This window comes from Corythoichthys intestinalis, chromosome 13 (genome assembly GCF_030265065.1).
Source record: "Corythoichthys intestinalis isolate RoL2023-P3 chromosome 13, ASM3026506v1, whole genome shotgun sequence".
Lineage (NCBI taxonomy): Eukaryota > Metazoa > Chordata > Actinopteri > Syngnathiformes > Syngnathidae > Corythoichthys > Corythoichthys intestinalis.
Window position 1 is genome coordinate 53,074,516 of NC_080407.1, and position 144,179 is coordinate 53,218,694.

The window sequence follows — 144,179 nt, forward strand, 5'->3', positions numbered from 1 at the left end:
GCCAACACCCCGACCTGCGTGCCGTCCGAATTTGCGTGACGTCCGAGTTGCGCCAAAGTGTGAGCACGTATGTGCGGAAAATTGTAAATGTCGATAATTTTGCAACGTTGCAAAAAAAATGTAACAAACTGGCTCAGTGGCGCCCCCTTGAAATTTTAAAATTGGCCTATAACATTAGGGTCTGTCAGCGTAGAGCAATGAAATTTGGGGAGTCTATACCTTGTCCAAAACCGCTCCAAAACAGCATTGGCACCCATATTCCAAACCTAACAGGAAATCGGTTATTTTGGATCGAATATGAATTTTTTATCGATTTACAGAGTGCACATTTAAGACCTTTTCGCCGAGGGAGTTAGTTGGATCATCTTCAAAATTGGTGAGACTGTTCAGGAGACCTCCTGTAGGGATCATTTGCATCAACCCTACAGCGCCAACTAGTGGCAATAGAAAGTCACTCGTTTTTCCAATACATGTCCAGTTCTTTTCAGGTTGGTCATTGTAGTTTCAACACCTTTTGAAATACTTTTACGGCCCATGTCCACATGTCTCTGTCTGTTGCCGTGACGACCCTTTGTTCGCCATTTAAAGGATTTTTTTTTTTTTTTTTCAGAGACTCAGGCAGCTTATAGAGCCACAGATTTTGGCACACTTGGTCGAATTGGCCCAATTTGAAGATTAATTTTGGTTTTGAATAAGTGCTTGGCTGCACAGCTCAGTAGTGGCTCCTTTTTGGTAGTACTCTCTCCAATAGGGGTTTTTATCTCTTAGTGTGTGAATGTAAAGAGGCAATTTTCAAGCATGTTAGGTTCTAATGAGATGATTAGAGAGGACGATCTGCCACCACCCTGACCTGCACACTGTCCAAGTTGCGCTAGATTGCGATTCAGTCCTGCTTGCAGGCCTAGTAAGCAATTGTTTTTACAAAATGGATAAGCGACAATACTTTTGTCAGGGACTGTATAAGTACAACAAAATATAGATATTTTGTCACCGAGGCAAAGTGACCTGTTCAGCCCTTACTGACATTTTGAAGGAAATCACTTTTTTGGCCTCTGCCTTAAAGAGATTTGCACGGCAGCGGGCGACCATGCGATTCCAATCTCGGTAATACGCTGATAGACATCCTCCCCGAAAGACTGCATTTGACTTCATACCACTGGAAGATGCGCGCCTTGCATCGGAGGAGAAAGCAATCATCACATAGCAGGGGTAAAGTCCTTCACAAAAACCAATAAGGTGTTTATTAGTCGTCTGCGAGGAGAAAACTGAATCTCACAACAGACGAGTTTGTATGCTAATTTGTCGCAAGGTAGTAATCCGCCCGCTCCCGGCAGCCTTTTCCGCTAAAGAGCTCAGCTTGAAAACAAACAAGTGATAGTGACAGGGAGGGCGATGTGGACAAAGATGCTCTTTCACATTTGATTGTTGCTAAAAAAGCAATTTAATCTAAAAGCATTACATTTGGTTTCGCATTTCGGTTAGATTTTACTAGGTGCGTTTTGTGCTTCACTGAAGCAATAGCTGGGTTGGGAATTGATAAAAACTGATTTGAATTTGACGATATGTACTGATGTCAATGACAGCCAGTGAGATTTCCCACCAAATAGTTTAGCACCAGGGGCGGATCTAGAAAAATATTTACAATGGTATGAAAAAGTATCTGAACCTTTTGGAATTTCTCACATTTCTGCATTAAATCACCATCAAATGTGATCCGATCTTTGTCAAAATCACACAGATGAAAATACAGTGTCTGCTTTTAGGGTTGTTCCGATCATGTTTTTATGCTCCCGATCCGATCCCGATCGTTTTAGTTTGAGTATCTGCCGATCCCGATATTCCCCGATCCGATTGCTTTTTTTTTTTGCTCCCGATTCAATTCACATCATTCCAGATAATTTTTCAGATCATATACATTTTGGCAATGCATTAAGAAAAAAATACAACTCGGACAAATATATACATTCAACATACAGTACATATGTACTGTATTTGTTTATTATGATAATAAATCCTCAAGATGGCATTTACATTATTAACATCCTTTCTATGAGAGGGATCCACGGATAGAAAGACTTGTGACTTTGTATATTGTGACTAAATATTGCCATCTGGTGTACTGGACTGTCTCAGGAAATTAGAATACACAATATTCTAATTTTCTGAGACAGTCCTGTATATTGTTCTATGTAAAGGACGTCAGCCAAGGTCGGCCCCCCACATTTTTACCACGCCAAATCTGGTCCCCTTTGCAAAAAGTTTGGACACCCCTGCTTTAAATGGTGGATTAATGTACAGGACTGTCTCAGAAAATTAGAATATTGTGTATTCTAATTTTCTGAGACAGTCCAGTATTTGTTGAGCTTCCAGTAAATGATACTGTAGCCATGCCCAAATGCATGATGGGAAGTGGAACCATGACTGTGTGTAGTGCTACCAATTGATATATATTCTCTGCGTTGGGAAATAACATAGGCTGTTAAAAAAAAATCAATTACTACCTTGCTTCCCCACATTGCTTCCCACGATAGCTCTAATCATAGGGAGAGGGATTGTAAGGCTTTAGCCAATTAAAAAAGGCTCCAAAGGCTTCCAAAATTCACTCTACTCATTTTACGCTGCCTTTTAGCTCTCTATATAGGTAAAACGGCGCCATTACAGATTGAGCGCGACAATGCGTGAGCGGGTCGTGCAGCGCACGCATTAATTGCGTTAAATATTTTAACTAGGGGTGTCAAACGATTAAAATGTTTAATCGAGTTAATTACATCTTAAAATTAAATAATCGCAATTCAAACCATCTCTGAAATATGCCATATTTTTCTGTAAATTATTGTTGGAATGGAAAGATAAGACACAAGACGGATATATACATACAACATACTGTACATAAGTACTGTATTTGTTTATTGTAACAATAAATCCGAAAATGGCATTATTAACATTCTTTCTGTTAAAGTGATCCACGGATAGAAAGACTTGTAGTTCTTAAAAGATAAATGTTATAGTTACAACTTATAGTAATTTTATATTAACCCTCTTCATGTTTTCGTTTTAATAAAATTTGTAAAATTTTCATTCAAAAGTAGTTAATATAATAATAATAAGAATAAAAATAACAATAATAAGAATAGAGTGACCAAAGTCTGAGTACGTTTTACGTGTATTTTGTATAGCTATTTTGATATGGAATGCCAGTTCATTTTGCATTGTTGTTTAACTGTGTGAGAATAGAGCCTCATTACTATAGACTGAAGTGCTTTTCTTTTTGTGAACATAATTTTTTTTTTGAGAGATAATATTATTTTTGTTGTGCTTTCACTAAACGATACTTATGTTTGTTGCGAAGGAGTTGCTGAAGCTTATGCCAATAAACGGCGCGGTCCAAAGAACGCCTGTGTCCACTCGCCTTTATAAAATATATATCTCTTTACATATCTTACCCAAAATACAACAAGAGAGACATAATTGCCACTAAAAGAAAACTTACCGAAATATGTGTGGAGTACAAATAGCAATTTGCATTGCATTGTGCATACAGCATAAACATCTCACAACTACTGATTCTCCCACGTTGAGAAGAAATAACATTAGTATGGAACGGCGCTGCCCCCAAGCGGCCGGTGGCATTCTCGTCACTCTTAATGTCCATAAACGGCCTCATTGTAATCTGTTTGAGGCAATGTGCAAGCGGGTCATACAGTGCATGCGTAAATTGCGTCAAATATTTTAACGTGATTAATTTAAAAAAATAATTAACGCGATAATTTTGACAGCTCTAATTTTAACGTGATAACAATTTTTTAAAAATTAATTACCGCCATTATCGGGATAAATTTGATAACCCTACCTTAAGCCAAAACTAAAGACTCTGGATGAGTGTAACATATTATGTTTGTAACTTTAAATACAATTAGAAAACGATTTATTTAAAAAATATTAGGGCTGTCAAACGATTAAAATTTTTAATCGAGTTAATTACAGCTTAAAAATTAATTAATCGCAATTAATCGCAATTCAAACCATCTATAAAATATGCCATATTTTTCCTGTAAATTATTGTTGGAATGGAAAGATAAGACAAGATGGATATATACATTCAACATACGGTTCATAAGGACTGTATTTGTTTATTATAACAATAAATCAACAAGATGGCATTAACATTCTGTTAAAGTGATCCATGGATAGAAAGACTTATAGTTCTTAAAAGATGAATATTAGTACAAGTTATAGAAATGTTATATTAAAACGCCTCTTAATGTTTTCGTTTTAATAAAATTTGTAAAATTTTCAATCAAAAAATAAACTAGTAGCCCTATTCTGTCCTCAATGTGTGTGAGTACACAAATTGACAGATAGCGAACATAAGTTCCAAAAAAAAATCAGACGGTGTGGCAAAGTTGCATGGGCTTTACTGAAGTCATCTCTTTTTGACAGGAGCACGTTTCTTGTACTTTTGTAAAACTGAAAATAACAAGGCAATGTGTCAATAACTTGCATAAATCACAAAATAACATAAAATGTACACACACGTGTCCATTTGAGCAGTAGCACTAGCCAATTAGCTCACAAGCATCTAACAATGTAACTGCATTTCACCATATATGTGAACAAATTCAAATACACATCATCAATAACTATCTAATGCTCATGAATATAAACAAAGGAGGAATATAACTCACAAGTGATGCATGTATTAGACACAAACAGTGTGATGGGGCTATGAGAACTGCCACTGAATACTGGATGCGGACGTTAGCTGGTCTGAATAGCACTGTCTGAGTTCGCGTCGACATATAATCACGTCAGAAAAGCGCGCCGAAACCCAAATAATCAGCTGCACTGAATCGCCAGCAGAGGGCGACATTACGCCACATAACATATGCAAGTCACACCCAAGCGCCAGCAGAGGGCGGAAAAACTCCATAAAACACAATTAACAAGTTGGCCTTTCACTGTACTGACATTTAAATCTGTCTGAGCGGGCCTAGTGCGTTATTTGCGTCAAATATTTTAACGTGATTAATTTAAAAAATTAATTAACGCCCGTTAACGCGATAATTTTGACAGCCCTACTTTTTTGATATATATATTTTTTAGAGCTGTCAAAATTATCGCGTTAACGCGCGGTAATTAATTTTTTTAATTAATCACGTTAAAATATTTGACGCAATTAACGCACATGTCCCGCTCAGACAGTAGTCTGCCTTTTGGTAGGTTTTACAGCAAGGTTTTTAATGCTGTCTAACAGCGAACTCTTGTGGTCGCTTTGCGACATGGCTGACGCCTCCATTGTAATGTTGTGCTTATATGATCCTTGGACAAGATTTGTACGTAAGTATGGTTGTTGTAAAGAATGTACATATTATGTTAGTAAGCGAAATGTTCTATTTTTTGTATGAGACGCTTTTTGTTTATGTTTAGTGAACCTGTATAGCGTGCTAAGCTAACGTTGTTGCTAATGCAATGCTTGTGTACTTTTTTTTTTGTAGTTTTACAACGGTCTAAAGAGGACAAGGTTTGAGGCTATTTTATAAATAAATCAGATGAAAAAGGAAGAAGTCTGATTATTAAGGCGTCATTCACTAGCTGTCTAGCTTTGGAAAAAGTAGACGCTTCGGAGTGAGGACAGCATAGACAGATTTAAATGACAGTAGAGTGAAATGCCAACTACAGTCCTTATGTACCGTATGTTGAATGTATATATCCATCTTGTGTCTTATCTTTCCATTCCAACAAATTATTTTATAGAATATATATATATTTTACAGAAAAATTTGGCATATTTTATAGATGGTTTGAATTGCGATTAATTGCGATTAATTACGATTAATTAATTTTTAAGCTGTAATTAACTCGATTAAAAAATTTTAATCGTTTGACAGCCCTACAAAAAAGGCATGTCCGATATTTTTTTGCCGATTCTGATACTTTGAAAATGACGTGATCGGACCCAATTGATCGGCATCTCTACTAATTAGACATATTTTAGTCATTTCAAAAATGCGTTTGTCTCGATGAAAACAGTGTTTGAGTGTTGTTATGTGATCTATCTACATTTGTGTCATCACCATTTGTTTTAAATATCTGTCATTTCAAGGGTGGTCAAAACGAAGCTATCGACGCTACAATGTAAGAATGCATTGTCAGTTTGAAACTGTTTGAACATGAAATTGACCGCAAATTTCTTTGATGCCGTTTTTTGTTTTTCCCCATTTGGATATAAAACACATTTATTTCGGGAAAACAATAGGACATTCCGGAGTGCGGTGACAAATTGGTGTTTGCGACTCGACAATTAAAAACAACAATGACAAAAACCTCCTTGGAATGGGTTTTGTCATTGGCACACTGGTTTGTTTGTCCAAAAATGGATTGGCTTGACAATCCTCGGTTCAACGGTGACCATAGTACCCCATCTGTTTGAGAATACACTGTTATCTATATCTATAATTAGTCCTTTCAAACATATGGGGCTTGATACAATGTTGGGGTACTGATTTGTCACATGACACCTTTCTTGTAACAGATGGATGCACTCCCTCTTTCACGTCTAGCGGGGTCTTGACCTTGCATGAGCAAGCCCGCACACCAGGAAGGCATACATTGGCCAGCAACCTCCCTTAGGGGAGCGCCAACATAAATATAAAAGGAACGAGAGAAAAAAGGATTTTTGCCACCCGTGACAAAACAGCATTTTGTTATGTTTACTTCAACTGAACCACACTACACTTTAAATCAAGCATTAGCGCTAATTGCTCAACGTTTCGACAACAACTTAAAAACAAAAAAATGCTGCTCCAATGTCATTTGTTTTGCCTTTATTACTTTTTCACATTCCTCAATCAGAATGCAGTCATTACTTGCTGCACAATTAATCTAAATCTGCTGACAATTTAACACTTAGTGACTCAACGTCTTTATGTGACACCACCGTTTTTGATCCGCCGCGCGAAAACAATTGCACCTAATTTCTCCCAAAGCGGCGTGAAACAAACGACAAGTGTGGGTTGCGCCAACGTGACAGACTGCGCGCCTTCCGTCGTCGTCGTCAGTGTAAATAAATGTTGAAAAGCTCAGTTAAAAATAAATGGCACGCCGAGGAAAGAAAACAAAACAAAAATGGGTCAAGATCAAGAAAAGGAGGCGATGGTGAGGAAGAACAAATATATTTATCCACCCCCTGTTCTCTCCGGAAAAACAACTTTGCTCTGCCGTGTGCGGCACAGCGAGCTGATTAGACTTGTCAAAGACACCTACGCCCTGTTGTCAGCAAAAGTCGCGTAAAATGAAAATCCTTTTAATTGGATTAATGTATTATTAGAAAAATGCCACTTGCTGGCTTCCTGTCTCGCTGTTTAACCTTACAGTAACGCGGAGTCACAAGCACACAGTATGATTAGAGGTAATTAAAAAGGATGTAAATATTATCTAATCAGGATGGTAAGAGCTTTAATTAAGTTTAAAAGGAAAATAGCTTAAATCCTCATATGCTGATGAAAGTTGCATTTGAATCTTTAGTGATTATAAAGGTAGTCCCCGCTTCGAACGAGTTTCGAGAGCTCCAAAAACCCGGGCCAGCAAGACCCCGACAATCCGGCCAGAAGGCCAAATTCGTCCCTGTTCAGCTGTTTGACACAGAGAATGGAAGACTAAGTGTCCGGTTGGTCTGAACTAGGGCTGCAGCTATCGAATATTTTAGTTGTCGATTAATCGATGGACGAGTTAGTTCGAATAATCGAGTAATCGGATAAGGAACATGAAAAATTAAAATACCTCAGCTGAACCTCAAACAGTATAAATTTTTTAAAAAATGAGGATCTATGTAAAACTAACTTATATAGAAAAAGTCCACTAGCTTCAATGCTATAAAATGCTAGTTTTTTTTTTTTTTACAATGCTCTAAAAAAAAATGGTTCAGACACATATTCCCACAAAAAAATGGCTAATTACACCAATAAACTAAATTATGAATGCATTAAAAAACATTAGTTCAAACAAAAACTTAGCTTACGTTGGTCTTAACAGGGAGCAGTTGGATTCAGCCATGTGAAGAGGCAGACCAGAGGGCAGTGTATCCACCCTAATCAATAAAACTAAATGCAAACACTTTAGAATAAACCATTACAACACCACTTTAATTAAACGAATACTCGAGGCAACAAAATTTAATTCGAATATTTTTTTCTAATCGAATACTCGAGTTAATCGATTAATCGTTGCAGCACTAGTCTGAACAGTTTTAATGTTTCACATTGGGAGTATGACATACTCCCATTGTGATCATTCAACATATCTAAAAAAGCAAAAAAAACAAACAAACAAAAAACACGAACAACAACAAGAAATACATTGAACGCCTCACTAACTATGAATTTGTTGGTGCTATCGTCAGCTAGATGTATTTCCAGTTGACACCATGGGGGGGGCTGTTGAATAGGGAAAGAAGGGGAAAGGGGTGGGAGAGTCTATAAGATAAGTGATTGGGAGTGGTGGGGTGTACACATATCAACTCTGTGATCTCAAAACCAGTAAACGTGTGAATCCCTTGTGAGTGTAAGCCCGTCAGCAACCAACCCTAAGCCGCCCGATTGCCAATCCGGGGCCCCCCACCTGAGCGTGCCCAATCTCATCCAGCCGCGCGCTAGGTACACCAAACACGCGACAGCCACGCAGACGAGCGGTGACACTGTGCGGGCGCCAACCCAGGGCCATGGCACCCACCCAACCAGCCCGGGGAGGATGGTGGGCGGTGGGAGGGCAAGGAGCCTGCGAAAGCCCATCCCTCCTCCCGCAGCCCAGCAAAGGTGCCATCGTCACCGCCCCCGGCATCCAGGGTGGTCCCCTGGGCCACCATCAACCGGCCTTCAGGAATGGGAAGAGGGGACGCACCACCAACCCCACACCCACCTCCACCCCTGTCCGCCCACCCGGCCCACGAGCCACAGCCGCAGCCCCCCGACCGGCATGCCACGGGACACGCAACAGCCATGCAGACGAGCGGTGACACTGTGCGGGCGCCAACCCAGGGCCACGGCCCCCACCCAACTAGCCCGAGTAGGATGTTGGGCGGTGGGAGGGCAAGGAGCCTGGGAAAGCCCATCCCTCCTTCATCAGCCCAGCAAAGGTGCCATCGTCACCGCCCACGGAATCCAGGGTGGTCCCCCGGGCCACCACCAACCGGCCTTCAGGAATGGGAAGAGGGGACGCACCACCAACCCCACACCCACCTCCACCCCTGTCCGCCCATCCGGCCCACAAGCCACAGCTGCAGCCCCCCGACCGGCACGATAAGGGACCCCCAACAGCCCACCAAGCCCAGGGCAGGGTCCCGCGCCGGAGCAGGTGACACCCCGCCGACACACCGGCGTCCAGCCAGCGACCCACGACGGAGCGCAGGGTGGATACCCAGGGAGAGAAAAGAGGGGAAGACAGAAGCAGGGGAACGCCGAAGAGCTGCCGCGGGGCGACGCAAGATCGGAGCCCCAACTTCCCCCCCGTGGCCACCACCCCCGTGGGCCTGATGTGGTGCGTGACAGGATCTCCGCTCGTCTGCGTGGCTGTCGCATGTTTGGTGGGGCTCGCGAGCGGATGGATGTAATTCGGCACGCTCAGATGTGGGGCCCCGGATTGGCGATGGGGCGCCGTAGGGTCGGTTGCCGACGGGCTTACACTAATTAGGGATTCACACGATTATTGGTTTCTAGATCACAGAGCTGATTTGTGTACAACCCACCCACCCACCGCCCTCCCCTTCTTTCCCTAGTCAACAGGCCCCCCACATGGTGTCAACCGGAAATGCATCTAGCTGACGATGGCACCAACATATAATTTTATTAATTAAAAATGCAAGTAAATCTAAAAAATTAAAAAAGTTAAAACGGAAAAATAAAAGAATACTCTTTTCTTTCCCCCTCTTTGTAATTTTTTTAAAAGAATAAATAAAATTTTCCTTGATTAAAAGGAAGGTCTTAGAGTCACTAAAGGATTCAACTATGAAAATGTTGATTCATTTGATAAACGACAAGGTATCAATTAGTCAATAATGGCATCATGGGTCTAATTGAGGCTCCTCAACTCATTCCATGATAGGTCCTTGATTCAAATGTACAAAAAAGCAATTGTCCAACACCATTTACTCTATTTTTTTGCATGTTCTCGAATTTTTTTCTTTGGAATGCCGACCAGCATCCGACCGATCAATACGCCATCAGCAATCTTCACCCGTGATCTTTCCCCTCTTATCAAGAGAGATTAGCTTCCCCGCAACACACACATAATTCCTATTTGCTTCCTTTGAACACACACCAACCCGCAACTGTCAGCACATAATGAAGACGTAAGCACTCGGCCCCCTTCAAGCGATGGCGCTTAATCCCATTTTGCCATCTAATGTAGACGGACAAGCGCTGATGGAGGTTGACATGTGCTCACAAACCGCCACGTTTTTTGCGGTGGCAAGTAACGAAGTGAAAAGTACTCGAGGGCTGAACAGAAGTCGATTTTTCAGGTATCTGAGTTCTATGACAAACTGTCTCCATCTGGACAGATCAGTTAATGACTGGCAAGCTTTAATTAGCACACGCTAATGCAACAGAGGGAGAAATTTCATTTCCAGTCACATTCTCTGATTATGAAGTGCTACAACACTGTGTTTATTTTGAAACGTGGTCACAATGGTATGAAGAAGTATCTAAACCGTTTGGAATTTCTCATATTTCTGCATAAAATCACCATCAAAATGGATCTTATCTTTGTCAAAATCACACAGATGTAAAAACAGTGTCTGCTTTAACTAAAACCACCCAAACATTTATAGGTTTTCATATTTTAATGAGGATAGCATGCAAACAATGACAGAAGGGCGGGAAATAAGTAAGTGCCTATGCCTAAGGACACTTAAAGAGCCATTAAAACCAATTTTTACCAAAAAATTTAAGCCAGGTTTGTACCCAATCGCTGATGAGTGATTTAAAGCTGCCCTGCCCACTATAAAACACACACCTGGTAAGAATTGTCTTGATGTGAAGCATTGTCTGATGTGCGTCATGGCTCGGTCAAAAGAGCTGTCTGAAGACCTGCGATTAAGGATTAGTGATTTGTATAAAATTGGGAAAGGATACTAAACCATCTCCAAAAGTCTGGTTGTTCATCAATCGACAGTCAGAGAAGTACAGTGTATCACAAAAGTGAGTACACCCCTCGCATTTCTGCAGATATTTAAGAATATATTTTCACACACTGTGTTTATTTTGAAATGTGGTCACAGTGGTTTTAAAATGTGTCTGAACCTTTTGGAATTTCTCAAATTTCTGCATAGAATCACCATCAAATGTGATCTTTGTCAAAATCACACAGATGTAAAAACAGTGTCTGCTTTAACCAAAACCACTCAAACATTTATAGGTTTTCAGTTTTTCAAAAAGTTTTCCAAAAGTCTGGATATTCATCAATCGACAGTCAGAGAAGTACAGTGTATCACAAAAGTGAGTACACCCCTCGCATTTCTGCAGATATTTAAGTTTTTCATGGGACAACACTGACAAAATGACACTTTGACACAATGAAAAGTAGTCTATGTGCATAACTCAAAATGTAGCCATTAATATCTCAACCCCTGGCAACAAAAGTGAGTACACCCCTTTGAAAAAACGTTCAACCGTAAATGTCCAAATTGAGTACTGCTTGTCATTTTCCCTCCAAAATGTCATGTGACTCGTTACAGGAGTGCTGTCAGCATTGCTGCAGAGATTGAAGAGGTCGGGCTCAGCCTGTTCGACTGTTAGTGCTCAGACCATACAAGCAGTACTCAATTTGGACATTTATGGATGTACGTAGTTTCTATGGACTGCACTCACTTTTGTTGCCGGGGGTTTAGATATTAATGGCTATATTTTGAGGTATTTTGAGAGGAAAATAAATGAACTCTATGAACACAGACTACTTTTAATTGTGTCAAAGTGCCATTTTGTCAGTGTTGTCCCATTAAAATATATACTTAAATATCTGCAGAAATGGGGTGTACTCACTTTTGTGATACACTGTATGTCTACAATGGAGGGAGTTTGGCACCGTTGCTTCTCTAAGGAGTGGCCGTCCACCAAAGATGATGCCGAGAGTTCAGCGCAGAATACTCAGAGAGGTAAAAAGTTACCCTAGAGCAGTGGTTCTTAACCTTGCTTAAGGTACCGAAACCCACAAGTTTAACATGTGGATTCACTGAACCCTTTGGAATTAGAAAATAAAGCAGTTTTTTTTCACATTCAAAACCGCTAATCTAAGCAACCAAGCTAATGCATTTTGCAAATACCCATTCAAAATTCTTCTCGTTTTGACAGCATGTTTCATAAACAGGTCAAAATTTGAAGACGCGCTGCCTGTTGGTCTGTTGTATTCCCTCATAAAAAGTGTGAGTGAACCTTCCACTGAGCAAACCAGTTCCTCCACCCATCAGATCGAGGACTAGAAGTTAAAAGAAGTGGATTAAGTCTGTAAATTGGGATCAAACCAGTCCAAAACCTTGTCTAAAAGCCACTTTGGCCTAGATTTAATCAGCAGACAAAAACAGAGTTCAGCGTTTCTTTACCTTCCCCTTAGACTCACTCGAACCCAGGTTAAGAACCACTGCCCACAGAAGTTTTGGCAAAATATTTTGTGGACTGATAAAACCAAAGTTGAATTGTTTGGGAGCAACACACAACGTCATGTGTGGAGGAAAAATAGAACAACTCACCAACATCAACACCTCATCCCCACTCTGAAGCATGGTAGTGGGAGCATCATGATTTGGGGCTGTTTTGCTGCTTCGGGGCCTGGACTACTTGCAATCATTTATGGAAGAATTAATTCAAAAGTTCATCAAGATGTTCTGCAGGAACACCTGAGGTTGTCTGTCGGACAGTTGAAGCTAAAAAAGAGGATGGGTGCTGCAACAAGACAATGATCCAAAACACAAAAGTAAATCAACTTCAGAAGAACAATATTCACGTTCTGGAGTGGACAAGTCAAAGTCCAGACTTGAACCCAATTGAAATGCTGTAGAATGGCCTAAAAACAGCGATTCATGGCAGACATCCCAGGAATCTGACGGAAATACCGTAGTTTGTAATGAAGATTGGGCCAAGATTAGTCCTGATCGATGTTCTAGACTGATCTGCAGCTACAGGAAGTGTCTGGTTGAAGTTATTGCTGCCTAAAGGGGGCCACAAAATATTAAAAGTGAAAGTTCGCTCACTTATTTTTCCCCTTTCTGTCATTGGTTGCATACTATCCTCATTAAAATATGAAAACCTATAAATGTTTGGTTGGTTTTAGTTCAACCAGACACTGTTTTTTCATCTGTGTGATTTTGACAAAGATCAGATCACATTTGATTGTGATTTTATGCAGAAATGTGAGAAATTCCAAAAGGTTCAGATACTTTTTCATACCACTGTACGTGCATTTTAAACAGTTTTTAACAGGCTGGCATGTTTCAATAGCATGTGAGACTGTTAAATCATTTAAAACATGTTTTTACCGATTACATTCTGTCCAAATTTCTGATTGTAACCACCGCGAATTGAGCTTTTCAACTTAAATGTTTACACGTCTTGCTGTGACTGTGCACTCATTAAAAATGTCCACTTTTCAAGATGATTTAGCACGTGTTCCAGCCTGCTTCTTGCATGACATCATCGCCTCTGTGTGAATGATGTCCTGCTCGCAGCCAAGTTAAACAGCAAAGTGAGGATGAAACCAATCAGCAGTCCCGCTTACGCAGCGTTATTCCTGTTGGCACGCCGATAAACGGCCCGCCGTCGTTCTCGCGCTGCTGATCGGCGGGTGGGACTCCTTTGGTGCTTTTATTGCGCCCCTGGGTGCCGTATCAGCATTGGAGTGTTTATGTTCACAACAAGATGAAATAGGAGAGGGTTGACATACACGTACGTCTGGAATGCCTTTTATGACCAGGTCATTTTAAGTCATTGGATGGGATTGACGCCTGATTATTCACTTTTAGTCGGTCATCATGAGGGCTACATATGTATTTCTGCTTCTATTTTGTGCCAGTTGAAGGTGACCAAGTCAAAAAAAAATAGACTGCAGATCTCAATTATAATTGTTCTTTTATTACATATACATATATATATATTAAGGATGTAACGGTACATGTATTTGTATTGAACCGTTTCGGTACGTGGTGCTCGGTTCGGAACGGTGGCGTACCGAACGAGTTTGACTTTTCGAGGCTGTGAGTCGATCGGGTTACAGTCTCTTTGTGTAGATTATATTTACTCAGTCTTCTCTACTATAATGAGGACCAACACGGTAGGACAGTATAACCCAGAAACGTCAACGGCGTGACAACGTGGCCGCCGCGTGAACGGCAGAGTTTATTATTTGACGCGAGACGCGACCCTCCTGCGTCAATACTACAACCGGTAGCTAGGCTAGGGCAGACTGGAAGTCACTTGTGTAAAAATACAGAGGATCCGGTTGATTTTCAAACTAATATGCAATCCTAACCCACTTTTTGAGTCCATCAGATCTCTTGAGTAGTAGATCGGGGCAAAGGTGACTTGTCTTTGTTGATTTACTGCTGTTTTCTCTGCTAGAATAATTAGAGGCGTGCAAAATTTCCGATTCTTAGATTATTCGCGATTCGGCCGTGGAAGATTCGAGAACGATTCACAAACATCCAAATTCCGATTATTGAATTATACCAGGACAAGCGGAAATAAAACGCAGTCAGCGCGGTCTTCGGGACGCAATGAGGAACGGACCGAGAGTAAATATCATGTGCAGCTAATGCCGCTAGGTTAAAAAAAAAAACAATAATACCTGACTGCGGCCGTCAGCCGCTACAAACAGCGCCCAGTTCCTAGTTGCTACACTCATACAGCTATGGTAGATATCACATATATCGAGACTAGATGGGAAATGACACTTTCCCGCGCTAGTAAACAGGCGCCATCTTAAAGCAGTAGACTTCTCTAGAAGGCTCTGTTGTACAGAACCTAATTACCTTTCATCTAAAATACCCCTAAATCGGCAAAATCTTGACTTGAATCCATCTTTAAATGATGAAACAGTTTTAAAACTTTCACATGTTGAAAGTAGACATGAGGAAAATTATGGAATAACGGGCGCAATTTTAACAACTTTAACGGTTGATTCACAACATTAAATTAATTGAATGTAGTTTAAAGCTGCTGATACAGAATGGGGACTTGAGTATTTTATTTACTGTTTTTAACCGGTAACTTGATACTAAAACAGTAGTTTGGTTTATTTAGCCTGAGAGGATTTTTTAACAATTTTGGAACAATTATACAAAACATTAAAAAAAAAAAAAAAAAAATGGGGGGAGATGGCATCAATAATCGATTTATAATCGAATCGGAGTCTCTGAATCGTAATCGAATCGTTAGGTGCCTAATGATTCCCACCTCTAATAATAATAACCAACACGGCCCCGTGTTCAATACAAAACCCTCCTACCGCAACAAAACAAGTAGGAACTAAAGTTATACAACAGAAAATATACAATATAAATGAATACCATGTCACATTTGTAAAATATAAACACAAAATAAATAATAGCCCATTTAAATTTTAAAAAATTGAAATGAGCTAAAACACCTGTAATTAAATAATAAGAATTAATACACAGATCCTGTTTACACAATTTATTAATTTCTGTGTGGCCCTTTAACTTGAGAAAATCCACCAATAAAGCTTTTGAAAACCGTTCATAAGAAAAAAAAAATGATTCATTGATGCATTTTATTTGTAAAATACAAGTTAAAAATCTTTATCATTGGGATTGCTTTTCTCTTTAGCACAGGAATTCTTTTTCTTCTTTCTTTCAGAAAGAAAGCTGACCAATACTCGGGGTCTGAAAGGCAAATTGTTGTTGGATTATCTTTAAATACCCGCTACTTTTTGAGCAGAATTCTAGCTTTGTACAAGCTAAAGTTCCTATTGTTGAAAGCACAAAGGTGTGTAATAAACAACTAGCACATTTGTATTTGGCATTTTGTTTTCTTACTGGACCGAAAATGAACAGAACCGTGACCTCAAAACCGAGGTACGTACCGAACTGAGATTTTTGTGTACCGTTACACCCCTGATAAATAACATTGTATCGATGCGAGGGCGGGTCTATAATGTCCCAATTCGGATTTACTTCCGCTTTACGATGTGACGTCACGGTCTAAAAATAGCATGCGTGCGGTAAGCCATTGAATCCTAGCAGCTAATTGGGGCAGAAAAAATCCATTAAAAGTTTACTCACCAGTAATAAAATGTCAGCTGCAAACGTAAATGTGCCTGGATTTAGGTTCCCACAGGCGAGAAAGGTCCACGGAACCGTCGTCTTCTGTTCCTCGATTGCTTTCAGCCACGAGGAAGAATGAAGAGCTTCAAATGCAGCTCCAAACTCTTCCTTGTGTTACAACCTGCAACACAGCAACCTTTAGTCATTACGACAGAAAAAAAGACCGCAAATAAGACAAAAATTCAATGCGTTTGTACTATCATGCACGACAGAGCAACTGTGACTCGTGTTTTGCCCCCTCTTCAATATGGCGACGCTTTGTTGTGGCTGGTGACGTCAATTAAAATGCCCGGATGTCCGACTGCAAGAATGGACACGTGCGGCGGCGCTCAAAAGTTTGGCTTAACTTCACAAAAAAAAAAACAAAAAAAAAAAGACCAGTCAGCTCAGTGCAACATTTGCAACACAACTTTATCATGGAAAGGTGCCTACACGACCAATTATGCAAGACCGGCTTCATGGAATATAGCCTAAGTGCTAAGTGCCAAGCTAGCCGAATGCTACGTAGTTGACACGCTGCGCCGTCAGAACCAGGTAAGTAAAACAATACATTACGTCTGTCTTCTGCTGTTCCTGCGATCCGACTAAGCTACTAAACTATCCGATTATCAGTAGATGATGGATGGATGGAAAATAGTACGAGAATAAGTCGAATTATTACATCGGGCTATAGTCGATATCATGTATGTAGAACTAGATGCAAAATGACTGACTCGGCGGAGTTAAAAGATATAAAGAGAATAGATGCAAAATGAAAGACTCGCTGGCGGTAGCAAACAGCCGCCATCTTAAAGCAGTAGAAGCCCCCGTTAAAGTGCGTACGACAGGAGAAAAAAAAGTCTTAAATAGCATAAATAGAATCTTAATTGGAATCGGGTTAGACTATTCTTAATGGGAAGTGTGCATGAAGCATTTTTATTCCGACCAGGCTTTTAATCGGAATAAGAGTGTCCATGTAAACTAGGGTGAGCAAACGTCCTCTTTTGCCCGGACAAGTCCTACTTTCACGTAGTGTCCTCGTGGTCCGGGCGGGTTTTATAAATTCATAAAAATGTCCGTTTTTTATGATTTTTCACGGGACCAATTTGAAGAGAATCCCTCCGGCTGCTGGGTGGCAGCAGTTGACATGGCTCCTACTAGAATGGAGGGAAGTAGTAGTTCTTCTTGGTTTTTTTTGGGCAGTTTACCCCTATCGTGAGGCATTACCGCCATCTACTGGGTTGACGATTTGGCCACAATGCCTGTTTTTTTTTTTTTTTTTAATGATAAATACGTATATAATGGCAACTGTTGACTTCTGTCGGAGCTTTGACTGTAAAATCCCGTTTGGTGTCGCATCGGCGCGCTGCCGATGATTGTAAACTTTCATAGCAAAGTTTGATTTTTGCCTCCGCTAGCTATCAGTAAGCTAAACCGCGCTAGGCATTATGGGAAACGTAGTTTTGAACTGCTACGTTTGGAAACATGCTGATTGAATAGTTTGTCAGTTTATTTCGGTTTTGTTTGTGTGCAATCTAGAACATTGAATGAGAACATCAATTGAATGGGAATAACAATTTGTCAAGGACAATTGTCGTGATAGTAATTTATGAAAATGTTTAGTTGGCACATAGCCTACTGTGTGTATGTGTATTGACTGGACTACATTTCTATGGGTCTGCATTTTATATATATATATATATATATATATTTTTTTTTTTTTTTTGAAGTCATTATTTTTTTACAAACTGCATTTTTCCATCCAGAGTGAGGGGGCACACTTTAAATATATTAAAGTGATATAGGCATCTTTAAGTGAACTTCGAGTAAAATTCAAGTATCTTGAGGCCGGGCTGAGTGTCCTCTTTTTTAGAAATATGGTCACCCTAATGTAAACATACCCAATGAGTGTTCTATAAAGATTTAACAGCCAGTACAAGCTGATTCTGTTGCACAGTAATTTTTAATCAAAATAGTGATGACCCAGAAAGGATCCCTGAGGTGCGCCAAGCTTTTGTATTGTCATAATTGACATTTTTCTTGTTGACTGTGTGTCCTTTCAACGCTCCCCTCACGCTAATCACTTTTCCCCACTCTGTGTTTATCATGGATTTTTCATGTCTGACGATTCCCCCCCTCCCTTTCAGTCTCTGTCCACTGGATTAATTGCATTGATGGCCAACAGTGCTGCTAATTAATTATGCAAGCCACCAAAATTGAGGTGAGCGCCAGGGATGAGAGGAGGAGCGTTGCGTGTGTGCCAAACGGCGGCTGGAGAGGATCGTACGGCGGACATTTTTCCTTGCCAGATGGGAAGCAGAACAAAGGGAAGAAAATGAGGAGAGGGAGGAAGACGAGGGGTGGAGAACGGAACGAGTGCGAGGTTACGTTTGTAACCGGGATCTGTCAAGCGATCAGCATTTCTGAGGAATATTCTATTATAAGAATGCATTCAAAAGTCAAATATCAGCACATGTGTGCTCCTGCACAGATGGATTCCTCATGCCGAACATATGGATGCCACAAGAGGAGAGGTGTTGACAAGTAACACAAGATTTTATGATCCAGTCTGTTATCACTTAAAAAGCTCACAAAAACCTAGACACTATATTGACCCATTATTGTAAAAATACATATCGTAATTTTCGGACGATAAGGCGCACCTCACTATAAGCCTCACCCACCAAATTTGACACAAAAACGGCATTTATTCATTGATAAACCGCACTCAACTATGAGCCGCAGCTGTCCTCTCTTAATAATGGGATATTTAGACTAGTGCTGCAACGATTAATCGATTAACTCGAGTATTCGATTAGAAAAAAATATTCGAATTAAGTTTTATTGCTTCGAGTATTCGTTTAAAGTGGCGTTGTAATGGTTTATTTTGAAAGTGTTTGCATTTAGTTTTATTGATATGGGTGGATACACTGCCCTCTGTTCTGCCTCATTTTACATGGCTGAATCCAACTGCTCCCTGTTAAGACCAATGTGAGCTAAGGTTTTGTTTGAGCTATTGTTTTTTATGCATTCATAATTTAGTTTATAGGCATATTTAGCCAGTTTTTTGTGGGAATGTGTGTCTGAGCCATTTGTTAAGAGCATTGTAAAAAAAATAAACGTTAGCATTTAATAGCATTTAAGCTAGCGGACTTTTGCTATGTAATTGTTCTATTGTTGTACATAGATCTTTTTTTTTATACTGTTTCAGGTATTTTAATTTTTCATGTTCCTTATCCGATTACTCGATTATTCGAACTAACTAGTTCATCGATTAATCGACAACTAAAATAATTGATAGCTGCAGCCCTAATTTAGACCAAAAGATATTAACGGATAACACTTTGTTTGACAGCGACATCATAAGACTGGCATAAGACCAAATGAACCACTATGAAGCTTTGAACCAATTGGCTGCAAGAAGCTTCATTTGGCCATCACTGCTCCCTTGAGGGAGACATTCAACTTCTGCTGTCAATACTGTTTTTGTCCAACATGCCTCCTAGCATGCATTGCAGCACTGCAGATGTAAATAACAATCAAAATTCATGTTCTATGCTAATTATTTCTTTAGTTACTGTTCCAGTTGTTTCATTATTTGCTAGTTATGGTATTTAGTAACACTTTTTTTGACAGTGGTGCCTCAAGACTGTCGAAAGACCAACATAATTATGACATAAAATCCATGAGCGTTAATGAATGCTTATGACAGATATTATTTTGTGTGATCCGGCAAATGATCTCACTTTTGATTGGGTGTAAAAGATCTGAGCTGGACATAAATGTAATTAGTGACATACTTATTTCATACTTATATTTGCACAGTGACACCTAATGACCTCTCTCATAAGCATTTATTTATGCCCATGACAGTGTCATGTCTTAATTATGACAGTCTTATGACACCGCTGTCAAATTGACTATTGACTATTATCTATTATCTGCTATAATGACTATTATCCCAAATCAACAAAAAACCCGCACTGGACTATAAGACGCAGGATTCAAGAAGAGAGGAAAAAGTAGTGTATTGTTGTCCGAAAATTACGGTAATAATACAAAAGAACAGAGGTGGGTAAAGTAGCCAAAAATTTTACTCAGGTAAGAGTAACATGACTTAAAAAATAATATTACTCAAGTAAAAGTAAAAAATGTACTCAAGTACAAGTAAAAAAGTATTTGGTGAAAAGAATACTCAAGTAATGAGTACCATTTTAAATAACTTCTTACGTTTTTGTTAGTTTTTTTTTTTTTTTTTTTTTTTTTTACAATGGTATTTTTTTTCCTCAACACAAAGTTATCTACGGTGGGGCAAATAAGTATTTAGTCAACCACCAATTGTGCAAGTTCTCTTACTTGAAAAGATTAGAGAGGCCTGTAATTGTCAACATAGGTAAACCTCAACCACGAGAGACAGAAAGTGGAGAGAAAAAAAAACAGAAAATCGCATTGTTTGATTTTTAAAGAATTTATTTCCAAATTTGAGTGGAAAATAAGTATTTGGTCACCTGCAAACAAGCAAGATTTCTGGCTGTCAAAGAGGTCTAACGAGGCTCCACTCGTTACTTGTATTAATGGCACCTGTTTTAACTCATTATCGGTATAAAAGACACCTGTCCACAATCTCAGTCAGTCACACTCCAAACTCCACTATGGCCAAGACCAAAGAGCTGTCGAAGGACACCAGAGACAAAATTGTAGACCTGGACCAGGCTGGGAAGACTGAATCTGCAATACGTAAAACGCTTGGTGTAAAAACATTAACTGTGGGAGCAATTATTAGCAAACGGAAGACATACAAGACCACTGATAATCTCCCTCGATCTGGGGCTCCATGCAAGATCTCACCCGTGTTGTCAAAATGATAACAAGAGTGGTGAGCAAAAATCCCAGAACCACACGGGGGGACCTAGTGAATGACCTACAGAGAGCTGGGACCACAGTAACAAAGGCTACTATCAGTAACACAATGCGCCGCCAGGGACTCAAATCCTCCACTGCCAGACGTGTACCCCTGCTGAAGAAAGTACACGTCCAGGCCCGTCTGCTGTTCGCTAGAGAGCATTTGGATGATCCAGAAGAGAAGGACTGGGAGAATTGTTATGGTCAGATGAAACCAAAATAGAACTTTTCGGTAGAAACACAGGTTCTCATGTTTGGAGGAGAAAAAATACTGAATTGCATCCGAAGAACACCATACCCACTGTGAAGCATGGGGGTGGAAACATCATGCTTTGGGGCTGTTTTTCTGCAAAGGGACCAGGATGACTGATCTGTGTAAAGGAAAGAATTAATGATTTTGAGAGAAAATCTCCTTCCATCAGCAAGGGTATCGAAGATGAGACGTGGCTGGGTCTTTCAGCATGACAATGATCCCAAACACACAACCAGGGCAACAAAGGAATGGCTTCGTAAGAAGCATTTCAAGGTCCTGGAGTGGCCTAGCCAGTCTCCAGATCTCAACCCCATAGAAAATCTGTGGAAGGAGTTGAAAGTCCGTGTTGCCCAATGACAGCCCCAAAACGTCACTGCTCTCGAGGAGATCTGCATGGAGGAATGGGCCAAAATACCAGCAACAGTGTTTGAAAAGCTTGTGAAGAGTTACAGAAAACGTTTGGCCTCCGTTATTGTGAACAAAGGGTACATAAAGTATTGAGATGAACTTTTAGTGTTGGCCAAATACTTTTCCACCATGATTTGCAAGTAAATTCTTTAAAAATCGAACAATGTGATTTTCTGTGGGGGTTTTTCCACATTGTCTCTCCTGGTTGAGGTTTACCCATGTTGACAATTACAGGCCTCTCTAATATTTTCAAGTGGGAGAACTTGCACAATTAGTGTTTGACTAAATACTTATTTGCCCCACAGTATGACGAAGGCTAATAAGTGTTTTCATCCAAAAGACAAATTTAAATGGCTACCAAAACAACACTGTTAAGTAACAGGTACCAATGTATTACAGATTCCACCGCAAAAAAATGTTAACAATCCTTCCAAATTTGATTGGTTCAAAAAAATTGTGTTAAAAATGAACCTTAAAAATGGTGTGCCTCTTTTTGCTTCTCCCTTCCCGTCTTTCTCCATCTTGTGCGGTTGAAGTGCGACTAATTAAAAGCCTTTAATCAGGATTCCTAATGAGGTGTAATCAGGGCCTCGGCATTCTTCGCCTGGCTGGTGGTCGGGCTGCTTCGGAGCGGAGCTTTCCATTGTCTACTTTGCGTTTCTTCTCCCATCTGATAAGATTCTCGCGCTAATAATGTAAGCGCCCCCCTCGTCCCCATCCTCCGAGTCCACCTGCTTAATTAGTGCTGCTTTACCTTCTGTCCACCTGAACTGTCTCATATGTCGGGATTAGCTCCCTGAAAAAGCGGGAGCGGGAACGTCATTAAACTCTTCATTACACACCAAAGCCTTTTACAACCTCTCGGTTTATTAGTATTAGTTTTCCGTTTCTCCTGCAGTAAGGGAAATGAGATCCAACTGCAAAGGAAGGTTTCTTGCCGAATGTTATTCTTACTGGGTATTTGGGAGGAGAAAATGTAAATGATTTTTAAAGTGGTAGCAGAAAGCAGCGGGAGGTTGGCGATGAAGCTGTTTCGCGACAGGGAGCCCGCCTGCCCTTTTTTGTCGCTCTTGTCGTTTAAAACAAGAGCGAGCGAGCGAGGTCCTCAGGTACGCGCGGGCATCTCGTCGCAATTAAAGCGGCCACCGTTTCCCGGCGAGCCGTTCTGGACTCTTGACAGAATTATGAAGCCTATTGTTCCGCACGAGCTATTAGGCTTTGGAGATGGAGGTGTTGCCTTGACGACCATCAATCAAGCTGTAAAATGAGGGCTATTTAGAGGGGGGACGGGGGGGCATTTATTTTCTTTCTAGAGGTGAGGCATGACGCCATGTAGAAAAGTGGAAAGTAGACTTGGCGGCCACATCATTAGCTAAAGGGTTATACTGTATTTAGTTAGTACTTTATTGTGTATGATAAAACCTGTTGAATTTTACAGTATTAACTCATTAGCTGCTAACAATAGCGACCACGCAGTAACGTTAAGTGTATTAGCACCAGTGTTGTTCATAATGGCGTTAGAGTATAACAGCGTTTCTATCTTGATTGGCTAGGTGGCTAGCTTAGCATAGCATTCGCGTTTTTGTTAGCATTAGCATTCAGTGTGGCGAGCGTCATCCTATGCAACCCCTAGCAAAAATCACCAGTCTCGGACATGCACTCACTCAGACATTTTATTATGTAGAACAAACTCAGATAAAAAGCTTGAAAAAAAATAACGAATTAAGGCCGAGTTATACTTCCTATGCCGTCAAGGAAGAACCGAGTTACGACCCTACGCCGTAGCCTGACGCGCACCTCTCGAATTTTCTAACCTTCGCGTCACGTAGACGTGTATGACGTGGCGAAAACGGACTGTGATTGGTCCGCTCAGACTGTTGTTTCCGGTTTAGAGCGAAATCACCGCCATTGTAGAATAGAATCAAACATTATTTTCTACACGCAAAAATGGACCAAGTGTCTCGTCAAGACATTATTGTGATTGCCAAATGGCAAGGTCGGCGATTGGGGGGATGGAAGAACCACCGAGACGTGTGTGTTCGGAATCGAGTGGCCACACGAAGCGGTGACCCAGTCGGCCAAAAACTGCCAACTTTTTATCACTTTGTGTCTAATTTTTCATTGGTGCACTTCATCATTTATTGTGTATATATGTTTGCTGTGAGTCTGTGATTTATTTACGTGTCACACTTCAAGTATATGAAGAATAAAGCACAGATTTGGAGTCAAAAGAGTTGTTTTGATCTTTAATCTTTTAAATCAAGGCTCCCAACGCAGTTTGGGAAGTTCCATAGACGCCAGAAATCTGCTATGGCTTCCCAATGGCTGGTTGTAGGACACGACAAACAAATCGGGCTGGAGGGCTTTGCAGACCTTGAACGCAGTGCTCGACGCCAGTTTAAAGCTAGCCGCCACAGCTAGCTCTCTCCACCCGAGTCTAAAACTCTCTGTGCGGCATCAAAAGTCGGCCAGACCGTTTGTTTTTTTCTCCGACTAGCGGAAGTCAACAAGCATGCCCCAAAACCGTACAAACATAACGCCACACCCCTCTAGTGGCTTGGCGGTGAATTACAGAGCAACGCGTTCCCTCACCGCAGAACTATCGAATGTCGAATGATGCCGTAGTCGCTGCGCCGTCACCGCAACGCGGGAGTATAACTCAGGCTTTAGTTCAAAAGTGCAACTCCTTGGCATTCAGAAACACTAAAAGAAATGAATAACAACATTGTGGTGGTCAGTAAATGTTACTTTTATAGAGCAAGTGCGGGGAAATAAATATAGAATCACTCCATTCTGAAGAAAAAATATGGAATCACTCCATTTTGAGTAGAAAATACAGATACACCCAGTCTATTTCCTTCCCTTAGTTGAGCCTACCTCAGATTAGATCTGCTCGTTAGTCAGCAGTTAAAAACAGTGCAGTTATCACACCTTGGAGGGCTGCTGGACCAAGTGGATTCACAAGAATCATGGCTCCAACAAGAGAGATGTCTCTTGAGACCAAAGAGAGTATATTAAACTTCTTTAAGAAGGTAACGCTACACATATGATTGCCAAAGATATATACAGTGGTACCTCTACATACGAATTTAATTCGTTCCAGGACCTTGTTTGTAAGTCGAAATGGTCATATGTCGAGCAGGATTTTCCCATAGGAATACATTATAATTCCATTCATTCGTTCCAAAGCCTAAAAACATACACTAAATTCTTAATAAATACTGCTGGCACTGTTACAAATGGCAATTAAACATAGAAAAACAAATAAGTTATAAATAAATAATTCAGAATAATATAATAATAAGAAGAATAATTAATAATTATTCCTGTAAATAATGTAACAAATCGGATTCTAATATGGCGGACACTTTTTACTGTCCCTGAACGCACCGCGAAGCTGACATCTCAGTGAGATAGGTCGGTGCGGTAGAGATAATACTTTCGTTTTCTTGAGAGCAGTCAACTGCTTAAGACAATGGGCGTTTTGTGTTGGATAAGTTCTTAAATAAATGATAAAAACGTGACGAAGCTGGCGATTTCCTTGGCAATGTTACCACAATAATAATTGTCACCTTAACTTATAAATAGTGGCGAACGGTGGTCGGAAGAGGACCATGGAGCTGTATTGTTGAGCCAGTTCAGGGACGCGCACCCCAAGCTCATATTTTTCTATAACTTGCATCTTCATTTCAAAGGTAAGCATCACTTTTTTCCTTGTTTCTCCAACTGTATCAACTTTTTTTGAAAACTGTGTTGATTTCTCACACAAGAAAATCCACCACGCGTTCGTTTGCAGTGCTGTCATGTCGTCGTATTTCGAGCAACTCGTCGGATGTAGAAACAAATGGCGGCTCAAATTTTACGTCGGATGTCGAAAAGATCGTGTGTCGAAGTGATCGTATGTAGAGGTACCACTGTATATGCAGTAAAACCTTCATCCTATTTCCACCTAAATCCGGCGTTAGAACCTAACGTATGTTTATCACAGTGAAAGCCACTCAACATTCTGCGTTGGTCGGCACCCTGCGGGAAGGCGTGGCGCAATGTCTTGTCAACTGTGGAGTCTATGCCTCTGCCAAGAACTTGCCACTTAAAGTTAGCAAAGTAAAGGCGATCAACACCCCAGTTCAAATAGATTTGACATCTAATAGCAGTGCACGAGTTACCAAAACTATGTTTGTTATTTTGGCTGTTGTTTTGCTCCAACAACGATAAGACAAATCATCTGAACGGAGACAATAATCCAGGGCCATGCTGGGTCACTTAAGCCTAAATAAACCAATCAGCTCTGTTGAACATAGTTTTGCCGAAAGACAATTTAACTGAAATTGATTGCACTCGGCTAAAGATCTCTAAACAGTGCATTTGCACAGCATTGACATCATTGTGACACGTTGCAAAGAATAGAGTGTACACGCTGTACTCATCACTTTAAGACAATGCTGGAGATGATTGGTAGTCTCCATCTTGTCATATTTAATTTCTCTCGTCCATATTTGGGATAATTACCACTCTCTGTACACTGTAATAATGCACTGTGCACAGTGAAGGCTGCTTTACTGGAGTCATTTTGTTTGTCGCATCTGAGTTTGATGTCTCACAATGGATTTTGACGCTGAATTATTGATGTGAAAATGATTAATTATGTTTTGCTGGCCGGTGATGAGAAAATGCATAGAATGTAGCCTCCGTTGAGATGTCTTTTTTAAATGGAGATGTGCCAAAAAACTTCTCTCTCTCTCTTGAATGCACCTGTGACTTTCTACTGTACTTTTCACACTAGCGCCAACTGGGAAAGGACGCAAAATAGAATGAGCAACACCACAAGGGTCGTCTTCGTAATGACTTGTTGTGTGAATTGGCATTATGCATGCGGCTCTCAAAAGGTCACCTTGACAGCAGCGTATATCTCGCGCGCCCTTGTGGAGGTCACGAACAGATGCAGAAGAGGAGAAGGCCAAATCCCTCCACCTTGAGCCTCGCCGGAGCGGATAGTTGAGTGGATTACTCGGAATTGTAGCTTTGGTCCAGATGCGAAGGAGAGATGATGGGATGTAATGGCGATGTTTGCATTTAGTTTCAACTGGCCTCATTTCCACCGGCGTTACCAGGTTTTTTTTTTTTTTTTTTTTGCGAAAGTCACATTTTTACTGTGTATGAGTCCATGTATTTAATGCTTGTTCTCAATAAAATTGAAATAAACTTCGGAATTTTATGTTTGGGTTAAAATGCGGAAGTACAGTGGGGCAAATAAGTATTTAGTCTAGGGCTGCAGCTATCGATTATTTTAGTAGTCGATTAATCGATGAACTCATCAGTTCGAATAATCGAGTAATCGGATAAGGAACATGAAAAATTAAAATACCTGGGATAAGCCTCAAACGATATAAGAAAACAAATAAATGTATAACAAAAGAACAATTGGCTAACTTACATAGCAAAAGTCCGCTAGCTTAAATGCTATAAAATGGTAACTTTTTTTTTTTTTTTACAATGCTCTTAACAAATGGTTCAGACTTATTCCTCCAAAAACAATGACTAAATATACCTAAAAACTAAATCACGAATGCATTAAAAAAATCATTAGCCCAAACAAAAACTTCACTTATGTTGGTCTTAACAGGGAGCAGTTGTAATTCAGCCATGTGAAATGAGGCAGACCAGAGGACAGTGTATCCACCCTAATCAATAAAACTAAATGTAAACTTTCAAAATAACCATTACAACGCCACTTTAATTAAACGAATACTCGAAGCAGCAAAATTTAATTCGAATATTTTTTTTACTTATCGAATACTCGAGTTAATCGATTAATCGTTGCAGCACTAATTTAGTCAACCACTAATTGTGCAAGTTGTCCCACTTGAAAATATTAGAGAGGCCTGTAATTGTCAACGTGGGTAAACCTCAACCACGAGAGACAGAATGTGGGGGGAAAAAATTGAAAATCACATTGTTTGATTTTTAAAGAATTTATTTGCAAATCATGGTGGAAAATAAGAATTTGGTCAATACCAAAAGTTCATCCCAGAGCTGGGACCACCAGTAACCACCATCAGTTGCACATTGCGCCGCCAGGGACTCAAATCCTGCAAGGCCAGACGTGTCCCTCTGCTGAAGAAAGTACACGTCCAGGCCAGCCTGCGTTTCGCTAGAGAGCATTTGGATGATCCAGAAAAGGACTGGGAGAATGTGTCATGGTCAGATGAAACCAAAATAGAACTTTTTGGTAGAAACACAGGTTCTTGTGTTTGGAGGAGAAAGAATACTGAATTGCATCTGAATAACACCATACCCACTGTGAAGCATGGGGGTGGAAACATCATGCTTTGGGGCTGTTTTTCTGCAAAGGGACCAGGACGACTGATCTGTGTAAAGGAAAGAAAGAATGGGGCCATGTATCGAGAGATTTTGAGTGAAAATCTCCTTCCATCAGCAACGGCATTGAAGATGAGATGTGGCTGGGTCTTTCAGCATGACAAGGATCCCAAACACACAGCCAGGGCAAGAAAGGAGTGGCTTCGTAAGAAGCATTTCAAGGTCCTGGAGTGACCTAGCCAGTCTCCAGATCTCAACCCCATAGAAAATCTGTGGAAGGAGTTGAAAGTCCGTGTTGCCCAACGACAGCCCCAAAACATCACTGCTCTAGAGGAGATCTGCATGGAGGAATGGGCCAAAATAACAGCAGCAGTGTGTGAAAAGTTATTAAGTTAGGTTCTATAATAATTTCACTTGAATAGTCCCTTACTATTTATTCAGTCAAAGGGAGTTCACTGTATGCTACAACTTTAGGCACAGCTGTCTTGGGGCAAACTGACAGAAGCGAGGCAGCCAATTTGCGCCAATAGTTCTTCTGACCCTTGAACCTTTGATTAGAAAGCGACCTGCTCAACCACCTGCGCCACCGTCGCCTAACGATCTCCCCCCAACATGAACGAGAGCCCCTCCCACTTCCGTCTACACGCACTTCCATGTTGTTTCCTCCCGTCTTCTGTCTGTGTTCCAGCCCATCAGACATGACAGCACCAGCTGGCTCTTGGCAAAATGCTCATCTTTGAGTGTGCGTCTCTTCCTCTTGAGGGTCCACGTTTGCGACGCTTGGATCGGTCACGCTGAGTTGTAGGTGTCGCAGGAAAGAGGATTTGGATGAGGAAGAAATGGCGATGAACACTTGGTGGTAGCAGCTGTAATTCATAGGAGTACCTAGAAAGAACGCCACTCATTAGCTGCGTACGTTCTTTTTCTGTGAGTGTACTATTGTGAATTTACGCTTAAGTTTATGGATTTTATAATAACATCTAATTAAAAAAACTGAGGATGAAGAAGAGTCCACACACAGTAAAAACAAACATCAGCTTCCTTCTGTTCTGGCTGCTTTGTGCTCTTCCAGGAGGATTTTGCAAATCATTTAGTACCTGTTGGAAAGCTTCCAAATGAATAGCAGATGTGTGTGTGATTTCGTCGAGCCCGCTACGGCGCTACCTTCCCACCGCTGTCCTCCCGCTTTCCCTCACGGATCAAACACTTAATTCCATCTGTCCACCCAAATCTTGGCGGTTGCCCTTCAACATTTTGCCCTAGTTTCACAGAGGGGAAGAGACATCCCTACAAGGTGGCAAACTCATCCCCTTGCACCCGCTGATCCCAAGTGAAATGCGTATTTTCAGGATCCTTAAATTAGACTGACCTATTTTCGCATTGTCGCGTTTTTTGTTTCTTGGCACGTCTGAATCCTTTCTCTCTGACTCGGTGATAACAGTGATTACCACAGACAGGAATGTGAATTTAAAACCTTTTAAATCAGTTTTACTCTTGCTTCATGGTCATTTTATGGTGTAGTGTAGTCCCTCAGGGCTCTGTCCTTAAGCCCATCAGTTTTCATCAAACACACGTTAATGTTCTCCAATTCTGCTGGTTAATTATTTTATGATGATAAATTGACTCAGAAACTGCATGTGGATTACCGTAATTTTCTGACTATAAGACGCACCTGACTACAGTCAGGCAAATAAGTTAGTCAACCACCAATTGTGCAAGTTCTCCTACTTGAAAAGATTAGAAAGGCCTGTAATTGTCAACATGGGTAAACCTCAACCATGAGAGACAGGATGCGGGGGGAAAAAAACAGAAAATCACATTGTTTGATTTTTAAATAATTTATTTCCAAATTAGAGTGGAAAATAAGTATTTGGTTACCTACAAACAAGCAAGATTTCTGGCTGTCAAGTTGGTCTAACTTCTTCTAACGAGGCTCCACTCGTTACCTGTATTAATGGCACCTGTTTTAATTCATTATCGTTATAAAAGACACCTGTCCACAACTTCAGTCAGTCAAACTCCATTATGGCCAAGACCAAAGAGCTGTCGAAGGACACCAGAGACAAAATTGTAGACCTGCACCAGGCTGGGAAGACTGAATCTGCAACAGGTAAAACATTTGGTGTAAAGAAATCAACTGTGGTAGCAATTATTAGAAAATGGAAGACATACAAGACCACTTATAATCTCCCTTGATCTGAGGCTCCATGCAAGATCACCCCGTGGTGTCAAAATTATAACAAGAACGATGAGCAAAAATCCCAGAACCACACGGGGGGACCTAGTGAATGACCTACAGAGAGCTGGGACCACAGTAACAAAGGCTACAATCAGTAACACAATGCGCCGCCAGGCACTCAAATCCTCCACTGCCAGAAGTGTCCCCCTGCTGAAGAAAGTACACGTCCAGGCCCGTCTGCAGTTTGCTAGAGAGCATTTGGATGATCCAGAAGAGGACTGGGAGAATGTACTTTGGTCAGATGAAACCAAAATAGAACTTTTTGGTAGAAACACAGGTTCTCGTGTTTGGAGGAGAAAGAATACTGAATTGCATCCGAAGAACACCATACCCACTGTGAAGCATGGGGGTGGAAACATCATGCTTTGGGGCTGTTTTTCTGCAAAGAGACCAGGACGACTGATCTGTGTAAAGGAAAGAATGAATGGGGCCATGTATCGAGAGATTTTGAGTGAAAATCTCCTTCCATCAGCAAGGGCATTGAAGATGAGACGTGGCTGGGTCTTTCAGCATGACAATGGTCCCAAACACACAGCCAGGGCAACAAAGAAGTGGCTTCGTAAGAAGCATTTCAAGGTCCTGGAGTGGCCTAGCCAGTCTCCAGATCTCAACCCCATAGAAAATCTGTGGAGGGAGTTGAAAGTCCGTGTTGCCCAACGACAGCCCCAAAACATCACTGCTTTAGAGGAGATCTGCATGGAGGAATGGGCCAAAATACCAGCAACAGTGTGTGAAAAGCTTGTGAAGAGTTACAAAAAACGTTTGGCCTCCGTTATTGCCAACAAAGGGTACATAACAAAGTATTGAGATCAGGGCCGGCCCAGGCCATTTGGGGGCCCTAAGCAAAATAATGCAAAGGGGCCCATATTTTCGGCCCACCATTTCGTCACAGTGTACTGTGAAACCCATACATGCAATCCAACCCATACGTCCATATTTTGTATATTAATCAGATTTTGTTGCACTTCTCACACCAAATGATTGTCAGTACTTACAGTAGATGGCGCCAAACCTTTTTCTAAAAGAGGAAAGAAGTTAAGGGAGAACTTTTATTTTTTTAAGCTTGTAATCAAGTATCAAAACAAAACAAAATAGAATTATATATTAAACAATTGCCAGATTGGGCCCCCCCTAGTGGTCAGAGGCCCTAAGCAGCTGCATAGTCTGCGTATAGGCTGGGTCGGCCCTGATTGAGATTAACTTTTGGTATTGACCAATTCCCTTTTTTTCCACCATGATTTGCAAATTAATTCTTTAAAAATCAAACAATGTGATTTTCTGGGTTTTTTTTCCACATTCTGTCTCTCATGGTTGAGGTTTACCCATGTTGACAATTACAGGCCTCTCTAATATTTTCAAGTGGGAGAACTTGCACAATTAGTGGTTGACTAAATGCTTATTTTTCAGTGAAGGGGGTGAAGATACTGATGACATCAGGGCACGTGGATACCTGTTCATGGTATCCCTCACACTGCAAACTTTACCTTCTCTGCCCAATTCAAAAAATATGGAGTGCGTTTAAAACGCTTCAGAATGAAGATGAGCTGAGTAGGAGTTAAGGCGGAGGACGTGACAAACTGCTGAGGAAATGGATTGACAGGCAGGACGAGGAAGGTGAGAGCTGTAATGGAGAGGATTGGGTCTGCTTTACGCCTCGTCTGGTGCTTCCCCAAAATACAAGATGTGCTAGTGAGAAACTACTACAGGTGGGCGTAGGATAGAGAGAACATCAGCAGCATTGCCACACAGGATGTGAGAAGAAAAAAAAAAAGAAACAAAAGAGAGTTGAGGGAAGCTGACCTAATGTGGCGTGAAGCGGAATAAATGGAGGAGCAAAGTGGGCGGGAAGACTGAGTAAAATAAATGTGACTATATGTGCGAATGTACAAGTGCCCATAAAGGATTTCGCCCTTGAGCCATGGGTGTTTAACCTCTACAACAGCCTAAAATGTTCCAACGTAAGCAGATAACCTCTCACAAAAACACAAAGACAAGCACATCTGCTGAGAGAAAACTCAATCAATGCTGGAGGCTTGGACAAGGGGCCGAGGACACGCTGGCCTGGGTGCAGGTGAGGCTAAATGGAAGGAGGGCAGTCAAAAGCATCCACTTACAAATCCTCAAATGTGCTTCTAGAAGGGCTTTTTCTTTTGGAAACGTTTTCCCCCGGGGGCTGGTTGCGCCAGTTTTTCTCGAATTACCTGCACCGTAATGCCGTCTGTGCTCATTATTGACAACACCGCTGTCGGGGAGGACATGAGACAACTCGTGTCATGGACATTGATTTCACATCATTTGATTTCACTATTAAAGTGCGTACGACAGGAGAAAAAAAGTCCTAAATTTCATCATTATGTGAATTAGAATCATATTTTGAGACAATTCGACTATATACAACAATTTGGCAAAGCACAGATGACGAGAAATTAGTCTTTTAATCTGCCGGTTAGCCACGCCTACCGTTATAGGGTTTACATTATAGGTGGATGACGTCGGAAGGAGAATGGTTTCATCTAACGATTCAGCCCATTGAGGGGGAACGAGAAAATGTGACGGAAAGCCGCAAAATGTCATTGTTTGTCTCTCCAATATTTTTACAGGGTATTCTTTTTATCCAAATATTTTCCCCCAATAGCTAATGAAATCGGTATGCATCTCGCTTAATGCGATCATGTCCATAAATGGAGTTGTTTTTCACAGAAAACCGCTACCAGTTAGTTGTGCCTCAGATAATCATGGACTTTAACTGCCAACAATAATCATGGACTTTTAACTGCCAACCAGCATGGCTCATGACCTATTTTGCAAGATGTGTTAATCACCAAACAGACACACCTCCTTATCCATAAAGCATATAAGCAACGCCGAGCTCTCTGTTCAGTGTGCATTTCTCTACACAGCTTTTGTTCTGTCATTGAATGCACCCAGAAATTTCTGAAATTAAGACTGCGCAGTAATGATCTCTTGCCTCCAGTCTTTTATTTAGCAATCCAGTCTAGCCGTCTCACCCGAATTGAAAACGATCATACGGAGGACCTGAAAGACTGCCTCCAACACTAAATAAATGGTATGGTCATGACAAATAAGTCTTGGGCTAAATGGAATATGAAATAATAAAAATGCATTTATTCAGTACGACATGGCAGAATTACTCCATAATGGTCAAAACATTCGACTTCACTTTTGCTGTCGCACCTCCCGAATGATATTTTATGCCACCGTACTTAGTCGGGCTTTTGTCATTTCCCTGCCGGCTTCAGAGAATGTAAAGAAACCGAGAGGCGTGACAGCTAGGCGACAGTTTGTTTTCCTGGCTGAGTAGCTTGTTTGGGTCAAAGTGCATCATTCGCTGTCGACTTGTAAATCTGCACTGCCCCCTAGGGCCTGGCATGAATACTACATCATTTTCATGCAGAATTTCTTCATTGTTCGAATGGACACGGGCCTATATGAATGCAAATTTGAAATTTTTCGTATTTTCGGATAGTCACCATGTAAACAACCCCTTAAATTGTTTGGTCAAAATTGGTTTCAATTAGGGTTGTTCCGATCATGTTTTTTGCTCCAGATCCGCCAATCCCGATATTTCCCAACCCGATTGCTTTTTTTTTTTTTTTGCTCCCGATTCAATTCCAATCATTCCCGATAATTTTTCCCGATCATATACATTTTGGCAATGCATTAAGAAAAAAAATGAATAAAACTTGGACGAATATATACATTCAACATACAGTACATAAGTACTGTATTTGTTATGACAATAAATCCTCAAGATGGCATTTACATTATTAACATTCTTTCTGTGAGAGCGATCCACGGATAGAAAGACTTTGTATATTGTGACTAAATATTGCCCTCTAGTGTATTTGTTGAGCTTTCAGTAAATTATACTGCTGCCATGCCCAAATGCATGATGGGAAGTGGAACCATGACTGTGCGCAGTGCTACCAATTGATTTATCTTCTCTGCGTTGGGAAATAACATAGGCTGTTAAAAAAAAGATCAATTGCTACCTTGCTTCCCCACATTGCTCCCCATGATATTTCTAATCGTAGGGAGAGGGATTGTAAGGCTTTAGCCAATTAAAAAACGGCTCCAAAGGCGGCCAAAATTCACTCTATTCATTTTACGCTGCCTTTTATCTCTCTATATAGGTAAAACGGCGCCATTACAGATTGAGCGCGACAATGCGTGAGTGGGTTGTGCAGCGCATGAATAATTAAATATTTTAACGTGATACATTTTTAAAAAAAAATGAATTACCGCCATTATTGGGATTAATTTGATAACCCTACCTTAAACCTAAACGAAAGACTCTGGATGAGTGTAACATATTATGTCTGTAACGTTAAATACAATTAGAAAAGGATTTAATTAAAAAAGGCATGGCCGATATTTTTTTGCCGATTTCCGATACTTTTGAAAATGACGTGATCGGGTTGCCAGTCGATCGGGACATCTCTAGTTTCAATTGCTCTTTAAGTCTCCTTAGGCAGAGGGTTCGCTTATTTTTCCCCCTTCTGTTATTGTTTGAATACTATCCCCATTAAAATATGAAACCCTAGAAAGGTTTGTGTGGGTTTAGTTAAAGCAGAAACTGTATTTTCATCTGTGTGATTTTGACAGATAAGATCACATTTAATGGTGATTTTATGCAGAAATGTGAGAAATTCCAAAAGCTTCAGATACTTTTTCATACCACTGTATATGACCAAAAAAATCCTCTTTATTAAGCTTCGACACTCATTAGCTGCCATTGGCATTGTTTATTTTAAAATTTGACCTCATTGGCGCCTCGCAAACAACCCAAGAAAGGATTAAGAAAACAAAACGGATGCACGCTGATGACGTAGCTTTTTAGCGCTTAATATTCGTAGCCGAGATTCAAAGCCAGCTTCAATAGTGAATTGATGAAATGATGATCCACGCATTTCATGGGTGTTACGTGGCTTGCTTTTAACAAGACTGCAAAGACGCTAGTGTAGCACAGGCTTAAGAGATGCATGTGTACGTCTCTGATGTGCATCCTTTTATGCGGCGTGTCTCATTCACGGCCCCTTTTATTGTTCATGTTTGATTGAAGTGACATTCACCAGCAAATCCATTTCGCCATTATGTAGTTACTCTTTTCTGGAAATGTCTTTGTTCAAGTGCCCGGCGCTCTTAAAAAAAATCAAATGACGGCTTGCAAATGTGTTTTTATTTGTGGCGAGAGCGCGTCCCAGATAGGGCTGCTGATGGCTATCTTTTCGGAGAGAGCTCTATTGATTTGTCCGGGGTAAATAATTGCCGGGGTCTACAAGCTGTCATGTTCAGGATGATTGCCAAGCACTGGTGGTCTCAAGCAGTTATCTTCCCAAATACCCCCTCTCTGATCCTTCTTTAGCCTCCTTAGTCTATCTCTACATTTATTGATTGGGACCTCAGTGACTATTCTCGTCCCCGTTTATTTTTTCCTGTAGGAAGGCGCGGGCCAGGAAGAGAAAATAAGAGGGGAATACAGAATGAGGACACTCGGGAGGGTCAAAGCTATTATTCGCCTTGCATAGCACATCGACTGCAGATTGGGCTGGAGTCTAGTATTTTTTTTCTGGAGGCCCCTCTGAAGGACTTGGAACACAAAGGTCAACATACTTTGGGAAAAGGCTAAGAGAACTATCCGCTTAATTTCCACCATGAAGCTATAATTACTCACTTACATCTGTAGTGCTGCAGTGCATGCTAGGAGGCACTTTGTACGACAACAGTGTTGACAGCAGGTGGCAGCAGAGGTTGACTCTCTCCCCCAAGGGAGCATAATGGCCAAATGAAGCTTCTTGAAGCAATGAACCACCATGGGCTAGAGGTTCATTGTTGGATGACAACAGTGTTGACAGCAGGTGGCAGCAGAGGTTGACTGTTTCCCCCAAGGGAGCATAATGGCCGAATGAAGCTTCTTAAAGCAATGAACCACCATGAATAATGAACCTTCATAGAGGTTCATTGTTGGCCAACAACAGTGTTGACAGCAGGTGGCAGCAGAGGTTGACTGTCTCTCCCAAGGGAGCAGTGATGGCCAAATGAAGCTTCTTGTAGCAATGAACCACCATGAAGCTTTGCAGCCAATTGTTCAAAGCTTCATGGAGGTTCATTGTTGGCCAACAACAGTGTTGACAGCAGGTGGCAGCAGAGGTTGACTGTCTCTCCCAAGGAAGCATATTGGCCAAATGAAGCTTCTTGAAGCAATGAACCACCATGAAGCTTTGCAGCCAATTGGCCAATTGCTTATAACAGATGTCATTGAAGCAATGAACCACCATGAAGCTTTGCAACCAATTGGCAGCCAATTGGTTGAAAGCTTTTTGGAGGTTCATTGCTTCAAGAAGCTTCATTTGGCCATCACTGCTCTCTTGGGAGAGACAGTCAACCTCTGCTGCCACCTGCTATCAACACTGTTTTTGACCAAAATGCCTCCTAGCATGAATTGCAGTGCTACAGATATAAATATCAATAATCATGTTCTGTTCTAATTATTTCTTCAGTTACTGTTCTAGTTGTTTCATTATCTGCTAGTTATGGTATTTGACAACACTTTATTTGACAGTGGTGCCATAAGACAGTCATAATTATGACATGACACTGTCATAAGCATTAATGAATGCTTATAACAAATGTCATTTTGTCTTATCCGGCAAATTATCTCACTTTTGAATGGATGGCAAAGATCCAAGCTAAACATAAATGGCGTTAGTAAACATAATTTGCTGGATGACACTTAATAACATCTGTCATAAGCACTCAGTAATGCCCATGATAGTGTCATGTCATAATTATGACAGAAATGAACGAATGAATTAATGAACCACCATGAAGCTTTGAACCAATTGGCTGCAAAGCTTCATGGTGATTCATTGCTTCAAGAAGCCTCATTGCAGATTTGAACCAATTGGCTGCAAAGCGTCATCGTGGTTCATTGCTTCAAGAAGCTTCATTGTAGCCTTGAACAAATTGGCTGCAAAGCTTCACGGTGGTTCATTGCTTCAAGAAGCTTCATTTGTCGGGCAAATTATCTCGCTTTTGAATGGATGTCAAAAATCCTTGCTGGACATAAATGCCGTTCGTGACGATATTGACCGGTAACACTTTTAAGACCAAATGAGCCACCATGGAGCTTTGCAGCCAATTGTTTCAAAGCTTCATGCTGGTTCATTACTTCAAGAAGCTTAATTTGGCCATTACTGCTCTCTTGGGAGAGACAGTCAACCTCTGCTGCCACCTGCTGTCAACACTGTTGTTGGCCAACATGCCTCCTAGCATGCAATGCAGTGCTACAGATGTAAATAACAATCAATATTCATGTCTTGTGGTAATTATTTCTGCAGTTACTGTTGTAGTTGTTTCATTAACTGCTAGTTATGGTATTTGACAACACTTTATTTGACAGTGGTGCCATAGGACTGGCAAAATTTTGACATGACACTGTCATAAGCATTAATGAATTCTTATAACAGATATCATTTAGTGTTATCTGGCAAATTATCTCACTTTTGAATGGATGTCAAAGGTCCAAGCTGGACATAAATGGTGTTAGTGACATAATTTGCTGGATGACACTTAATGACACCTGTCATAAGCATTCAGTAATGCCCATGATAGTGTCATGTCATAATTATGACTGTCTTATGACAGTCTTATGAAGCCGCTGTCAAATAAAGTGTTACCTATTTACCTAAATCAATAAATAAGCCGCACTGGACTATAAGCTGCAGGATTCAAATTTAAGGGAAGTAGCGGCTCATTGGCCGAAATTTACAGTATCTAGTAGCAGGGGCGCTAAATCGCTTATATTTACTTTTATTTATTTTAGTTGTCTTTTTTGTTTGAACAGTAGCCGTAAATCTGCCTGTAGCTGTAATTAATGCTAACAATTAGCCAAAATATGTTAAGTCCAAGTCTGTATATATCGGTATCGGTTTGATATCTGTATCGGATTTTTGGAGTTGGCAATATCGAGATGTCAGTTATTGGTTAAAAAGTCCGTATCCAAAAAGTCTACAAATAATGGCATGTGATTTTAAACTCACGGTTTGAAAACAAAACAAAAACTATAACAAAACAACAAACTAGATATCATAACTAGCAATTAATGAAACGTCTGGAACACTAACTAAACAACTAATGGACACACAAAATGAAGTTTAAATGTTATTTTCATCTGCAATGCTGCAATGCATGCTGGGAGGCATGACACATTTTGTACGACAACTTTGTTGACAACAGGTAGCATCAGAGGTTGTCTGTCTCTCCCAAGGGAAGTGACGGATTAAGCAGCCAAATGAAGCTTATTGAAGCAATGAAGCTTCGCAGCCAATTGATTAAAGCTTCATGGTGGTTCATTTGCTCTACGGCGCTAGCAAGTGGTCATGTAGCCCAAGAGGCAATCAGTGTTGAGAGTTCCCTGGCTATTTGTTTGAGTAAATGACGTGAATAGGCTTGTGTCACAAAATGCAACAAGTGCTATAAAGGATAATTTGCTATTCATTTATGTTTATAAGCAATAGTTTCTACAGTGTTTTGGCAAAATATAAATTTCTGAGAAAAAAAAAATTCAGGGACTGGGCCTGAATCACTTACAATAATCGTAAAAAGCCCCACTCAACTCTTGTGCTTGTTAATGACATCATTGAAAAAACTTTTATAGCTCGATCGAGGTTTTTAGCAGACACCGTACATTTAAAATATCACGTAATATGAATAGTTCAGGCTTTCGGTTAACTTGAATGATTTTTTTTTTTTGGGGGGGGGGGGGGGGGGGTGAGTCTAATAAATCCTTGGTGTTAACTATTCCCTGGCAGACAGTAATGATGTTGCCATAGAGGAGGAGTGAAGGAATGTAAACAATGAAAAGTTTACTACTGTGGGAACTTAAGCTGCTATTTGCATTCAAAAGACTACAGCAAAGAGGCAACTACACTGCTAAAAACAGTGAAATCACATATTTGTATAGTTTAAGTTTTGCCATTTAAATCTGCATTTCATTTTGCTGGGGTGTCAAAATCTTTGTCAGAGGCTGCATCATAGTATTCATAGTACATTCGTAAATAGAAGTACCACTATATATCGATTCTTGGCAGGAGCCTTTTGGATACAAAGTATCGCGATACATCACCATTTCAATATATTGTCACACCGCTACAAAATAGTGCGTATTGTCAGATTTCTGTTGCCTGAAGGAATCTGCCCTTTTAGCCAGACTGCCGGAAACAGACTCAGGCAGGGAGGCAAGGTAACCCTATTACACGTCAACAAAAGGTTCCCGGGCAAAATGACAACGCTTCGTTAAACATTCAGTCTTTTGAAGGCTCTCGCTGGGCGGGTCATGGACATGAATAAAGGTGTGTTTGTTTAAGATTATTGTCTGTTTGTGGATTGGACAGGAGGATTCGGGAGTTACTGTTGTCAGGGCAATGAGGGTTGTGGATTTTGCCACCTCAGCGTCAAACTGGCTCCTGTAGTCTTGTCAGTCGTGCTACATATTGGATATTGAGCGTTCTCCTTTATTCCTTGTGTTGGGACAGGGCGTCCCGCCATTTGTTCTGGACTGTCCGGGAGAACTGATTGCGAGAGTTGGTGGTGGAGACGTGGGCTTGTCATCGTCAATCTTGCTCATGACGCACATGTCGGGCTTCCGTGATACAGCAATTTTGTCTATGTTGTCTTTGGACAGCTCTTTAGTCTTGACCAGTGTTGTTTTTAGCAGCCCTTTTAATTTTTTGTCTTAGTCTTTAGGACGACAATACTTATTAGTCTTAGTCATATTTAAGTCATTTCAAACTGTGTTTGTCTTCGTCTAGTTTTTGTTGACGAAAACTCAAGACTAATTTCGTCTAGTTTTAGTCGACGTTTAACAAAAATGTTTTCGTCTGTAAAATGAAAAAAAATTAATTATACCCACCAAGATGCCACGAATTGTATGTAAAAGAATTGTCTGAGGGTTTAAGAGGATGCTCGGCGTTAGCAATAGCCTGATGCTAATGTGAAGTTTAACCCTATGCTATCACTACGAGTTACATTTAGTGTGTGATGATCACTCAGCATAGTTTAAGAGGACGTTTGCCATTAGCAATAGCCTTATGCTAACGTGAACGTAAATGCTATGCTAACGCTATGAGTTACATTTAGTGTGTGATGATCACTCAGCATAGAGTCTAAGAGGACGCTTGCCGTTAGCAATAGCCTTATACTAACACGAACGTGAATGCTATGCTAACTATGAGTTACATTTAGTGTGTGATGATCAGTCAGCAGTTTGAGAGGACGCTTGCCATTAGCAATAGCCTTATGCTAACGGGAACGTGAATGCTATGCGAACTCTACGAGTTACATTTAGTGTGTGATGATCACTCAGCATAGTTTAAGAGGACGCTTGCCATTAGCAATAGCCTTATGCTAACGTGAACGTGAATGCTATGCTAACGCTATGAGTTACATTTAGTGTGTGATGATCACTCAGCATAGAGTTTAAGAGGATGTTTGCCATTAGCAAAAGCCTTATGCTAACGCAAACGTGAATGCTATGCTAACGCTACGAGTTACATTTAGTGTGTGATGATCACTCAGATCTCAAAACCGCCAATAGGGAGAGGATACTAGTGGGTGATTAGGGGGGTGGGGTGCATCACATCACATGAATGACACAACCAGACACGCATTGTGAACATGTGACAAAAACTATGGCGCATTTTTGTCTCGTTCTCGTCTCGTCAGACGAAAACTGGCATTCGTGCTGTTATGTTTTAGTCTCCCAAAAAACGTTTTTTAGCTCGTCATTTTCATAAAAAAAAAAAAACTTCGTCGAAGAAATATTTTCGTCATAGTCTTCGTTGACGAAAACAACACTGGTCTTAACCATGACCAGTTTGAGTCTTACTGTTTGTATAGGGTGGACAGGTGTCTTTATGCTGCTATCGACCTCAAACAAGTGCATCTGATTCAATAGAATACGTGGAGTGGAGGTGGACTTTTAATAGGCAGACGATTTCAAGTTCAACCATTTTTTGTTGTTTTGTGGTGCTGTTTATGAGCCACACAGAATGACAATGAACGACCAATGAACTAATAATTTCAATTAATTTACTTCTTAGTCAGAAGGCCTTACGTTCCTGAAGGTGTAACGTGCGCGTGTGCATGACAGCATCTGCTGCGCACCCTCATAAAAAGACAATTTGCGTGTTTTTTACTATGAGCGCACTCCAGCGGGATAGGCAGGAGTGATCTGGATGGCGTGCCATCCTCAATAATTAAGTAACAAGTGTCCAGACTGTCTCCCTCGTTGTCATGCCGAACAGCTGCGCCCGGAGCGCTCCACTTCTTGAACGGCACCACGCGCCTCAGATCCGTCCAGCAGTCACACTATGGGCATCCAACTGTAATTTCTTCCAAAATATACTCTTTACACTGTCGGAGTGCTTTTTATTAAAGACGGGGGAGTCGGACAAGGCTGTCAAAAGGAAATCAGAGCAAGTCAAGTCAAAAGAAATAGCTTATTCTCCATTTTCCTGATAAGTTCTAAGGAAAAGCAATCTACAATCTCTGCTTCCCGCAGTCGGGCAATATTTCTATGGATGCCGAAGACGGGGAGATGTGTTAAATATATCCTCCACGCGCTCCTTTTGTGCCACTTGTCTCTGTTTTTGTGCTTTTGTCATTGTTTATCGCACGCCTAATCTACCCCCGTCTCCTCTTCCTCCCACAAGTCTGCTTATCTGTCTTCGTTCCCGCTCTTCCCTCCTGTCGCTTGTATTATTTTTTTTCCTACTGTGTTAGGGAAGACACGTGAAAACAGACAAGCGGCCATTACCAGATTAAAAAAAAACGCTGGAAGCACTGGTGACCAATGGCATTTTGAAAAATCTGACGCAATAAGATGCAACTGTAGTTGTGTAATTTTTGTTCGATAGTGGTAGGGGGACTCTGGTTTTTGTAGTAGTTGAGAATTTGGTAACAGTTTATTTGACAGTGGCGCCGTGAGACTGTCATAAGACAAAATGAACCACCATGAAGCGTTGAACCAACTGGCTGCAAAGCTTCATTGCTTCAAGAAGCTTCATTTGCCCATCACTGCTCCCTTGGGGGAGACAGTCAACCTCTGCTGCCACCTACTGTCAACACTGTTGTCATCCAACATGCCTCCTAGCATACATTGCAGCACTACAGATGTAAAAAAAACAATCAAAATTCATGTTCTGTGCTAATTCTCCAGTTACTGTTCTAATTGTTTCATTAATTGCTAGTTATGGAATTTGGTAACACTTTATTTGACAGTGGCGCCATAAGACAGTCATAAGAACAAATGAACCACCATGAAGCATTGAACCAACTGGCTACAAAGCTTCATTGCTCCAAGAAGCTTTATTTGGCCATCACTGCTCCCTTGGGGGAGACAGTCAAACTCTGCTGCCCCCTGCTGTCAACACTGTTGTCGTCCAACATGCCTCCTAGCATGCATTGCAGCACTAAAGATGTAAATAACCATCAAAATTCATGTTTTGTGCGAATTATTTCTTCAGTTACTGTTCTAGTTGTTTAAATAATTGCTAATTATGGTATTTGGTAACGCGTTGAAACTTTATTTGAAAGCAGCATCATAATACCAAATGAACCACCATGAAGCGTTGAACCAATTGGCTGCAAAGCTTCATTGCTTTAAGAAGCTTCAATTGGCCATCACTGCTCCCTTGGTGGAGACAGTCAACCTCCGCTGCCACCTGCTGTCAACAACATGCCACCTAGCATGCATTGCAGCACTACAGATGTAAATAACAATCAAAATTCATGTTCTGTGCTAAATATTTCTTCGGTTACTTTTCTAGTTGTTTCTTTAATTGCTAGTTATGGAATTTGGTAACGCTTTATTTGACAGCGGCATCATAAGACGGTCATAAGACCAAATGAACCACCATGAAGCGTTGAGCCAATTGGCTGCAAAGCCAATTGCAGCCAACTCCCCCAAGGGAGTCCCTTGCTAGCTCTGTAGCATAGGCTAGTATCTATTGATCTTCGGAGGCCGATTTTTTTTTTTTCTTTTTTTTTTTGTTTTTGATCAGGGGTGAAATAAATGCGTGCACAGAACATGGGTTCATTGGTGCATGTAGATTTCAAGTTAGCCAATGGAGGGTGGACTTCGGCCTGTCGTAGCATGCAGGTGGTTGTAGCCCATTGGCTGCCAGTGACAGCGATAGATGTCTAATCTATTCGAAGCCAAATGCCACCCTCCCAGTTCAAATGGATTGGACCTCTACTAGTCTACTAAACTCACTGTAAGACTTAAACCGATCGTCCATTGAAGCGAGCCCAACGGCCAATTGTTTAACCTTTAGCGCTACTAAAGCAAGCTCCATTGATTCTTATCTAGTTTGAGGTCATTGGCAAGTGAGAATGACCAGATTCCGACATGGAGATTTGTGGATTCAAGCGATGCCAGACAGATGTCGACAAAAGAACGTAAATGGAAAAAAATAAAAACTTTTACAGACATGAGGGGGCTTACACTTTGGCTAACCTTCAGACAACAAATTGGAAAAAGAAAGAGAGGGAAAATGTAAGTAGCTTTCACTTGGGGTCCAATTTAGTAGAAAATCAAGGAAAGGTCAGCGAAGGTTTTGGGAAAGTCACGTATTCTGTTCTGTTGTTGTTCCCTGTAATGAAATTAAGCAGACTGTATTAGTTAAGAGCACTGAATGATTACATACTAATTGTTAGCTGTCAATATTCATTTTGAATTGGACTGATAACATGGCTGCTTCCTCATTGTTTCTGCAACATACATAAAACATCACGGATCATTTACCATTCACATTTCAACAGTGGCGGATTCTGGTTTTTCTTTTTTTTTTTCTCTTTTTTTTTTTTTTTTTTAAATATTAACCTGTCCTGTTCAGCTGTTTGACTCAGAGAATGGAAGTCTAAGTGCCCGGATAGTCTGAACAGTTTTAATGTTTCACATTGAGAGTCTGACATACTCCCTTTGTGATCATTCAACATACCTCATTTATTATGACAAAACAACGAACAGGAAGGGGTTATGGGGGAACAGAAGAAAAGAAACACAAGGGAAGAAACGCAAACAACAACAAGAAATACATTGAACGCCTAACTACACTAACTACTAATATGTTGGTGCTATCGTCAGCTAAATGTATTCCCGGTTGACACCATGTGGGGGGCCTGTTGACCAGGGAAAGAGGGGGAAGAAGGTGGGGGAGTCTATAAGCTAAGTGATAGAAAGGGGTAGAGTGTACACAAATCATCTCTATGATCTAGAACCCAGTAATCGTGTGAATCCCTTGTGAATGTAAGCCCGTTGGCGACCGACCCTACGCCGCCCCATCGCCAATCCCGGCACCCAATAACATCCAGCCACACGTGAGCCCCACCGGGCACGCAGCAGCCACACAGACGAGCGGAGACGCTACGCGGGCATCGACACAGGGCCATGGCCCCCACCCAGCCAGGACAGGCCCGGGGGGTGGGGGGGCAGCGCAGCCCATCCCTCCTCCCGCAGCCCAGCAAAGCCCCCCCCCCCCCCCCGGTAATCCAGGGTGGTCCCCCAGGCCACCCGCGCGCCCATCTACCGGCCCTCGGGGATGGCAAGAGGGGACGCACCACCAACCCCATGCCCGTCCCCAACCCCGTCCGCCCACCCGGGCCACGAGCCGCCGCCGCAGCCCCCCAGCAGACACGGCACGCCACAGGGCCCCCAGCGGCCCACCAAGCCCAGCCCAGGGCAGGGCAGGGTCCTCCGCCGTACATCCAGCCGATACACCGCCGCCCAGCCAGCAATCCGCGGCAGAGCACAGGGCGGATACCCAGTTAGAGAAGAGAGGGGAAGGCGGAGGCAGGAGAACGCCGAGGAGCTGCCGTGAGCGATGCGAGACCAGAGCCCCGACCTCCCCCCCAGGCAGCCCAGGCAGAGAGGAGGCCACGCCTCGGGAGCCATGCCATAGAAAAAAAGTGTGGGACCCACCTACCACCCTATTACTGTGGCTGCCAGGTTCCCGGCTGGCAGCCATAACCCAGCACCGTGATGGGATTGTGAGGGGAGGGTAGTGCAATGTATGCATTAAATTAGGAGATCTTGGCTTGGGGCAGTGGGACCGCAGCATGGAAATTCAGCCCAGCTGCCCGTCCCACCGCCCTTTGCCAGAGCTCTCCTGTGGAGTATGATGTGTGTGGTGCGTTAAAAAAAGGTGCAGGGATGGTAGGGCCTACCGTGAGGCACCCCCCCCCCCCCACCTCCGATTCTGATTTTTCAACAAGGGGTAGCTCAGAGAAGCCAGTGTCCGGGCAAGCCAAGCCCCGCCTACTGCCCAAAGACCCTTCCCAGAGACACTCAGCGTCTGATAGGTGAGCTAAAACCAGCTTTTAGCCACCCCGATAGCCGGCGACTGTGAACCGGTTCCGGCGTCAGCTCGCCAGATTCACATAGTAATAACACCTGCTGAAAATCGGTGTACCAGATGTCAGATCAATCTGACAGTCCAAATTAAGGTTACCTACTGTTCCGGGGCGGACCATGCAGACCGGACGCGCTCAAAAAAAATTTAACGGTTGACATGTGACGTCACACTTACTATAAAAATTTCTTTCCGCCGAGATGACGTGTCCTAAATCCGACGTGTTCTCCTGTTTAGTGTCGCAGTGGATGCCCACCTTCAAGGTGCGCGCTGTTTTGACGTTACACGTCGACCTTTAAATTTCAGATTTTTTAGCGCGTCCGGTCTGCACAGTCCACCCCAGACCAGTGCGTAACTTATCATTTGGACTGTCAGATTGATAATCCTGGCCGCATTTCATCACTTATTTTTGGACATTTTGAGGGAGGCTGCGCTTGCCTTGCAGTCTTAGAACAATCGCCACTGCATTCCAAGCATCTGTGCAGAAATCGAAGCAGATTTTGTGTAATGACGCTACCATGTATGTTTTTGAAATGTTAGGGGTGAGTGTTGGAGCCTTGCTTTTTTCAAAGACTGCGCTCTGCGCAGCTGGACGCTACTTCCCGCTAATCTCAAAAAACGGCGGGCGGCGCATCTGTAACGTGAACCAGAAAGCTCGGAAGGGTGCCATGCCGCTGAGTGGTGCTTGGATGGATATTGATGCTCACGTCAGTATATTTAGATCAGGTTTTTGAAAGGCCAAACCAGAAATTCTTTGAATTGTTATCTTTTGGAGTGGATTGTTGTTAGCATTGGCTAAATTAGTCTTGACTGTTTCACCGTATTTTAGATTAGCATGAAAATCTATTATCTTAAAGGCAATGAAGACCAAATTTAATACCGTTTGAATTTTCTTTGCTCATTATAATCCCTCAAACGGGATATTCAAAGTGCACTCTCTTGTACATTTTGCGTTGCGTACCACAAAGAGAGCCGGATCGCACATTTCCTGCACCCGCGTCTCATTTATTCATAAGAGGCTGCCCTGCCTCTAAACTTGACTTGGCGCACGTCGAATTGAGTTGAGTGGAGAGGAAGTGTTAGTAAAGGCATGAGAGATAACCTGAAATAAGGGATGTCAGTAAGATCCGGTCGCACTTAAAATGTGTACTGTAACCTCATCGTGGACTGAAAGAATACACTTAGCGCTTAGTTGTGTTTCAACAAACATCGTTTTTTTTGGGGGGTTAGCTGCCATGATGCCGTGGCCTCAAGTACACGTTTTTGACATTAACGGAGGGAGGGGGGGTGCAGCTTTGAACAACACAGCCACAATATGTCCTCAAGACACTGAAACTCAAAACACAAGAATTTCACAACTATCAGGTTATGTAACCTCATGACAATAGGATTTTATTTCAAATACCCAGATAGCAAAATATCACTGGAGCGGAAATGGGCTGGATGTACTGCAAATTTTCAGCCCAGTTCGCAAAACGGAGTCTTTTTGAACATAGTAAGGATTTACTTGCATGATCAACAAACAGTTTTGGGCCAGAACTGGCTCAAAGTAGCAGAAATAACATTAATGTATGGCCCAAATTTGGCATATATGTTATCCAATCTGGGCCAGCACTGAGCCAGATTTGTATCAAAACGGTTTCAGTTTTCAATTTCCGGTCCATTTTGTTAAATATACCATACTGTAATGTGTTTATATGGATAGTGATAGTGTCTGAAGAATCCGGTGGGTAGTTTGGTGATAGAACAGGTGAACGGGCTGGCAGGCAAGCAGTACAGGATGTTGGGGGGAAAAAATAAACAAAAATTAGCTCAGTAACAGGATTTCAAAATTCTTTGTTTGCTGAAAGCTGGAGTCACAAACTCGTGTGGTTGAGTCGTTATCTGGCGAGGATGTGAGGCCAAGGACAGGCTTAAATAAGCTGCTGGCGATGATCACTGGCCTGGTCCCGGACTTGGCCATCTGTCCAATCCTGCAATCAAGGCAGTGACACACATACACATACGGGGCTCATGGAGCAGGGGCCCTAATAGTATTCCATTTACAGCAGGGGTGTCCTCCAGAGCCCCTGTCCAGCTTGTTTTCCATGTCGTCCCCCTTTATTAATACACCTGAATCAAATGATCAGCTCATCTTAATATTCTTCAAACTATGCAGAATTGCACTTTCATTTTACAGAAGCAAAAAATGCATTTAAAATCAATGAAAATACCTAAGGTTAGCCTCAAACAAAAAAAGAAAGAAAGAAATAAGGATCTAAGCACAACAAAAGAACAAGTGGCTAACTTAAAAACCAAAAGTCTGTTAGCTTAAACCAGGGGTGTCCAAACTTTTTGCAAAGGGGGCCAGATTTGGTGTGGTAAACATGTGGGGGGCCGACCTTGGCTGACGTCCTTTATGTTGAACAATATGTTTAAGCAAATTTTAGCGAGCCATTATGTGTGTCACATTTGCTTTATTTTTTTTTTTTTAGTTAATAATTTCAACAGTCTCGCAACTAGCCTTTGTGGCTAAGCTTTCGACTCTCGGGCTCTTGTGAAACACTGCTGCTGTAACATTAAACTAGCTTCAAGTTCTCGCTACGTATCTTCCCTGTGATCTTGTCATACATGTCAGCGTGTCTTGTTTGCTAAAATCGCCATACATTGAACGCTTTAAAAACAGCAACTGTCTCTTTGCAAATGAGGCAAACACAGTTGTTGCGTATTTTAATGAAGAAAAAGTCCAATTTCCACCTATCCTTGAAGTGTCGGCCATCACAGTCAACTTTTTTTGTTGTTGATCACAGTCAACTTTTTTTTTGTTGATTGTCGCCATTTTAGAAAATTGTGAGTAAAAGGTCACACGGGGTAATATTGCTTAGAGTAATGTTGCTTTTTAGTGGGTAAATGAGGAGCAGCATTTAGTGTGTAAGCTACTTCATATGCTGGTAGCAGTACTGCTGACCAATTTATTAAGTCTGTGTGCGGGCCAGACATTATTGATTTTATGACAGAGGCCGGGGGCCGGATGAAATTTGACCACGGGCCGCATTTGGCTCCCGGGCCGGACTTTGGACATGTCTGCTTTACACCAAGCGTTTTACCTATTGCAGATTCAGTCTTCCCAGTCTGGTGCAGGTCTACAATTTTGTCTCTGGTGTCCGTCGACAGCTCTTTGGTCTTGGCCATAGTGGAGTTTGGAGTGTGACTGACTGAAGTTGTGGACAGGTGTCTTTTATACCGATAATGAGTTAAAACAGGTGCCATTAACACAGGTAGCGAGTTGAGCCTTGTTATACCTCGTTAGAAGTTTGACCTCTTTGACAGCCAGAAATCTTGCTTGTTTGTAGGTGACTTAATACTTATTTTCCATCATAATTTGGAAATAAATTCTATAAAAATCAAACTTTTTTTTCACATTCCGTCTCTCATGGTTGAGGTTTACCCATGTTGACAATTACAGGCCTCTCTAATCTTTTCAAGTAGGAGAACTTGCACAACTGGTGGTTGACTAAATACTTATTTGCCCCACTGTACTTCCATTTCTATTGCGCCTTTCCGCTTCAGTGTCCTAAGGTGATCCCCAATCTTGGAAGAAATCCTTACGTCCGTAGTCATTCTTCCTTCTAATACATTCAAAGTCATTTTTCTGTCTGTTGAAGCTTTAGGGATTACCAGTCCTTGCTTGTGCTTCGTCCTTATTATTTTGTTTGAAAGGAATGGATCTGTAATACGTGATGTCCCCGTATAGCTTTTAAAGCTAAAGAAAAACGAAGTAGTAATTGCTTTAGTGTGCTTATTTTACTGCCTTCTGGTCACCATATGTAGGGTTTCAGTATTTAAATGACACCACATAATTAATTTCAATTTATTTTCAAGCTATGGAAGCTTGAGAGCAAGCACATGATGTAGCTTAGCACGTACTGTCGTAGGTCAGGACTGGGTTATTGAAGACTTGGAGTCACTACCTATAAATAACTTCTCTCTTCATAAGGGCTTGTTGTTTGTGCTTGTCTAGTTTTGATGCTGGCGAGAGGCTCTCTTAATAAGCTCGGCCACTGACGCTACCTCGTGACTCTGATCCACGAGCTCTGAATCTCCACTGGATGACTAAGACGTATGACTGTACACTCCGACATGACTAATGAGGTCAAAAGGTTGTCAAATATTTACGAGGGCTGGCCGTATCTTTCGCCAGCCAAACTCACGACCCCGCCATCTCGCCCATCCACGCCTCGCAACGCGTCGGTCATCAGCGCGAGCTAAAAGCTTGCGCGTGAGGAAGATGCTACAAAGCGACACGGAGAGGCTTTGAAACCTGGAGAGGGCCGATGGTGTGAGTGAGCAGGAGAAAGGTTTCTTTGAAAAGTGTGAACTGAAATGGAGCTGCACTCCTGCCAGGCCGGCGCACTCGGAACCACCCACGCTGGACATGAAGGGCGCCATTGAAAGAGACAGAAAACGTTTGTAGATGAAGAATCGTTCGGCGGCCGAGATTTCGACTTGAATCTGTTAAATTTATAAGTATTTATCAATCCTCAGAGACCAGGGGCGTAGGTTTGGTCTCAATATTGGTAGGGACCAAGGGCGTAGGTTTGGTCTCAACTAAAGATGTCCCGATCGATCGGCATCGATCGGGTCCGATCACATCATTTTCAAAGTATCGGAATCGGCAAAAAAATATCGGACATGCCTTTTATATATATCTATATATATATATGGCGGAAAACACAGACAAGACTGAAAAAGCAGTTTCTGCTCTTGCACTCCTCTTGAAAAGAAACTGCTGTATTTTAAGCCAAAGCAACTGTTGTTTGCTAGAACAATATGTCTATATGCTGCCATAGCAGATTCGTGGTGCATGAAGCCCCCGAACTATTTTTAATTTGTCCGTTTTACCTTGAAAACCCCTGTTTACAGACGTCGCGCAACCGTTTTTCTTTTAAGCCAGCCATAAAGCTAAGGTAATTAATGATATTTATCATTCAAAATGTCTGTCATTTTTAGCTTAGAATCAATTATTGATTTCTAATATTTTGTTTAAACAGAAAAAAAGACTTGAAAAAATTATTCACTCACATATTTTAAACTTTTAAACAAATGACGTCATAATAAAAAAAATGGCGTCTGTAAAAAAGTCACGGATATCTACCTCTTAACTATCGCTTAATTGTATTTTTTTGTTAGTCGTACTTTCTCCGATATGTTAGATGATAAATAATTGATCCAAACAAAGAAAAATTGGGAAAAAAATACGTTTAAAGGGGTAAATATATGGAAAAGAAAATCTCGACCACTCCTTGATGTCTGCGATTTCTGCATAGCGACCCTTTGTTATATTGCCATGTTTCACCCATAAAATCCCCCCAAAATCCAGCTGTGGGCATTCACAACTGTGTCTTGATACTCAGTGATACATGCTACATGGAGTTTTGGATCGAAACAAGGTAAGTACCCGATAATATCTCGTTAAAGTCGTGGCGTCTGTAATTCTGCTCTCGCCTCCAGATAGGGTTTTGCTGTTTAAAAAACATTTTTTTTTCAAAATGCGCTCCTGTTCAAAATTTTTCTTCCCCCAGAAAATGGAGATTTTAAGCTTTCCAACGATGTATCACACATGCGTATCGGACAATTTTGAAATTTGGCCAAATTGGGGGTCTCAAAGCGGAACTTCAAGTCACCTGAGTGTTTTCTGCCATATATATATATATATATATATATATTTTTTTTTTTTTTTTTATTTAAATCGTTTTCTAATTGTATATAACGTTGCAGACAAAATGTCTTACACTCATCCAGAGTAGTTTTGGTTTCACGACCCACCCACGCATTGTCGCGTCCAATCTATAAAAGCGCCGTTTTACCAATATATAGAGCTAAACGCAGCGTGTAATGATGAGAGAGAATTTTGACAGCCTTTGGAGCCTTTTTTTATTTGGCTAAAGCCTTACATTCCCTCTCTCAGCAATTAAAATTAACGTGGGAGGCAATGTGGGGAAGAAAGGTAGTAGTTGATCGTTTTCTTAACACCCTATGTTCTTTCCCAACGTAGAGAACGTATATCAATTGGTGCCCCGACGCACAGTCATGGTTGCATTTCCCATCATGCATTTGGGTTGAATGGCTGCAGTATCATTTACTGAAAGCTCAACAAATACACTAGATGGCAATATTTAGTCACGATATACAAAGTCCCATTTATCCTTTAAGAATTAGTCTTTCTAACCCTGGATCACTCCCACAGAAAGAATGTTAATAATGTAAATGCCATCTTGAGGATGTATTGTCATAATAAACAAATACAGTACTGCAAATTTGCATTTGAACACTTAATTTTTCATTGGAAAATCCCCCCCAAAAAGTTGCTTCAATCAAAAAAAAAATTTTTTTTTAACATTTAATATCAAATTTTAAAAAATGCCCTCCCCTCATTTAAAAAAAAAAAAAAAATGGGGGGGGGGGGGGAGATTATATGCAAAGCAAATGACCGTGCTAGTCACACGATCTGTTCGAAAAATAGTTTTGACCCATTATAAAAAAATTTGTTTTTGTTCATTTCATTCAGTTTTGTTGCAGTTGCTGCAATTGCTTTACGTATAGGAAAGTCAATTACATGCAATGACACTTTTTGGCCACCAGGAAGAGGGCCTGGTCCCCCTGCCCCCCCCCCCCTTAAAATCCACTTATGGTTTTGAACAGGTGTGATACTGGTATGTGGCAACAGCGTACACATCTGATGTTGCTCACAGTTGTCTGCATTGTGCTCAGGGAGCTTGTTCAGACACGCGAAAAATTACAGGGAACATTGCTAATAAGTATTATCATCCAAAACGCAATGCGAAAATTAAAAGAGCTGACAAAAACAACACTAGTTGTGTGACTGTCAAGTGTCAATTGATCATGAAGTTCTAATGAAATAGCATTTCATTTGGTGAGCTACACTTGATGACCTCGCGCTATGCAGCGCCACAAATCATTGGCCCGCCGAGGCCAATTCAACAGTTCTTTTCTCCTAAGTTGCCTGTTAGCCCGAGCTTCCCGTGATCCCACTGTGACTTCCTGTTTGATCCCTCCTGCCCCTGTCGCGGTTAATAGGACAGCGCCTGTGTTTTAGCAACGAGAGCCTCAACATGTCCTCCCCGCCACGGTCGATCCCCCTTTAAACCCCCTGCGGGACATTCAAGGGAGCTGCTTAGCGGCACGAAGCCACACAAATAGCACATAGACGTGCGTGCGTGCGAGGCATCAGCAGTCTGGGAAGCGCCGCCGTCGCATCCAACATTCATGCTTGGCATCAGAGAGAAAAGGGCAGGCAAAGAGCACCTTTTTTCTTCCCTTGCAAATATTGCACAGCCACGTCGGCATTAATAGTCAGGGCTGCACTCAGATTGTGGCACAGATTGGCGGAGTGTTTCGTGAAGTGGAACTGAACCCACAATTTTTAAGTAAGAATATATTGTACTGCATATGCACGCACTAGTTGAAGCACAGTTTTCTACCAAATAAGGAGTTAGTGGAACAAGTGTAAAATAGGCTAATTAAAACTTTGGCTTAGAGCTGGGCAACATTATTGGCGTATAGGGATATGAAATGACGCACTCGCAATACGACGTTTAATTTATTGTGTTAACATGTTTTTGAGAACTACAATCGTCCATTTTCAAATTATCCTGTTATACAATTTGCAGGATGACCCATAATGACATCCGTCATAAGCATTCATTAATGCTCATAGCAGTGTCATTTGATAATTATTGTGGTCTACTGTCATATAAAGTGTTACCAAATGCCATAACTAGCAGTTAATGAAACAACTGGAACAGTAACTGAAGAAATAATTAGCCCTGAACATGAATTTTGATTGTTATTTACATCTGTAGCGCTGCAATGCATGCTAGGAGGCATGTTGGACGACAACAGTGTTGAAAGCAGGTGGCAGCAGAGGTTGACTGTCTCCCCCAAGGGAGCAGTGCTGGCCAAAGGAAGCTTTTTGAAGCAATGAACCTCAGTATTATGTGAATGACTTGTACAGTGCTGGCCAAAAGTATTGGCAACCTTGCAAGTGGGGCAAATAAGTATTTAGTCAACCACCAATTGTGCAAGTTCTCCTACTTGAAAAGATCAGAGAGGCCTGTAATTGTCAACATGCGTAAACCTCAACCATGAGAGACACAATGTGGAAAAAAACAGAAAATCACATTGTTTGATTTTTAAAGAATTTATTTCCAAATTAGAGTGAAAAATAAGTATTTGGTCACCTACAAACAAGCAAGATTTCTGGCTGTCAAAGAGGTCTAACTTCTAACGAGGTCTAACGAGGCTCCACTCGTCACCTGTTTTAACTCATTATTGGTATAAAAGACACCTGTCCACAACCTCAGTCAGTCACACTCCAAACTCCACTATGGCCAAGACCAAAGAGATGTCGAAGGACACCAGAGACAAAATTGTAGACCTGCACCTGGCTGGGAAGACTGGATCTGCAATAGGTAAAACGCTTGGTGTACTGTAAAGAAATTAACTGTGGGAGCGATTATTAGAAAAGGGAAGACGTACAAGACCACTGATAATCTCCCTCGATCTGGGGTTCCATGCAAGATCTCACCTCGTGGCATCAAAATGATAACAAGAACGGTGAGCAAAAATCCCAGAACCACACGGGGGGACTTAGTGAATGACTTACATAGAGCTGGGACCACAGTAACAAAGGCTACTATCACTAACACAATGTGCCGCCAGGGACTCAAATCCTGCACTGCCAGACGTGTCCCCCTGCTGAAGAAAGTACACATCCAGGCCCGTCTGCATTCGCTAGAGAGCATTTGGATGATCCAGAAGAGGACTGGGAGAATGTGTTATGGTCAGATGAAACCAAAATAGAACTTTTTGGTAGAAACACAGGTTCTCCTGTTTGGAGGAGAAAGAATACTGAATTGCATCCGAAGAACACCATACCCACTGTGAAGCATGGGGGTGGAAACATCATGCTTTGAGGCTGTTTTCTGCAAAAGGACCAGGACGACTGATCTGTGTAAAGGAAAGAATGAATGGGGCCAAGTATCGAGAGATTTTGAGTGAAAATATCCTTCCATCAGCAAGGGCATTGAAGGTCTTTCAGCATGACAATGATCCCAAACACACAGCCAGGGCAACAAAGGAGTGGCTTCGTAAGAAGCATTTCAAGGTCCTGGAGTGGCCTAGCCAGTCTCCAGATCTCAACCCCATAGAAAATCTGTGGAGGGAGTTGAAAGTCCGTGTTGCCTGTTAGGTTTTGTGTTGATTCCCTCCTAGTGTGTCCTTGTAATTGCCATTGATTTCACCTGGTGTACCGCTGCTTGTGTATCCTCCAATCTGCGTCCACCTGTGTCACCCATCTGTTCCTCATTGTCTCATTACCCTTTGTCTGCGTGTGTATACATGCTCCCAGGTTCTTTTCAGTCCTTGTTGCGTCATCGTCAATGTCAGAGTTTCTGTTAATGTCAATGTCTTCGTTCATGCCAGCGTCAATTCTTGCCCGTTCCTACATCACAGCCCTCGTGTTTCTCTGCCTCAGTAAGTTTTTGATACCCAGTCTTTGTTAGTCACCTGAGTTTCGTTTGCTACTGTGTTTTTTGGGATCACCTTGAATTTGGTTTGTACTTTGTTTTTTGTTGGCCTTAATTAAAACATATTTGCACCACCTTTTTGCCTCGCTTCCCTTTCCCTGCACTTTGGCCCACACACGACCTGCCTGCTCGGAAACTTGACATTGCCCGATGACAGCCCCAAAACATCACTGCTCTAGAGGAGATCTGCATGGAGGAATGGCCAAAATACCAGCAACAGTGTGCGAAAAGCTTGTGAAGAGTTACAGAAAACGTTTGGCCTTCGTTATTGCCAACAAAGGGCACATAACAAAGTATTGAGATGAACTTTTGGTATTGACCAAATACTGATTTTCCACCATGATTTGCAAATAAACTCTGTAAAAATCAAACAATATGATTTTCAGTTTTTTTTCCCCCACATTCTGTCTCTCATGGTTGAGGTTTACTCATGTTGACAATTATAGGTCTCTCCAATATTTTCAAGTAGGAGAACTTGCACAATTAGTTGTTGACTAAATAATTATTTGCCCCAATGTATATAATTTCACCTACATGCACACACATAGCCAAGCAAATACAAGGGGTGTCGCCAGCTTGCTTCCCCTTTCCCTTTTAGGGCAAGACACCCATCTGTTGCTAGGGCCATCCCGAATAAAAAGCGAGGTGAAGGAGGAGCTAGTTAGAACGATTGCGGAAGCTGTATAGTTTCCCCTCCTTCTCCTTGCAAGCTTTTCAACTAAATTGAGTGCTTTTCTCCTTATTTTGGGAAATACTATAAATGTCTACCTAAGGATTCGTATTTGAACTTGACAACTATTATCACACAGATTCTCCAAAGCATGTTGTATATCATGAGCTTATTGTCTCTAGTTTTCTCGTGTTTTCCATGTAACAAATGGCAAGATGTCTTGTCAATGACTCAAATGACGGAAGTAAAATGTATTATTCTAACTCTCCATTAGCAAGTGGTTTCAAAATGACTTCCACTGCGGGATTAAGAAAGTCAAGGTCATCTCGTAGTCACCCACCGAGCCCAAACACTCCAAGACATACAAGTTTTAGGAATGTGCCATGTTCAACCCACACAGGCTTTCTGCTGGGTGATGCCTTTCAGTGTGAGTGGCCTTGCCCCAACGCCGGGATAAACTAACTGTCATGGCGACCACTTTCAGTTATAATCCTCATCAGAGGCCAAAAGAAAGAAGGTGGCGAGGTCACGGGGCATCACTTTTCCATTATTCATTATCCGCTCGCCGTCTCCTACACCACCTTCTCGTGTCGTCCACTTTGTTCTGCCAGCTCGAAACAACCGTCAGCATTCGCCTATCTCAATTTCCCTGACTCGAAATATGGAACCAAAAAATGGGGTGTTTGAGTTTACAGCCTCAAATTTGAACAATTGCACCCCCAATTTTTTCTTGTCTTTCTAGCCTTTATCTGGATGCAGTATTTTCCCCCTGGGCAAGCCCAACATGTTAAATAAGTATTTCCTGTTGAGGAGCATTTAGAGCAACTTTTTGTGCTTTTAAGGCACAAAAGAGGCCGCCCCCACCCCTTGGCTCAAACAAGGGGCCCTCCATTTGCACCTTGTTCTCGTTAAAAGCTCAAAGCGGCTCCCTGTAAGAGGTTTGCAACGCGAGGTTCCTGAGAGGCCACACAGATGGCAAGCATCTCAGAATGCTCTTCATAACGATCATTTATTTACAGTTCTTTGTACAAATGTATTTTGCTCAATACACAATGATATATATAGGTAGTGCCCAGGTTACGAACGAGTTCCGTTCCTAATTTTCACGTAAACCAGAATTAACCCTTTAAATACTCCCAAATACCCACCTAAATATCAAAATAACTATCCAAAAACATGTATTATATGTCATTGTCCTCATCAATCCGGCCTCAGCTAGCCAGATCTGCATAGCAATCACACCCGCTTAACGTCAGTGTGCCAGATTCGGCCTGGATTAGCACTATGACAGTTCAAATGATAGGTCATGCACTGTTCCGGGGCGGACCGTGCAGACTGTACGCGCTCAAAATAAAATCTGAAATTTAACGGTCGACGTGTGATGTCACTGTCAGCGTGCACCTGAAAGGCAACTAAACAGAAGAGCACGCTAGAGTCACGACACAACAGCGGACGGCAAATTTGTATCATAAGTGCCTTATTCAACGTCATAATCACGTTTTAAAGTCACTGCTTGACTGTTAAAACCCAAACATAGACTTCATAATATATTGACATAACATGGGGGGCAGGGCCGATCCGTAAGGGGCCAAAAACCAAAACAGGCACCTACCTTAGCCATCTATGAGTCTCCATGAGCAGTGGCATCAAAAAATTCAAAGTCGTTCCGTTATAAAATCCTGGTTATTTTTTTATATAAGTATACCAAAACTTAAAATGGCTATAAAATTCTCTGATTTTACACTAGATACACAAGAACCACCAAATGCAGAAATAATCACCTATATTTTCAGGATCAATAGCATTATTTAACATATAGGTTTTTGCCCAAAATAGCAACTTTTTTTCAACAGCTAATAAATACCTCAATTTTCACATCAGAAAAAGAAACACAAAACATGCAGAATCAATTATAAATTACTGAATTGGCGTGTTGCCAAAAAAACGCTTGACTTTGGTACCCCGCCCAGGTCAGGCCCGTCAACGAAAACTCACCATTTTCATAACCTAACATCTCATACGTGTCATCAACAGTCTGACCAATTTTGAGGAGGGTCCAACTAACTGCCTTGGCGTAATGATCTCAAACGTGCACGTTGGTTTGTGACTAAAATGGCATGTTTTGCAACATTCAATCCAGAATACCCGATTTCCTCTTGGATTTGGAATATGAGTGCAAGAGACTTTTTGGAGCAGTTTTGCACAATGTATCGACTCCCCAAATTTATTCATTCTACGTTGAAAAAAACTAATAGGAGAGGCCTTTTTGAAAAATTCAAGGGGGCGCCACTGAGCCATTTTATTACATATTTTTGCAACGCTGCTAAATCTTCGAAATGTACGTGAAGCCTCATGTATATGTAAATTTTGGTGAGTTTTCGAGCATGTTAAGACCTTCAAATTGGCCATTTTGAGAAAAAATGTCGAGGGTCTTTTCACGTTCCTGTTTGGACACCGCCGCTACAACGAAAACTCAATATTTTTCATCAGATACCTGAACACATATCATAAGGCTCCCCTAATACAGGTTTAAGGTCAGTTGATTACTTTCCCGAGGAGAAGGAGGAGCCTTGCTCGTAAAAAAAGGAGTTTCCTGTTCCCACTAGGGGGCGCCAGGCCTAATGCGTAATATTTCAATGCAGTCGTGTTCAGGCTTGGACACCGCACATGCATGCCAGATATGAAAAGGATTGCACCTTGTATCAGGAAGTTATTAGTCATTTAATGAATTGGCGTGTTGCCAAAAAAAACGCCCGACTTTGGTACCCCGCCCAGGTCAGGCCCGTGAATGAAAACGCACCATTTTTATAACCTACCATCTCATATGTGTCTTTAACAGTCTGACCAATTTTGAGGAGGGTCCAACTAACTGCCTCGGCGTAATGGTTTCAAACGTGCACCCTGGTTTTCAAGTAAAATGGCATGTTTTTCAACATTCAATCCAAAATACCCGATTTCCTGTTGGGTTTGGAATATGGGTGCTACAGACTTTTTAAGGCAGTTTTAGACAACCTATCGACTCCCCAAATTTCATCGCTCTACATTGAAAAACATCAAAGGAAATGGCATTTTTTTAAATTTAAAGGGGGCGCCACTGAGCCATTTTGTGACATTTTTTCGTAACGTTGCTAAATTATCGAAATTTACGCGAAGCGGCATGTATGTGCAAAATTTGGTGAGTTTTTGAGCATGTTCAGGCCTTCAAATTGGCCATTTTCATTTGCCATGAAAAAAAAAAATAATAATCCTTTGCATTCCAATAGGGCCTTCGCACTAAGTGCGCTCGGGCCAATAAAGGCTTAAATACCCGAATTCTTCACACATATGGACATAAAAAAGTCTCGATTCCTGGTTAAAAGTAAAGGTACCGTGTATTTAGCGTTTATTTTACATAAATATGTCGAAGTACAATGCTACTCTATGTCAGGCGGCCGCTAGCCTCAATCGCTAACAAACAGAGGTTTTCTGGCGAAAATTCTTGTGAATAAAGGCTTAAATCCCAGAATTCTTCATAGATATGGACGTAAAAAAGTCTTGATTCTTGGTTAAAAGCAAAGAATCGTGCATTTACCGTGCAGATGTAAATAACAATCATAATTCATGATCTGTGCTAATTATTTCTTCAGTTACTGTTATAGTTGTTCAATTAATTGCGAGTTGTTATTTGGTAACACTTTATTTGAAGTGGGTGCCATAAGACTGTCATTAGACGATCATAACTATGACATGACACTGTCATAAGCATGAATGAATGCTTATAGCAGATTTTTTTTAGTGTTTTCCGGCAAATTCTATCACTTTTGAATGAATGTAAACGATCCAAACTGGACATAAATGGCGTTAGTAACATAATTTGCCGAATGACACTTAATGACATCCGTCATAAGCATTCATTAATGCCCATGATAATGTCATATGACAGTCTTATGACACTACTGTTAAATAAAGTGTTACCAAATACCATAACAACCAGTTAATGAAATAACTTGAACAGTAACTAAATAAATAATTAGCACAGAACATGAATTTTGATTATTTACATCTGTAGCGCTAAAATGCATGCTAGGAGGCATGCGTTGCCTATTAACACAAATAATCAACAGATAAGCGCACTGGACAATAAAGCGCAGGTTTTAAAATGAAGGGCAAAAGTAGCTCATTCATGAATTTCAGGTTGAGCAAACAGCCAAATCACATCTACCGTTAGTTTACCTACTTGCCATTTTAGTTGTCTTTTTTGTTTGAACAGTAGCCGTAAATCAGCCTCTTGCCCATATTAGTGTTATTGATCAATGTCAGCTGTTGTGCTTCTCTCAACTCCCGTGCTGTAATATCGGGGCTCCTTTATTGCGTCCCGTCTTTTCAGAGTGACAACTGAGGGGAAAGTGTGGAGAGTTTCAATAAAGCCCGCGCTGCTTGTGGGCTTTATACGTCCGGACCGAGGGAGGACATATCAGTTCCACAAAGACAAATAGTTCACTTGGCCGTTTTATTACTTTTGTCTGCGACTAGTTCTTTTTTTATTTTGTGACCGAGCTTGTTCTGGACCCTGTCTGGCGTGCAAGTCGTCATCTTGCGTTAGACTTACCTATAAAAAGTAGCCATGTGTGACATTCCTAAATTTACGTCCCGTCCTTTAAATTTTAAATAATCCACATAAAAAAAACTACCATAGAAAGCAGTTTCTGAGTAAATGTCCTTGTCCTGAAAAATAAAAGAATGCTTGAAAATATATTTTTTAATACTGTCTGGAGTTGCCCCTAAAATGCAGAATGAAATACGTCTACTCCTTAGAAAAATCTAAGATTAGGATTGTGGGTAGAGTCACCAAAAATTTTACTCAAGTAAGAGTGGCGTTACTTAAAAATAATACTGCTCAAGTATAAGTAAAAGTATTCATCCAAAAAATGAACTCAAGTACAATTAAAAAAAAAAAAGTATTTGCTGGAAAGAATACTTAAGTAATGAGTAACATTGTGAGTAACTGCCTATAATGTTTTTTTAAACAATGTTTTTTTTTTCTGAGCACAGGTTATTTATATGAACTGTAATTATTATACTGGACTATAACATATTACCTAACCACATTAAGCCAAAGAAACCTTTTTGCCACATGGCAAAAAAAAAAAAAAATGCCACACAGCAAAAAAAATTTTGCCACATGGCAAAAAAAAAAAAAAAAAATGCCACATGGCGAAAAAATTTTCTCACATGGCAAAAAAAATGGCACATGGCAAAAAAAAAATGGCACATGGCAAAAAAAATGCCACAAGGGAAAGAAATGCCACCTTGCAGAAAATTCCCACATGGCAAAAACATTTTGCCACATGGCAAAAAAATGCCACCTGGCAAAAAATTCCCACATGGCAAAAAAATGCCACATAGCAAAAACGTTTTGCCACATGGGAAAAAAAAGCCACATAGCAAAAAAAAATTGCCACATGGCAATAAAATGGCACAGGGCAAAAAAAAAATGGCACATGGCAAAAAAAAAATGCCACAAGGGAAAGAAATGCCACCTGGCAAAAAATTCCCACATGGCAAAAAAAAAATGCCACAAGGGAAAGAAATGCCACCTGGCAAAAAATTCCCACATGGCAAAAAAAATGCCACATAGCAAAAAAAATTTGCCACATGGCAAAAAAGTTTTTCCGAATGGCAAAAAAGTTTTGCCACATGGCAAAAAAATTGTCACATGGCAAAAAAATTTTGCCACATGCCAAAAAAATGTCACATAGCAAAAAAAAATTTGCCACATGGCAACAAAATTTTGCCACATGTAAAAAAAAAAATGCCACATGGCAAAAAAAATTGCCACATGGCAAAAAAAATGTCACATGGCAAAAAAATGTTGCCACCTGGCAAGTAAAAAAATGCCACATGGCAAAAAAAAGATTTTAACATTGAGAGATAGGAATATTATTTTTGTTGTGCTGTCACTAAATGGTACTGTAGCGACTTAACTGTTCCGCCCGAATGCATGATGGGAAGTTAGGCAACCATGACTGTCAGTGGTGACTGCAAATGGTATACAGTATGTTCTGCGTTGTTTTCAATTAAGCGTGTTAAGAAAAAGATCGTCTCCTGTCATTCTTCCCCACGTCGTTCGCCACAATACTTGCAATTGTTGTGAAAGAGTTGCCAAAGCTTAAGCCTATAAAAGGCGCGGTCCAATGAACGCCTGTGTCTGCTCGCATTTCTCTGCCTTTTCGCTCTCAACGTTCCGAAATGACGTCATTGTAAACTGCGCATGCGTTAATTGCGTCAAATATTTTAACGTAGTTAATTTTTTTTTGTTTTATTACTGCCCGTTAACGCGATAAATTTGACAGCACTATTAATTAGCTATTGTTAATGAATATGTAGCCGAAAATCTGAATTTTCAAGCTCAAATGTCCTCCGATTCTGGAATGACTCACAATAACGCAAACAAACTTAGCTTTCCATCCTGAGTTCACATTCCCAATTCATTCTAGAAGATTCCAAGGACTTTTTTCATGAAGGACAGACTGAGACTAGCTGTATAATTCTGTATAAATAGAATTTTCTCTTGGGATGACATGAGGAGTTCTTATGTCAGGAAGGCCACTTCCTCTCCAAATCCAAGCACCGCCGCGACCGTGCCCTCCTCGGCTAACGGATAATAGCAAAACCCCGGTGCGACGTGTTAGCGAGCCCTAAATGAAAAAGATGTGCCCCATTGAGCCCTGTAATGAATGTTCTGACATTGAACATCTCAGGAGGGGGCTGCCTAATTTCTAAAAGCACATTTTGATAGCGAGGATGAAGCTGAAGGTCACTCTGGGTGAAATTTGGCATTAGAATGCCTTTCTTCTTGTGCATCATTTAGCTTCATCTGGAAAACAGAGCTTCAAATGTGAAGCAGAGATTGCTCATCTCACGCGCGAAGCATTAGGACAGCCGATAAGAGCTTTTTGTAGATTTCGGATAACGACATCTCTGAATATCAAGTGACTAAAAGAGAGCCAGGGGAATTAATAAATACGTCTCCCATTATACAACGGCGGCGCTTTCACAAAAAGCCGACTCTTGCGAATGCGTTTAATTACGTGTTGCAAAATATCTTTTTTTGGGTCATTTTTGTGTTCGCTTTATGCCGTCGCTCTTTATCAGTTTGCCCAATTTTGCATTGCTTTTATCCACTTTTCCATCGTATTTACTTTCTTTCACATTGTCCTCTTTGTCTCGTATTTTTTGTTCGCTGGCAGGTGGCGGAGCAGCTGCGACGTGGCAAGTCTTGACGTCGCCTCGAAGTGAAGCAGGTCAGTTCTTCCCAGATTCCACCTGGCTCGTTTGCAACGGCGGCGCGGAAAATGGCTTTTTTTTTTTGTGTGTTTACAGCTTTTGGAAACTGTATTTTCTCAGGATTTTCACAAAAACTGAGTAGGATGGTGAAAGTATCGTTTAGAATCGGAACATATTTGGCATCAGTAATTTTAAAACATTTCTACTTTCAACCAGGGGCGTAACTAGACCGAATACAATACCAGGGCACTGGCATTTTTTTTTTTTTGTTTAGCACTTATCGTATCATATCATCCTTCATTTTGAGTCCTGCGGCTTATAGTCCAGTTGGGCTTATTTGTTGATATATTAAGGTTAATAGGCAATACTTCGTTTGAAAGCAGTGTCATAAGACTGTCATAAGACCGTCATAATTATGACATGACACTCAAAACGTATAAACCCAAAAACGTATAAATACTAGGGGTGACAAACGATAAAAATTTGTAATCGAGTTAATTACAGCTTTAAAATGAATTAATCATAATTAATCTCAATTCAAACCATCTATAAAATATGCCATATTTTTCTGTAAATTATTGTTGGAATGGAAATATAAGACACAAGATGGATATATTCATTCAACATACGGTACATAAGTACTGTATTTCTTTATTATAACAATAAATCAACAAGATGGCATTACTATTATTAACATTCTGTTAAAACGATCCATGGATAGAAAGACTTGTAGTTCTTAAAAGATAAATCTTAGTACAAGTTATAGAAATTTTATATTAAAACCCCTCTTAATGTTTTCGTTTGAATAAAATTTGTAAAATTTTCAATCAAAATCAACTAGTAGCTCGCCATTGTTGATGTGAATAATTACACCATGCTCACTCATGGTACTAACCCATAAAATCAGTTGGACCCAAGGGCCAGCAGAGGGCGCTAAACACCAAAAAACCAATAACAAGCGGACAATACACTTTACTGTCATTTTAATCTGTTTGAGCAGGGCATGTGCGTTAATTGCGTCAAATATTTTAACGTGATTAATTTTAAAAAATAATGACCGCCCGTTAACGCGATAATTTTGACAGCCCTAATAAATACGTTATATTTTTGTTTCAGAGTCCAAAGACGTATTTATACGTCTTTTACATTTTTATTTTTTTTTTTTTAATGAAATCGTTTTCTAATTGTACTTAACGTTACAGACAAAATGTTTTACACTCATCCAGAGTCTTTAGTTGTTAGCTGTCAAATTCATCACGTCAACAGCGGTAATAACATCGAAATATTTAACGCAATTAACGCATGCGCTGCACTACCCACTCACGCATTGTCACGTTCAATCTATAATGGCACCGTATTACGTATACATAGAACTAAAAGGCAACGTCAAATGAGTAGAGAGAATTTTGGCAGCCTTTGAAGCCTTTTTCTAATTGGCTAAAGCCTTTCAATCCCTCTCTCAACGATCAGAAATATCGTGGTAAGCAATGCGGGGAAGAAAGGTAGTAGTTGATCTTTTTCTTAAAATCCTATTTTATTTCCCAACGCTGAGAAGATATATCAATTGGTACCATTAAGCACAGTCATGGTTGCACTTCCCATCATGCATTTGGTCAGAAGTTAAATGGCTGAATTATCATTTACTGAAAGCTCATAAAAATCCACTAGATGGCAATATTTAGTCACAATATACAAAGTCACATTTATCCTTTAAGATTTACAAGTCTTTCTATCTGTGGATCCCTCTCACAGAAAGAATGTTAATAATGTAAATGCCATCTTGAGGATTTATTGTTTATTGATCGGGAAATATCGGGATCGGCAAATTCTCAAACTAAAACGATCGGGATTGGATCGGGAGCAAAAAAACATGATCGGAACAACCCTAGTGAGCATAACTCCCAGAATGTTTACATGGAGTGAATAGAGTAATATGAGCATCGCGTAGATTTACACTTTTAAATTTGATTATTGTTCTTAAGATGTTATCTTTTTTTTAACTCACTGCAATTTTCATGCCAATTATTCCGATTTGTACAGCACACACAAGCACAAGCAGCACCCTGACATGGCGCCTACCTGCTCCCAGCTACATGTTCATTTTCTCCCTCCTGGATAATCACACAGCGATCGGATAATCCTGACACAAATCCTTTTCATTCCCTCAGCCCGCCGCAAATTCTCATGTTTGCGATATCGTTTTATGCCGACAATCAAAGGTGTTTTTCTTTCTCCGAAGATTCCCAAGTTTGGCCTGTGGGGTAAACACGCTTTGCTTTCGAGAAACTTTTCGCCACAGACAGAGATGAGCTTTTACGGCATCGAAGTGTATGCAAACAGAGTTGTACACAGCGAATTTATAATTTCTTAATATGATTATTTGGGCCCGAGCACCAAGTAGTGCGAGAGCCCTATTAAGAGGCCTTAAAATGCTTGAAAACGTAAATTTGGATAATTTTGTGATGTTACGAAAAAGCGTAACTAAATTGCTCGGTGGCGCTCCCTTGAATTTTTCAAAAAGCCCTCTCCTATTAGGTTTTTTCAACGTAGAGCAATGAAATTTGGGGAGTCGATACCTCGTTCAAAACTGCTCCAAAAAGTCTCTTGCACCCATATTCCAAACCCAACAGGAAACTTTTGAAATTTATTATCAAGTTACATGGTGAATATCTGAGACATTGGCAGTTAGAGAGTTTGTTGGATCCTCCTCAAAATTGGTGAGACTGTTCATGAGACATATGCGATCTTAAGTTATCACAATGGGGAGCTTTCATTCTGTCATGTCTCGGAAGTCATGTTAGTGTTTTTTGTTTTGTTGGTGCAGAATTTCCTGCTTTTATTTTGGTAGTGGCATTCTGCCTGGTTCCCAACTTCCTGCTCCTAATCAGGCTGATCATTTCCACCTGAGATTCATTGTATATATATATATATATATATATATATATATAGTCTGCACCTAACCTTGCCCTGTGTCGGTTCATCTTGTATCCTGCCATGTTCCACATTACTAGCTCACGTAAGCCTTTTCTTGACTTAGATTTATGTTGGGTTCAAATCCCCTTTTTGGGAGTCGATACCTCGTTCAAAACTGTTCCAAAAAGTCTCTTGCACCCATGTTCCTAACCCAACAGGAAACTGGGTATTTGAGACTATTACATGGTGAATATCTGAGACATTGGCAGTTAGAGTTTGTTGGCTCCTCCTTAAAATTGGTGAGACTGTTCATGAGACTTCTGAGATCTTAAGTTATCACAATGGGGAGCTTTCATTCTATCATGTCTCGGAAGTCATGTTAGTGTTTTTTGTTTTGTTGGTGCAGAATTTCCTGCTTTTATTTTGGTAGTGGCATTCTGCCTGGTTCCCAACTTCCTGCTCCTAATCAGGCTGATCATTTCCACCTGAGATTCATTGTGTATATATATATATATATATAGTCTGCACCTAACCTTGCCCTGTGTCGGTTCATCTTGTATCCTGCCATGTTCCACATTACTAGCTCACGTAAGCCTTTTCTTGACTTAGATTTATGTTGGGTTCAAATGCCCTTTTTGGGAGTTGATACCTCGTTCAAAACTTCTCCAAAAAGTCTCTTGCACCCATGTTCCAAACCCAACAGGAAACTGGGTATTTGAGACTGTTACATGGTGAATATCTGAGACATTGGCAGTTAGAGAGTTTGTTGGATCCTCCTCAAAATTGGTGAGACTGTTCATGAGACATATGAGGTCTTAAGTTATCACAATAGGGAGCTTTCATTCTGTCATGTCTCGGAAGTCATGTTAGTGTTTTTTGTTTTGTTGGTGCAGAATTTCCTGCTTTTATTTTGGTAGTGGCATTCTGCCTGGTTCCCAACTTCCTGCTCCTAATCAGGCTGATCATTTCCACCTGAGATTCAGGGCAGACATCCCAGGAATCTGACTGAACTACAGCAGTTTTGTAGAGAAGAATGGGCCAAGATTAGTCCTGATCGATGTGCCAAACTGATCTGCAGCTACAGGAAGTGTCTGGTTAAGGTTATTGCTGCCATAGGGGGGCCACAAAGTATTAAATGTGATGTTCACTTTCATATTTCGCCCTCTTCTGTGGTTGTTTGCGTACTAGCCACATTAAAATATAAGAAAATCTATAAATTTTTGAGTGTTTTTAGTTAACACTAGGGCTGTCAAAATTATCGCGTTAACTGGCGTTAATTAATTTTTTTAATTAATCACGTTAAAATATTTGACGCAATTAACGCACTTGCCCAGCTCAGACATATTTAAATGTCACTAGAGTGAAAGGCCCACCTGTTAATTGTGTTTTGCGGAGTTTTGCTGCCCTCTGCTGGCGTTTGGGTGCGACTGATTTTATAGTGTAAGTAATTATTGCCATCAACAATGGCGGGCTACTAGTTTATTTTTTGATTGAAAATTTAACAAATTTTATTAAAACGAAAACATAAAGAGGGGTTTTAATATAAAATTTCTATAACTGATTTAGAACTGATTTATTGTTATAATAAACAAATACAGTCCTTATGTACCGCATGTTGAAAATATATATCCATCTTGTGTCTTATCTTTCCATTCCAACAATAATTTAGAGAAAAATATGGCATATTATATAGATGGTTTGAATTGCGATTAATTACGATTAATTAAATTTTAAGCTGTAATTAACTCGATTAAAATTTTTAATCGTTTGACAGCCCTAGTTAACACAGACACTGTTTTTTCATCTGTGTGATTTTGACAAAGGTCAGATTTGATAGGGATTTTATGCAGAAATTTGAGAAATTCCAAAAGGTTCAGAAATGTTTTCATACCACTGTACTTTTTGGGAGCATTAATTTGAAACTGTATCTAAATACATTACTTATGACAGCCAGCACCTTCCCGATGAAATGGATCGAACGTCTACTGTCCGTCAATGGCAGCCAGTAAGTTCAAATCAAGCGGCGCCTTGACATAAGAGCCATGGTTCATTTTGCTTAGCTCATTGGCTAAACTTCTCAGACATTTTGGAGGCTCGCCGCTACAGGAAGGGTCTGGTTGAACTTATTTTTGCCAAAGGGAGTGGGGCACAAAATATTAAATGTGATGGTTCACTTACTAAATTTCCCCTTTCTGTCATTGTATGCATACTATCCTCATTAAAATATGAAAACTTAAAAATGTTTGAGTGGTTTTAGTTAATGCTGACTGTTTTTTCATCTGTGTGATGTTGACAAAGATCAGCTTACATTTGATGGTGATTTTCTGCAGAAATGTGAGAAATTCCAAAAGATTCAGATACTTTTTCTTACTGTATTTTTAGCAGATTTACTTTGGAAACAAGGGAATGTAACTAGTTTTAAGGAGGTGTGTTTTTGCTGTGCAGAATTGTAATCACATCTTATTTTCTGCATTTTAGGGGGGGAAAAAGGCAAGCAAAATTCACCAAAGTAAGTCCATGATTCCTTATGATCTCACAAAATGCTCCTCTGGTATATTTGGTTTCCTGCTGTGCACCTTCCTTTCAAACAACAACAAAAAATGTCTACTTATTTTTGGACCACTAGATACATTTCCCATTTTTCCACTGAGGCTTGCAGTCCGAAAGCCGTTTGATCTGCGACCAGGGAGACGCACATTTCATTTCGCGTGTATCTTCGTCCTAGCATTTTTTTCCCCATTCCCTCTTTTGATTATTTCCTCAACCTTTAGAAATAGCGTGGCTCTCTCGACACACGCCGCTTTCTCAACATACTCTCAAGATGCTGCCTGTCTTTTCTTTGCTCTTTAATGGAACACTTAACTTTCTGTGCGCTTTGCAATTTGTACAGTATCCAACGGTGCCTTGAGAATAGTCCGTTTTTAGAGATACAAACTGTCCTTTAAACTGAACAATAAGTCCAAAAATATCAAATTAAACAAAATAAGTGCAACTTCTGTAAAGGGGCGGAACTTAGGGAGGGTGCTGGGGGTGTGACCGCACCTGGTTTGTGGGCGCAAAATGGGCGTGTCTGGGCGAGGGGAGAGTCACGCAGTGAAATAAAATTTATCATATTTAACAGATTGAATGAAATCCGATCAGCTTTCAGATCTTTTACTGTAATTTTTGGACTATGAGCCGCTACTTTTTTTCCTTCATTTTGAATCCTGCGGCTTATTTGTTGATTTATTTGTGGTAATAGTAGGGTTGTTCCGATCATGTTTTTTGCTCCCGATCCAATCCCGATCATTTTAGTTTGAGTATCTGCCAATCCCGATATTTCCCGATCCGATTGCTTTTGTTTTTGCTCCCGATTCAATTCCAATCATTCCCGATAATTTTTCCCGATCATATACATATTGGCAATGCATTAAGAAAAAAATGAATAAAACTCGTACGAATATATACATTCAACATACAGTACATAAGTACTGTTTATTATGACAATAAATCCTCAAGATGGCATTTACATTATGAACATTCTTTCTGTGAGAGGGATCCTCGGATAGAAAGACTTGTAATTCTTAAAGGATAAATGTGACTTTGTATATTGTGACTAAATATTGCCATCTAGTGTATTTGTTGAGCTTTCAGTAAATGATACTGTAGCCATTTAACTGTTCCGCCCAAATGCATGATGGGAAGTGCAACCATGACTGTGCATAGTCGCACCAATTGATATATCTTGTCTGCGTTGGGAAGTAACATAGGGTGTTAAGGAAAAGATCAACCACTGTCGTTCTTCCCCACATAGCTCCCCACGATATTTCTAATTGTTGAGAGAGGGATTTTAAGGCTTTAGCCAATTAAAAAGAGGCTCCAAAGACTGCCAAAATTCTCTCTACTCATTTTACGCTGCCTGTTAGCTCTATTTATCGGTAAAACGGCGCCATTATAGATTGAGCGCGACAATGCGTGAGTGGGTCGTGCAGCGCATGCGTTAACTTCGTTAAATGTGAATGTGAAAAAAAGTTAATTACTGCCGTTTAGGTGATGAATTTGATAGCCCTACTTTAAGCCAAAACTAAAGACTCTGGATGAATGTAAGACATTTTGTCTGTAACGTTAAATACAATTAGAAAACGATTTAATTTAAAAATATATATATATATTAAAAAAAGGCATGTCCGATATTTTTTTGCCAATTCTGATACTTTGAAAATGACGTGATCGGACCCGATCGATTGGCATCCCGATCGATCGGGACATCTTTAGTTCATAGGTAACACTTCATTTGACAGCGGCGTCATAAGACCGTCATAATTATGACCTGACACTATCAGGGGCATTACTGAATGCTTATAACAGATGTCATTAAGTGTCACCCAACAAATTATGTCACTAACTCCGTTTATGTCCAGCTCGGCTCTTTTACATCCATTCAAAAGTGAGATAATTTGCCAGATAACACTAAATTACATCTGTTATAAGCATTCATTAATGCTTATAACAGTGAATGTCATAATTATGATTGTCTAATGACAGTCTTATGGCGCCACTGTCAAATATAGTGTTACCAAATACCATAACTAGCAATAAATGAAAAAACTGGAGAAGTAACTGAAGAAATAATTAGCACAGAACATGAATTTTGATTGTTATTTATATCTGTAGCGCTGCAATGTATGCTAGGAGGAACGTTGGACGACAACAGTGTTGACAGCAGGTGGCAGCAGAGGTTGATTTGCAGCAAATTGGTTCAAAGTCCATGGCGGTTTATTTGGTCTTATGACAGGTGTATGATGCCGCTGTCAAATAAATTGTTAACGGTTTATATCTTTTGGTGTAAATATCCCATAACACTGTGAGGACAGCTGCGCCTTATAGTCCAGTGCGGCTATCTATGAACAAATGCTGTTTTCGTATCAAATTAGTTGGATGGCGATTTATAGTCGGGTAGAATAGAATAGAATAGAGTAGATCATTATTTCATATTCCATTCAGCACAAGACTGTTATTTGACCTTACCATTTATTTAGCATTTGGGGGAAAATACTTCGATAAAAAGAATATCCTGTAAAAATATTGGAGTAGAGAGACTGAAACAATGACATTTTGCGGCTCTCTTCGTCGCATTTTCCTCGTTCTTAATAATTCCCCCTCAATAGGTTGAATTCTAAAAGATACAGATCTTAGCTTCGCCCAGGTTGGTTTGGGGACATTTCGGGGACAATATCAGGTCATTTCCTGTTGTTTTGGGGACGTTTGGGGGCGTTGCCTGGTCATATCAGGTCATTTAAGAACGTTTGGGGGCGTGGCCTGGTCATATCAGGTCATTTGGGAACATTTGGGGGGCGTGGCCTGGTCATATCAGGTCATATGGGAACGTTTGAGGGGCGTGGCCTAGTCATGGGTCATGTGGGGACTATTGGGGGCGTGGGCTGGTCATATCAGGGCATGTGGGAATATTTGAGGGGCGTGGCCTGGTCATATCAGGCCATTTGGGAACATTTGGGGGTCGTGGCCTGGCTATATCAGGTCATATGGGAACATTTGGGGGGGCGTGGCCTGGTCATATCAGGTCATTTGGGAGCGTGGCCTAATCCTATCAGGTCGTTTGGTGGCGTGGACCGGTCATATCAGGTCATTTAAGAACGTTTGGGGGCGTGGCCTGGTCATATCAGGTCATGTGGGGACTTGGGCGGTGTGGCCTAGTCATATCAGGTCATATGGGGACATTTGGGGGGCGTGGCCAGGTCATATCAGGTCATATAGGGACATTTGGGGGCGTGGCCTGGTCATATCAGGTCATTTGGGAACATTTGGGAGGCTTGGCCTGGTCATATCCGGTCATTTGGGGACTTTTGGGGGACGTGGCCTGGTCATTTCAGGTCATTTGGGGGTGTTTCCTATTGATATCTGGTCATTTCCTGTTGATTTGGTGACATTGTGTTTTTTTATCCAATCACATAAAACCATGACCCTGCTGACGTCATCCTCCTGTTGGGGATGCCAGAGCCCTATAATGGTAGGCGTGGATAAACGGGGGATTAAAATTTCTCGTCATCTGCACGTTGCCAAATTGTTGTATTTAGTCGAATCGTCTCAAAATATGAGATAAAAAGTCTTAAATAGCATTATTTAAGACTTTTTTTTATCCTGTCGTACGCACTTTAAGGCACCGCTCAGTTGTAGCTTTTGTGTTGACATGTGAAACTTTGGGAATGTATCGTCCTTGGAATTTGAGGACAAATTAAAAAAAAAAAAACAGTTTGACTGCAGAAGAATTCAAGGTGTGACAGTCACAGAAAGGGGAAAAAGTGCTGCGGGGCGTTTCTTTGTGAGTGTTTACGTCGCTCCCTGAGCCTCCGTGTTCATCCCTGGAGGGAAGCTGTCCAAAAGGTCACCTCGACTGGCTTTTGATTTGGGATTCTTTCTTCCAAAATGCTTCCTGCCTGACTTTTTCTTCATTTAATGAGGCACCCCTGCTTGTTACCTCTCACCTTTACCTTTGCCGTTCTTTCATGTGTTTTTCCTTTTTATTTGTCTTGTTCTATCCCTACATAAGCCATTAAGTTGAAGATTTTCTAAGTTTGAGAATACGTCTACTAAATTGATGAAGTATTCCCATTGTTAGGTGCTAGACATCCAATACATTTTAACCAAGAGGGAAGAATGAACATTCATTATTTAACTAATATAACCATGACAACAAACGTGCAGTTAGCATTTCTTTTACGTAAATATGTAAAGTACGATGCTAGTCTGTCAGTCAATGTAGCTGACGCCATATGTAAACAAAGAGCTGTTCTGGTGAAAATTCTTGTGAATAAATGCTTATATTCCTGAAATCTTTATTGATATGGACATAAAACAGTCTTGATTCTTGGTTTAAAGCAAAATAAAAAAAAATAAAATAAAAAAACGTGCAGTTAGCAGTTATTTTATGTAAATATTGCGAACTATGAGGCTAGTCAGTAAGGAAATTAGTGGCCGCTATATGTAAACAACGAGCTTTTTCCATTGCAAATTCTTGTGAATAAATGCTTAAATCCCTGAATTCTTTATAGATATGGAGGTAAAACAGTCTCGATTCTTTGATGAAAGGAAAACAAAAAAACATGCGATTTGCATTTATTTTACGTAAATATTACGAACTATTAGGCTAATCAGTAAGGAAATTAGCGGCCGCTATATGTAAGCAAAGAGCTTTTTCCGTTGACAATTCTTGTGAATAAATGCTTAAATCCCTAAATTCTTTATTGATATGGACATAAAACAGTCTCGATTCTTGGTTTAAAGCAAAATTTAAAACAAAAAACAAAAAAAACCGTGCAGTTAGCATTTATTTTATGTAAATATTGCGAACTATTAGGCTAGTCAGTAAGGAAATTAGTGGCCGCTATATGTAAACAACGAGCTTTTTCCATTGCAAATTCTTGTGAATAAATGCTTAAATCCCTGAATTCTTTATAGATATGGAGGTAAAACAGTCTCGATTCTTTGATAAAAGCAAAACAAAAAAACATGCGATTTGCATTTATTTTACGTAAATATTACGAACTATTAGGCTAATCAGTAAGGAAATTAGCGGCCGCTATATGTAAGCAAAGAGCTTTTTCCGTTGACAATTCTTGTGAATAAATGCTTAAATCCCTAAATTCTTTATTGATATGGACATTAAAAAGTCTCGATTCTTGGTTAAAAAAAAAAAAAAAACGTGCGGTTTGCATTTACTTTACGTAAATATTGCGAACTATGAGGCTAGTCAGTAAGGAAATTAGCGGCCGCTATATGTAAACAAAGAGCTTTTTCCGTTGAAAATTCTTGTGAATAAATGATTAAATTCCTAAATTCTTTATAGATATGGATGTGAAACAGTCTCGATTCTTCGCTAAAAGCAAAACAAACAAAAAAACAAAAATGTGCAGTTAGCATTTGTTTTACCTAAAAATGTCTAAGTACGATGCTTGTCTGCCAGTTAATGTAGCGGCCGCCAGATGTAAACAAAGAGATTTTTCCGCTAAAATTCTTGTGAATAAATGTTTAAATCCCTGAATTCATTCTAGATAAGGACATTAAACAGTCTCCATTCTTGGTTAAAAGCAACAACAACAAAAAAAAACGTGCAATTAGCATTTATTTTACTTAAATATTGCGAACTATGAGGCTATTCAGTAAGGAAATTAGCGGCCGCCGTATGTAAACAAAGAGCTTTTTCTGGTGAAAATTCTTGTGACTAAATTCTTAAATCCCTGAATTCTTTATAGATATGGACTTAAAACAGTCTCGATTCTTGGTAAAAAAAAAAAAAAAAAGGTGCAGTTTGCATTTATTTTACGTAAATATTGCTAACTATGAGGCTAGTCAGTAAGGAAATTAGCGGCCGCTATACAGTATGTAAGCAAAGAGCTTTTTCCGTTGAAAATTCTTGTGAATAAATGCTTGAATCCCTAAATTCTTTATAGATATGGATGTAAAACAGTCTCGATTTTTCGTTAAAAGCAAAACCGAAAAAAATGTGCAGTTAGCATTTGTTTTACCTAAATATGTCAAAGTACGATGCTAGTCTGCCAGTCAATGTAGCGGCCGCCATATGTAAACAAAGAGCTTTTTCCGCTACAATTCTTGTGAATAAATGCTTAAATCCCTAAATTCTTTATAGTAAAACAGTATTCAGTCTTGGTTTAAAGCAAAAAAAAAAAACTTGCAGTTAGCATTTATTTTACTTAAATATTGCGAACTATGAGGCTAGTCAGTAAGGAAATTAGCGGCCGCCGTACGTAAACAAAGAGCTTTTTCTGGGGAAAATTCTTGTGACTAAATTCTTAAATCCCTGAATTCTTTATAGATATGGAGGTAAAACAATCTTGATTCTTGGTTAAAACAAAACAAACAAACGTGCAGTTAGCATTTATTTCACGTAAATTTGTTGAAGTACGCTGCTAGTCTGTCAGTCAATGTAACAGGCGCCATATATAAACAGAGCTTTTCCAGTGAAAATTCTTGTGAATAAATGCTTAAATCCCTGAATTCTTTACAGATATGGACGGAAAACAGTCTTGATTCTTGATTAAAAGCAACAACAACAACAAAAAACGTGCAGTTAGCATTTATTTTATGTAAGTATTGCGAACTATATGAGGCTTACTATATACTGAACTATAGTCACTAAGGAAATTAGCAGCCGCCATGTGTAAACAAAGAGCTTTTCCAGTGAAAATTCTTGTGAATAAATGCTAAATGAATTCTGAATTCTGAATTCTTTCTTGATATGGACGTAAATCAGCCTCCATTCTTGGTTTAAAAGCAATAAAAAAATGTGCACTCAGCATTTTATTATAAGTACCATATTGGCCCGAATGTAAGACAGAGTTTTTTTGCATTGAAATAAGACTGAAAAAGTGGGGGTCGTCTTATATTCGCAGTCTAGACATTATACCCATTCACGACGCATGATGGCGCCAGATATCATTGAAGCGATGTTCTGTCATGACAGATCTCAGCTACTCTCAAGTTTAACCAGTTTGCATTATTTTATTGCAAAGTTTTTCCTTATTCAGATTTCTTTCAAGACTACAGTTAGTTAGACTTCCCTTTGATGGTTAATGCAGTTGTTGCAATTTTGTTGTTTTATCACAATAGATTGGTTTATTTACATTTCAAAAACCAGAAGCCATTCATTTACGAATGTGATTGCACTTTAGTTTACATATTTAAATATTCAGATATTAAAGATTTGAATGAGGCAAAATAACATGCTTTTTTTCTCTCAAATATGAATATGAATATATGAAAACCTGTAAATGTTTGGGTGGTTTTAGTTAAAGCAGACACTGTTTTTTCATCTGTGTGATTTTGAAAAAGATCACATTTGATGGTGATTTTTATGCAGAAATGTGAGAAATTCCAAAAGGTTCAGACACTTTTCAAACCACTGTAAGTCAATACAGTTTTATTTTGCATTGATCATTAAGAATGTCCCGTCCCCAGCAAAAAGTGTACATGCAGGTTATGCCATATCGTCCCTACCAATGTTGAAAAAAAGAAAAAAAAACAAGTTAAGGAACAACCCATTGAGTAGCTGTGTTATTGTCAAAAAAAAAATTTTTTTTTAAATCCTACCGTTAACGGAGACAATGTTCTTCTTGCATCTTTTCCTTTCATATCCCATCATGCAGCTGCGACTCCACAACAAAACACGGCTCGTAATTATGTGAACGCAGCAAGCTGACATGTGTTGTTGTTGTCGTGCACTTTACCTGCCTGAAAACTATTCGGGGGTAATTTATAAAATAAATAAATAAATAATCGGAAAAGTGCCTGACTCGTTTTATTTATTTATTTTTGCTTATAAATGTTCTTATCTGACAATGGGGATACGTTGTTTTCGTCCCAGTTTTTCACAAAAGTAATCCACCACAATTGCCTGAAAATTGCCACCTTTTCCATTGCTTGGCGCCATTATGCCACCATTACGCCAACCAGTTGCAATTTTTCCTCTTCTTAATGTCTGCTTTGATTGCATCCTCCAGTCAGTGAAAGGCAAAAACATTTTAAGGACTTTTTAGATCCAGTTTACACCCCCCAAAAAAAGAGAAATAATGGCAGTGAATGTTCTACAATGGCCGCACTGATTATTCTGCTGTTACTTGCCTCTGGTGTTCTCTCGATTTTTATTTTTTTCTTCTTTGTTTTGTTGCTCTCCGCTTGACAGAACAGAGATGCTATTACAAGCTGTCTGACACCTCTTCTTTGCCTTCTGCTGGAGACGCCTTGGCTGCCATCTGCTTATTTTCAGAAAGGTTGGGAAGAAAGAAATTCCACATGATGCGTTACTGGCTATCGCTATCCCCGATTCTGTGGAAATGCGATACAAGAGTCGAAGGGTGCGTCCCGGGAGGGTAAAGATCCCTCTCGCTTCTCCTTTTTTTGAGACGACACGATTATGAACTCATAAGCTGCTTAATGTGGTGCTCTAAATGAGAAGCCCCGGTCGGGTTCAATTTCCTGTGCGTCCGCCGTCTCGCAGTTGTGCCCCGTGTCGCCCTTTCACGCGCACGCACGCCATGATGGATTAAAGCGGCTATTGGGGAAATGAAAGGTAGAGCCCATCCTGACTAATTACTCACTATATAGCGCCGCGCCCGTGAGTGAGTATCGGAGTCCCGTTTTTGGGTGAAGTGGATTTAAACACTTCAGTATGATAGCACATCTCAACTGAAGTTTTGTAGAAAAGCGTAGTGTGCTATGAAGCGAGTAATGGATACCGTTTCTTCAGCTAATTGCTTATTTATTGTAGTTCACATCCATGCTTTAGAAAAGGGGTGTTAACTTTGACTTTGACGCTGACCATATTGCAGTTCTGACGACTAATCTGGCATATCCGATTCCAATTGGCTTCCTCAGACTGTTCTTTAGCAGGTGTCCAAATCAGATCTGGAAGGGGTTATGGGGGAACAGAAGAAAAGAAAGAAAAGGAACACAAACAACAACAAGAAATGCATTAGACGCCTACACTAACTACGAATATGTTGGTGCTATTGTCACTAGATGTATTTCTGGTTGACACCATGTGGGGGGCCTGTTGACCAGGGAAAGAAGGGGTTGGGGCTGGGGGAGTCCATAAGCTAATTGGGAGGGGTGGATTGTACACAAATAAGCTCTGTGATCTAGAAACCAGTAATTGTGTGAATCCCTTGTGAGTGTAATCCCGTCGGCAACCGACCCTAAGCCGCCACACCGCCAATCCCAGCACCTGGGCCCCCCACCCGAGCGCGCCTAATCACATCCAGCCATGCGCGAGATCGACCAAACACGCGACAGCCACGCAGATGAGCGGAGACGCCGCCCCAGGGTCATGGCCCCCATCCAGCCAGACCGTTTGGGGTGGGGGGAGCCCAACCCTCCTCCCGCAACCCCCCCGGGATCCAGGGTTGTCCCCCGGGCAACCCGCGCCCTCATCAACCGGCCTTCAGGGATGGGAAGAGGGGACGTACCACCAACCCAACGCCCACCCCCGTCTGCCTACCCGGCCCACGAGCCACAGCCGTAGCCCCACAACTGGCACAGCACGCCACGGGACCCCCGACAGGGTAGGGTCCCCTGCTGAGCAGGCGACACCCAGCCGAAACACCGGTGTCCAGCCAGCGACCCGCAACGGAGCGCAGGGCGGATACCCAGGCAGAGAACAGAGGGGAAGGCGGAAGAAGGAGAACGCTGAGGAGCCCCTGCAGGGCGACGCGAGACCGGAGCCCCGACCTCCACCCACTCCCCCGGCCGCCAGCCCAGGCGGAGGGGAGGCCACGCCCCAGGAGCCGCACCATAGAGAGAAAGTGGGGGACCCACTTACCACCCTATTAGAGTGAATCCCATTTCTATTTTCTACCCCTACCCCTTGGCTCTTCAAACGGAGCAATAAGGGGTAAGGCTTGAAACGTTAGCCCTACGAATTGGGACACCCCTTAACTGTGGCTGCCAGGTCCCCGGCTGGCAGCCATTACCCAGCACCGTGATGGGATTGTGTAGGAAGGATAGTGCAAGCTATGCATTAAAATAGGAGAGCTCGGCTTTGGGCAGTTGGACCGCTGCATGGAATTTCTACCCAGCCGCCCGTCCCACCACCCATTGTTCAATGATAACGGCGAGTGTCCTCTTCAACTCTTGGACAACGTATTTTTTAACATAAAGTTCATGGCAGTGAGGAAAATAAGTATTTGAACACCTCGAGATTTTTGCAAGTTCTCCCACTTTGAAATGATGGGCGGTTTTGAAATTTTCATGGTAGGTGCTTGTTGTCGCAGCTAGATGTATTTCCGGGTAACACCATATGGGGGGCCTGGGAAAGAAGGGGAGGGGGGGGGTGGAGTCTATAATCCAAGTGATTGGGAGGGCTGGAGTGTACACAAATCAGCTCTGTGATCTAGAAATCAGTAATCGTGTGAAATCCTTGTGGGTGTAAGCCTGTCGGCAACCAACCCTACACCGCCCCATCGCAAATCCCGGCACCGGGGCCCCCCACCCTAACGCGCCCAATCAGATCTAGCCACGAGCGAGCTCCACCAAACACGCGACTGCCACGCAGACGAGCGGAGACGCCACCCCAGGGCCACGGCTCCCACCCAGCCAGCCCGTTTGGGGGGGGAGGCAGCGCAGCACAGCCCATCCCTCCTCCCGCAGCCCTGTAAAGGAGCCATCGTCACCCCCCACAGGATCCAGGGTGGTCCCCCAGAGCACCTGCTCCCCCATCAACCGGCCTTCAAGGATGGGAAGGGGGGACGCACCACCAGCCCTCTCATAGTATAATAACAATAGTATGTAGTTGTGTAAACACTTTGTATTGTCATTTTTCCTTTTGTGCCTGCACTTCTACATTTTGGCGACTTTTTGGGCATTGAAGTATTTTTCTAAGCATCTGTTTATCAAAGATAAACAGAGAAATGAGGAAAGAACAGGAAAAGAAACACTATAGTCCTCAGGGAGTGCTAACACCTGCTTTAATATTTTTTTTGAAGGTACTTTGTGATCAACACTTTCAAGTCCTACTGCTGCCCACAGGTGACAAAATAGTGCACGCAACAGTGCCCAAAGAGCCCAATCCTGCATTTCCTCTCCAGGAGTCTTTAACTGCTTTGTAGACGGACTAAATTGAGTTAAAAAAAAAACGCACACACAAAAATGCAATTACAGCCTGTTTCTGATGTGTTAACGTGTTTTAGCATCACTTGGCTGCACTTAATAGCGCGTGGGATTGAGCGCTTTATCGCCACATGGACTCGATGAGGCCGCGGTTTCGAACACATGGGGATAAAACATTTCTGTTGCCGTTGTCCATTGCTGGTTAATTGATTCATCAGGAAATAACGGTAAGACCACATACGGTCAAGTGCAGAGCTATAATCATCACGTCCGTGCAATACTGTAAATGACAGGTGTCAAAGTCCTTGTTCAGATAAGCAGTCAAAATCTGATTTTTAGCCCATTCAGATTGCAACTGGATGGCTTTTTTTGTAGTCTGAACATTCACAAAGCACAGGAATTTCGTGAGACGGATTGAAACCACAAAGGTTGCGTTTAGACTGCAAGTGTATCAGATTCCGATCAGATTCCTAACGCTACGAGTTACATTTATCCTGTGATGATCACTCAGCAGAGACCTTTGAAGGCTAAAGCAATATTACATATTTTCTCTGGCCAAGATAAGAAAAGATAATCTTACCGTGTGTGCAAGTCTTGAGAGGAGAGGACACTGGCGAGTTGGGGATTGCTATGCTAAGCTATGCTATGCTATTAAGCTCCTCGGTGGCAAGGCCCTGGGGGTAGATGAGATTCGCACGGAGTTCCTAAAGGCTGTGGATGTTGTAGGGCTGTCGTGGCTGACACGCCTTTACAACATCGCGTGGACATCGGGGACAGTGCCTCTGGATTGGCAGACCGGGGTGGTGGTCCCCCTTTTTAAGAAGGGGGACCGGAGGGTGTGTTCCAATTATAGAGGGATCACACTCCTCAGCCTCCCTGGTAAAGTCTATTCAGGGGTGCTGGAGAGGAGAGTCCGTCGAGAAGTCGAATCTCTGATTCAGGAGGAGCAGTGTGGTTTTCGTCCCGGCCGTGGAACAGTGGACCAGCTCTACACCCTCGGCAGGGTCCTCGAGGGGGCGTGGGAATTCGCCCAACCAGTCTACATGTGTTTTGTGGATCTGGAGAAGGCGTTCGACCGTGTGCCTCGGGGTGTCCTGTGGGGGTTGCTCCGGAAGTACGGGGCACCGAGCCCCTTGGTAAGGGCTGTTCGGTCCCTGTACGACCGGTGTCAGAGTTTGGTCCGCATTGCCGGCAGTAAGTCGAATTCGTTCCCAGTGAGGGTTGGACTCCGCCAAGGCTGCCCTTTGTCACCGATTCTGTTCATAACTTTTATAGACAGAATTTCTATGCACAGCCAAAGCGTTGAGGGGGTCCGGTTTGGTGACCGCAGCATTGAATCTCTGCTTTTTGCAGATGATGTAGTGCTGTTATCTTCATCAAGCCGTGACCTCCAAATCTCACTGGAGCGGTTCGCTGCTGAGTGTGATGAAGATCAGCACCTCCAAATCCGGGACCATGGTCCTCAGTCGGAAAACGGTGGAGTGCCCTCTCCGGGTCGGGGATGAGATCCTGCCCCAAGTGGAGGAGTTCAAGTATCTTGGGGTCTTGTTCACAAGTGACGGTAGGAGGAAGCGGGAGATCGACAGGCGGATCGGTGCAGCGTCTGCAGTAATGCGAACTCTGCACCGGTCCGTAGTGGTGAAGAAGGAACTGAGCCGAAAGGCAAAACTCTCGATTTACCAGTCGATCTATGTTCCTACCTTCACCTATGGTCACGAGCTGTGGGTCATGACCGAAAGAACAAGATCCCGGATACAAGCAGCCGAAATGAGTTTCCTGCGCAGGGTGTCCGGGCTCTCCCTTAGAGATACAGTGGGGCAAATAAGTATTTAGTCAACCACTAATTGTGCAATTTCTCCCACTTGAAAGTATTAGCAAGGCCTGTAATTGTCAACATGGGTAAACCTCAACCATGAGAGACAGAATGTGGGGAAAAAAACAGAAAATCACATTGTTTGATTTTTAAAGAATTTATTTGCAAATCATGGTGGAAAAAAATATTTGGTCAAGACCATAAGATCATCTCAATACTTTGTTATGTACCCTTTGTTGGCAATAAAGGAGGCCAAACGTTTTCTGTAACTCTTCACAAGCTTTTCACACACTGTTGCTGGTATTTTGGCCCATTCCTCCATGCAGATCTCCTCTAGAGCAGTGATGTTTTGGGGCTGCCGTTGGGCAACACGGACTTTCACCTCCCTCCACAGATTTTCTATAGGGTTGAGATCTGGAGACTGGCTAGGCCACTCCAGGACCTTGAAATGCTTCCTACGAAGCCACTCCTTTGTTGCCCTGGCTGTGTGTTTGGGATCATTGTCATGCTGAAAGACCCAGCCACGTCTCATCTTCAATGCCCTTGCTGACGGAAGGAGATTTTCACTCAAAATGTCTCGATACATGGCCCCGTTCATTCTTTCCTTTACACAGATCTGTTGTCATGGTCCCTTTGCAGAAAAACAGCCCCAAAGCATGATGTTTCCACCCCCATGCTTCACAGTGGGTGTGGTGTTCTTCAGATGCAATTCAGTATTCTTTCTCCTCCAAACATGAGAACCTGTGTTTCTACCAAAAAGTTCTATTTCGGTTTCATCTGACCATAACACATTCTCCCAGTCCTCTTCTGGATCATCCAAATTCTCTCTAGCGAACCGCAGATTGGCCTGGACGTGTACTTTCTTCAGCAGGGGGACACGTCTGGCAGTGCAGATTTGAGTCCCTGGCGGCGCATTGTGTTACTGATAGTAGCCTTTGGTACTGTGGTCCCAGCTCTCTGTAGGTCATTCAATGATTTTTGCTCACCGTTCTTGTTATCATTTTGACGCCACGGGGTGAGATCTTGCGTGGAGCCCCAGATCGAGGGAGATTATCAGCGGTCTTGGATATCTTCCATTTTCTAATAATTGCTCCCACAGTTGATTTCTTTACACCAAGCGTTTTATCTATTGCACATTCAGTCTTCCCAGCCTGGTGCAGGTCTAGAATTTTTTCTCTGGTGTCCTTCGACAGCTCTTTGGTCTTGGCCATAGTGGAGTTTGGAGTGTGACCGACTGAGGTTGTGGACAGGTGTCTTTTATAGCCTCGTTAGACCTCGTTAGAGGAAGTTAGACCTCTTTGACAGCCAGAAATCTTGCTTGTTTTTAGGTGACCAAATACTTATTTTCCACTCTAATTTGGAAATAAATTCTTTAAAAATCAAACAATGTGATTTTCTGTTTTTTTCCCACATTTTGTCTCTCATGGTTGAGGTTTACCCATGTTGACAATTACAGGCCTCTCTAATCTTTTCAAGTAGGAGAACTTGCACAATTGGTGGTTGACTAGATGCTTATCTGCCCCTCTGTACATATAAAATGTAGGGCTGTCAAACGATTAAAATTTTTAATCGAGTTAATTACAGCTTAAAAATTAATCGCAATTAATCGCAATTCAAACCATCTATAAAATATGCCATATTTTTCTGTAAATTACTGTTGGAATGGAAAGATAAGACACAAGATGGATATATACATTCAACATACGGTACATAAGTACTGTATTTGTTTATTATAACAACAAATCAACAAGATGGCATTAACATTATAAACATTCTGTTACAGCGATCCATGGATAGAAAGACTTGTAGTTCTTAAAAGATGAATGTTAGTACAAGTTATAGAAATTTTATATTAAAAGCCCTCTTAATGTTTTCGTTTTAATAAAATTTGTAAAATTTTCAATCAAAAAATAAACTAGTAGCCCACCATTTTTTATGTCAATAATTACTTACACAATGCTCATGGGTGCTGAAGCCTATAAAATCAGTCGCACCCAGGCGCCAGCAGAGGGCGACAAAACTCCGAAAAACACAACAAGTACACATTTCACTGTGCTGTCATTTTAATATTTGAGCGGGGCATGTGCGTTAATTGCGTCAAATATTTTAACGTGATTAATTTAAAAAATTAATTACCGCCTGTTAACGCGATAATTTTGACAGCCCTCATAAAATGTAAAACATTGTGAACATGTGACGGAAACTATTGCGTATTTTCGTCTTCTTTTGGTCCTGTCGTTCGTCTCGTTATGTTAAAGCCTCCCAAAACCCATTTTTAGCTCGTTATCGTCTCGTCATAGTCTTGGAAAAAAATGTTCGTTGACGAAATATTTTCGTTATCGTCATCGTTGACGAAAACAACACTTATTTGTTTTTTAAATTTGGGTGTGGGATTGACATGCGATCTTTGCCCATGTTTCGTGTTACTGCCTTGGATTTTTTGTTGAGAGTACATTGGATTAAAAATAGTAGTACCTTGAGGTACGACATTAACTAGAACTCAATTCAGTTTTGTCATTCTACTCTTTTATTTCTAAAGAAAAAAGTTGAAACAGATGCTTCAAGTATTTTAACTTGAAAAAAATCTGTAGATCTGGCTCACAGAGGCCTTGTTGTCATATTTCCAACCAAATTAGCTGTTAATCCGATCATCAATAACCAGATTATGTAGTCCGAATTGGCCCTCTGGAGCCACGGGACTGTGCTTCTTCTGACACTTTAGATCCAAGAATTCTGTCAAAGCCGCGTCTATACTGTATCTCCAAACCAGGAGCAGTAGGCGGTAGAAAATTGCGCCGGTTGCCAGTTGTTGTTTGCCAGGCGCCATTACGCCGCCACCCGCCTGTCACTGTCGCAGCCTCCCGTTTCCATGACGACCGGCGCATCTCAACTCAGGTCTTCAGTAAGAGTCCGGCAGCGACATGGAAAGCAATCTGGAAATCATTTAACTTCATCTGTCGCGTTTACGCCAATGACGGATCACGCGGACACACACTTGTTTTCGAGTCGCTTGTGCGGTGGCAACAGGTGTCAGATGTGATCAGCGCCGCCCACTTCATCTCATGTCCGTGCCTCTCGCGCCACTTATGTCACCCACCGCGATGAATGCGAAATGCTCCCGGAACACTTCTTTCCCTCCTTATCTTCACACCTTCTTCCTATCTGTCATCTCTGCCGTGGCCATTGCGGGATCTGCCTCGCAGGCCAAAAACTCCGGAGAAATTCGCTTACATTATCATCACTCCTGTCGCTATCGTGACCTTTTTCTCCTTAACAGCTTTCCCGCATCTTGCTTCTCCTCGTGGCCCCCAAGGAGAGTCGTCAGACGACCCCGGTGGGGTCAAAGCGGTTCAGAGGTCGCGGGGCGAAGACGTCCACATGCCCGAGTCAAAACACCAGCTGGCACAACCGTGACAGGAAAGTACTGTTTGCTTTGAAACTTATATTGCTTGTTATTGTATCTCAAATAGTGTTGCACGGATACAAATTTTTCGCCCCGATACCAATACCTGGCTGTGCAGTATCTGCCGATACCATACCGATACCACTCTGTTTATACATACCTGGTATGGGTGACAATAGTTGAATAAACCTTTGGCTCTCTAAGGCCAAAATAGTGCTAAATTTGTGAAATTAAAACATGTACGTATAATACTAGAAACAGCAATATCTGGAGAAATTACTTCTGGTCTTTGCCGTGTGGAAATACAAATCTTAGCCCCGCCCAGGGCTATCAATAGAATGGACAAACATGCCCGTCAATGGCATTAAACAAAGTAAATGCCATTAGAAATAAATAGGAAATTTGGACGTCCATGGCCGTCAATGGCAGCACCCTCCATAAGCGTCAATAGAATAGAGGAAGTTCGGAGGAGACGTCCTATTGATATCTTGTCGTTTCCTGTTGATTTTGGGACATCATTTTTTTTTTGCCATTGAAAATGAATGGGAAAATTTTTGGACGTCCATCGCAGTCAATGGCATCAACTTACATAGTCGTCAATGAAATCCAAGTTCATTGGAGCAAATAGAATAGAATAACATGTTCGTCAGCGGCAATAAACACAGTAAATCCCATTAGAAATGATTGGGAAATTTGGACGTCTATGGCCGTCAATAGCAGCACCCTCCATAAGCATCAATAGAATCGAGGAAGTTCGGAGGAGACGTCCTATTGATATCTTGTCGTTTCCTGTTGATTTTGGGACATCATTTATTTTTGCCATTGAAAATGAGTGGGAAAACTTTTGGACGTCCATGGCAGTCAATGGCATCAACTTACATAGGGGTCAATGGAATCCAAGTACATTGGGGCCAATAGAATGGAATAACATGTTCGTCAGTGGCAATAAACACAGTAAATCCCATTAGAAATGAATGGGAAATTTGGACGTCTATGGCCGTCAATGGCAGCACCCTCCATTAGCGTCGATAGAATCAAGGAAGTTCGGGGGAGACGTCCTATTGATATCTTGTCGTTTCCTGTTGATTTTGGGACATCATTTTCTTTTGCCATTGAAAATGAATGGGAAAACTTTTGGACGTCCATAGCAGTCAATGGCATCAACTTACATAGGGGTCAATGGAATCCAAGTACATTGGGGCCAATAGAATGGCATAACATGTTCGTCAGTGGCAATAAACACAGTAAATCCCATTAGAAATGAATGGGAAATTCGGACGTCTATGGCCGTCAATGGCAGCACCCCATCAATGGAATCGGGGAAGTTTGGGGGACACGTCCTATTGATATCTGGTCATTTCCTTTTGATTGGGGGATTTTGTTGTTTTTCCCATTGAAAAGGAATGGGAAAATTTTTGGACGTCCATGGCCGTCAATGGCAGTGAGTTACATAGGCATTGATAGAATTCAAGTCCATTAGCATCAATAGATTTGACATACATAGCCGTCAATGGCAACATTGCAATGTAGATTCCATTGGAAATCCCATTGAAAGTGAATGGGACATTTCCCATTAAAAAGGAATGGGAAAGTTTTTGGCAAATTCCCGAGGAACCGTAAATTTTTTCCCAAATTCTGTATACAATCTTTATGCCCCTCACCATCCCGGAATTTTTGATGTCCAAATTATGTGATTTGGTCAAAAATTGTAGGACAAGTAGCGTTTTGAAACTTTTTTTTTTTTTTTCAGAAAATTGCCGTTTACGGGCGAACGGAAAATTTTTCGGGGCCGTTTGACAAAAAGCCACAGTCACACGAAAATTCCGGACATGTCGATACCTTAATGGTGCCGATCGGGCTGTGCAGCGCGCCTGAAAATGCGGAGAATAAGTTGATTAAGAATAATAAATAATAACAATAAAGTCGCAGAATAACATTATCTGGCTTTGCCAAAAAGGCAAAGACCAGATAACTAGCCCAACAGTAAGAAAGTAAAAATACATTCACAATAATAAACTCTGAATAAACTTTTTTTCAAACCTCTCAAAGGCCAAATAGTCCAGCTTTCATGAAATTATAAGTAATAACAATAACTCATTTGCTCCCAAAAACATATAAATACGTTCTATTTTTAATTTCAATTTTATTTTTCAAATGATTTTTACCTTTGTTTGAACTTTTTGGGGGATTTAATGACTTAGACACCAATGTCCTACCCATAATATGGCCCCTACACAAAAAGGATTGCTAAAAACAAAGAAAACTTTTTAAATTAAAAAATTAAATGTGTTCAAATGCAAAAATTTGAGTCTCAAATATTTTTTCGCATTCAAAAACTTTTTCTATGATTGAATTTTTTTTTTTTTTTTTTTTTTTTTTTTTTTTTTTGATCGAAGTGATTTTTCGTTTGAAAATATATATATTTTTGTTTGAAGCAACTTAATTTTGGTTTGGATAATAAAGACACAAATGTGGCCCAAACGCAAAACAACATTACTTCAATAGAAAAAAAGATGACTTCAATCCCCCCAAAAATTCAACGAAAAATAGCTTTCAAATGCATTTTTTTGAGTTTCAAATTCATTTTTGCATTCAAACACATTTTTTTTGATCGAATTATAAAGACACAAATCTACTTCCATATTGCTCCGCCCAGGGGATACAATTTTTGATTGGGGTAACTACATTGGCACGCAGGGCCGGCCCAGGCCATTTTGGGGACCTAAGCAAAATAATGCAAAGGGGCCCATATTTTTGGCCCACCATTTCGTCACAGAATACTGAGAAACCCATACATGCAATCCAACCCATACGTCCATATTTTGTATATTAATCAGATTTTGTTGCACTGCATACTTCAAATTTTTCACCCCAAATGATTGTTAGTACTTACAGTAGATAGCGCCAAACCTTTTTCTATATTTATCTTATATATATATATATCTTATATTATCTTTTTCTATGTCATATTGGGGGCCCCCTAGTTGTCAGGGGCCATAAGCAGCTGCATAGTCTGCGTATAGGCTGGGCCGGCCCTGTTGGCACGACACCGGCGGGCGTTCCATATTCAATGGATGACTATCTTGGCGAAAAGTATTGCCTAAGCACCCCCGGCCCAAAAGTCAAACTCCGCCTATGATAAGAATATCCAAAATGCCGATTGCATAAAAATTAAAGCATTGAGATGAAAACTGATGTTAGATTTAGAAATCTATACTTTCTACTTAATATTGTACATTCACAAGATAGCTTTGACTGAAGCCTATAAAGTCACAGCAGAAATCATACACTGATGAAATAACTAGTTGTCATGTTGTTGAGGAGGCGGTGTTGGCATCTTATTCAAACGTGTCAGTACACTATATGGACAAACACATCAGTATGGACAGGCTGTCCGCACGTATAGTCATTTCGTGCACGTCGGCAGGCACAAATTTGTACTTGAAACATGTCAAAGCCGCCCCGAAATGACGACGCATGTGTACTTTAGCGGGAAAAGCGGCAAAGAAGATGACAAACAACATTTTTGGTGTGTTTGTATGTGCGAGAGCATTTCGGCTCGGCTCACGGGGGCAATGCACCGACTCGGAGCGGAGAAGCGGCGAGATGGATTCGCAGGCACGTCGCATTTATCTCTATTACTTCTTGCTACGCTCGCCATCAAAATTCTACTGGCGGCGGCCGGGGGATTTTGCAGCATGACGTTTGCATCAGATGTTCAACGCTTCCTCTAACACGGTTATCCTTTAAAGGAAAGGAAGGCAGAGTGGGAGCCGTTTTCTAAATCTGCTTCTTAAGAAACACAAGATGCCTTTATTTGCGCGGAAATCTGCTGACGCAAGTCTGTTGCAATTTAAACTCGATAATAACTTTAGGTGATCAACTTTATACATCTCGACTTATTTTTAGTGAGTCGACTTGAATTATTTGTGTACGGTGAGTCTCAAAATGTCAAAAAATGACTGATAGGTAAGTAGAAATATTTTTTAAATGGTTTTTCAGACTATAAGTCGCACAAGAGCAGTGTTTTTCAAACCAGTGTGCAGTGAGAGATCGTCAGGTGTGCCGCGAGAAACTATCCAATTATCCATTATTTTACATCCATTCAAAAGTGAGATAATTAACTAAATGACATCTGTTATAAGCATTCATTAATGCTCATGACAGTGTCGTGTCATAATTATGATTGTCGTAAGACAGTATTATGGCACCACTGTCAAGTTAAGTGTCACCAAATACCATAACTAGCAATTAATGAAACAAGTGGAACAGTAACTGAAGAAATAATTAGCAGAGAATATGAATTTTGATTGTTATTTACATTTCTAGCTCTGCAATGCATGCTAGGAGGCATGTTGGACAACAACAGTGTTGCCTGCAGGTGGCAGCAAAGGTTGACTGTCTCCCCCAAGGGAGCACTAATGGCCAAATAAAGCTTCTTGAAGCAATGCAGCTTTGCAGTCTAAGTGGTTCAAAGCTTCATTGTGGTTCAATTTGTCTTCTGAAAGTCTTATGGCACTATCGTCAACTGAGGTGTTACCAAATACCATAACTAGCAATTAATGAAACAACTGGAACAGTAACTTCAAAAATAATTAGCACAGAAAATGAATTTTGGTTTTTATTTACATCTCTAGCACTGCAATGCATGCTAGGGGGCATGTTGGATGGCAACATTGTTCACAGCAGGTGGCAAGAGAGGTTGAGGGTCTCAGCCAAGGGAGCACTAATGGCCAAATAAAGCTTCATGAAGCAATGAAGCTTTGCACCTAATTGGTTCAAAGCTTCATGGTGGTTCATTTGGTCTTATAATAGTCTTATGGCACTACTGTCAAATAAGGTTTTACCAAATACCATAACTAGCAAATAATGAAACAAGTGGAACATTAACTGAAGAAATAATTAGCACAGAACATAAATGTTGATTGTTATTTACATCTCTAGCACTGCAATGCATGCTAGGCGGCATGTTGGATGACAACATTGTTCACAGCAGGTGGCAAGAGAGGTTGAGGGTCTCAGCCAAGGGAGCACTAATGGCCAAATAAAGCTTCTTGAAGCAATGAAGCTTTGCACCTAATTGGTTCAAAGCTTCATGGTGGTTCATTTTGTTTTCCGAAAGTCTTATGGCACTCTCGTCAAATAAGGTGTTACCAAATACCATAACTAGCAATTAATGAAACAACTTGATCAGTAACTGAAGAAATAATTAGCACAGAAAATACATTTTGATTGTTATTTACATCTCTAGCTCTGCAGTGCATGCTAGGAGGCATGATGTACAACAACAGTGTAGACAGCAGGTGGCAGCAGAGGTTGACTGTCACCCCCAAGGGAGCAGTGATGGCCAAATGAAGCTTCTTTAAGCAATCATGGTGGTTCATTTGGTCTTATGACAGTCGTATGATGCCGCTGTCAAAAAAAGTGTTAGCGGTTATCTGTTATTAGCATTCATTAATGCTCATGACAGTGTCATATCATATTTATGATTGTCTAATCACAGTCTTATGGCACCACTGTCAAATAAAGTATTGACAAATACCATAACTAGCAAGTAATGAAACAACTGGAGCAGTAACTGAAGACACTATTAGCACAGAACATGAATTTTGATTGTTATATACATCTGTAACACTAAAATGCATGCTAGGAGGCATGTTGGACAACAACAGTGTTGACAGCAGATGGCAGCAGAGGTTGCTGAACACAAATCAGCAATGTACAACCTAGTATTATGTAAGTAAGTGTAAGTGTGGATATATTGTTGTTATGTTGACATCCTATTCTATGCTGCCTGATCACTAATCCTGGCAACACTGCTACTAATAGAGAGAGGATGATAGGGGTGGTCATTACGGAATTCAATGACCAGTTGATGGTTTTGGAAGTGTTAAGGTCAAGGCAGTGCCGCCTGCGAAGTAATCCAGTTAATTAGTTAATTAATGAATTAGTAATATTTTACACAGATTCATCATATATTTTCAGACAATACGGGTTGATTCGTCAATATTAGCTTGACTGATTTTCACTTTGGAAACCATAGCAACAAAGATGAGTTTGACCCCCCCCCCTGTGCTAATATCTCTGTCTTGCTTCAGTCCAGTCCACGCCCTCTCATCACAGTCTTTTGTCGCCGATTTGAACTTTCCACTTGTAATATGTCTCTAAACCAGGTCAGAGATTTGGGAAAAAAATGGAAGGAAGGAAGGAACACGCCTTAAGCTTTTCTAAATGTGGTTTGTGTTTCGTTAACGTCTTAGCAAATGGAATTCTCCGTTGCTGAGTCGTCGTTCAAAGAACCGAAATAAGGTTGAGCCAACTTTGGCTACGCTCTAACTCAGCCCTTAGACTATTACTGTATTTTGGGACTCGCTATCAAACACAGCTGTCCTTGCCTCTGGTAACACGCTGACTTATCTTAGTGTCTCTTAGCCTTATTCTCTCCATTCCAGATAGAATTCATCGAGACGGGAGTGGTTTTTAAAGGCGAGACAATATTTTGCTAATAAATTCTCTCATCCACTTGTGTATTCGAATGTTGTAGGTCACAAACTACTGTTATTGGATTATAATGCAGTATTGTCCTGACTGTTGACAGTAATGCATTAGTTGGTATGTTATTCAGGTTTCCCCTTGTCTCCACTCAGAGGACAAAGTCTTGCTGTTTTTCCTGTTGTTTTTTTAAATACCCCTTTCTGAATATGTTTATCCACGTAGCCCAAACTGACATACGTAGCTGCACACATGAACTTGAAGGAAAGAAGAAGTCCAGACGGGTTTAATTGCTTCGTGTCGCGTCGGGCCCAATCAGGACTTGAAAGTGCGCTGTTGTTGCATGACAAAGACAAAGTTCATGTTTGTTAAAACTTCAATGAAAACTCGATACTGTACAGGCACGACAGATTCTTCTGGAAGATCACGGCGCAGCAGAATACATGCCCATAAGTATTGTTTTACTCAATGTGATTCACGACTATTTTTTTTAACCAGCTCTTGTAAATAAATGCTTAATTCCCCGAATTCTTTAGAGATTTGGATGTAAAACAGTCTCGATTCTTGGTTAAAAGCAAAAAAAAAAAAAAAACGTCCAGTTAGCATTTATTTTACGTAAATATGTCGAAGTGCAATGCTAGTCTGTTCGTGAATGTAGCTAGCAGCCACCTGATGTAAACAGAGCTTTTCTGGTGAAAATGATTTTGAATAAATGCTTAAATCCCTGAATTCTTCATATATATGGACGTAAAACAGTCTCGATTCTTGGTTAAAAGCAAAGAAACCGTGCAGTTAGCATTTAATTTATGTTTATATGTCGAATTACAATGCTACTCTGTTAGCGAATGAGGCTGGCGGCTGCCTGGTGCAAACAGAGCTTTTCTGGTGAAGATTCTTGAAAACAAATGCTTAAATCCCGGAATTCTTCATATATATGGACGTAAAACCGTCTCGATTATTGGTTAAAAGCACAAAAAAAACGTGCAGTTAGCATTTATTTTACGTAGCTAGCGGCCGCCTGATGTATACAGAGCTTTTCTGGTGAAAATTATTGTGAATAAATGCTTATATCCCTGAATTCTTCATATATATGGACGTAAAACAGTCTCGATTCTTGGTTAAAAGCAAAGAAACCGTGCAGTTAGCATTAATTTTATGTTTATATGTCAAATAACAATGCTACTCTGTTAGCGAATGAGGCTAGCGGCTGCCTGGAATTCTTTATAGATATGGACTTGAAACAGTCTCGATTATTGGTTAAAAGCAAAAAAGATGTGCAGTTAGCATTTATTTCACGTTTATATGTCGAATTACAATGCTAATCTGTTAGCGAATGAGGCTAGCGGCTGCCTGATGTAAAAAGAGATTTTCTGGTGAAGATTCTTGAGAAGAATTGCTTAAATCCCAGAATTCTTTATAGATATGGACTTAAAGCAGTCTCGATTATTGGTTAAAAGCAAAAAAAAAAAAGTGCAGTTAGCATTTATTTCACGTTTATATGTCGAATTACAACGCTACTCTTTTAGCGAATGAGGCTAGCGGCTGCCTGATGTAAACAGAGCTTTTCTGGTGAAGATTCTTGAGAATAAATGCTTAAATCCCGGAATTCTTAATAAATATGGACTTAAAACAGTCTCAATTCTTGGTTAAAAGCAAAAAAAAAAAAAAAAAAACATGCAGTCAGCATTTCTTTCACGCATGCGTGTGTTTGTGAATAGCTCCTATTAAAGTGGGCGGGCCCTAATTGAATGTGAGGCGATCTGAGCCGTCTATACATTTTGAAGTCTGTGACTGTTGTTTTTTTTGTTTTGTTTTTTATTATCTTGGTAGTGCTCATATCTCAAAACAGAATAGTCCTGGAAGCTTTCGACTTCATCCCTTCGATATGATTCCCGGGGATATTTGAAGGATTATTATCAGAGCCCTCTCCTCCTTTGTTTGCTCCTCTTCGGCACCACTTCGCTCGGCTCCGCCGCGGCGAGCTTTCAGACGCCGAGTTTGGGCGAGACGCAGCGATTAGCCACGCTCCGCTGCTAATTGCGATCAGCGTTACTTAAAGCCATCTCATTTCATCTGTTGCTAATTAATTGAATTCCACGCTTTACTTGACAAGCCAAGATGTCACGTTGGCTTAAAAAGCCCAAGAGCTCATGTCCAGGCTCATCCAATCATGTCATGGCGCGACCTTTGCTCAGCTTTCTGTCTGTTACGTTACACACTTCAGATTTTTTTTTTTTTTTAATATATAAATAGTAAGCGGGAATATGAACTGGATCGTCTTTAGTAAGAGGAGAAGAAATACAGTGTTATGAAAAAGTATCTGAACCTTTTGGAATTTCTCACATTTCTGAATAAAATCACCATCAAATGTGATCTGATCTTTGTCAAAATCACACAGATGGGAAAAAAAAAAACAATGTCTGCTTTAACTAAAACCACCCAAACACTTATAGGTTTTCATAATTTAATGAGGATAGCATGCATTTTCTAAAAGTCCTCTCCTAATAGTTTTTTTTTCAACATATAGCAATGACATTTGGAGAGTCGATACCTTGTGCAAAACTGCTCCAAAAACTCTCTTGCACCCATATTCCGAACCCAACAGGAAACTGGGTATTTTGGATTGATTGTGAAATCAATCAAGTTACAGGGTGGATATCTGAGACATTGGCAGAGTTTGTTGGATCCTCCTCAAAATTGGCGAGACTGTTCATGAGACATATGAGATCTTAAGTTATCCAAATGGTGAGTTTTCATTCACTGCCCTGAGCTGGGCGGGGCACACGCAAAATTCAGTAAATGACTAATAACTCTCTGATTCAAAGTTTGTCGTTTTCATATCTGGGATGTATGAAAGGTATCCCAGCCTGAACACGACTGCATTGAAATATTACCTATTAGGCCTGGCACACCCTGCTGTGAACAGAAAAGGCTCATTTTGACTAGACAGGCTCCCAAAAAATGTTTTGAGCAATGTCTATTCTTGAATTAAGAACATTTCTAACAAATAAGCTTAAATATACTAATTCATTGCTTAAAATAAGTCTGATTAAGCTTATTTTCAGCCAGCTATTTTTCTTAATACAACAAATCTAAGTGAGTAAAATTTACTTGAAGGACTGGCAGATAATTTCACTTACAGTGGTATGAAAAAGTATCTGAACATTTTGGAATTTCTCACATTTCTGCATAAAATGCCCATCAAATGTGATCTGATGTTTGTCAAAATCACACAGATGGAAAAATAGTGTCTGCTTTCACTAAAACCACTTAAACATTTGTGGGTTTTCATATTTTAATGAGGATATCATGCAAATAATGACAGAAGTTGGGTAAATTATTAAGTGAACCCTCTGCCTAAGGAGGCTTAAAGAGCAATTGAAACCCATTTTTACCAGACAATTTAAGTCAAGTGTATGCCTAATCAATGATGAGTGGTTTAAAGCTGCCCTGCCCACTATAAAACACACACCTGGTGAGAAATTTCTTGATGAGAAGCATTGTCTGATGTGCATCACGACTCGGTCAAAAAAGCTGCCTGAAGACCTGCGATCAAGGATTGTTGATTTGTATAAAGCTGAGAAAGGATACAAAACCATCTCTAAAAGTCTGGATGTTCATCAATCGACAGTCAGAGAAGTTGTCTACACATTAAGAGAGTTTGGCACTGTTGCTTCTCTCCCAAGGAGTGGCTGTCCAACAAAGATGACGCCAAGAGTTCAGCGCAGAATACTCGGTGAGGTAAAACAGAACCCTAGAGTGTCTGCTAAAGACTTACAGAAATCACTGGCACAGTCCAATATCTCTGTGCACACTGTATGTGATACTATGGCCAAAAATGGTGTTCATGGGTGGACTTCACAGAGGAAGCCACTGCTGTCTAAAAAAAAACAAAAAACGTTGTTTTTTTAATGTTTTTAATGTTTTTTAATGCTTGTTTAATGTTTGCAAAAAGGCACTTCCACAGACGTTTTGGCAAAATATTTTGTGGACTGATGAAAGCAAAATCTAACTGTTTGAGAGTAACACACAGGAGGAAAAAAATGAACAGCTCACCAACGTAAACACCTCATCCCCATTGTGAAGCTTGGTGAAGGGAGCATCATGATTTGGGGCTGTTTTGCTGCCTCAGAGCCTGGACTACTTGCAATCATTAATGGAAGAATGAATTCAAGAGTTTTGCAGGAAAAAAATTAACTTGTCAGGTGTGTGACCAATCACTAATGAGTGATGATGGTTAAAAGCTACCCTGCCCACTATAAAACACACACCTGGTAAGAAATACCTAAAAGTCGATGTCCATCAATCGACAGTCAGAGAAGTTGTCTACAAATGGAGAGAGTTTGACACTGTTGCTTATCTCCCAAGGAATGGCCGTCCACCAAAGATGACGCCAAGAAAAAAAAAAAAAACATCGTTGCTCATTTAATGTTCGCAAAAAGGCACTCGGACGCTCCACAGAAGTTTTGGCAAAATATTTTGTGAACGGGTGAAAGCTAAATCGAATTATTTGGGAGTAACACACTGGAGGAAAAAAATGAACAGCTCAACAACATAAACACCTCATCATTGTTAAGCTTGGTGAAGGGAGTATCATGATTTGGGGCTGTTTTGCTGCCTCAGGGCCTGGACAACTTGCAATCATTAATGGAAGAATGAATTCAAAATTTTGCAGGAAAACCTTAGTCCATCTGTCAGACAGTTGAAGCTAAAAAAGAGGATGAATGCTGCAACAAGACAATGATCCAAAACACAGAAGCAAATCAACTTCAGAATGGTTTCAGAAGAACAAAATAGACGTTCTGGACTGGCCAAGTCAAAGTCCAGACTTGGACCCCATTGAAATGCTGTGGCATGACTTAAAGACAGCGATTCATGCGAGATATCCCGGGAATCTGACTGAACTACAGCAGTTTTGCAGTGAAGAATGGGCCAAGATTAGTCCTGATCGATGTGCCAGACTGATCTGTAAATACAGGAAGTGTCTTTGCTGCCAAAGTTGGAGGGAGCGGGGCACAAAATATTAAATGTGATGGTTTACTTTATTATTTTTTTCCCCTTTTTTTCATTGTTTGCGTACTATCCTCATTAAAGTATGAAAACCGATAAATGTTTGGGTGGTTTTAGTTAAAGCACACACTGTTTTTTCATCTGTGTGATTTTGACAAATATCCGATCACATTTGATTTGAGAATTTACAAAAGGTTCAGATACTTTTTCATACCACTATACATCCTGTTTTCATTCTTCTTATTTGGTCAAATTTACTCAATGTCGGTTTTCATGACTCCCAAAATAAATGCCCCAAAAATCGAAGGTACCACAAAACCGTGACGGAGAGTTATTACTGTAGCCGTGATATTATTTTCCCCCATTGAAGGGTTCCCTTAGGAGCGAAAAACATGAGCTGTTGAAGCACAAATATGAGATGATATTTCAGCACATAAAGTGTTGATAAATAAGCTTCAGGGGCCTACTAAAAGAGAAAAAAAGGATATAATAAAGAAAAATATGTTGCCAAAGGGCCAGTCGAGTAAGTTGACCGTACTTTGTGACTGGAATTTTAAAAAAAGTCCAGATGCTAGCGAGATAGTGACTTTGCAGCTATACTGGGCGTGAGTTACCCTCCTTTTCTCGCCCGCCAAATTCCTCTCAAAAGCTTTTCCCTGCATGCCGGTTCTGTTCTTATCCCCTAGTGAAAGCCATCAAATCCACAGATCGGCACGTGGATCTCGAATTTTCAGCGAGGGCTAAATTTCTCTCCTTTTGGAATTAGATGCCTGGAAGGTCAGGAGGGAGGGTGGCGCCGTGTTTGGCCCGTGGCGGGAATGTGCGTAATGCTAACTCGAAGTGAGGACCCCAAGGCAAGAAAAAAAAAATGGACTTTCGCCTGTCGGTATCGCTAAGCACGGTTTGTTCGCGTGTCTTTCTGCCGCCGCTCTCAGAGCCGTATGAGGTTAATCCGACTTAGTCTGCAGCCCAATCTAATGAGTTGGCCCGCTCCTCTCCCCTGCATCATTGCACGTTTAAGCTCCATACCGGGATACTCACACTGGGAATTGTAATGCACTGTCATGTGTAAAAAAAAGTCTTATCATCATTCGGGGTTTCTGTTATTTATTTGGAAGTGAATTCCAGTTCTATAGAGATTGCATGTGACGTGGAATTGAGATGTTGAAAAATGATTTTTTTCATTTGGAATTAGATGAACCAGGGATGACGAGACGGGCACAGGTCCTGGAACATACGCAGAAAATGGTGCTGAAAACTATGGGGCGCCGTTTGTAAAGCAGCTCATGCTGAAAATTACGGCAACATTTTCTCACATTTAGCGCCACACAGTTTTTAAAATGTGGGGTAAAAATGTTAGTCACTTTTTTTTTGCACAATTACAACATTATTTAGCAACTTCAATATTTATTTTTAAATAATAAGTATTGGACCTTAATGTTTAAATCCAGAACTAAATATTTCATTTAAATCTTCAATGTTAATGTGAAATTTATATCCTAAATTTATATCTTAAATCCAAATGTTTAATAGCTGCAGTTATCGATTATTTTAGTAGTCGATTAATCGATGAACTAGTTAGCTCGAATAATCGAGAAAAGGGAACATGAAAAATTGAAATACCTGAGCTGAGCCTCAAATGGTATTAAAAATAAATAAATGAGGATCTATGTACAACAAAAGAACAATTGGCTAACTTACATGGCAAAAGTCCGCTAGCTTAAATGCTACAAATCGCAACGTTGTTTTTTTTTTCAATGCTCTTAACAAATGGTTCAGACTAATATTACCACAAAAAATGGCTAAATATACATATAAACTAAATTACGAATGCATTAAAAAACAGCCCAAAGAAAAACAGCTTACGTTGGTCCTAACAGGGAGCAGTTGGATTCAGCCATGTGAAATGAGGCAGACCAGAGGGCAATGTATCCACCCTAATCAATAAACTAAATGTAAACACTTTCAAAATAAAACATTAAAACGCCACTTTAATTAAACGAATACTCGAGTCAACAAAATTTAATTTGAATATTTTTTTCCCAATCGAATACTCGAGTTAATCAATTAATCGTTGCAGCACTACATGTTAAATTTATATCTTAAATCTAAATGTTAAATATATATCTTAAATTTAAATCTTAAATTTAAATTATAAATATATATCTAAATACCAAATTTAAATGTTAAATCAGGAAACGGTTGAAACTAAAGATTTTGCTTAATATGCAAATTCACATGACCGGAGACCGCAAGTAACAAAATAAAAGCTGGAGCAGCTTAGACTGTTTAGTTGCTTAGATTTTTCACCATTTGCCATGACAGCCTATTTGCATTCAACTGGCACTCAAGTAAGTCGATGACATTGACAGCCATGTACGTTTATGCCATTGACGGCCATGTACGTCCAAATTTCCTATTCATTTTCAATGGCAGGTAAACATAGGTTTTTGATAATTTACCATGACAGCCTGTTGGCATTCAGCTGGCGCCCATGTAAGCTGATGCCATTGACAGCCATGCACTTCCATGCCATTGACGGTCATGTCCGTCCAAATTTTCCATTCATTTCCAATGACAGTTAAACATAGATTTTTGACCATATATAATGACAGCTTATTGACATTCAACTAGCTTCCAAGTAAGTTGATGCCATTAACAGCCATGCACGTTCATGCCATTGACGGCCATGTACGTCCAAATTTCCCATTCATTTTCAATGGCAGTTAGGCATAGATTTTTTACCATTTACCATGACAGCCTATTGATATTCAACTGGCGCCCAAATAAATCGATGCCATTGACAGCCATGCAAGTCCATGCCATTGACGGTCATGTATGTCCAAATTTCCCATTGATTTTCAATGGCAGGTAAACATATATTTTTGACAATTTACCATGACAGCCTGTTGGCATCCAACTGGCAACAAGTAAATCCATGCCACTGACAGCCATGCACGTTCACGCCATTGACAGCCATGTACGTCCAAATTTTCCATTCATTTTCAATGGCAGTTAAATATAGATTTTTGACCATATACAATGACAGCTTATTGACATTCGACTAGCGCCCAAGTATGTCGATGCCATTAAAAGCCATGCACGTCCTTGCCATTGACGGCCATGTATGTCCAAATTTCCCATTCATTTTCAATGACGTTTAAACATAGATTTTTGACCATATATAATGACAGCTTATTGACATTCAACTAGCGCCCAAGTAAGTCGATGCCATTGACGGCGATGTACATCCAAATTTCCCATTCATTTTCAATGTCAGTTAGACATAGATTTTTGACCATTTACCATGACAGCCTGTTGACATTCAACTTGCGCACAAATAAATCGATGCCATTGACAGCCATGCACGTCCATGCCATTGACGGTCATGTATGTCCAAATTTCCCATTCATTTTCAATGGCAGGTAAACAGCATTTTTAACCATTTACCATGACAGCCTATTGAGATTCAACTGGCGCCAAAGTAAGTCGATGCCATTAATAGCCATGCACGTTCATGCCTTTGACGTCTATGTACGTCCAAATTTCCCATTCATTTTCAATGTCAGGTGATGATAACTGTCAGGATTTTTGACAGCCTGTTGACATTCAACTTGCGCACAAATAAATCGATGCCATTGACAGCCATGCAAGTCCATGCCATTGACGGTCATGTATGTCCAAATTTCCCATTCATTTTCAATGGCAGGTAAACAGCATTTTTAACCATTTACCATGACAGCCTATTGAGATTCAACTGGCGCCAAAGTAAGTCGATGCCATTAATAGCCATGCACGTTCATGCCTTTGACGTCCATGTACGTCCAAATTTCCCATTCATTTTCAATGTCAGGTGATGATAACTGTCAGGATTTTTGACCATTTACATTGACAGCCTGTTGACATTCAAATTGCGCACAAATAAATCGATGCCATTGACAGCCATGCATGTCCATGCCATTGACGGTCATATAAGTCTAAATTTCCCATTCATTTTCAATGGCAGTTAAACATAGATTTTTGACCATATACAATGACAGCTTGTTGACATTCAACTAGCTCCCAAGTAAGTCGATACCATTGACAGCCATGCACCTCCATGCCATTGACGGCCATGTATGCCTAAATTTCCCATTCATTTTCAATGGCAGTTAGACATAGATTTTTGACCATATACAATAACAGCTTGTTGACATTCAACTGGCGCCCAAGTAAGTCACTGCCATTGAAAGCCATGCACGTCCATCCCATTGACGGCCATGTACGTCCAAATTTCCCATTCATTTTCAATGGCAGTTAGACATAGATTTTTGACCATATACAATGACAGCTTATTGACATTCAACTAGCGCCCAAGTAAGTCAATGCCATTGAAAGCCATGCACGTCCATGCCATTGACGGCCATGTACGTCCAAATTTCCCATTGATTTTCAATGGCACGTAAACATAGATTTTTGTAATTTACCATGACAGGCACTCAACTTGACACTCGACTTATTCCTGACACTGAGTTTCAGTGTCATCAACATGTTTTGCCTCCCCTCCCACAAAAGTTAAACTCCGCCTATCCTGGGAATGTTGCAGTATCGATCGTATCGAGGTCACAGGGACGATCGTCTTTGTTTTGGCGTCGCCTTCACATTGGTGAGTCAACAGTCAGCACTTTTCCGATTAAACAGCAGAGTCAGCAAACGTCGCCTAATAATTAGAAGCACACTCAAAGCGAAGTTAGGGCGATAATAGTCTTGCATAAATAGTGGCTTTTCCTACTTAGATGATGGGACTGAATCCAAAATATATTACACAATTAGTTTATACTGTACATACAAATGATCGCTATAAGATTAAACGGATAAACAAAGCCGGCAGAAGAGGGAATCAAAGTCGTTCTCTAGAGATGGTTGAAATTAAAGATGTAGACAAAAAAACGGTGAAAGTTATCACAGTGAATGATTATACGTGCACACCGGAGAGTCTCGCTCATTCGTCTCACTTTTGTCCCACATAAATCTTTCATTTAATCAACTTTGAAAACACATGGAGGCGTGCTCTCTTCGGTATGGCAAAATTCTCTTTTTGGCAGCGATTCAAAGATGTAAAAATCCGGGAGGGGGGAAAAAAAAAATGTAAACGGATATGCGTTTAAATCTCCGGGAGGAAAATGACATTTATGAGTCGGAGCGTCATCTGCGAGCTATTAGAGGCTAATACAGTCTGGCTTTGGCTAACCAGTGGCGTCACCTTTCCAGTGTTGAGGATTTTTATTGGTGATTGGAACGCAGCCATTTAATGAGCGAGAGGGAAACATTGCTGATGAAAATGCTGCAAACATGAACAATTGTTCCAATTTGCTTGCACGGAGGCAAAATAGGCGTGATAAGAAGGAAATGTCAGTCAATCCCACGGGCACAAATGCTGATGAAATATTAATGTGTGAACGCTAAAGATAATTTACATGTCATTTTAAAAATATGATTATTCCTCTACTTCGCTGTCCGAAAAAAAAATCAACCAAAATGACTTTTTTTTTTTTTTAACATTCTCCCTCTAATTGTGCTTGCATGTTAATTGAGTACAGTAACGACTGTCATAAGACCAAATGAACCATCATGAATCTTTGAACCCGTTAGCTTCAAAGGTTCATTGCTTCAAGAAGCTTTATTTGGCCATCACTTGTCCCTTGGGGGACAAGCTGCCACTTGCTGTCAACACTGTTGTCGGCCAACATGCCTCCTAGCATGCATTGCAGCGCTATAGATGTAAATAACAATCAAAATTCATGTTCTGTGCTAATTACGTCTTCAGTTACTGTTCCAGTTGTTTCATGAATTGTTAGTTATGGTATTTGGTAAGACTTTATTTGACAGTGGCGCTGTAAGACTGTCATTAGACAATCATAAATATGCTATGACACTGTCATGAGCATTAATTAATGTTAATAACAGATAACCGGGAACACTTTATTTGACAACGGCATCATACGGCTGTCATAAGACCAAATGAACCACCATGATTGCTTCAAGAAGCTTCATTTTGCCATCACTTGTCCCTTGGGGGAGACAGTCAACCTCTTCTGCCACCTGCTGTCAACCCTGTTGTTGTCCAACATGCCTCCTAGCATGCATTGCAGCAATACAAATGTAAATAACAATCTAAATTCATGTTCTGTGCTAATAGTGTCTTCAGTTACTGTTCCAGTTGTTTCATTACTTGCTAGTTATGGTATTTGGTAACAGTTTATTTGACAGTGGTGTCATAAGACTGTCATTAGACAATCATAATTATGACAGGAGACGGTCATGAGCATTAATGAGTGCTTATAACAGATAACCGGTAACACTTTATTTGACAGCGGCATCATATGACTGTCGTAAGACCAAATGAACCAACATGATTGCTTCAAGAAGCTTCATTTGGCCAGTACTGCTCCCTTGGGGGTGACAGTCAACCAATTCTGCCACATGATGTCAACACTTTTGTTATCCAACATGCCTCTTAGCATGCATTGCAGTGCTACAGATGTATATAGTTCAGTTACTGTTCCAGTTGTTTCATTAATTGCTAGTTATGGTATTTGTTAACACTTTATTTGACAGTGGTGTCATAAGACTTTCATTAGACAATCATAATTATGACAGGAGACTGTCATGAGCATTAATTAGTGCTTATAACCGATAACCGGTAACACTTTATTTGACAGCGGTATCATACGACTGTCATGAAACCAAATTAACCACCATGATTGCTTCAAGAAGCTTCATTTGGCTATTACTGCTCCCTTGGGGGCGACAGTCAACCTATTCTGCCACATGGTGTCAACACTTTTGTTATCTAACGTGCCTCTTAGCATGCATTGCAGTGCGACAGATGTTAAATAACAATCAAAATTCATGTTCTGTGCTAATTAAGTCTTCAGTTACTGTTCCAGTTGTTTCATTAATTGCTAGTTATGGTATTTGTTAACACTTTATTTGACATTGGTGCCATAAGACTGTCATTAGACAATCATAAATATGATGTGACACTGTCATGAGCATTAATAAATGCTTATAACAGATGTCATTTAGTGTTATTCGGCAAATTATCTAACTTTTGAATGGATGTAAAAGATTACATAATTTGCCGGCTGACACTTAATGCTTATGACACATGTCATAGAGTAATGCCCAATGCATTAGCCACCTGCTTTGTTGTGGCACACACCAGGCAGGGATGAACAGTCCACACTTACACCGCTTAGCTCGCCTATGCTGATGACCGGCTCTGGTTACGGTTAACCCTTAATGCTTAACCCTAACAAAAATTAAATGAATGTACTCCGAAATGAAATGCTAAGAGCTGTTGTGAGGCTTTTTCTTGTTTTAGCTCCTAGAGAGCGTTAAAACATCTCTCAGCGTGACTCAGTCAGTTGACCCGAACAACCATAGTAATGAACATAATGGTTAAATGAGGGTGTATCAGAAGTGAGGAGAAGAGGTGCCCGAGGGATGATTGGCAGCAGGTGGCTTTGAAAATGAAAGTCTTGCACCATGCGCTGATATCTTTTCAGGTCCCACTCGCTGTGCTTCTCAGGGGACGTCTGCGAAATGATGAAATTGACGGGTAAAGTGGGCGAGTGTCACCGCCTGTGGGCTGCAAACGCTACATCTTTTTAGAAAACTCAGTCGGATGAGCTCCGCATTCATTTTTGCGGCGAGCCTCCAGAATGTCTGAGGAGTTGAGCCAAGGAGCAAAGCAAAATGGCTCTTATGTCAAGGCGCCGCTTGATTTGAAGTTATTGGCTGCCATTGACGGGCAGAATACATCCGATCCATTTCATCGGGAAGGTGCTGGCTGTCATAAGTCAAATATTTAGCTACAGTTACAAATTACTGCTCCTAAAAAGTACAGTGGTATGAAAACGTTTCTGAACCTTTTGGAATTTCTCACATTTCTGCATGAAATCACCATCAAATCTGATCTTTGTCAAAATCACACAGATGAAAAAACAGTGCCTGCGTTAACTAAAATCACTCAAACATGGGTTTTCATATATTTTTATGTGGATAGTGTGCAAACAATGACAGAATGGGGTGAAATATGTAAGTGAACCATCACATTTAATACTTTGTGACAGCATTAACCTTAACCAGACGCTTCCTGTAGCTGCAGATCAGTCTGGTACATCGATCAGGACCAATCTTGGCCCATTCCTCTCTACAAAACTTCTGTAGTTCAGTCAGATTGCTGGGATGTCTGGCATGAATCGCTGCCTTTAGGTCATGCTACAGCATCTCAATGGGGTTCAAGTCTGGACTTTGACTTGGCCACTCCAGAACGTGTATTTTGTTCTTCTGAAACCATTCTGAAGTTGATTTACATCTGTGTTTTGGATCATTGTCTTGTTGCAGCATCCATCCTCTTTTTAGTTTCAACTGTCTGACAGACGACCTCAGGTTTTCCTGCAAAACATCCTGATAAACCTTTGAATTCCTTCTTCCATTATTGATTGCAGGTTGTCCAGGCCCTGAGGCAGCAAAACAGCCCCAAATCACGATGCTCCCTCCACCATGCTTCACCATGAGGATGGGGTGTTGATGTTGGTAAGCGGTTCAATTTTTCCTGCACACATGACGTTGTGTGTTACTCCCATACACTTCATCTTTGGTTTCATCAGTCCACAAAATGTTTTGCCAAAACCTCTGTGGAGTGTCGAAGTGGCTTTTTTGAACATTAAACAAGCAGCAATGTTTTTTTTTTAGACAGCAGAGGTTTTCCCATTAACACTATTCTTGGCCATAGTTACATATAGTTGATGTGTGCACAGATATTGTGCCAGTGATTTCTGTAAGTCTTTAGCAGACACTCTAGGGTTCTTTTTTACATCTCTTAGTATTCTGCGCTGAACTCTTGGCGTCATTTATGGTGGATGGCCACGCCTTAAGAAGGGAATAACAGTGCCAAACTCTCTCCATTTGTAGACAACTTCTCTGACTGTTGATTGATGAACATGCAGACTTTTAGAGATGATTTGGTATCCTTTTCCAGTTTTATAAAAATCAACAATCCTTGATCACAGATCTTCAGACAGCTCTTTTAACCAAGCCATGATGCACATCAGACAATTCTTCTAATCAAGACAATTGTTACCAGGTGTGTGTTTTATAGTGGGCAGGGCAGCTTTAAACCACTCTTCTGTTATTGGGCACACACCTGACTTAAGAGGTTAAAATGGGTTTCAATTGCTCTTTTTAAGTATCCTTCGGCAGAGGGTTCACTTGAAATGTGAGAAATTCCAAAAGGTTCAGATACTTTTTCATATGAATGTAATTGTGTTGTAACTCAGTTTCCTCAATGTAAGAGTAATTAGTTTCTTAGCAAAGTAACTGACGTTACTTTTGATGTTCTACACGTTATTACACTATACAGTCTATAACATCTTTCATATCAATTATATTCTTATTGCCGTATCTTCTGCAGTTTAAGTTTTCTCAGTCAGCGAGAAGTAATGCCGGTATGAGAGCGCTACCTTTGAAATTCCTTGGCCCGTCACCATTTTCGCTGTCTGGTTGTGTTTGCCATTGACGTCCAATTCATTTACACCAGGAAGACTGGCTGTGAGTGCTTATGGTTCGGTGACATTCAATCCAATGAGTTGAATTATCTGCAGAACAATTTCTTTTTCTCCGCATTTTGACATAACCTAATTAGAACTCGTTTTTCGGCTTCAGTGACAGTGTTAAGGTGTACCTAATTTTGTGACCGGTGAGTGTATAATGGTGAGGATTTTCTACATCTCTTAAAAGTCAGACTCTAAGCTTCACTCCTAGCATATCGTAACGTCTTTAACGCAAATCTTCTTTGGAGGCGTTGATCAGGTCTCATCACGGCCACCAGTCTGGATCTAATCTGATCCCGCTAGCGACCTGTTGACTCATCCTTAAGACTGCCAGTTCTTCAACCTGCTCATTTGCTCCTAATCCCTCTTTTTCTGCCATCTTGTTGTTTCGCGCAACTTGGCGGAGGTTACGCTGGGTTACCTCACGTTGCAAGATATTGCTACCATCGACAGCTACAGAAGTCCAATCCATTTTAACAATGGACGTTAACTTGTGTATTCAATGTCTATTGTCCTTCTTTTACTAACTTCAACAACTCATATTCTGACAGTGAATGAATTCATGGCAACTGTCATAAGCATACCCCGATAGCAGGTGACTGCGCGCCAGATCCGGCGTCAGCTCGCCAGATCCGCATAGCAATCACGCTTGCTGAACGTCAGTGCACCAGATGCGGCGGGGATCGTCAACCTAACAGTCCAAATGATAGCATAGCATTATGAAGTCTGAAGACGACCGACAAATTTTGCAGCGTAATATAGGGCCGAGTGTGAGAAAGCTGGGTCTTCCCTCAGAGGTCATGGGTCTTCCAGGCAAGGCAAGGCAAATTTATTTATATAGCACAATTCAACACAAGGCAATTCGAAATGCTTTACATCACATGAAGATCATAAAAATCACATTTAAATCAATACAACGTAAAAACCAAGACAAAAGATCGCATTTAATCACAAATAGAATATAAATAAATAAATAAAAATAAACAAAAATAAAACAAAAACTACCACTAATAATAATAATTGAAATCAGCAATGGAGATAAGCACAAGAGGAATAGAAAGTAGGTAGATTGAAATATCTAGCCAGTTATGGATATGCAGTGCTAAACAAAAGCGTTTTTAGCCCTGATTTAAAAGAGTTTGAGCAAACTTCAGACGTTCAGGTAACTTGTTCCAGAGGTGAGGAGCATAATAACTAAATGCTGCCTCACCCTGCTTGGTTCTTGTTCTTGGAATATGCAGAAAACCCGTTCCAGACGACCTTAGGGGTCTAGATGTCTCATAGGAATCTAACAAGTCAAGCATGTATTTTGGTCCAAGGCCATTAAGTGTTTTGTAAACGAGCAGTAGTATTTTATAGTCTCACTGGAAGCCAGTGTAGCGATTTCAAAACCGGTGTAATGTGGTCCAGCTTCCTTGTATTTTTGAGGACTCTGGCTACAGCATTCTGTCCTAGCTGCAGCTTCCTGACTGATTTTTTATCAAGACCCGTACATTTACCGTTGCAATAGTCCAATCTGCTGAAAATGAATGCATGCATACGTTTTTCCATGTCTTGTTGAGTCAGAAGCCCCTTAATTCTGGTTATATCTTTTAGGTGGTAATAAGCGGATTTAGTGACGGACTTTAGATGGCTATCAAATTTTAGGTCTGAGTCAATAATTACGCCAGGTTTCTGACTTGATTTGTAGCTGTAAGTGACATTGTGCTAAGTTGCCTGCTTATCTTTGACCTTTCCTTTTTTGGCCCAAAAATGATCACCTCTGTCTTCTCCACATTTAACTGGAGAAAATTCTGGCACATCCATTCATTGGTTTGATGAATGCATTTACTCAGGGAGACTAAGGGACTATAATCATGTGGGGACACAGAAATGTACAGTTGTGTGTCATCTGCATAGGGGTGATAGGAGATGTCATACTGTTCCATTATCTGAGCTAACGGAAGCATATAGATGTTAAATAAGAGTGGTCCAAGAATTGACCCTTGAGGGACTCCACATGTGAATTTGGTTCGTTCTGACTGATAGTTTCCGATTGACACAAAGAAATCCCTATCATGTAAATAGGATGTGAACCAGTGAAGAATAGTGTCAGTAAGCCCTAACCACTGTTCCAATCTGCTGAGTAGTATGTTGTGATCAACCGTGTCGAATGCAGCGCTGAGATCTAATAGTAACAGAACAGATGATTTGCGTGTATCGGTATTCCGACGAATATCATTTAGGACTTTGATAAGCACGGTCTCGGTGCTGTGTTGTGGCCGAAATGAGTTTAAAAGATTGTTTTGCATCATCAGCAGGACAATGACCCAAAACACACTTCAAGAAGCACTAGAAAATGGTTTGAGAGAAAGCACTGGAGACTTCTAAAGTGGCCAGCAATGGGTCCAGACCTGAATCCCATAGAACATCTGTGGAGAGATTTGAAAATGGCAGTTTGGAGAAGGCATCCATCAAATCTCAGAGACCTGGAGTGGTTGGCCAAAGAACAATGGTATAAAATTCCAGCAGAGCATTGTAAGAAACTCACTGATGGATACCGGAAGCGGTTGTTCGCAGTTATTTTGTCTAAAGGTTGTGCGACCAAGTTTTAGGCTGAGGGTGCCAATACTTTTGGCCAGCAGTGTATAGTGTTCAGATGCATTATGGGAAGGCGGGAAGGAAGACGAGAGGGTTCGCGATTTAGCAGTGATGCTGACACGACCTGACAAGGAGAGCAGATTCAGCCAAACGCTCAGCTTCCCTCCAGAGTCCCTCTACTGGTCTGGAGGAAATGAAGTCAGTTCTACGTTTATAGCTTCGGGCCTTTTGAGGTGGGAGTTCTAACTCTTAATTCTTCAAGAAAGCTTTTGACCACATGGACCCCGGGCACCTGGCAGCCATTCATCACGGCCTTTGAAACCTCAATACGTTTTTCGGGGAGTCTAATGTGTCTGACCCGGGGAAAACGGGGCCGTAGTGACAGACTGAAAAGTCCAACGTGCACGTTAGCCGCAACTAATTCAAACACTAGCACAAGTGACCTTTGGAAGAGGGGAAGGTGTGAAGATAAATATGAAGCACAAAGGACAGGAGAGCAGGCATAAGTCAGAGTTGTGAAGGGTTCACGGAGTGACTTTCTGGCTTCACGAAACCTGGATTTGAGAAAAACAAGAATATAATCAGAACAGATACAGGTGAAGACTGAAGTAGCCATAGCGGATTTAACAGATTTGCTATTTTGCTGGAGTGCGTTGCCGCTCTTACCCCTGTTTGTTTTCCCTTCTGCTCCCGCGAGAGCCTCGAACCGAGGAGGGTTCTTTCAAAATGTTTCATCACTGGTAAAAAGGTCCATCCGCAACGGAGCGTCGGCGTTGTTTGCGCGAGCCTCGACAAAACAGCCGACTCTGCGCTTCAGCCAAACGCCACTCTCTTCAGTTACTCCACGTATCTTCTGGGAGGAATCCACATCTTTTGGCCATCGCAGCAAAAAAAAACTGAAAAAAATTCAAGGCGTTTGTCTTCCTCAAGCTAAAAATAGTACTAATCAAGTCCCTGAAGAGTCATAAATAAATACAGAGAACGGTAATTATTCTTGGCTCTTCCCAGAGGCCGGCATCAAAGTGCAAGCTGATCAACAATTCACAAAGTTTTAGTGTGAGGGAATGATCCAACAGAGAGGAACACAAAACAAATACAATACCTTATTTCTCTGAGCTGGAGGGGTCTAGTGGGACAGGGCGGGACAAGAAGACGGGGAAAATCGTCTGGAGATAAGAACAACAAACAACAAATTTGCCTTTTCGGCACTGCGGACTCTTTTGCATACATGAGTCAGAATTTAGAAGCAGAGGTACGGTGGCTGAGAGGTGTCAGGCGAAATGCAAAATGCCCAATTGCCGCAGCAGGAATGCAAATTGCCACAACACAATCCCCAATTCCGAAAGCGCAATTGCAAATTGGCAAAAGCACGAACGCCAATTGCCGCAACACGACAGCGAATGGCTCGCAAGACAATTGCAAAGATGATGACACAGAAGTTAAAAATAATAAATAAATAATAAAATAGACAACACTTTGTATATTGCTATATGTGCTTTGTGACCATCTCTACGGGCCTCCGTAAAGTTGCCCCCCCCCCCCATCAGACGCAAATTTATATAAAAATTATGTTAATCGTTTGTGCTGCAACGGTTTTGTAGATACAGTATTATGCTTTTATTGAGATATTTATTATGAGTGGGACGTCACTCGTAGGTTTTTCTTAGCTTAGCTCCCGCAGCTAATGGAGCGTACCAACTCTCTTAATAACAGAGGGGTGTCCTAACAAGGCTAGCACGAACGTAGCACAAACAAATTCGGGTCCATTTTGCAGTAAATTGGGGGCTTAGAGGGATGTAATCACTCGAAATTAATATTTCAAGCCCACTAATTTACAGCAAAATGGACCCGAATTTGTTTGCGCTATGTTCGTGCTAGCTTGTTGCTACCTTGTTAGCACACCCCTCTGTTATTGAGAGAGTTGGTACGCTCCACTAGCTGCGGGAGCTAAGCTAAGAAAAAGCTACGAGTGACGTCCTCATTCGTAATTAATTTAGAGGGATGTCATCACTCGAAATTAATATCTCAAGCCCCCAAATTACTGCAAAAGGGACCCGAATTTGTTTGCGCTACGTTCGTGCTAGCCTTGTTAGCGCACCCCTCTGTTATTGAGAGAGTTGGTACGCTCCATTAGCTGCGGGAGCTAAGCTAAGAAAAAGCTACGAGTGACCTCCTCACTCGTAATTAATTTAGAGGGATGTCATCACTCAAAATTAATATCTCAAGCCCCCCTGCCGCCAACAAGCTGCCGTGTTGTGGCAATTGGGGTTCGTGCTTTTGCCAATTTGCGATCGCGCTTTAGGAACTGGGGATCGTGTTGTGTCAGTTTCCATTCGTGCTTTATATCTTTTGCAAAGGTTTTGCAATTGGCGTTCGTGCTTTTTCTATTTGCAAAGTGTTTGGACTTTGCATTTCGCCTGACACCTCTCCGCCACCGTAGGATAGAGTAGCTAAAAATATTACTCAAGTAAAAGTAGTCATCCAAAAAATGTACTCAAATACAAGTGAAATTTGTTTTGATTTTGTCAAATCATGTACAATTCGATCACATTACACAACCATACTGAGCAGTTACCAAACACTTAAACATAAAAAGGTTGTCCACCCGATTGCCTGCCTGAGTGGTCCACTGTCCGACAAAGCCACGGCAGCCTTGCACTGCAAACATTCAAGATGCTAATTTGAGCAATCCAACTCTGTGGTTTTGCGAGTGTGAATGGGAATGACTAATGAGGACTTCAATGCTCACAAAAGATATGCTGATTAGAGTCAGATGACCCTTCTCTGGATACAAAAGTGATTTGTATCAACTGATCCACACTTAGTAGTTCTAGTATTTTAAAGTCCATTGCAGCTTAATTGTTGATTTATTTGGGTTAATGGGTAACACTTTATTTGACAGTGGCGTCATAGACTGCCATAAGACCGTCATGATTATGACACTATCATGGAGTGTTGTTTTTGGCAGCCCTTTTTTAATTTTCGTCTTAGTCTTAGTCTTTTGGATGATAATACTGATTAGTCTTAGTCAATATTTTTTCAAAATGTGTTTGTCCTCATCTAGTTTTTGTTGACGAAAACTCAAGACTCAATTTATTAAACAAGATTATTTCCACTAGGATGCACATGAAAAAGATGCTGTCTTTCCCTTTAAGCTCTGGAGTGTGTGATAAACAAACAAGTACACTCAAAATCAGCATGGCGCCAACTGCAGCCTCATTACAGCTGTGCGCCAGAGTCCAAAAATTGTCGTAAATTGGTGACTTTTCCAAGTTGACTGAAGCTAATTTGCCAATGACATTATTTTTACCCTCTCAAACGTTGCAACGTTAATTGTAAGCTGCCGTGAGTCTGTGCACAAGTTTGCTGTGCTGCTCTCGTTTTTCTATTTGGGAAGTAATGTTTATGATATAAAAATGGATTTTGCCATGTAGCATTTTTTTTGCCATCTGGTAAAATGGATTTTGCATTTGTTATTGGTATGTCGCAAAATGGATTTTGGTTTGTGGCGTATTTTTTGCCATGTGGCAATTTTTTTTTTTTTTTTTTTTTTGCCATGTGGCATTTTTATGCCATTTGGCAAAACGGATTTTGCCATGTAGCATTTTTTTTCACCATGTGGCATTTTTTTGCCATGTGGCAAAATGTATTTTGACATGTTGTATTTGTTATTGGTATGTCGCAAAATGGATTTTGGTTTGTGGCATATTTTTTGCCATTTGGCAAAACGGATTTTGACATATAGCATTTGTTATTGGTATGTCGCAAAATGGATTTTGGTTTGTGGTATATTTTTTGGGGTGTGTGGCATTTTTTTGGAGTATATGGCATTTTTACAGGCCATGCACGTCCATGCCATTGACTACTATGCACGTCCAAAATTTCCATTCATTTTAAATGACAGAAAAAAAAACGTGTGGTTGCGATTTTTGACTGTATACTTACCATTACAGCGCATTGACATCCAACTGGCACCCAAGTCCAGCTATGCCATTGACGGCTGTGCACGTCCAAATTTTCCATTCTTTTTGAATGGCAGAAAATCATGTGGTTGTGATTTTTGACCATACACTTTTCATTGCAGCGCATCCATTTTGTCCCCCCCCCCCCCCCAAAAAAAAGGCTGCATGTCAAAATACATTTTGTCACGTGGCAAAATCAATTTTGCCACATGGCAAAATGCCACATGGCAGAATCCATTTTGCCACATTGCAAAAAAAAATGCCAGATGTCAAAAAAAGCCAAAAAAAATGCCACATGGCAAAATCAATTTTGCTACATGACAAAAAAAGCCACATGGAAAAATCAATTATGCAACAAAAAAGCCACACAGCAAAAAAAATAAATGCCACATGGCAAAATCAGTTTTGCCACATGGCAAAAAAAAGACACATGGAAAAATCAATTTTGCCACATGGCAAAATCAATTTTGCCACATGACAAAAAAGCCACATGGAAAAATCAATTATGCCACATGGCAAAAAAAAGCCACATGGCAAAAAAACGCCACGTAGCAAAAAAATGCCACATGGGAAAATCCATTTTGCCACATGGCAAAAAAAGAAGCCACGTGGAAAAATCAATTTTGCCACATGGCAAAATCAATTATGCCACATGGCAAAAAAAGCCACATGGCTAACAAATGCCACATGGCAAAAAAAAAGCCACATAGCAAAAAAAAAAATGCCACATGGCAAAATCCATTTTGTCATATGGCAAAAGAAAAAGCCACGTGGAAAAATCAATTTTGCCACATGACAAAAAAAAAGCCACGTGGGAAAATCAATAGTGCCACATGATGGCAAAAAAAAAGCCACATAGCAAAAAAAAATGCCACATGGCAACAAAAAAAAAAGCCACATGGAAAAATGAATTTTGCCACATGGCAAAATCAATTTTGCCACATGACAAAAAAAAGCCACATGGGAAAAAAATGCCACATAGCAAAATGCCACATGGTAAAGCCACATGGCAAAATCCATTTTGCCACATTGCAAAAAAAAAATGCCAGATGTCAAAAAAAGCCAGCTGGCAAAAAAATTGCCACATGACAAAATCCCTTTTGCTACATGACAAATACCACTTTTTCATTCTTGGCCCTGCTGAAAATTACTGCGAACCAGCTTTCTAGTCGCCGGCGACCGTCGCCGTTTCGCGCAATCCGCAAACGAGTATAACGAAACTTTTTTTAAAAATTTTAACAATAACTAAAGATTTGTCTATAAGCCAGATGCAGCCGTCAAATAGCCCGATTTGGATCTGGCTTGTGAGACATAGGTTCCCGATCCCTGCTTTAGGGGCTCCGTATATGCCCCAGTGAAACATGTCTGGCGACGCCCATGGTACTTCCAACAAATTGGAGGGGTCTTAAAAGTGTGAGGTATGACATCCATTTGCGAAGCAATTCATATCGGGAAGAGTTGCAATCAATAGCATTTTAGCCAAATTGAAGCATCGATATCTCCTTGCTGAGCTTGTACTGCTTGTCTGGCTGTGCGTTAGAGGGGGCCAAATAAGCAACCAGGCTGGAATACATTAAACATAGTAAATGTCTTTCTAGTCCCATATTTTACTCTGCTCGGCCAACACGGAAGCTGCGGTGACAGAAACGGAGGTAGCGCAGACAACTACCGTCGTCTGTCTTGCTCAATTAGTGGTTTATATACTTTATGTGTGTGTGAGAAGATGAATCCATTGTAAATGATTGCACCTCTCAATAACTGATGGTCGCGTCTGGACCGAAAGGGAATGATTAATGATGAGACTATGGAGAATATGAGTAAAACACACACTGAGATATTATCGCCCACACGCACACAAGGTACAAATGCGTGGACCGCAAGGGAGAGTTTTGGCAGTGGGTGTTTTAAGCTTTAAATAGAATATTTCGCTGATAATTTGTGGTCATTCCTTAACTCTCCAAGGCTCAGAACACTAGAGGACGTGACAAAAAAAATATTCAATGATATTGATAACTAGAAACTGCAATTTCTGGAGAAATTACTCTGGGTCTTTGCTCTGTGGTGATACAGATCTTAACCCCGCCCAGGTTGGCTTGGGGACATTTCGGGCCGTCAATGGCAACAATGCAATGTAAATTCTATTGGAAAGCCCATTGAAAGTGAATGGGACATTTCCTATTAAAAATGAATGGGCAAGTTTTTGGCAAATTTCCGCCGAACTGTAAATTTTATTCAAATTCTGTATATAATTTTTAAGTCCCTCACCATCCCGGAATTTTTGATGCCCAAATTTTTTAGATTTGATGAAAAATTCTAGGACTAGATACATTTTGAATTTTTTTTGTTTCCCATTAAAAATGAATGGGCAAGTTTTTGTCAAATTTCCCAGGAACCGTGAATTTTTTTCAAATTCTGTATATAACTTTTATGCCCTCACCGTTCTGGAATTTTTGATGCCCAAATTGTGTGTTTTGGTCAAAATTTGAAGGACTACATACATTTAGAAACTTTTTTTAGTTTCCCATTAAAAATGAATGGCCAAGTTTCTGGCAAATTTCCAGGGGACCGTACATTTTTTCTAAATTCTATATGCAACTTTTATGCCCCTAACCGTCCCGGTATTTTTTGATGCCCAAATTGTGTTATTGGGCAAAAATTGAAGGACTAGATACATTTTGAAACTTTACTTTGCTTCCCATTGAAAATGAATGGGCAGGTTTTTGTCAAATTTCCGGGAAACCGTACATTTTTTCCAAAAAATTCTCTGTGTGACTTTTATGCCCCTCGCTGTCCCGGAATTTTTGAGGCCCAAATTGTGTGATTTGGTCAAAAATTTGAGGACTAGATACATTTTAAAACTTTTCTTTGTTGCCCATTGAAAATGAATGGGCAAGTTCTTGTCAAATTTCTGGGAAACCGTACATTTTTTCAAAAAAATTCTCTCTGTGACTGTTATGCCCCTCGCTGTCCCAGAATTTTTGATGCCCAAATTGTGTGTGTTGGTCAAAATTTGAAGGACTGGATACATTTTGAAACTTTTCTTTGTTGCCCATTGAAAATGAATGGGCAAGTTCTTGTCAAATTTCCAGGAAACCGTACATTTTTTCCAAAAAATTCTCTGTGTGACTTTTATGCCCCCTCGCTGTCCCGGAATTTCTGATGCCCAAATTTTTTAGATTTGGTGAAGAATTATAGGACTAGATACATTTTGATTTTTTTGTTGTTGTTTCCCATTAAAAGTGAATGGGCAAGTTTTCGTCAAATTTCCAAAGGACCGTACATTTTTTCAAATTCTGTATATAACTTTTATGCCATCACCGTCCCGGAATTTTTCATGCCCAAATTGTGTGATTTGGTCAAAAATTAAAGGACTACATACATTTTGAAACTTTTTTTTAGTTCCCCATTAAAAATGAATGGGCAAGTTTTTGGCAAATTTCCAGGGGACCGTACATTTTTTCAAAATTCTGTGTACAACTTTTATGCCCCTTACCGTTCCGGTATTTTTGATGCCCAAATTGTGTGTTTTGATCAAAATTTGAAGGACTAGATATATTTTGAAACTTTTCTTTGGTTCTCATTGAAAATGAATGGGCAAGTTTTTGTCAAATTTCCGGGAAACCGTACATTTTTTCCAAAAAAATTCTCTCTGTGACTGTTATGCCCCTCGCTGTCCCGGAATTTTTGATGCCCAAATAGTGTGTTTTGGTCAAAATTTGAAGGACTAGATACATTTTGAAACTTTTCTTTTTTTCCCATTGAAAATGAATGGGCAAGTTTTTGGCAAATTTCGGGGAAACAGTACATTTTTTCCAAAAAATTCTCTCTGTGACTGTTATGCCCCTCGCTGTCCCGGAATTTCTGATGCCCAATTTTTTTAGATTTGGTGAAGAATTATAGGACTAGATACATTTTGATTTTTTTGTTGTTGTTTCCCATTAAAAGTGAATGGGCAAGTTTTCGTCAAATTTCCAAGGGACCGTACATTTTTTCAAAATCTGTATATAACTTTTATGCCATCACCGTCCCGGAATTTTTCATGCCCAAATTGTGCGATTTGGTCAAAAATTAAAGGACTACATCCATCCATCCATTCATTATCTTCCGCTTGTTCCAGGATCGGGTCGCGGGGGCAGCAGCTTTAACAGGGAAGCCCAGACTTCCCTCTCCCCAGCTACTTCAACCAGCTCCTCCGGCGGGATCCCAAGGCGTTCCCAGGCCAGTCGAGAGACATAGTCTCTACATTTTGAAACTTTTTTTTTAGTTCTCCATTAAAAATTAATGGGCAAGTTTTTGGCAAATTTCCAGGGGACCGTACATTTTTTCAAAATTCTGTGTACAACTTTTATGCCCCTTACCGTTCCGGTATTTTTGATGCCCAAATTGCGTGTTTTGATCGAAATTTGAAGGACTAGATATATTTTGAAATTTTCTTTGTTTCTCATTGAAAATGAATGGGCAAGTTTTTGTCAAATTTCCGGGAAACCGTACATTTTTTCCAAAAAAATTCTCTCTGTGACTGTTATGCCCCTCGCTGTCCCAGAATTTTTGATGCCCAAATAGTGTGTTTTGGTCAAAATTTGAAGGACTAGATACATTTTGAAACTTTTCTTTTTTCCCTTTAAAAATGAATGGGCAAGTTTTTGGCAAATTTTGGCCTTGGGCACACACCTGCCAAGTTAAATGTAAGTATCTCAAAGCCGGGCTGAGTATCCTCTTTTTTGAAAGTCAAAATGTGGTCCCCCTAGTCTTAAAGCAATCGCCTCTGACAACGAGGCACTCTAAAACGGGCATATAAGTGAACTCGTGGGCAACATGGAAATGTTCAAAAACGTTTCAATTAACTTGAGTTGAAATGGCAGTTTTCCCAGTACTAGAGCCTGCATCCAAACTCAATTTTACTAACAACTTGCCTCTCGCGTATAAACGCAGTGGCTCGCAAGTAGCACAAAGAGCTTCTGTCAAACTCGCTGGCCGGAGAGCTGTTTTGTGTTGTCACTCATTTGCTCCCCAAACATACACTTAAGCGCCTCCGCTCAGATTTCCATCTTTTATTATCTTGGCACACAACAAAGCCCAAATTCATGTGCGCTTTCTATCCGACTCATAATCTTCCTCGCAGCATTCAGGCTCGCACTCCGGGGAGTCATCTCCAAACACGAGGAGTCTTCGGCTCTGTCTCCTTCACACTCGCGCGTACACACTAAATGGCTGCAGATATTGCGGCCATTGTGGGACCTTGCCCTATTTCTCTCTTGTGTTGTTATCACATTTGCAGCCAACTTGATCCTCTCCTGGAGATCTCCGCTTTACTTTCCCTCCCCGCGATATCTCTTCATTAGCCGGTCTCTGCGGTAGTTATGTTGTGTTGTTCCGCTATTGTGTTGCACTGTCGGACAAATGGTGAATCTGACCTCTCTCTCTCTCCCTCTAGAAAGATGATAGCCATTGATATGTGTGTCTTTATTGCAAGTAGCACCACTGTAGCTTGGATCCTTGTGTGGAGTGTGGCTCAATACTACCATCTAGTGAGTTGTTGTACAAGTGCGTGGTGGTGGGTGTTCAGGAGAGGGCTAAAAAGTGTTATATAGTTATAATAAACAGTGTATTCATGCTTAATCATTTAGGCTATTTCATATTATGACAATCAATATGCCATGATTCAGTATAAATTGCTGCAACTGACAGTAATAGAAGTGCAGGTGCAGTTACATTATAACATTTTTGCAGTTACTTGCAGTCAATATCTATGCTCAAACTGTCATTTCACTGTCATTGCACTGCTAATGCCACAACATTGTCACATGCATCCAACTAAGTAAAATGTTTTCAGACATCTGTCTTAATTTGGGTGCTACCTAATCTGAGTACTGCATATGGAAAGTTTGCATTCTTACGTGATAGCATTTTTGCACTGTTACATCAATATCTATACAAAAAGTGTCATGTCAAATGTCACTGTCATTACACAGCTAATGCCACAATATTGTCACATGGATCCAACTAAGTAAAATGTTCTCAGACATCCGTCTTAATCTGGGTGCTACCTAATCTGAGTACTGCCTATGCAATATTTGCACACTTACGTGATTGCATTTTTCACTGTTACATCAATATCTTGCACAAACTGTCGTGCCAAATGTCACTGTCATTGCACAGCTAATGCCACAACATTGTCACATGCATCTCAATAAGTATTATGTTCTCAGACATCTCTCTTAATGTGCGTGCTACCTAATCTGAGTACTGCATATGCAAAATTTGCATACTTACATAATAGCATTTTTGCAGTTTACATCAAAATCTATGGACAAACTGTCAGGCCAAATGTCACTGTCATTGCACAGCTAATGCCACAACATAGTCACATGCATCTCAATTACTAATATGTTCTCAGAAATTTGTCTTAATGTGCGTGCTACCTAATCTGAGTACTGCATATGCAATATTTGCACACTTACGTGATAGCATTTTTGAACTGTTACATCAATATCTATACACAAACTGCCATGTCAAATGTCACTGTCATTGCACGGCTAATGCCACAACATTGTCACATGCATCTCAATAACTAATATGTTCTCAGACATCTGTTTTAATATTGATAATCTGGGTATTGCATATGCAATATTTGCACACTTACATGATAGCATTTTTGCACTGTCACATCAATATCTTGCAAAACCTTCCATGTCAAATGTCACTGTCATTGCACAACTAATGCCACAACAAAGTCACATGCATATCAATAAGTAATATGTTCTCAGAAATTTGTCTTAATGTGCGTGCTACCTAATCTAAGTACTGCATATGCAATTTTTGCACACTTACGTGATAGCATTTTTGCACTGTTGCATCAATATCTATGTACAAACTGTCAGGCCAAATGTCACTGTCATTGCATAGCTAATGCTACAACATTGTCACATGCATCCAACTAAGTAAAATGTTTTCAGACATGTCTTAATATGGGTGCTACCTAATCTGACTACTGCATATGCAATATTTACACATTTACATGATAGCATTTTTGCACTGTTACATCAATATCTATGCACAAACTGTCATGTCAAATGTCACTGTCATTGCACAGCTAATGCCACAACATTGTCACATGCATCTGAATAAGTAATATGTTATCAGACATCTGTCTTAATCTGGGTGCTACCTAATCTGAGTAGTGCATAAGCAAGTGTTGTTTCTTATTGATATGCTAAACATTGAATTGCGCTAGTTTAGCCATAACGGACCCCTGAAATGAAAAAATAACTAACAAACTGCACTGCACAGCAATTTGTTGAACTCACCTCCACAGACTAATTAAACCCCTGCTAACCCAATGACAATAACGGCTTTTTTATTTTGTTCTGGTCTATGTACCAGAACGTTTCAACAAAGTTTGGCACTTTTGAAATGTGTTTGTGTACACGCCTTAGGGCATGTTTGCACTGCGCGCCGTCCTGCTGACACACTGCCATGTCGGTGTGAGGAACAGATGAACTGACACAAAGCTTGCTTAAAAAAAAAAAAAAGACAAAAATAACATCAAATAACATTTGATTTTCTTTACAGTGATGGATGCTGAAACGCACCTTCAATTGTTGTTGAACCATTTTTAAGGCTCGTAGGTTGATGGAAATAAGAAATTTAATCATTTATGATAAATATCTGTAATCTTAGGGAATAGTATTAGTCGTAGTGTTGTTCCTCATATTTACTGTTTAGCTGTTTGTATTACTTTAACACACCCAATACAAAATGAATTGCATTTATACCATAGTTTAAGGAAAACAAGCAGAAATTAGGGCATAAAGATACATGACGCTTTCTTATCACGGAAGACCAACGTATGCGTTATGAGGAAGATTGACGCAACAACTCTCGCAATCAGTTCTCCCGGACCATACAGAACGAATGGCGGGACGCTGTGTCCCAACACAAGGAGCCCCGGAGAACGCCCGATATTCAACTGATAATATGACTCCAAGAGCCCCTTAGACGCAAAGGTGGCAAAATCCACAACCCTCGTTGCCCGGGCAACAGTAACTCCCGAATCCTCCTGTCCAATCCACAAACAGACAATAATCCCAAACACACCCTTCTTCCTGCCCATGGCCCGCCCCACGAGAGCCTTCAAAAGACTGAACATTTAACTAAGCGTTGTTATTTTTTCTTCGGAAACCTTTTGTTGACTTCCAATATGGTGACCTTGGAACGAGCTTGCCTGCCCGCCTGAGTGTTTGTTTCCTTGCCGTTTTGATCGCTGTCGGCCTGAATAAATTCTCAACTTGTTTTCGGTGAACCTTCTCGAAACCTTTCAAAATGGAGTCAAACTGTTAAGACTAAGGTGAACGCACGGAGTTTGGTCTTCTTGCTGGATTGTTGAGGTTCGCACCACTGATGTTTTGGATGGAGAAATGGATTTCTCAAACGAAAGTTGGTAGCAGACATGTGGAAGTAAAGCGGAAGTACCTCGGAAATTTGTCTATAAGAATTGTAAATAAGTTCGGAACACAGGCCACTTTAGCAACTAATCACATTGGAAGAACACGTGTTAGCAGCAACCACGTGCTTAGCAACACATACAATGTGAAACAGTTTAAACCAACCACACATTTTCATTTATACTCCTAATTAGACTAACCGTCGTTCAGGTATTTATTCAAGTTATGAGAGAGCTTTTAAAACCTAGTACTTTTTTGAGTAACTTCTCAAGGATAGAATACCAAACCCCATTCACCAAACCCCTTATAAAACAAACATCCTTTAGGTATTCTTCCAAGTCCTAATGAGACCCTTGGAAAAATCCTCCTGTCCAATCCACAAACAGACAATAATCTTAAACACAACCTTCTTCCTGCCCACAGCCCGCCCCGCGAGAGCCTTCAACAGACTGAATGTTTGACTAAACGTCATTTTTTTTCTCGGGAACCTTTTGTTGACTTCTGATATGGTGACCTTAGAACAAGCTTGCCTCCCCGCCTGAGTGTTTGTTTTGTCTTGCCGTTTTGATCACTGTCGACCTGAATAAATTCTCAACTTGTTTTCGGTGAGCTTTCTTTATACCTTTGAAAATGGAGTCAGTACAAAGGGTTAAGACTGAGGTGAACGCACGGAGTTTGACCTTCTGGCCGGATTGTGAGGGTCTCGCCGGCCCAGGTCGTTGGAGCTGCTCCAGCACGGGTCCAGCGGTTCGGCTGGCATGGTTCTGGCAGTCTGGTTAGAAGGTCAGATTCCTTCAATCCTTCTCCTATTTCTTTAAATATTTTTATCATGGGCAAACGTCCAATCCATTTGAAGTGGGAGGGTTGGCAGCGAATGAACGAACACTTATTTGCAGTGCCCAGATTATGCTGTTTCTATATTAAAACAGATGTCAGAGAACATATTACTTAGTAAGATGCATGTGACAATGTTGTGGCATTAGCTGTGCAATGAGAGAGAAATTTGACATTTCAGTTTGTGTATGGATATTAATGTAACAGTGTAAAAATGCTATCATATATGTGTGCAAATATTGCATATGCAGTACTCAGATTAGGTGGCACCCAAATTAAGACCGATGTCTGAAAACATATTACTTACTGAGATGCATGTGACAATATTGTGGCATTAGCCGTGCAATGACAGTGACATTTGGTATGACAGTTTTTGCATAGATACTGATGTAACGGTGCAAAAATGCTATCATGTGTGTGCAAATATTGCATATGTTAGTACTCAGATTGGGTAGCACCCAGATTAAGACAGATGATTGAAAACATATTACTTAGTAAAATGCATGTGACAATATTGTGGCATTAGCCATGCAATGAAAGTGACATTTGAAATGACAGTTTGTGCATAGATATTGATGTAACTGAATGTTGCATGTACTGTACAGTTACATTATAGCATTTTTACATTTCACATTGATTTGTGTGCATTTATTTGTGTGTCTTTGTCAAAAAACGATATACCTGTGTATGCGAGTGAGCCGAGCGAACGATCCAGATTGAATGTCTCGTGGTAATTACGGCCTCTTTCCTGGCACGGGTACTTATGGCGTACAACCTCATTAGGCACTGTTGTGCACTGTGTTGCTTTCATTGACACGAATGTGATTTTGTACAGGTTATGTGGGTCATTGTGTGAGTATGTACAGTATATGTCAGGGCAAGTTAACGATCAGAAAAGGTGATTTAGTGCACGTTTTGGCAACCAAAACCACTTGTCAGGTCGGAGAAGAAACAATAATTGTTTTGACAGAAGCCAACAGTTGAACTATAATATCATTTTTTTCCGTATCTATATTACATTCAAATGAAAACAGATGCTATTTTTCGACGGTGAAGAAAAAACCATGAGACATTTCCATGGTTATTTCAAGTATCTTTCAAGTGCGAGCCGTTGATTTCAAAAAGGAAGGCTGCTTTCCTTCACCCCTTCATGCTCGGCGCCGCTGAGGTCAAGCGGCGTATTTCTTCTCCGTCAAGGGCCTCGCTCTCATTTTTTTCATTCGTGCATTCCCCTCTTCGCATCTTCGCCGCTGTTCCTTTTTCCGCTCTCTTTCTGCCTCGCTTTTTGCCGAGCTAGACAGCCACGGAAGTTAGAATTTGACTGAAAATTATGATCAACCGCTAGAACTAGAATAGAAAAGAACAGGTCTTTATTGTCATTGTAAACAAACGTCCATCTAGTCTGGTCAATATATAAATTTAATCGATTAAATTAGCCTAATTTGCCTAATAAAAGTCCGCTAGCTTAAATGCTACGAATGCTAACTGTTGGAATTGTTGTGCATACAGTTAATATTTATGCTTTCAAAGTTAGTCAGCTGATAGAATAACTTCTGTCTACTCAGCCTTTCCTTTGTCCTTAAATATGTGACCCCCATGTAGTCTATGTATTCTATTCAATGTTCTATGTTGCTTTCCTGACCCTTCGTAGCCCCTGAATAAAGCAGGCTGCTATCACAGCAGCTAGGGGAGCAGCTACCAACCTCCACAAAAGCTACATCAACTTCCTGCGTGTTCTTTTTAGCCAAGCTACATGCACATAAACCTACTTTCGAATCTAACATTTTCTTGGTCCTTCGAGCCGGGACGCAACATATCTGGATGACACCAGCCAGCAAGATTTATCACCATCAATTTTCATTATTTTTACAGAGGTTAGGTCAAGGATTGACGCATTGCCGGAGTACGTAGCTTTTTAGCCAGCTACCTGTACATAAACCTAGTTTCGAATCTAACATTTTTTTGGTCCTTCGAGCCGGGACGCAACATATCTGGATGACACCAGCCAGCAAGATTTATCACCATCAATTTTCAATTTTTTTACAGAGGTAAGGTCAAGGATTGACGCATTGCCGAAGTACAGTTTTTTAGCCAAGCTACGTGTACATAAACCTAGTTTCGAATCTAACATTTTCTTGGTCCTTCGAGCCCGGATGCAACATATCTGGATGACACCATCAATTTTCAATTTTTTTACAGAGGTGAGGTCAAGGATTGACGCATTGCCGAAGTACGTAGCTTTTTAGCCAAGCTACGTGTACATAAACGTAGTTTCGAATCTAAAATTTTCTTGGTCCTTTGAGCCGGGACGCAACATATCTGGATGACACCAGCCAGCAAGATTTATCACCATCAATTTTCAATTTTTTTACAGAGGTGAGGTCAAGGATTGCCGCATTGCCGAAGTACAGTAGCTACTAGCTGGTCACTGATTAAATATTCCACTTCCAAACATATATATAGGCGCTTTCAGGACAGCACAGAAAGTCTCTGAGTCTCATCTACGTTGTGCTGAATCCATTTTTGGAGATTCTGTGGATTTCTCTGCTTTCATTTCACAATTTTGTCAACACACTGCTTACTTCAGCTGCAATTCTTGTTGTTCTTTCTAAACTGGAAGTTTGGAGCAGAAATTTTCCAAGATGGCGCCGCCCATGTTTCGCTCAAGAAACTTGTCTATAGCAAATAGCTTACACGTAGCTCCACAAACTGTAGCTGTAAACTTAATTACAAATTAATTCACAAACATATTAGCTGAAACAACTTACAGCCTGATATGGGCCAAATCTGAGCGCACGCAACTATCCTTTATCTATAGACGTCTGAGTCTGCTTCTCAGTCATATGAGGTGGCAGTCCAGCCAGCCCCAAAGCTGCCACCAGAGGGCTGTGTAACCTCCATTATTAAAAAGACGGAAGTCGATGCGAACGCTTTCGCGCAAATTCTGCAAAGATGGCAGAGCAACAAAGGAGACAAAAAGTTTTGTCTGGGGAGGACAAAAAAGGCAGGCTACCGGCGTACACAGAATATACATTGGCCCGGTGTTCTAACATATCACGTTCTGCTTTCCGACATTCACGTTTACAGTATTATTCACTGCGTCGTTAAATTTAAACTATTTTATTATCGCCATTGTAGCAGGTATACGTCAGCTGTAACATGATGTAGAATTGTTCCATGTATTAGAAAATCGTCGCAGCATACAGAGGAATGCTACTCTGGTAATCACTGGAACATTGTCGTAGTATATGAAGTAAAGGAATCTGACCTTCTAGCCAGACCGCCGGAATCGCGCCAGCCAAACCGCCGGACCCGCGCTGAACCCCTGCAATCCGGCCAGAAGGGCAAACTCTTGCGCGTTCACCTTAGTCTTAACCCTTTTTACTGACGCCATTTTGAAAAGTTTAAAGAAGGCTCACCGAAAACAAGTTGACAATTTATTCAGGTCGACAGTGATCAAAACGGCAAGGTCAAACAGAAACAGTAAGGCGGGGAGGCAAGCTCCTTCCAAGGTCACCATATCAGAAGTCATCAAAAGGTTTCCGAAGAAAAAATGACAACACTCAGTTAAAGATTCAGTCTGTTCAAGGCTCTCGCGGGGTGGGCCATGTGCAGGAAAAAGGGTGTGTTTGGGATTATTGTCTGTTTGTGGATTGGACAGGAGGATTCGGGAGTTACTGTCCGGGCAACGAGGGTTGTGGATTTTGCCAATTTAGCATCAAAATGGGTTCTTGGAGTCTTGTCAGTCGTGTTATCAGTTGGATATCAGGCATTCTCCGGTGTTCCTTGTGTCGGGACAGAACATCCCGCCATTTGTTCTGGCCTGCCGGGAGAACTAACTGCGAGAGTTGGTGCGTCACTCTGCTCATGACGCACGGGTTGGGCTTCCGTGATAAGAAGGCGTCATGTATCTTTTATGCCCTATATTCTGCTTGTTTTCCTTAAACTATGGTATAAGTGCTATTTAAGATCGAAACTCGTTTGCAACCTGGGGACTACCTAAATATTTAACATATATACATAAACTCATATCTCAAAGCACCACTCTATTGAATGTTCTTTGTTACATTTTTTTGTTTGCTGGTTCACTGTGATTTTTTTTTTTCCCTTGACTAAGGTCGGTTGCTCGGATAAATGAGGGTGTGCAGACATCCTTGAGCGCTCATATTGAAATTGGAGTGCGTGCACTGAGTGTGTGTGTGTGTGTGTGTGTGTGTGTGTGTGTGCACTTCAGAGATGCTCATATGATTCATGTGCATGAGTTGTGTGGGATCACATCCACGGCTCGGGATGGTGCGCATCTCTGCATGGCGTTTCATCCACCTGCATGATTCCTTTTGTTCCCTTTTGCTGTGCTTGTGCGTGTGTGTCGATTCATCAGGTGTCACCCCTTGTGTGTGTGTGAAGTACCAACAGAAAGCTGCCGCCGCTGTTGGCATAGCAACGGCACAGCAGCACAGTGATCGTGATTCGCCGCTACCATGGTTTCCCAGCACGCCGCTGTGTGTGTGCGTTTGTGGGTGAGTGCATGCTTGTGTCGGTCCTCCAGGCCAATTTGGAAAAAAAAAAAAATTTTGATATACGTTGAAGGAGATAGTACCTTTTCTCGTAGGCACCGTCTAACTGTTTGTATTACTCAAACACACTTAATATAATCAAGTATCGTTTCTCGTATTTACTGTTTGACTGTTTGTATTACTCTAACACACCCAATATAAGATAAATAGCACTTACAGTGGGGCAAATAAGCATTTAGTCAACCACCAATTGTGCAAGTTCTCCTACTTGAAAAGATTAAGGAGGCCTGTAATTGTCAACATTGGTAAACCTCAACCATGAGAGACAGAATGTGGAGGAAAAAAACAGAAAATCATATTGTTTGACTTTTAAAGAATTTATTTCCAAATTAGAGTGGAAAATACGTATTTGGTCACCTACAAACAAGCAAGATTTCTGGCTGTCAAAGAGGTCTAACTTCTTCTAACGAGGTCTAACGAGGTATATCGAGGCTCTACTCGTTACCTGTATTACTGGCACCTGTTGTAACTCATTATCAGTAAAAAAGACACCTGTCCACAACCTCCATCAGTCACACTCCAAACTCCACTATGGCCAAGACCAAAGAGCTGTCGAAGGACACCACAGACAAAATTCTAGACCTGCACCAGGCTGGGAAGATTGAATCTGCAATAGGTAAAACACTTGGTGTAAAGAAATCAACTGTGGGAGCAATTATTAGAAAATGGAAGACATACAAGACCCCTGATAAACTCTCTCGATCTGGGGCTTAATGCAAGATCTCACCCCGTGGCATCAAAATGATAAGAACATTGAGCAAAAATCCCAGAACATCATGGGGCGACCTAGTGAATCACCTACAGAGAGCTGGGACCACAATAACAAAGGCTACTATCAATAACTCAATGCGCCACCAGGGACTCAAATCCTGCACTGCCAGACGTGTCCCCCAGCTGAAGAAAGTACACGTCCAGGCCCGTCCTTGGTTCGCTAAAGAGCATTTGGATGATCCAGAAGAGGACTGGGAGAATGTGTTATGGTCAGATGAAACCAAAATAGAACTTTTTGGTAGAAATACAGGTTCTCGTGTTTGGAAGAGAAAGAATACTGAATTGCATCTGACGAACACCATACCCACTGTGAAGCATGGGGGTGGAAAAATCATGCTTTGGGGCTGTATTTCTGCAAAGGGACCAGAACGACTGATGTGTGCAAAGGAAAGAATGAATGGGGCCATGTATCGAGAGGTTTTGAGTGAAAATCTCCTTCCATCAGCAAGGGCATTGAAGATGAGATGTGGCTGGGTCTTTCAGCATGACATTGATCCCAAACACACAGCCAGGGCAACAAAGGAGTGGCTTCGTATTTATCATTTCCATGTCCTGGAGTGGCCTAGCCAATCTCCAGATCTCAACCCCATAAAAAAATCTGTGGAGGGAGTTGAAAGTCCGTGTTGCCCAACGACAGCCCAAAACATCACTGCTTTAGAGGAGATCTGCATGGAGGAATGGGCCAAAATACCAGCAACAGTGTGTGAAAAGCTTGTGAAGAGTTACCGAAAACGTTTGGCCTCCGTTCTTGCCAATAAATGGTACATAACAAAGTATTGAGATGAATTTTTGTACTGACCAAATACTTATTTTCCACCATGATTTGCAAATAAATTCTTTAAAAATCAAACAATGTGATTTTCTGGGGGTTTTCCACATTCTGTCTCTCATGGTTGAGGTTTATCCATGTTGACAATTACAGGCCTTTCTAATAATTTCAAGTGGGAGAACTTGCACAATTAGTGGTTGACAAAATACTTATTTGCTCCGCTGTATACTGTGATTTCTGCATTTGTTTCTTTAGATTATCTCTCACAGTGGACAAGCACCTACCATGAAAATTTCAAACCCGGCCATCATTTCTAAGTGGGAGAACTTGCAAAATCGGAGGGTGTTCAAATACTGATTTTCCCCACTGTATGTGTTGTTGGTTGGGCCATTGGAACACACATGCACAGACACACCATTGAACTGTGTGTTTGACTCTATTTGCACGCCCACTAGAGCACTGTGTGCTCTTGACTTCCACTCTGGCAAACCCACAAAATGTGCAAAAGCCAAGTACTCAGCATTATACTCATTCTAACTTGATTTCTGTCATCCTCGTGTACTTGTACAACATTACAATCACCAGCCAGTTTGACATTGGCCCGTTATATCGAAGAGAAAGGGCGTATGTTTGCGTCAGGATGTTAGGGACATAACACTAGCAACTTTTCAGGATGCTCATATTGTCCTTACCAACTTTTAAGCCACCTTATTTGCATTATATAATGACATCAGTTATATAGGTAATTTAGATTGTCATCCCATGTGTTGTAAGGATAGAATTGACCCTAGCATTATTACAGTAAGTGAATTACAGTACTTTAATAAGGCTCAGACTTAAATTGACCCATTTTCACTCGCTGAATGTGCCAGTCCATTTTTTCCCTGAAGCACACATTTGATTGGTTGATGACTTGACTTCACCCCCCCGCCTCCCAACAGAAATACAATACCTTCTCTGCCCCCTTCGAAGACGATGGATATTAGTTTTTTTTCCGCCAGCGGCAGCCACTGTAAGTAAACGTCAATGCTGTGTAGGTGGGGAACACACCACAAATTTCAAATTCAACATATTTTAAAATATGATTCCATGAGAGCCATATAATGTGTAAGTGTGTATATACTATGGATGGATGGATGGGTGGCTAGGTAGGTAGGTAGGTTAAATTGATTTTAAGAGCCGTCTCAGAGTTGAGACTGAAATAAATCTTTAGAAAAACAACAACGAAAGCCTGACATCGTTCCTTGGTATGTTGCAATCGTTGCATACTTGGAAAATAACAAATAGAATCATAGTGTGGCACTGCATATATTTCCTGGAAGTGGAAACCGCAATCAGGGAACTTGTTGCCGAGACAGGTGGAGCACCTGCAGCAGCCACTGTAAGTAAACGTCAATGTTGTGTATGTGGGGAACACACCACGAATTTCAAATTCAACATATTTTAAAATATGATTCCATGAGAGCCATATAATGTGTAAGTGTGTATATACTGTGGATGGATGGATGGATGGATGGATGGATGGATGGATGGATGGATGGATGGATGGATGGATGGATGGATTTTATGAGCTGTCTCCGAGTTGAGACTGAAATAAATCTTTAGAAAACAACCATGAAAGCCTGACATCGTTCCTTGGTATGTTACCATCATTGCACACTTGGAAAATAACAAATAGAATCATGGTGTGGAACTGCTTATATTTCCTGGAAGTGGAAACCGCAATCAGGGAACTTGTGGCCGAGACAGGTGGAGCTGCCAGCAGCAGCCACTGTAAGTAAACGTCAATGTTGTGTATGTGGGGAACACACCACGAATTTCAAATTCAACATATTTTAAAATATGATTCCATGAGACCCATATAATGTGTAAGTGTGTATATACTGTGGATGGACGGATGGAAGGATGGATATAGATTTACATATTCTGTTGCTAGCTTGTCCGAGTCGGCTTTGTGATCACTTTTTTTTGTTGGGTTTTTTTTCGTGAACGCATCATGCAGGAGCAAGAGTGAAAGCACGCTCGGCTTATATGAGCTGTCGCTGCATTGTGACTGAAATAGAAAACAACAACGAAAGCCTGACATCGTTCCTTGGTACGTTACAATCGTTGCACACTTGGAAAATAAGAAATAGAATCATGGTGTGGCACTGCATATATTTCCTGGAAGTGGAAACCGCAATCAGGTAGACAGGTGGAGCCTCTCAGAGCAGCTGTTCCGTGAGTCTCGTTCTCCTGGAAGTGGCGACAATTTTGACAGGTGAAAAAGTCATGGAAGTCAAATAGTTTGCGCTCTTTTACTTACTTCTGTGATATAAACTAAACTACTGACGCTCCACCCTATCACAGGGCAGGCTTAACGACCCAGCCATGCTGTCCATTGAGCAGGAGCTTGCTCAAAAACTGGATTTCATCGATGTTATAAATGACTTTGCTGTCAACAAAATCTTGGCGCAGCACTGTTTGAGGGCTTGATAACCCCAGGGATGTGGAAGGCGCAAGATGTTTAGTTATACTGTTTTGTTGCTTAGCAGGCAGGCATAGCACTCTCAGTTGTGTTGTATTGTAGCCTACATGGGACAATAGTCTTTGACAGCCCTGCTTGTGAGACATAGGTTCCCAAATTTGCTGTGTGAAAGTTAGTCAAAGTCAATACAGATTTATTTTGTAATTATCACTTAGCCTATTAATTTGTTAGGTTCTTATTGGTGGGAAATGTAGACCAAATCTACGCCCTTGACCAAAAGTGTCATTTTTGATGCACAGGATGATACAAAGTGGTTCGCACATTAAGATTAGCTGCACGCCTTCTTTTTTTTTTAAGAAGACTTGATATGAGAAAAGGCAAATAGATCATCTGGAAGGATAAGCAACTTGTTTCAAAAACAGTGAAGTGATGATGAAACTGATGGTAATGAGCGCGCCTTGGAGGTTGTCGTGGGAGATTGTGGAGTATTTTTTTCCAGGGTTGGAGTTCTTTTGAAGGTGTTAAACCTGTTTCCTCTTGTAGTGTATTGAAACTATAGTTTCTTACCGGTTGATTCTCCACTTCTTTTGTCTTTCGGAGTCCGTCTTTATCCCTATTCGGGGTCAGGGCGTCTTTGTTTCCGATTCTTTCCTCTGGTTACCAGCTTCCCGCTAAGCATCCACACGCGCGGCGTGTGCATTCTATTTTTTGCACATCTTTGAATGCACGCTGATTTCTAAAGTGTATCTGGCGGAATTATCGCCGCCTTAATGAAACATCCCGGCTTCTTTTATGTAGAGAGCTCAGGCAATCAGCGCGCGAGATTGAGCTCCTCCACGCTGATAGAGACGCCGTATCGGCAAATCAAAGTGATGGATTCAATTAAAAAACACCCGACGTGCCTTTTTGTGTCGGAGTCACTGACTTCTTCCTTTTTAGATATAAAATGACATCCTCTTTTTATAGATTCCTAACTAGGCTCTTGGACTGCACTTCTTTTGTCGGTGGAAAATAATGATAATGTACAGTAGGTGACTTGTGGAAAGATGCTGACTTGTCACAGATGCCGGATTGGATGAGCAATTGTCGCCTGAAAAATGCTTCATTGCCTAAGAAGTTTTTTAAACACAATAGAGCAGTGATTCCCGTTGTGAGAGCTCACAAGGTGTGCAGTGGGAAATTATCTCATTCGACCTAATTGGCTTTCTTTCTGCATTGTACTGCATGTTGATTTTGGGCACTTGCCGGCATTGTTCATGAGATAGTACCTTTTCTCGTATGGACAATGTCTAACTGTTTGCATTACTCTAACACACTTAATATAATCGAGAGACAGCGAGAACCAAAAGTGGTATTTGCCATGTGGCTTTTTTTTTTTTGCCATGTGGCAAAAATGTTTTGCCATGTGGCATTTTTTTTTTTTTGCCATGTGGCAAAAATGTTTTGCCATGTGGCATTTTTTTTGCCATCTGGCAAAACATTTTTGGGCATGTGGCATTTTTTTTTTTGCCATGTGGCAAAAATGTTTTGCCATCTGGCATTTTTTTTTTTTGCCATGTGGCAAAAATGTTTTGCCATCTGGCATTTTTTTTACCATGTGGCAAAATATTTTTGGGCATGTGGCATTTTTTTCTGCCATGTGGCAAAATGTTTTTGCCATGTGGCAAAAAATTTTTGCCATCTGGCTTTTTTTTTTGCCATGTGGCAAAATATTTTTGGGCATGTGACATTTTTTTTTGCCATGTGGCTTTTTTTTTTTTTTTTTTTTTTTTTTTTTTGCCATGTGGCAAAAAAATTTTGCCATTTGTTTTTTTTTTTTTTTTTTTTTTTTTTTTTTGCCATGTGGCATTTTTTTTTCATGTGGCAAAAGTGTTTTGCCATCTGGCATTGTTTTTTTGCCATGTGGCAAAATATTTTTGAGCATGTGGCATTTTTTTTGCCATGTGGCATTTTTTTGGCATGTGGCAAAATGTTTTTGCCATGTGGCATTTTTTTTTTACCATGTGGCAAAAAATTTTCGCCATGTGGCAAAATGTTTTTGCCACATGGCAAAAAAAAACATGCCACATGCCAAAAAAATTTTGCCACATGGTAAAAAAAAAATGCCACATGCCACACATTGCCATCTGGCATTTATTTTTGGGCATGTGGCTTTTTTTTTTGCCATGTGGCAAAAATGTTTTGCCCTGTGGCATTTTTTTTCGCCATGTGGCAAAATATTTTTGAGCATGTGGCTTTTTTTTTTTGCCTTGTGGCATTTTTTTTTTTTTGCCACATTGCAAAAAAACATGCCACATGGCGAAAATTTTTTGCCACATGGTAAAAAAAAAATGCCACATGGCAAAAAAAAATTTGCCACATGGCAAAAACCACTTTTGGTTTTCGGCCCTGCTGATCAATCAGGGAATAGTATCATTTACTATTTGACTGTATTACTCTAACACACTCAGTATAAAATGAATGGCACTTATAACATAGTTTAAGGAAAACTAGCAGAATAGAGGGCATAAAGGTACATAACGCCATCTTATCACGGAAGCCCAGCGTGTGCGTCATACAACTGACTGAGCAAGATTGATGCTGATAAGCCCACGTCTGCACCACCAACTCTCAGTTCACCTGGACATTCCAGAACAAATGGCGCGGCGCTCTGTCCCAACACACGGAACACCGGAGAACGCCCGATATCCAACTGACAACACGACTGACAAGACTCCAAGAGCCCCTTTGTCGCCGAGTTGGCAAAATCCACAAACCTTGCTGCCCGGGCAACTGTAACACCCAAATCCTCCTGTCCAATCCACAAAGCTTGTTCCAAGGTCACGATATTAGAAGTCAACAAAAGGTTCCCGAGAAAAAATGACAATGCTTGGTTATACATTCAGTCTTTTGAAGGCTCTCGCGGGGCGGGCCGTGGGCAGGAAGAAAGGTGTGTTTGGGATTATTGTCTGTTTCTGGATTGGACTGGAGGATTCAGGAGTTACTGTTGCCCGGGCAACGAGGGTTGTGGATTTTGCCACCTCAGTGTCAATAGGGCTCTTGGAGTCGTGTTATCAGTTGGATATCGGGCGTTCTCCGGTGTTCCTTGTGTTGGGACAGAGCGTCCCGCCATTTGATCTGGACATCCGGGAGAATTGATTGCGAAAATTGATTGTGAAAAAAAACGTAAAAGACATGTACAGTGGGGAGAACAAGTATTTGATACACTTACTTACTTATACTTACTGTATAAACGTCTTTGGGACACTGAAACAATGAAAAATAGAACGTATTTATACGTTTTCAGTCTTTGAAGGCTCTCGTGGGGCAGGCCGTGGGCAAGAAGAAGGTTGTGTTTGGGATTATTGTCTGTTTGTGGATTGGACAGGAGGATTCGGGAGTTACTGTTGCCCAGGCAACGAGGGTTGTGGGTTTTGCCACCTCAGTGTCAAAGGGGCTCTTGAAGTCTTGCCAGTCGTGTTATCAGTTGGATATCGGGCATTCTCCGGTGTTTCTTGTGTTCGGACGGAGCGTCCCGCCATTTGTTCTGGACTGTCCGGGAGAATTGATTGCGAAAATTGATTGTGTAAAAAAATGTCAAAGACATATAAATACGTTTTTTGGGGACATTGAAACAATTAAAAATAGAATGTATTTTTACGTTTTCAGTCTTTGAAGGCTCTCGCAGGGCGGGTCGTGGGCAGGAAGAAGGGTGTGTTTGGGATTATTGTCTGTTTGTGGATTGGACAGGAGGATTCGGAAGTTACTGTCGCCCAGGCAACGAGGGTTGTGGATTTTGCCGCCTCAGTTTCAAAGGGGCTCTTGGAGTCTTGCCAGTCGTGTTATCAGTTGGATATCGGGCTTTCTCCGGTGTTCCTTGTGTTCGGACGGAGCGTCCCGCCATTTGTTCTGGACTGTCCGGGAGAATTGATTGCGAAAATTGATTGTGTAAAAAAACGTCAAAGACATATAAATACGTTTTTTTGGGACATTGAAACAATTAAAAATAGAATGTATTTTTACGTTTTCAGTCTTTGAAGGCTCTCGCAGGGCAGGTCGTGGGCAGGAAGAAGGGTGTGTTTGGGATTATTGTCTGTTTGTGGATTGGACAGGAGGATTCCGAAGTTACTGTCGCCCAGACAACGAGGGTTGTAGATTTTGCCACCTCAGTTTCAAAGGGGCTCTTGGAGTGTTGCCAGTCATGTTACCAGTTGGATATCGGGCTTTCTCCAGTGTTTCTTGTGTTGGGACAGAGCGTCCCGCCATTTCTTCTGGACTGTCCGGGAGAATTGATTGTGTAAAAAACGTAAAAGGCATATATAAACGTTTTTGGAACACTGCAACAATTAAAAATAGAACGTATTTATACATTTTCAGTCTTACAAGACTCTCGCAGGGTGGGGCATGGGCAAGAAGAAGGATGTTTTTGGGATTATTGTCTGTTTCTGGATTGGACAGGAGGATTCGGGAGTTACTGTTGCCAGTCGTGTTATCAGTTGGATATCGGGTTTTCTCCGGTGTTCCTTGTGTTGGAACAGAGCGTCCCGCCATTTGTTCTGGACGGTCCGGAAGAATTGATTGCGTAAAAAACGTAAAAGACATATAAATATGTTTTTGGGACATTGAAACAATTAAAAATAGAACGCATTTATACGTTTTTTGGAGAAAATGAATCAATGACATCTGCATTTATTAATGACCATGATAATGTGTTATAATTATGACGGTCTTATGGCAGTCTTATGACGCCGATGTCAAATAAAGTGTTACTATTAACCCCAAATAAATCAACAAATAAACTGCACTGGATTATAAGCCGCAGGGATCAAAATGTGGGGAAAATTTAGTGTCTTATAGTCCGAAAATTACGGGTAAATACAATCTTGTTTTGCCTTTATATTATGTAAATTTTTGGATGTTATATAAAGTGAGACTAAGTAGTTTATTTTGTGGAAGAACCTGCATTGTGGGGGAATTGTGAATGTTTGAGGGGCTATTGTGACGCAAATTTTTGGTACATTTTAGAGTGAGTAGGTCAAAATGTGTGGACTGGGCGGCACGCCAAGGATACAGGCGGGGTTTAGTGTAGTCATTTTACATGTGGGATGCTTCAATTAAAGTCAAAGGGTTTCCATAATAAAGCATGTTTTCAGCAATTATCATCAAACGTGTACTGTATAATGCATTTAGAAAGAAATGGCAATGACGAAACGCAGATACACATGCGCTCTGAGAGCATGCTAACTTTCTCTGGGCGCCGGAGCAGCGCGGGGGTAGATGGACCTCCCACAGACTCGTCATCTGTGCTTCTTGAGGATGACAGTCGTGCTGCGTATTGCGTGTCTGAGCGCTTTGAGGTCTCCGAAAGCGGCGGCGAAGCGCTTTTGAAGGGAGCAAATTGACACAGCAGCCCAGGAGCATTGAATTGACATTGAAATGTCTGCAAGGGGAAGTTGAGTTTTCCCTCCAAATAGTCGGTAATTCACTATTATGTACTCCACTTGGTCCTCTTTTTATTCCTCTTGTGTGTTACGCTTGCATTCATTGTAGCTGGGAGGTTTTTCGACTTGTTTTAAATATACAGTGTTGGACCCTCAGGGTTTCTCTGCTGGCCTAAACACAAGCGCTGACCTACATTTGAATGTTTGTCTTATTAAAATTGTAGTATGCTTAATTTATTCCCAGGAATCTCATCTCCTAATAAGGTAGGCTCTCTTAAAGGCAGATAAACTCGACTTTAGTCATTGTGAGATCATTACAGTCTTTTCGCATTGGGCAAAGTTATCAATTGACCAAGCAGATCCACTCCTCATCTAGTTTGCTGCATTTTAAGATTTTCAAGTGACATCAGCATTGTGTGCGCGTGCACTTTTAAGCTTGCTGGCTGTGTGAATAGTTTCACACAGGCTGCATTATTTATGCAGCTGCGCTATTGTGCCTCCCATCGCCTCGTCTCTCCTCGCTGTGATGAGCAGATGGGATTTTTTTTGTTGTTGTTGTGTTGGAGAGGCGAGATAGATGAGGTCGACTCTCTCACACACACACACACACGCACACACCCATTCATATCAATGTCTTTTTTTTTTTTTTTTTAACTTTTTCACTCTCATTAGTTCGACAGTGTTCTTTCACACCGTGTTAGCATCAGTCCAAAGATGAGCCATCGTTTCATTTGATTGCACTGAAAACGCAAGCTAATAAAATGTAAATAAGGTGGAACCTCTACTTACCAACGTCTCTACATGCAGAATTTTCAGGTTAAGACACGCCTCAAAGGGAAAATATAGTGGTTCCTCGACTTACAAATGTCTTTACATACAGAATTTTCAGGTTAAGACGCACTTTAAACGGAAAATACTGTGATACCTCTACTTACAAATGTCCCTACATACAAAATTCTCAGCTTAAGACACGCCCCAAAAGGAAAATACTTAAAAATGTGTCTACACATAAGAATTTTCAGGATAAGACACACCTCAACAGGAAAATACAGTGGTGCCTCTACTTACAAATGTCTCTACATACGAAATTCTCAGGTCAAGACACGCCTCAAAAGGAAAATACTTACAAACGTCTCTACATAAGAAATTTTCATGATAAGACACACCTCAACAGGAAAATACACTGGTACCTCTACTTACAAACGTCTCTACATACAAAATTCTCAGGTTAAGACATGCCTCCGAAGGAAAATACTTACAAACAATTCTACATAAGGAATTTTCAAGATAAGACACACCTCAACAGGAAAATACAGTGGTACATCTACTTACAAATGTCTCTATATACAGAATTTTCAAATTAAGGCACATCTCAACAGGAAAATACAGTGGTACCTCTACTTACAAACGTCTCTACATACAAAATTCTCAGGTTAAGACACGCCTCAAAAGGAAAATACATACAAATGTCTCTACATAAGGAATTTTCAGGATAAGACACACCTCAACAGGAAAATACAGTGGTACCTCTTCTTAAAAATGTCTACAGAATTTTCAAGTTAAGACACACCTCCAAAGGAACACACGGTGGTACCTCCACTTACAAAGGTCTCTAGATACAGAATTTTCAGGATAAGACACACCTCAACAGGAAAATACAGTCGTACCTCTTCTTGAAAATGTCTCTACAGAATTTTCAAGTTAAGACATGTCTCAAAAGGAAAATACAGTGGTACCTCTACTTACAAATGCCTCTACATACAGAATTTTCAGGTTAAGTCACACCTCAAAGGGAAAATATTTACAAATGTCTCTACACACAGAATTTTCAGGATAAGACATACCACAGGAAAATACAGTGGTACCTCTACTTACAAATGTCTCTACATACAGAATTTTCAGGTTAAGACACGCCTCAAAAGGAAAATACTTACAAACGTCTCTACATATCAAATTTTCAGAGTAGGACACGCCTCAACAGGAAAATACATTGGTACCTCTACTTACAAATGTCTCTACATACAGAATACTTAGGTTAAGACACGCCTCAAAAGGAAAATAGTTACAAATGTCTCCATATGAGGAATTTTCAGGATAAGACACGCCTCAACTGGAAAATACTGTGGTACCTCTACTTACAAATATCTCTATATGTAGAATTTTTATGTTAAGACACGCCTCAAAGGGAAAATACAGTGGTACCTCTACTTACAAATGTCTCTACATACAGATTTTGTAGGTAAAGACACGCATCAAAAGAAAATTACTTACAAACGTCTCTACATATCAAATTTTCAGAGTAGGACACGCCTCAATAGGAAAATACAGTGGTGCCTCTACTGACAAATGTCTCTACATACATATTTTGTAGGTTAAGACACACATCAAAAGAAAAATACTTACAATATTTACAATATAAAATATTTACAAATGTCTCTGCACACTGAATTTTCAGGACAAGACATACCACAACAGTAAAATACAGTGGTACCTCTACTTACAAATGTCTCTACATACAGAATTTTCAGGTTAAGACACGCCTCAAAAGGAAAATACTTACAAACGTCTCTACATACCGAATTTTCAGGATAGGACATGCCTCAACAGGAAAATACATTTGTACCTCTACTTACAAATGTCTCTACATACAGAATTTTCAGGTTAAGACACGCCTCAAAAGGAAAATACTTAAAAATGTCTCCACATAAGGAATTTTCAGGATAAGACACGCCTCAACTGGAAAATACTGAGGTACCTCTACTTACAAATGTCTCTATATGCAGAATTTTTATGTTAAGACACGCCTCAAAGGGAAAATACAGTGGTACCTCTACTCACAAATGTATATACAGACAGAATTTTCAGGTTAAGACACGCCTCAACAGGAAAATACTTACAAACGTCCAATTGTGCTCCACTGTTTGTGTTCAAATATTTTGGTGCTTAAAGTGTTATGTTATGAGAGGTTATCTGTTTTTTATGAGTTAGCATTAAGCCAGTAGGGACAAGTTGTTTAAAACCCACCACTTGTAGTTTTTATCGATTTTACATTTGTTTGACTGCAAACGTCAACTGGGAGTGGCACAAAAACAGCTAAAACGCCAATTTTGAAGGATTTTTCACGATCTGTGAGCTACTCGTCTTCTCCACGAGTGCAAACCGTCTGCCGAACTCAGTCTTCCTCCCTTCTGTCTTTTGACTAATAGCCTGAATTTGTTGCTATCTGCCTTCACTTCTCATTTACTATGAATATCTTTAGCCCGTCCACCCTGGAGCACCCCCCACCCCCCGTGATTGCACATTATCACCCTCTGCTTTGACACGGACGTGTTGCAGCATTTATCACACCTATCAGGGGGCGTCATCAACACGAGGATCGCCTTTGCTTGTCCCTCGAGGGGGCGGCTGCGCGCTGCAGCTCGCGCACACACAAAAAATGTATCTTTCTAAACACGCAGCACTCATTCGACACGTTGGAAATATTTCCCTCGTGGTTTGCCAGTTTAGCATGGCACCCCGGGGTGCACTCCAGCCCGATCCTGTTTAATTGAGTGTGTCTCATCATCTGTAATGGGCCTCCCTTCCCAATCTAATCAGTTTCAAGTGCTTCTGTGCATGCTTTCCACAAGAGAAGTGTGTTTTTTTTATACCAGCGCACCTCATCTTATGGGAGAGGCCTTCTTGACAAAGATGAAGTGCAATACCGACAACATGTGTGTGCATCTTGTAACTCTGTACAAATAGTGTCCATACTTCATCTAAGTATTTGCACTGGCTTGTGCTTTAAAATCAAGCAAGTAGAACCAATCACGCGAGTGCAGGTGTACAATATGAAGGGAATAGTATCTTTTCCCATATTTACTGTTTGTTACTCTACCACACCCAATATAAAATACTGTAATTTTCAGACTATAAGACGCTACTTTTTTCCCTCATTTTGAATGCTAAAGCTTATAATCCAGTGTCGCTTATTTTTTTATTTATTTAGGTTAATAGGCACCACTTTATTCGACAGTGGCGTTATAAGACTGTCATAACACCGTCATAAATATGACATGACACTATCATGGGCATTACTGAATGCTTATGACAGATGCCATTAAGTGTCATCTGTCAAATTATGGCGCTAACTTGATTCATGTCCAGCTCGGATATTTTACATCCATTCAAAAGTGAGATAATTTGCTGGATGACATTCAATAACATCTGTTATAAGCATTTATTAATGGTCATGACAGTGTCATGTCATAATTATGATTGTCTAATGACAGTCTTATGGCACAACTGTCAAATAAAATGTTACCAAATACCATAACTAGCAATTAATGAAACAACTAGAACAGTAACTGAAGAAATAATTAGCACAGAACATGAAGTTTGATTGTTATTTACATCTGTAGTGCTGCAATGCATGCTAGGAGGCATGTTGGATGACAGCAGTGTTGACAGCAGGTGGCAGCAGAGGTTGACTGTCTCCCCCAAGGGAGCAGTGATGGCCAAATGAAGCTTTTTAAAGCAATGAAGCTTTGCAGCTAATTGGTTTAGAGCTTCATGGTGGTTCATTTGGTCTTATAGCAGTCGTATGACACAGCTGTCAAATAAAATGTTACCAAATACCGTAACTAGCAATTAATGAAACAACTAGAACAGTAACTGAAGAAATAATTAGCACAGAACATGAATTTTGATTGTTATTTGCATCTGTCGTGCTGCAATGCATGCTAGGAGGCATGTTGGATGCCAACAGTGTTGACAGCAGGTGGCAGTAGAGGTTGAATTTCTCCCCCAAGGGAGCAGTGATGGCTAAATGAAGCTTTTTGAAGCAATGAAGCTTTGCAGCTAATTGGTTCAAAGCTTCACGGTGGTTCATTTGGTCTTATAGCAGTCTTATGACATCGCCAAATGAAGCTTTTTGAAGCAATGAAGCTTTGCAGCTAATTGGATCAAAGCTTCATTTGGTCTTATAGCAGTCTTATTAGACTGCTGTCAAATAAAGTGTTACCAAATACCATAACTAGCAATTAATGAAGCAAATGAACCACCATGAAGCTTTGAACCAATTAGCTGCAACGCTTCATGGTGGTTCCTTTGGTCTTATAGCAGTCTTATGACGCCGCTGTCAAATAAAGTGTTACCAAATACCATAACTAGCAATTAATGAAACAACTAGAACAGTAACTGAAGAAATAATTAGCACATAACATGAATTTTGATTTTTATTTACATTTGTAGCGCGGCAATGCATGCTAGGAGGCATGTTGGATGACAACAGTGTTGACAGGTGACAGCAGAGCTTGACTGTCTCCCCCAAGGGAGCAGTGATGGCCAAATGAAGCTTTTTGAAGCAATGAGGCTTTGAAAGTAATTGGGTCAATGCTTCATGGTGCTTCATTTGGTCTTATAGCAGTCTTATGACACTGCTGTCAAATAAAGTGTTACCAAATACCATAGCTAGCAATTAATTAAGCAAAGGAACCACCATGAAGCTTTGAACCAATTAGCTGCAAAGCTTCATGGTGGTTCATTTGGTCTTATAGCAGTCTTATAACACCGCTGTCAAATAAAGTGTTACCAAATACCATAACTAGCAATTAATATGAAAAAATAATTAGCACAGATCATGAATTTTAATTTGTTATTTACGTCTGTAGCGCTGGAATGCATGCTAGGAGCTATGTTGGATGACAACAGTATTCACAGCAGGTGGCAGTAGAGTTTGACTGTCTCCCCCAAGGGAGCATTGATGGCCAAATGAAGCTTTTTGAAGCAATGACGCTTTGCAGATAATAGGTTCAAAGCTTCACGGTGGTTCAGTTGGTCTTATAGCAGTCTTATGACACCGCTGTCAAAAAAAAAAAAATGTTACAAAATACCATAACTAGCAATTAATGAAACAACTAGAACAGTAACTGAAAAAATAATTTGCATAGAACATGAATTTTAATTGTTATTTACATCTGTAGTGCTGCAATGCATGCTAGGAGGCATCTTGGATGCCAACAGTGTTGACAGCAGGTGGCAGTAGAGGTTGAATTTCTCCCCCAAGGGAGCAGTGATGGCTAAATGAAGCTTTTTGAAGCAATGAAGCTTTGCAGCTAATTGGTCCAAAGCTTCACGGTGGTTCATTTGGTCTTATAGCAGTCTTATGACATCGCCAAATGAAGCTTTTTGAAGCAATGAAGCTTTGCAGCTAATTGGATCAAAGCTTCATTTGGTCTTATAGCAGTCTTATTTAACTGCTGTCAAATAAAGTGTTACCAAATACCATAACTAGCAATTAATGAAGCAAATGAACCACCATGAAGCTTTGAACCAATTAGCTGCAAAGGTTCATGGTGGTTCATTTGGTCTTATAGCAGTCTTATGACGCCGCTGTCAAATAAAGTGTTACCAAATACCATAACTAGCAATTAATGAAACAACTAGAAAAGTAACTGACGAAATAATTAGCACGTAACATGAATTTTTATTGTTATTTACATTATATTTATGTGGAGTTAGCCTGCATCGTAGCAGTGTCCGGTTGTGTCACTCATGTGACGTGCTGCTGTTTTCCTGTCTCCAAGCTTGCACACATGGTAAGATTTGCTCTCTTGGCCAGAGGGTATATGCAATGTTGCTTTAGCCTTTAAAGGTCTATGTTGAGTGATTATCACACACTAAATGTAAGTCACAGCGTTAGCATAGCATTCGCGTTTGAGTTAGCAGTCAGCTAATGCTAATGAAAAGCGTCCACTGAAACGTGCACAATAGTTTCCGTCACATGTTCACAGTAACCTGCATCGTAGCAGTGCCTGGTTGTGTCACTCACGTGACATGCTGCTGCTTTCCAGTCTCCAGGCTTGCACACACGGCATGATTTGTTTTCTTAGCCAGAGAGATTATGCAGTGTTGCTTTAGCCTTTAAAGGTTTGTGCCGAGTGATCATCACACACTAAATGTAACTTTTAGCGTTAGCTTAGCATTAGCATTTGAGTTAGCATTCAGCTAATGTTAATAGCATGCATCCTCTTAAACTCTCAGTGTTTTTACATACAGTTTGTGGTGTGCACGTGGATAGAATACATTGAAAACAATGCCCTTGTAGATGCTAAAATAATGTGCCTGTCTGTCACTGTTCATTTGAAATAGTTCAAAATCTTTATTTATTATTTATTTATGGAATAAAAGTTTACTGACGAAAAGATTTTTAGTAAACGTCGACCAATTCTTGACAAAATTAGTCTTGGGTTTTAGTCACACAAAAAAAAATAGACGAAGACCAACACATTTTGAGATGACTAAAATATGACTGTTATTGAGTTGTGTATATTTACAATATAGTTCTCAATATTTGGAGTTGTTGTCCTATGTTGTATTATTTTTTTCCTGCGTCTCCTCATCATTTTTCTATTCACATTTCTTTTCGCACTTTACCTTCTTCCTGCTCTCTGTTTTGCAATGGTTTCCTTCATTTTCTGACTCAACACCTTGCACTTTGCATGTCTATTTCGGGTCTCCATCTTTCTCTCTCCGAGCCAGCATCGCCTCCCCCTGGTTCTCATTATCTGACTCCCTCTCCTGTCTCTGTCTCTGCATGGATGTCTTTCTATTCCTGAACCTGCGCCACCCACGTGCACACACGCATGCACAGGTGCAATGTTTGAAAGCCACAGCACCCTCACGCTGTCATTTTCTCCCGCTATCTGCCGTCTTCTCCCTCTGGAAGCATGAAAGGGACGCGATAGCAGCTCAATGCGAGGAGGAACGCTAACTGCGCTAACAAGCTTCTTTTTTATTTCAAGGATTTTTTTGGTCACAAGAACTGCCCAAGCAAAGTATACAGTGGGGCAAATAAGTATTTAGTTAACCACCAATTGTCCAAGTTTTCCTACTTGAAAAGATTAGAGAGGCCTGTAATTGTCAACATGGGTAAACCTCAACCATGAGAGACAGAATGTGGAAAAAAAAAACAGAAAATCACATTGTTTGAGTTTTAAATAATTTATTTTCAAATTAGAGTGAAAAATAAGTATTTGGTCACCTACAAACAAGCAAGATTTCTGGCTGTCAAAGAGTTCTATTAATGGCACCTGTTTTAACTCATTATTGGTATAAAAGACACCTGTCCACAACCTCAGTCAGTCAC

At 40.7% G+C, this 144,179-nt stretch overlaps 2 long non-coding RNA genes across 2 annotated transcripts; one reads left to right on the forward strand and one right to left on the reverse strand.

Moving 5' to 3' along the window:
- Positions 1–13,423: 13,423 nt before the first annotated feature.
- Positions 13,424–16,976, reverse strand: LOC130927797 (uncharacterized). The gene is made up of 3 exons (XR_009066525.1): positions 16,880–16,976; positions 16,283–16,445; positions 13,424–13,858 (listed from the first exon to the last, which is right to left on the reverse strand). It is a non-coding gene; the product is annotated as an uncharacterized LOC130927797 (long non-coding RNA).
- Positions 16,677–85,134, forward strand: LOC130927796 (uncharacterized). The gene is made up of 4 exons (XR_009066524.1): positions 16,677–16,858; positions 63,344–63,397; positions 68,772–68,802; positions 85,001–85,134. It is a non-coding gene; the product is annotated as an uncharacterized LOC130927796 (long non-coding RNA).
- Positions 85,135–144,179: the final 59,045 nt, after the last annotated feature.